The 144,179-nt window shown below is 43.1% G+C and overlaps 1 protein-coding gene across 1 annotated transcript; it reads right to left on the bottom strand.

Annotated features, from left to right (window-relative positions):
• Positions 1 to 47,483: 47,483 nt before the first annotated feature.
• CYBB (cytochrome b-245 beta chain) lies at positions 47,484 to 139,942 on the bottom strand. The gene is made up of 13 exons (XM_069757543.1): positions 139,826 to 139,942; positions 112,955 to 113,050; positions 111,577 to 111,687; positions 103,525 to 103,609; positions 101,682 to 101,830; positions 92,277 to 92,467; positions 88,095 to 88,221; positions 85,184 to 85,276; positions 84,774 to 85,027; positions 78,909 to 79,071; positions 62,337 to 62,483; positions 57,183 to 57,307; positions 47,484 to 49,680 (listed from the first exon to the last, which is right to left on the bottom strand). Exons 1-13 carry the CDS (start codon positions 139,868 to 139,870, stop codon positions 49,554 to 49,556), a joined length of 1,713 nt encoding a protein of 570 aa, XP_069613644.1. The 5' UTR covers positions 139,871 to 139,942; the 3' UTR covers positions 47,484 to 49,553.
• Positions 139,943 to 144,179: the final 4,237 nt, after the last annotated feature.

Raw genomic sequence — 144,179 nt, 5'->3', positions numbered from 1 at the left:
TCCAGAATAACATCCCTCAGAAACCCTTCAAATATTTTACCAACAATAGAGGTTAGACTTACTGGCCTATAATTTCCAGGTTCACTTTTAGAGCCCTTTTTGAATATTGGCACCACATTTGCTATGCGCCAGTCCTGCGGAACAGACCCTGTCGCTATAGAGTCACTAAAAATAAGAAATAATGGTTTATCTATTACATTACTTAGTTCTCTTAGTACTCGTGGGTGTATGCCATCCGGACCCGGAGATTTATCTATTTTAATCTTATTTAGCCGGTTTCGCACCTCTTCTTGGGTTAGATTGGTGACCCTTAATATAGGGTTTTCATTGTTTCTTGGGATTTCACCTAGCATTTCATTTTCCACCGTGAATACCGTGGAGAAGAAGGTGTTTAATATGTTAGCTTTTTCCTCGTCATCTACAACCATTCTTTCCTCACTATTTTTTAAGGGGCCTACATTTTCAGTTTTTATACTTTTACTATTGATATAGTTGAAGAACAGTTTGGGATTAGTTTTACTCTCCTTAGCAATGTGCTTCTCTGTTTCCTTTTTGGCAGCTTTAATTAGTTTTTTAGATAAAGTATTTTTCTCCCTATAGTTTTTTAGAGCTTCAATGGTGCCATCCTGCTTTAGTAGTGCAAATGCTTTCTTTTTACTGTTAATTGCCTGTCTTACTTCTTTGTTTAGCCACATTGGGTTTTTCCTATTTCTAGTCCTTTTATTCCCACAAGGTATAAACCGCTTACAGTGCCTATTTAGGATGTTCTTAAACATTTCCCATTTATTATCTGTATTCTCATTTCTGAGGATATTGTCCCAGTCTACCAGATTAAGGGCATCTCTAAGCTGTTCAAACTTTGCCTTCCTAAAGTTCAATGTTTTTGTGACTCCCTGACAAGTCCCCCTAGTGAAAGACAGGTGAAACTGCACAATATTGTGGTCGCTATTTCCTAAATGCCCAACCACCTGCAGATTTGTTATTCTGTCAGGTCTATTAGATAGTATTAGGTCTAAAAGTGCTGCTCCTCTGGTTGGATTCTGCACCAATTGTGAAAGATAATTTTTCTTGGTTATTAGCAGAAACCTGTTGCCTTTATGGGTTTCACAGGTTTCTGTTTCCCAGTTAATATCCGGGTAGTTAAAGTCCCCCATAACCAGGACCTCATTATGGGTTGCAGCTTCATCTATCTGCTTTAGAAGTAGACTTTCCATGCTTTCTGTTATATTTGGGGGTTTGTAACAGACCCCAATGAGAATTTTGTTACCATTTTTCCCTCCATGAATTTCAACCCATATGGACTCGACATCCTCATTCCCTTCGCTAATATCCTCCCTTAAAGTGGACTTTAGACAAGATTTTACATAGAGACAAACCCCTCCTCCTCTCCGATTTTTACGATCCTTTCTAAACATACTGTAACCCTGTAAGTTAACTGCCCAGTCATAGCTTTCATCTAACCATGTCTCGGTTATTCCCACTATGTCAAAGTTACCTGTAGATATTTCTGCTTCTAGTTCTTCCATCTTGTTTGTCAGGCTTCTGGCGTTTGCGAGCATGCAGTTTAGAGGATTTTGTTTTGTTCCAATCTCCTCGCTGTGGATTGTTTTAGAAATGTTCTTACCTCCCTTCTGAGTATGTTTTCCTGGGTCGTCTTTGTTCGAGTCTAATGTTTTTCTTCCCGTCCCCTCTTCTTCTAGTTTAACGCCCTCCTGATGAGTGTAGCGAGTCTTCTGGCGAATGTGTGTTTCCCAGGTTTGTTGAGGTGTAGTCCGTCTCTGGCGAGGAGTCCATCATACCAGTAATTCACACCGTGGTCCAGGAATCCAAATCCTTGTTGTCTGCACCATCGTCTTAGCCAGTTGTTTGCATCATGGATCCTGTTCCATCTCCTGGTGCCATGCCCGTCTACTGGAAGGATAGAAGAAAAAACTACCTGTGCATCCAGTTCCTTTACTTTCTTCCCCAACTCTTCAAAGTCCTTGCAGATTGTCGGTAGGTCCTTCCTTGCCGTGTCATTGGTGCCAACATGTATCAGAAGAAATGGGTGGACGTCCTTGGAGCTGAAGAGCTTTGGTATCCTATCGGTCACATCCTTGATCATCGCACCTGGAAGGCAGCATACTTCTCTTGCAGTTATGTCCGGTCTGCAGATGGCTGCTTCGGTGCCTCTCAGTAGTGAGTCTCCCACCACCACCACTCTTCGTTGCTTCTTGGCTGTACTTTTTGCTGTCACTTGTTGCTGTGTGCCCTTTTCTTTTTTGCTTGCTGGTATTGCTTCATTCTTAGGTGTGCCATCTTCATCCTCTACAAAGATTTGATATCGGTTCTTCAGTTGTGTGGTTGGTGATTTCTCCATGGTCTTCTTGCTTCTTTTGGTCACATGCTTCCACTCATCTGCTTTTGGAGGTTCTCTGACACTTTTTGCACCTTCTGTGACCAGTAGAGATGCTTCTGTTCTGTCTAGAAAGTCTTCATTCTCTTTGATGAGTTTCAAAGTTGCTATTCTTTCTTCCAGACCCCGCACCTTTTCTTCTAAAAGGGCTACTAGTCTACACTTCTGACAGGTGAAATTGGATTCTTCTTCTGGTCGATCTGTGAACATGTAGCACATGCTGCAGCTCACCATGTAGGTTGTCACATCTGCCATGTTGCTCCTAGATCCTGCTGACTTGCTGTGTGTTTTCCTTCTTGTGTAATCTACTCAGCCAAGCTCTCTTGCAATAATGTCCTACAGGCAAAAATTCGCGCGCCGTAAGGCGCGCGGTTTGGTGATGCTTTCGAAGCAGCTGGTCCCGGCTGTACCCAACGATCTTCTAGCTTAGGGAGACTTCGCTTCTCCCAGAAGGCACCTGGAATATGCAAATTAGCCTCCTGAAGCTTGAATCCCTGGTTTGGTGATGCTTTCGAAGCAGCTGGTCCCGGCTGTACCCAACGATCTTCTAGCTTAGGGAGACTTCGCTTCTCCCAGAAGGCACCTGGAATATGCAAATTAGCCTCCTGAAGCTTGAATCCCTGGTTTGGTGATGCTTTCGAAGCAGCTGGTCCCGGCTGTACCCAACGATCTTCTAGCTTAGGGAGACTTCGCTTCTCCCAGAAGGCACCTGGAATATGCAAATTAGCCTCCTGAAGCTTGAATCCCTGGTTTGGTGATGCTTTCGAAGCAGCTGGTCCCGGCTGTACCCAACGATCTTCTAGCTTAGGGAGACTTCGCTTCTCCCAGAAGGCACCTGGAATATGCAAATTAGCCTCCTGAAGCTTGAATCCCTGGTTTGGTGATGCTTTCGAAGCAGCTGGTCCCGGCTGTACCCAACGATCTTCTAGCTTAGGGAGACTTCGCTTCTCCCAGAAGGCACCTGGAATATGCAAATTAGCCTCCTGAAGCTTGAATCCCTGGTTTGGTGATGCTTTCGAAGCAGCTGGTCCCGGCTGTACCCAACGATCTTCTAGCTTAGGGAGACTTCGCTTCTCCCAGAAGGCACCTGGAATATGCAAATTAGCCTCCTGAAGCTTGAATCCCTGGTTTGGTGATGCTTTCGAAGCAGCTGGTCCCGGCTGTACCCAACGATCTTCTAGCTTAGGGAGACTTCGCTTCTCCCAGAAGGCACCTGGAATATGCAAATTAGCCTCCTGAAGCTTGAATCCCTGGTTTGGTGATGCTTTCGAAGCAGCTGGTCCCGGCTGTACCCAACGATCTTCTAGCTTAGGGAGACTTCGCTTCTCCCAGAAGGCACCTGGAATATGCAAATTAGCCTCCTGAAGCTTGAATCCCTGGTTTGGTGATGCTTTCGAAGCAGGCTCGAAGCAGGTGCTTTTTGCACGGCTCTGCGTTATAAACTGAAGACACAAAAGAGAATGGTAAAACCAAAAACACTCAGTTTGAAAAAATGTTTGCAGTAATCCGCAAGTGCTAGTAAAAGATGTAAATAACAGGGTATTTGGTTGATACGTTTTTTGCAAAAAATGTATACTAAGCTGCTCTACCAATCTTCACGGTATACCCATATCAGAGCAGTCCTAACTAATGTATGCAATCCCTATCTGATGTATTTAAAAACCTGATCATCTGTATATTACCTGTGTGAACAGGGTTCAGAGAGGAAAAATCCATGTGTGCATACAGGACAGAACAGCTTTTGTGCAGCTAGCCCAAGAGGAGTGGTGGAACTCCCCAGTCTTGTAGACACAAGAGAACAATCATGGAAACAGGAACACATGGGCTACTTGCACAGTGAACAAGTCTGTAAGAACATGTTCACACACCACCAAGAAACCTGAAGACACAAAAGAGAATGGTAAAACCAAAAACACTCAGTTTGAAAAAATGTTTGCAGTAATCCGCAAGTGCTAGTAAAAGATGTAAATAACAGGGTATTTGGTTGATACGTTTTTTGCAAAAAATGTATACTAAGCTGCTCTACCAATCTTCACGGTATACCCATATCAGAGCAGTCCTAACTAATGTATGCAATCCCTATCTGATGTATTTAAAAACCTGATCATCTGTATATTACCTGTGTGAACAGGGTTCAGAGAGGAAAAATCCATGTGTGCATACAGGACAGAACAGCTTTTGTGCAGCTAGCCCAAGAGGAGTGGTGGAACTCCCCAGTCTTGTAGACACAAGAGAACAATCATGGAAACAGGAACACATGGGCTACTTGCACAGTGAACAAGTCTGTAAGAACATGTTCACACACCACCAAGAAACCTGAAGACACAAAAGAGAATGGTAAAACCAAAAACACTCAGTTTGAAAAAATGTTTGCAGTAATCCGCAAGTGCTAGTAAAAGATGTAAATAACAGGGTATTTGGTTGATACGTTTTTTGCAAAAAATGTATACTAAGCTGCTCTACCAATCTTCACGGTATACCCATATCAGAGCAGTCCTAACTAATGTATGCAATCCCTATCTGATGTATTTAAAAACCTGATCATCTGTATATTACCTGTGTGAACAGGGTTCAGAGAGGAAAAATCCATGTGTGCATACAGGACAGAACAGCTTTTGTGCAGCTAGCCCAAGAGGAGTGGTGGAACTCCCCAGTCTTGTAGACACAAGAGAACAATCATGGAAACAGGAACACATGGGCTACTTGCACAGTGAACAAGTCTGTAAGAACATGTTCACACACCACCAAGAAACCTGAAGACACAAAAGAGAATGGTAAAACCAAAAACACTCAGTTTGAAAAAATGTTTGCAGTAATCCGCAAGTGCTAGTAAAAGATGTAAATAACAGGGTATTTGGTTGATACGTTTTTTGCAAAAAATGTATACTAAGCTGCTCTACCAATCTTCACGGTATACCCATATCAGAGCAGTCCTAACTAATGTATGCAATCCCTATCTGATGTATTTAAAAACCTGATCATCTGTATATTACCTGTGTGAACAGGGTTCAGAGAGGAAAAATCCATGTGTGCATACAGGACAGAACAGCTTTTGTGCAGCTAGCCCAAGAGGAGTGGTGGAACTCCCCAGTCTTGTAGACACAAGAGAACAATCATGGAAACAGGAACACATGGGCTACTTGCACAGTGAACAAGTCTGTAAGAACATGTTCACACACCACCAAGAAACCTGAAGACACAAAAGAGAATGGTAAAACCAAAAACACTCAGTTTGAAAAAATGTTTGCAGTAATCCGCAAGTGCTAGTAAAAGATGTAAATAACAGGGTATTTGGTTGATACGTTTTTTGCAAAAAATGTATACTAAGCTGCTCTACCAATCTTCACGGTATACCCATATCAGAGCAGTCCTAACTAATGTATGCAATCCCTATCTGATGTATTTAAAAACCTGATCATCTGTATATTACCTGTGTGAACAGGGTTCAGAGAGGAAAAATCCATGTGTGCATACAGGACAGAACAGCTTTTGTGCAGCTAGCCCAAGAGGAGTGGTGGAACTCCCCAGTCTTGTAGACACAAGAGAACAATCATGGAAACAGGAACACATGGGCTACTTGCACAGTGAACAAGTCTGTAAGAACATGTTCACACACCACCAAGAAACCTGAAGACACAAAAGAGAATGGTAAAACCAAAAACACTCAGTTTGAAAAAATGTTTGCAGTAATCCGCAAGTGCTAGTAAAAGATGTAAATAACAGGGTATTTGGTTGATACGTTTTTTGCAAAAAATGTATACTAAGCTGCTCTACCAATCTTCACGGTATACCCATATCAGAGCAGTCCTAACTAATGTATGCAATCCCTATCTGATGTATTTAAAAACCTGATCATCTGTATATTACCTGTGTGAACAGGGTTCAGAGAGGAAAAATCCATGTGTGCATACAGGACAGAACAGCTTTTGTGCAGCTAGCCCAAGAGGAGTGGTGGAACTCCCCAGTCTTGTAGACACAAGAGAACAATCATGGAAACAGGAACACATGGGCTACTTGCACAGTGAACAAGTCTGTAAGAACATGTTCACACACCACCAAGAAACCTGAAGACACAAAAGAGAATGGTAAAACCAAAAACACTCAGTTTGAAAAAATTTTTGCAGTAATCCGCAAGTGCTAGTAAAAGATGTAAATAACAGGGTATTTGGTTGATACGTTTTTTGCAAAAAATGTATACTAAGCTGCTCTACCAATCTTCACGGTATACCCATATCAGAGCAGTCCTAACTAATGTATGCAATCCCTATCTGATGTATTTAAAAACCTGATCATCTGTATATTACCTGTGTGAACAGGGTTCAGAGAGGAAAAATCCATGTGTGCATACAGGACAGAACAGCTTTTGTGCAGCTAGCCCAAGAGGAGTGGTGGAACTCCCCAGTCTTGTAGACACAAGAGAACAATCATGGAAACAGGAACACATGGGCTACTTGCACAGTGAACAAGTCTGTAAGAACATGTTCACACACCACCAAGAAACCTGAAGACACAAAAGAGAATGGTAAAACCAAAAACACTCAGTTTGAAAAAATGTTTGCAGTAATCCGCAAGTGCTAGTAAAAGATGTAAATAACAGGGTATTTGGTTGATACGTTTTTTGCAAAAAATGTATACTAAGCTGCTCTACCAATCTTCACGGTATACCCATATCAGAGCAGTCCTAACTAATGTATGCAATCCCTATCTGATGTATTTAAAAACCTGATCATCTGTATATTACCTGTGTGAACAGGGTTCAGAGAGGAAAAATCCATGTGTGCATACAGGACAGAACAGCTTTTGTGCAGCTAGCCCAAGAGGAGTGGTGGAACTCCCCAGTCTTGTAGACACAAGAGAACAATCATGGAAACAGGAACACATGGGCTACTTGCACAGTGAACAAGTCTGTAAGAACATGTTCACACACCACCAAGAAACCTGAAGACACAAAAGAGAATGGTAAAACCAAAAACACTCAGTTTGAAAAAATGTTTGCAGTAATCCGCAAGTGCTAGTAAAAGATGTAAATAACAGGGTATTTGGTTGATACGTTTTTTGCAAAAAATGTATACTAAGCTGCTCTACCAATCTTCACGGTATACCCATATCAGAGCAGTCCTAACTAATGTATGCAATCCCTATCTGATGTATTTAAAAACCTGATCATCTGTATATTACCTGTGTGAACAGGGTTCAGAGAGGAAAAATCCATGTGTGCATACAGGACAGAACAGCTTTTGTGCAGCTAGCCCAAGAGGAGTGGTGGAACTCCCCAGTCTTGTAGACACAAGAGAACAATCATGGAAACAGGAACACATGGGCTACTTGCACAGTGAACAAGTCTGTAAGAACATGTTCACACACCACCAAGAAACCTGAAGACACAAAAGAGAATGGTAAAACCAAAAACACTCAGTTTGAAAAAATGTTTGCAGTAATCCGCAAGTGCTAGTAAAAGATGTAAATAACAGGGTATTTGGTTGATACGTTTTTTGCAAAAAATGTATACTAAGCTGCTCTACCAATCTTCACGGTATACCCATATCAGAGCAGTCCTAACTAATGTATGCAATCCCTATCTGATGTATTTAAAAACCTGATCATCTGTATATTACCTGTGTGAACAGGGTTCAGAGAGGAAAAATCCATGTGTGCATACAGGACAGAACAGCTTTTGTGCAGCTAGCCCAAGAGGAGTGGTGGAACTCCCCAGTCTTGTAGACACAAGAGAACAATCATGGAAACAGGAACACATGGGCTACTTGCACAGTGAACAAGTCTGTAAGAACATGTTCACACACCACCAAGAAACCTGAAGACACAAAAGAGAATGGTAAAACCAAAAACACTCAGTTTGAAAAAATGTTTGCAGTAATCCGCAAGTGCTAGTAAAAGATGTAAATAACAGGGTATTTGGTTGATACGTTTTTTGCAAAAAATGTATACTAAGCTGCTCTACCAATCTTCACGGTATACCCATATCAGAGCAGTCCTAACTAATGTATGCAATCCCTATCTGATGTATTTAAAAACCTGATCATCTGTATATTACCTGTGTGAACAGGGTTCAGAGAGGAAAAATCCATGTGTGCATACAGGACAGAACAGCTTTTGTGCAGCTAGCCCAAGAGGAGTGGTGGAACTCCCCAGTCTTGTAGACACAAGAGAACAATCATGGAAACAGGAACACATGGGCTACTTGCACAGTGAACAAGTCTGTAAGAACATGTTCACACACCACCAAGAAACCTGAAGACACAAAAGAGAATGGTAAAACCAAAAACACTCAGTTTGAAAAAATGTTTGCAGTAATCCGCAAGTGCTAGTAAAAGATGTAAATAACAGGGTATTTGGTTGATACGTTTTTTGCAAAAAATGTATACTAAGCTGCTCTACCAATCTTCACGGTATACCCATATCAGAGCAGTCCTAACTAATGTATGCAATCCCTATCTGATGTATTTAAAAACCTGATCATCTGTATATTACCTGTGTGAACAGGGTTCAGAGAGGAAAAATCCATGTGTGCATACAGGACAGAACAGCTTTTGTGCAGCTAGCCCAAGAGGAGTGGTGGAACTCCCCAGTCTTGTAGACACAAGAGAACAATCATGGAAACAGGAACACATGGGCTACTTGCACAGTGAACAAGTCTGTAAGAACATGTTCACACACCACCAAGAAACCTGAAGACACAAAAGAGAATGGTAAAACCAAAAACACTCAGTTTGAAAAAATGTTTGCAGTAATCCGCAAGTGCTAGTAAAAGATGTAAATAACAGGGTATTTGGTTGATACGTTTTTTGCAAAAAATGTATACTAAGCTGCTCTACCAATCTTCACGGTATACCCATATCAGAGCAGTCCTAACTAATGTATGCAATCCCTATCTGATGTATTTAAAAACCTGATCATCTGTATATTACCTGTGTGAACAGGGTTCAGAGAGGAAAAATCCATGTGTGCATACAGGACAGAACAGCTTTTGTGCAGCTAGCCCAAGAGGAGTGGTGGAACTCCCCAGTCTTGTAGACACAAGAGAACAATCATGGAAACAGGAACACATGGGCTACTTGCACAGTGAACAAGTCTGTAAGAACATGTTCACACACCACCAAGAAACCTGAAGACACAAAAGAGAATGGTAAAACCAAAAACACTCAGTTTGAAAAAATGTTTGCAGTAATCCGCAAGTGCTAGTATAAACTGTAGTGAAATACTTGGGGGTTCAAAGCTCTCACAACACATCAAGATGAGTTCCTTAGGGGGTCTACTTTCCAAAATGGTGTCACTTGTGGGGGGTTTCTACTGTTTAGGTACATTAGGGGCTCTGCAAACGCAATGTGACGCCTGCAAACCATTCCATCTAAGTCTGCATTCCAAATGGCGCTCCTTCCCTTCCGAACCCTCCCATGCGCCCAAACGGTGGTTCCCCCCCCCACATATGGGGTATCAGCGTACTCAGGACAAATTGGACAACAACTTTTGGGGTCCAATTTCTCCTGTTACCCTAGGGAAAATACAAAACTGGGGGCTAAAAAATAATTTTTGTGGGAAAAAAATTTTGTTTTATTTTTATGGCTCTGCATTATAAACTTCTGTGAAGCCCTTGGTGGGTCAAAGTGCTCACCACACCTCTAGATAAGTTCCTTAGGGGGTCTACTTTCCAAAATGGTGTCACTTGTGGGGGGTTTCAATGTTTAGGCACATCAGTGGCTCTCCAAACGCAACATGGCGTCCCATCTCAATTCCTGTCAATTTTGCATTGAAAAGTCAAACGGCGCTCCTTCCCTTCCGAGCTCTCCCATGCGCCCAAACAGTGGTTTACTGCCACATATGGGGTATCAGCGTACTCGGGACAAATTGGACAACAACTTTTGAGGTCCAATTTCTTCTCTTACCCTTGGAAAAATAAAAAATTGGGGGCAAAAATATAATTTTTGTGAAAAAATATGATTTTTTATTTTTATGGTTCTGCATTATAAACTTCTGTGAAGCACTTGGTGGGTCAAAGTGCTCACCACACCTCTAGATAAGTTCCTTAGGGGGTCTACTTTCCAAAATGGTGTCACTTGTGGGGGGTTTCAATGTTTAGGCACATCAGTGGCTCTCCAAACGCAACATGGCGTCCCATCTCAATTACTGTCAATTTTGCATTGAAAAGTCAAACTGCGCTCCTTCCCTTCCGAGCTCTCCCATGCGCCCAAACAGTGGTTTACTGCCACATATGGGGTATCAGCGTACTCAGGACAAATTGGTCAACAACTTTTGAGGTCCAATTTCTTCTCTTACCCTTGGAAAAATAAAAAATTGGGGGCAAAAATATAATTTTTGTGAAAAAATATGATTTTTTATTTTTACGGTTCTGCATTATAAACTTCTGTGAAGCACTTGGTGGGTCAAAGTGCTCACCACACATCCAGATAAGTTCCTTAGGGGGTCTACTTTCCAAAATGGTGTCACTTGTGGGGGGTTTCAATGTTTAGGCACATCAGTGGCTCTCCAAACGCAACATGGCGTCCCATCTCAATTCCTGTCAATTTTGCATTGAAAAGTCAAATAGCGCTCCTTCCCTTCCGAGCTCTCCCATGCGCCCAAACAGTGGTTTACTGCCACATATGGGGTATCAGCGTACTCAGGACAAATTGGACAACAACTTTTTGGGTCCAATTTCTCCTGTTACCCTTGGTAAAATAAAACAAATTGGAGCTGAAGTAAATTTTTTGTGTAAAAAAGTTAAATGTTCATTTTTATTTAAACATTCCAAAAATTCCTATTAAACACCTGAAGGGTTAATAAACTTCTTGAATGTGGTTTTGAGCACCTTGAGGGGTGCAGTTTTTAGAATGGTGTCACACTTGGGCATTTTCTATCATATAGACCCCTCAAAATGACTTCAAATGAGACGTGGTCCCTAAAAAAAAATGGTGTTGTAAAAATGAGAAATTGCTGGTCAACTTTTAACCCTTATAACTCCCTAACAAAAAAAAAAATTGGTTCCAAAATTATGCTGATGTAAAGGAGACATGTGGGAAATGTTACTTATTAAGTATTTTGTGTGACATATCTCTGTGATTTAATTGCATAAAAATTCAAAGTTTGAAAATTGCGAAATTTTCAAAATTTTCGCCAAATTTCCGTTTTTTTCACAAATAAACGCAGGTACTATCAAAGAAATTTTACCACTATCATGAAGTACAATATGTCACGAGAAAACAATGTCAGAATCACCAGGATCCGTTGAAGCGTTTCGGAGTTATAACCTCATAAAGGGACAGTGGTCAGAATTGTAAAAATTGGCCTGGTCATTAACGTGCAAACCACCCTTGGGGGTAAAGGGGTTAACACATTTTTTTAGACCAGATCGTGCACCAGCAGAATAGAATACAAGTCTGACATGTTGTGATTGACTGGGGATGATGGTACAAGATTATCTGGAGCTCAATATCAATGCCATCAAGGGGTATTTGGACCATTTTGCATTTTCTTTTTTGTAATTTTCCCTAAAATACAAAGGAAATGTGTCATCTTTAACTTTAGACTTTTTAGTGATCATTTCTTCTTTAACGTGTTAACAAAAAATAACAAAAACGAGAATGGGCTGATATAAAAGTTTGGGCACCCTGCATGGTTAGTCCCTAGTAGCTCCCCTTTTGCAAATATCATAGCTTGTAAACACTTTTTGTAGCCTAACTGCTCACAATAACATTAATTTTGACCAGGGTGCCCAAACTGTTACATATCACTGTATACAAGGATGGAGGACACATATACCAGGAAGGGGCCCAGCATAAAGGACATATATATTAGGATGGGTCCGGGATGGGGGACACACAGTATATACCATGAAAGGGCCCAGGATGGGGGGCACTAGTAGAGGATAGTGGACATTACTACATAATGGAAGAGTGGGGGGGGGCAACACATATGTTCTTATAGGATTTAGAATGCTACAAGGACCCATACATCTGACCAACATATAGAGAGGGGGACACAGGTCCAAAAATTGCATTGGACCCATCGGACTCTAGTTACCACGCCACTGCACAGAAGTTGAAATGTGATTCATCATGGGAGTGTGTGGTTAGCACAACAGAAACTTGTTTTCATTGCCGTTGCACCTTATTGATAACACTGGATGGTGTCCCGATTCTAACGCATCGGGTACTCTAGAATATTCTGACTAACAGAACGTGTTCAGTGAACGTGACTGAACTATGTCGCACTGTGACTGACAGAATGTGTTCAGTAAATGTGACTGAACTACGTGGCACTGTGACTGACAGAACTTGTTCAGTAAACGTGAGTGAACTATGTCACTCTGTGACTGACAGAACTTGTCCAGTAAACGTGACTGAACTACGTGGCACTGTGACTGACAGAACTTGTTCAGTAAACATGACTGAACTACATGGCACTGTGACTGACAGAACTTGTTCAGTAAACGTGCAGGATTTCCATTATAGACAAATAGACAGAATTAGACAATTATATACTAGACTAGATGGTGGCCCGATTCTGACGCATTGGGTATTCTAGAATATGTATGTAGTTTATTTATGAAGATTTCAGAATAATGCAATGATTACACAGGATTTGGCTGGCCAGGTGCGACCAATTAGCGAAGCGTGCTTCAAATCCCGTGCCAATTCGCGACCGGACTGCATCTGCCGCTGATTGGTGGCGCCTGGCCGGGCGCCACCAATCAATGAAGCCCAGGTCAGCTCCAGGTTTTTGAGAGCCCCGGGCGAAAGAGTCTCACAGCCCACATAGCATATAACACAGCCCACGTAGTATATAGCACAGGCATGCATTATATAGCACAGCCACATAGTATATATCACAGCTATGTAGTATATTGCACAGCCACGTAGTATATTGCACAGCCATGTAGTATATAGCACAGCCACGTAGTATATAGCACAGCCCTTGTAGTATATTGCACAGCCCTCGTAGTATATTGCACAGCCACGTAGTATATAGCACAGCCCATGTAGTATATAGCACTGCCCACGCAGTATATAGCACAGCCATGTAATATATTGCACAGCCACATAGTATATAGCACAGCCCATGTAGTATATAGCACAGTGATGTAGTATATAACACAGCCCATGCAGTATATAACACAGCCCATGCAGTATATAACACAGGCCACATAGTATATAACACAGCCCACGTAGTATATAGCAATGTGGGCACCATATGCCTGTTAAAAAAAGAATTAAAATAAAAAATAGTTATATACTCACCTTCCGGCAGCCCCCGGATCCAGCCCAGGCCTTTACCGATGCTCCTCGCAATGCTCTGTTCCCAGTAATGCCTTGTGGCAATAACACATGATGATGTAGTGGTCTCGCGAGACCGCTACGTCATCTGGAGTCATTGCCGCAATGCATTCTTGGGACCGGAGTGTCGCGGATGCGGAAGGTGAGAATATAATGATTTTTTTAAAATTATTATTATTTTTAACATTATATTTTTTTTACTATTGATGCTGCATGGGCGGCATCAATAGTAAAAAGTTGGTCACACTTACAGGGTTAATAGCAGCGTTAACGGACTATGGAGGGGGCACTGACTAGAGGGGAGTAGGGAGGGGCCAATTCGCAGCCGGACTGTACCTGTCGCTGATTGGTCGCGCCCAGCCAGCTGCGACCAATCAGCGACGAGTGACAGAGAAACAGACAAACGTACGGAAGTGGACCTTAGACAATTCTATATGTAGATGTAAGATGTGCTGACTAAGAACTCCAATTTTTTTTCTATAGTGAGGCATACTTCTACCTGTCATGTGTTAAATTTTGAGGGATATACTTGTATATTGGTCAAGTTACTGAGGTAAGTTAGCTGAATGTTTTTAAAAGTGATACAATTATTGGACGCTGACAAAAATTCCTTAACCCCTTAACCCCCAAGGGTGGTTTACACGTTAATGACTGGGCCAATTTTTTCAATTCTGACCACTGTCCCTTTATGAGGTTATAACTCTGGAACGCTTCAACGGATCACAGTGATTCTGACGTTGTTTTCTCGTGACATATTGTACTTTATGATAGTGGTAAAATTTCTTTGATATTCCCTGCGATTATTTGTGAAAAAAACGGAAATTTGGCGAAAATTTTGAACATTTCGCAATTTTCCAACTTTGAATTTTTATGCAATTAAATCACAGAGATATGTCACACAAAATACTTAATAAGTAACATTTCCCACATGTCTACTTTACATCAGCACAATTTTGGAACCAAAAATTTTTTTTGTTAGGGAGTTATAAGGGTTAAAAGTTGACCAGCAATTTCTCATTTTTCCAACACCATTTTTTTTAGGGACCACATCTCATTTGAAATCATTTTGAGGGGTCTATATGATAGAAAATAACCAAGTGTGACACCATTCTAAACACTGCACCCCTCAAGGTGCTCAAAACCATATTCAAGAAGTTTATTAACCCTTCTGGTGCTTCACAGGAATTTTTGGAATGTTTAACTAAAAATGAACATTTAACTTTTTTCCCCAAAAAATTAACTTCAGCTCAATTTTTGTTTTATTTTTACCAAGGGTAACAGGAGAAAATGGACCCCAAAAGTTGTTGTACAATTTGTCCTGAGTACACCGATACCCCATATGTGGGAGTAAACCACTGTTTAGGCGCATGACAGAGCTCGGAAGCAAAGGAGCGCCATTTGACTTTTCAATGCAAAATTGACTGGAATTGAGATGGGACACCATGTTGCGTTTGGAGATCCCCTGATGTGCCTAAACATTGAAACACCCCACAAGTGACACAATTTTGGAAAGTAGACCCCCTAAGGAACTTATCTAGATGTGTGGTGAGCACTTTGACCTACCAAGGGCTTCACAGAAGTTTATAATGCAGAGCCGTAAAAATAAAACAAAAATTTTTTCCCACAAAAATTATTTTTTAGCCCTCAGTTTTGTATTTTCCCGAGGGTAACGGGAGAAATTGGACCCCAAAAGATGTTGTCCAATTTGTCCTGAGTGCGCTGATACCCCATATGTGGGGGGGGAACCACCGTTTGGGTGCATGGGAGGGCTCGGAAGGGAAGGAGCGCCATTTGGAATGCAGACTGCAGGCGTCACATTGCGTTTGCAGAGCCCCTAATGTACCTAAACAGTAGAAAAAACCCCACAAGTGACCCCATATTGGAAACTAGACCCCCCAAGGAACTTATCTAGATGTGTTGTGAGAACTTTGAACCCCCAAGTGTTTCACTACAGTTTATAACGCAGAGCCGTGAAAATAAAAAATCTTTTTGTTTTCCCACAAAAATTATTTTTTAGCCCTCAGTTTTGTATTTTCCCAAGGGCAACAGGAGAAATTGGACCCCAAAAGTTGTTGTCCTATTTGTCCTGTGTACGCTGATACCCCATATGTTGGGGTAAACCCCTGTTTGGGCACATGGGAGAGGTCGGAAGGGAAGGAGCACTGTTTTACTTTTTCAACGCAGAATTGGCTGGAATTGAGATCGGACGCCATGTCGCGTTTGGAGAGCCCCTGATGTGCCTAAACAGTGGAAACCCCCCAATTATAACTGAAACCCTAATCCAAACACACCCCTAACCCTAATCCCAACAGTAACCCTAACCACACCTCTAACCCTGACACACCCCTAACTCTATTCCCAACCGTAAATGTAATCTAAACCCTAACCGTAACTTTGGCCCCAACCCTAACCCTAACTTTAGCCCCAACCCTAACCCTAGCCCTAACCCTAGCCCTAGCCCTAACCCTAATGGGAAAATGGAAATAAATACTTTTTTTAATTTTTCCCCTAACTAAGGGGGTGATGAAGGGGAATTCGATTTACTTTTATAGCGGGTTTTTTAGCGGATTTTTATGATTGGCAGCCATCACACACTGAAAGATGCTTTTTATTGCAAAAAATATTTTTTGCATTACCACATTTTGAGAGCTATAATTTTTCCATATTTTGGTCCACAGAGTCATTTGAGGTCTTGTTTTTTGCGGGACGAGTTGACGTTTTTATTAGTAACATTTTCAGGCACGTGACATTTTTTGATCGCTTTTTATTCCGATTTTTGTGAGGCAGAATGAAAACCAGCTATTCATGAATTTCTTTTCGGGGAGGCGTTTATACCGTTCCGCGAATGGTAAAATTGATAAAGCAGTTTAATTCTTCAGGTCAGTACGATTACAGCGATAAGTCATTTATATCATTTTTTTATGTTTTGGCGCTTTTATATGATAAAAACTTTTATAGAAAAAATAATTATCTTTGCATCGCTTTATTCTCAGGACTATAACTTTTTTATTTTTTTGCTGATGATGCTGTCTGGCGGCTCGTTTTTTGCGAGACAAGATGGCGTTTTCAGCGGTACCATGGTTATTTATATTCGTCTTTTTGATCGCGTGTTATTCCACTTTTTGTTTAGCGGTATCAGGGGTGGATTAAGGGTAGCCAGAGCCCCGGACTGTTCAGACACTGTGGGCCCCCCCGGTCATGTGATGGGGGTCATGTGACGGGGTCATGATATACCCGAACCAGATTATTCCAGAAAAATGGCCGGGCCCTACTCTACTGTAACCTATTAAATATTTGTTAAAATCAGCAATACAATTTAGGTATATTTTGACCAATAATATCACATACAAGGAACAAATACCACCGCACCATGACCAGACCACAAATTACAACCACAGTGATCGAATAATATCACATACAAGGAACAAATACCACCGCACCATGACCAGACCACAAATTACGCAGCACACTGCAGCGCTAGAACATACAAACTTGAAAAACGAAATTTGAACTGCATTACTGCACTAGAAATATGAAAAATGAGAGCTTTTAGCGCATAAAAATGGCCAATTTTTCATATTTCTAGTGCAGTAATGCAGTTCAAATTTCATTTTTCAAGTTTATATGTTCTAGCGCTGCAGTGTGCTGCCTTATTTACCTAACTATATACGAGTTGGCGACTCTAGGTTCAGCACCTGTTCACACTGAGTCTATGTTTGGACGTGCAGGTCAGGTTTTTGAAATGTATTCTCTAGCCTTCTGATCGTGCACTCCGCCTCCTAGCCTACAGGTGTTTTAATTACAGCAGGTCCAATACCCCTCCACAGAGAGAGAGAATTCTAGTCTAAGAAGAGGTTTCACATGTACCCATTCAGATGGAGACGTTTATTCTCAGCGAGGTAAGGCAAGCGTAGGACCTGGTATAAGAGAGATGCCGTAAAGGGGCTACCAGGTACACATAAAATTGGCCATTTTTATGCGCTAAAAGCTCTCATTTTTCATATTTCTAGTGCAGTAATGCAGTTCAAATTTCGTTTTTCAAGTTTGTATGTTCTAGCGCTGCAGTGTGCTGCCTTATTTACTTAACTATAAACGAGTTGGCGACTCTAGGTTCAGCACCTGTTCACACTGAGTCTATGTTTGGATGTGCAGGTCAGGTTTTTGAAATGCATTCTCTAGCCTTCTGATCGTGCACTCCGCCTCCTAGCCTACAGGTGTTTTAATTACAGCAGGTCCAATACCCCTCCACAGAGAGTGAGAATTCTAGTCTAAGAAGAGGTTTCACATGTACCCATTCAGATGGAGACGTTTATTCTCAGTGAGGTAAGGCAAGCGTAGGACCTGGTATAAGAGAGATGCCGTAAAGGGGCTACCAGGTACACATAAAATTGGCCATTTTTATGCGCTAAAAGCTCTCATTTTTCATATTTCTAGTGCAGTAATGCAGTTCAAATTTCGTTTTTCAAGTTTGTATGTTCTAGCGCTGCAGTGTGCTGCCTTATTTACTTAACTATATACGAGTTGGCGACTCTAGGTTCAGCACCTTTTCACACTGAGTCTATGTTTGGATGTGCAGGTGAGGTTTTTGAAATGTATTCTCTAGCCTTCTGATCGTGCACTCCGCCTCCTAGCCTACAGGTGTTTTAATTACAGCAGGTCCAATACCCCTCCACAGAGAGAGAGAATTCTAGTCTAAGAAGAGGTTTCACTTGTACCCATTCAGATGGAGATGTTTATTCTCAGCGAGGTAAGGCAAGCGTAGGACCTGGTATAAGAGAGATGCCGTAAAGGGGCTACCAGGTACACAAAAAATTGGCCATTTTTATGCGCTAAAAGCTCTCATTTTTCATATTTCTAGTGCAGTAATGCAGTTCAAATTTCGTTTTTCAAGTTTGTATGTTATTATTATTATTATTATTTATTGTTATAGCGCTATTTATTCCATGGCGCTTTACATGGGAGGAGGGGTATACATAATAAAAACAAGTACAATAATCTTAAACAATGCAAGTCATAACTGGTACAGGAGGAATGAGGACCCTGCCCGCGAAGGCTCACAATCTACAAGGGATGGGTGAGAATACTGTAGGTGAGGGTAGTTCTAGCGCTGCAGTGTGCTGCCTTATTTACTTAACTATATACGAGTTGGCGACTCTAGGTTCAGCACCTGTTCACACTGAGTCTATGTTTGGATGTGCAGGTCAGGTTTTTGAAATGTATTCTCTAGCCTTCTGATCGTGCACTCCGCCTCCTAGCCTACAGGTGTTTTCATTACAGCAGGTCCAATACACCTCCACAGAGAGAGAGAATTTTAGTCTAAGAAGAGGTTTCACATGTACCCATTCAGATGGAGACGTTTATTCTCAGCGAGGTAAGGCAAGCGTAGGACCTGGTATGAGAGATGCTGTAAAGGGGCTACCAGGTACACATAAAATTGGCCATTTTTATGCGCTAAAAGCTCTCATTTTTCATATTTCTAGTGCAGTAATGCAGTTCAAATTTTGTTTTTCAAGTTTGTATGTTCTAGCGCTGCAGTGTGCTGCCTTATTTACTTAACTATATACGAGTTGGCGACTCTAGGTTCAGCACCTGTTCACACTGAGTCTATGTTTGGATGTGCAGGTCAGGTTTTTGAAATGTATTCTCTAGCCTTCTGATCGTGCACTCTGCCTCCTAGCCTACAGGTGTTTTAATTACAGCAGGTCCAATACCCCTCCACAGAGAGAGAGAATTCTAGTCTAAGAAGAGGTTTCACATGTACCCATTCAGATGGAGACGTTTATTCTCAGCGAGGTAAGGCAAGCGTAGGACCTGGTATAAGAGAGATGCCGTAAAGGGGCTACCAGGTACACATAAAATTGGCCATTTTTATGCGCTAAAAGCTCTCATTTTTCATATTTCTAGTGCAGTAATGCAGTTCAAATTTCGTTTTTCAAGTTTGCATGTTCTAGCGCTGCAGTGTGCTGCCTTATTTACTTAACTATATACGAGTTGGCGACTCTAGGTTCAGCACCTGTTCACACTGAGTCTATGTTTGGATGTGCAGGTCAGGTTTTTGAAATGTATTCTCTAGCCTTCTGATCGTGCACTCCGCCTCCTAGCCTACAGTGTGTCCAGCAATCTATCTCAGTGTGTCCAGCATATTACCCCCAGTGTGCCCAGCAATCTGCCCTAGTGTCTCCAGCATTGCCCCAGTGTCTCCAGCATTGCCCCAGTGTCTCCAGCAATCATCTGCCCCCAGTGTGTCCAGCAATCTGCCCAGTATGTCCAGCATTGCCCCAGTGTGTCCAGCATTGCCCCAGTGTGTCCAGCAATCATCTGCCCCAGTGTGTCCAGCAATCTGCCCCAGTGTGTCCAGCAATCTGCCCCAGTGTGTCCTCCAGCATTGCCCCAGTGTGTCCAGCAATCTGCCCCAGTGTCTCCAGCATTGCCCCAGTGTGTCCAGCAATCATCTGCCCCAGTGTGTCCAGCAATCTGCCCCAGTGTCTCCAGCATTGCCCCAGTGTGTCCAGCAATCATCTGCCCCAGTGTGTCCTCCAGCATTACCCCCAGTGTGTCCAGCCATCTGCCCCATTGTCTCCAGCATTGCCCCAGTGTCTCCAGCATTGCCCCAGTGTCTCCAGCAATCATCTGCCCCGGTGTCCAGCAATCTGCCCCAGTGTGTCCAGCAATCTGCCCCAGTGTGTCCTCCAGCATTGCCCCAGTGTGTCCAGCAATCTTCCCCAGTGTCTCCAGCATTGCCCCAGTGTGTCCAGCAATCATCTGCCCCAGTGTGTCCTCCAGTATTGCCCCCAGTGTGTCCAGCAATCTGCCCCAGTGTGTCCAGCAATCTGCCTCAGTGTGTTCTCCAGCATTGCCCCAGTGTGTCCAGCAATCTGCCCCAGTGTCTCCAGCATTGCCCCAGTGTGTCCAGCAATCTGCCCCAGTGTGTCCAGCAATCTGCCCCAGTGTGTCCTCCAGCATTGCCCCCAGTGTGTCCAGCAATCTGCCCCAGTGTCTCCAGCATTGCCCCAGTGTCTCCAGCAATCATCTGCCCCAGTGTGTTCAGCAATCTGCCCCAGTGTGTCCTCCAGCATTGCCCCCAGTGTGTCCAGCAATCTGCCCCAGTGTCTCCAGCATTGCCCCCAGTGTGTCCTCCAGCATTGCCCCCAGTGTGTCCACAGTTAGCTTACCAAAAAAAAAACCAAAAAAAGAGTCTCCTCACCTGACCTGGCGCTCCAGCGGCGAGCTCCCTCCAGCAGCGCACACTCACCGGCGACTGACAATGACGTCAGACGCCGGCGACGTGTGCGCTGCGCCAGCGGCTGACATCAGCCGCCAGCCACCAATTGGCTGGCAGCTGTTAACTATTGACGTGCGGGCGCGCGGCCGCATGTCAATAGGAAACCGCCGCAGCGCCGGAAGGGGCCCGGTGAGCAGACGAGACGGGGCCCGATGCGGGCCCCCTCTCTCTGTCAAACGGGTCCGGGGACACATAAATGCCAGCGGGCATTCAGTCACGCTTAGGGGCGGATTATCAAAGGGTCAATCTGTGCGGTAGCCCAGGGCCCCCCCACACCACTGGGCCCTGGGCTACCGCCCATATTGACCTTCTGATAATCCGCCCCTGGGCAGTATGATAATAAAGCGTTGTTTTTTGCCTCATTTTTTTTTCTTACGGTGTTTACTGAAGGGGTTAACTAGTGGGCCAGTTTTATAGGTCGGGTCGTTACGGAAGCGGCGATACTAAATATGTGTACTTTTATTGTTTTTTTTTTTTATTTAGATAAAGAAATGTATTTATGGGAATAATTTTTTTTTTCATTATTTAGGAATTTTTTATTTTATTTTTTTTTTACACATTTGGAAATTTTTTTTTTAACTTTTTTATTATGTCCAAGGGGGGATATCACAGATCGTTGATCTGACAGATTGCACAGCACTGTCAGATCAGCGATCTGACTTACAGCAGTGCAGGCTTACCAAGCGCCTGCTCTGAGCAGGCACTTGGTAAGCCACCTCCCTCCCTGCAGGACCCGGATGCCGTGGCCATCTTGGATCCGGGGCCTGCAGCGAGGAAGGAGGTAGGAGACCCTCGGAGCAACGCGATCACATCGCGTTGCTGCGGGGGTCATAGGGAAGTCCGCAGGGAGCCCCCTCCCTGCGCGATGCTTCCCTGTGCCGCCGGCACACCGCGATCATGTTTGATCGTGGTGTGCCGGGGGTTAATGTGCTGGGGGCGGTCCGTGACAGCTCCTGGCACATAGTGCCGGATGTCAGCTGCGATAGGCACTATCGCAGCGATAGGCAGCTGACACCCGGCCGCGATCGGCCGCGCTCCCCTCGTGAGCGTGGCCGATCGCATATGACGTACTATCCCGTCGGTGGTCATAGGGGCCCACCCCACCTCGTCGGGATATTACGTCTAATGTCAGAAAGGGGTTAAACAGTGATTGGTTCGCAGTGCTGCACCAGCATTGCATTCCCTTCTTACTCAGAATGAATAGGGGGTCTCTAAAATTCAATGTTTGGCTCCAAACAGTTACCCTTTGACTATAAAGTTTTCCCTTACTTAGCTGGAATATTCATTTTCACTGATAATAATCCATAGAATGTAAGTCGGCAAGGACAGGGTCCTCTCCCCTCTGTACTAGTCTGTCACTGTAAACTTGTTTACTGTAAATGATATCTATAACTGTATGTAAACCCTTTCTCATGTAAAGCACCATGGAATTAATGGTACAATATAAATAAATAATAATAATTACAGCTAAAGATGCAAAATTATCATGACCAAATGTTTCTAGAAATGACGATGGTCGTGCAGAGTAAACAGGCTGCCGATCGTATGGTTGCTTAAAAGATCATCATTCTTGGAACCACGAAGTCAGATCTGTACTGTCAAAACAATAGAAAAATGCATTACTTATTGTTCTGCTCCAATCTGTAAATTTTTACCGATCGCGATTGTTTAACTCTGCTGGTCAGGAAGTGTTGGGAATGAGCGCACGGTGCGGATTTGCTTTTTTAAAATTCCGCGCAGATTCTGCCTCTATTCCGCTCGGTTTTTATGCGTTTTGATGCGGATTTGATGTGGATTTGTATGAGTTTTTATAAGCTAAATAAAGATATATTATTTAACAAAAAAAAGAATTGTGACGTAATTTCCTTGACCAACCTTTTCTTTTTCATTCTCCATTGAAGACCATAATATCATCATTACATACCATGTTCAAATATAATGTTTACACACACAAAACAAGCATAAGTGAATATATATATATATATATATATATATATATATATATATATATATATATATATAGTACAGACCAAAAGTTTGGACACACCTTCTCATTTAAAGACTTTTCTGTATTTTCATGACTATGAAAATTTTACATTCACACTGAAGGCATCAAAACTATGAATTAACACATGTGGAATTATATACTTAAAAAAGTGTGAAACAACGTAAATTATGTCTTATAATCTAGGTTCTTCAAAGTAGCCACCTTTTGCTTTGATGACTGCTTGCACACTCTTGGCATTCTCTTGATGAGATTCAAGAGGTAGTCACCGTGAATGGTCTTCCAAGAATCTTGAAGGGATTCCCAGAGATGCTTAGCAGTTGTTGGCCCTTTTGTCTTCACTCTGCGGTCCAGCTCACCCCAAACCATCTCGATTGGGTTCAGGTCTGGTGACTGTGGAGGCCAGGTCATTTGGTGTAGTACCCCATCACTCTCCTTCTTGGTCAAATAGCCCTTACACAGCCTGGAAGTGTGTTTGGGGTCATTGTCCTGTTGAAAAATAAATGAGGGTCCAACTAAATGCAAACCGGATGGAATAGCATGCCGCTACAAGTTGTTGTAGTAGCCATGCTGGTTCAGTATGCCTTCAATTTTGAATAAATCCCCAACAGTGTCACCAGCAAAGCACCATCACACCTCCTCCTCCATGCTTCACGGTGGGAACCAGGCATGTAGAGTCCATCCGTTCACCTTTTCCGCGTCGCACAAAGACACAGTGGTTGGAACCAAAGATCTCAAATTTAGACTCATCAGACCAAAGCACAGATTTCCACTGGTCTAATGTTCATTTCTTGTGTTCTTTAGCCCAAACAAGTCTCTTCTGCTTGTTGCCTGTCCTTAGCAGTGGTTTCCTAGCAGATATTTTACTTTGAAGGCCTGCTGCACAAAGTCTCCTCTTAACACTTGTTGTAGAGATGTGTCTGCTGCTAGATCTCTGTGTGGCATTGACCTGGTCTCTAATCTGAGCTGCTGTTAGGCCGGCGTCACACTTGCGAGTTTTACGGACGTAAGAGCGCAGAAACTACGTCCGTAAAACTGGCAAAAAATACGGCACAATTATTCTCTATGCCCCTGCTCCTATCTGCCGTATTTTACTGATCAGTATTATACGGCTTTCTACGGCCGTAGAAAATCGCAGCATGCTGCGTTTGTCACCGTATTGCGCAAATAAAACGCCAATGAAAGTCTATGGAAGCCCCAAAAATACGGATTACACACGGACCAGCAGTGTGACTTGCGAGAAATACGCAGCACTGCTACAGAGAAAAGCCGGTAATTCAGTGCGGTGTACAGTAAAATCACACTGACAGCTTCCAGTAGAATAGGTAGAATAAATGTGTACACATAGAATAGGTATATATATATATATGTCAGTGAGACACATATATGTATATATATTCTTACTTCATACAACCGCGATATAGCAAAAAGCCGGTAATTCAATTACTGGCTTTTTCTTTCTCCTTCCTAAAACCCGACATGATATGAGACATGGTTTACCATGTAAACGATCTCATATCACCATTTTTTTGCATAATCCACACTACTAATGTTAGTAGTGTGTATCTGCAAAATTTGGCCATTCTAGCTCTTAAAATAAAGGGTTAAATGGCGGAAAAAATTGGCGTGGGCTCCCGCGCAATTTTCTCCGCCAGAGTAGTAAAGCCAGTGACTGAGGGCAGATATTAATAGCCTGGAGAGGGTCCATGGTTATTGGCCCCCCCCTGGCTAAAAACACCTGCCCCCAGCCACCCCAGAAAAGGCACATCTGGAAGATGCGCCTATTCTGGCACTTGGCCACTCTCTTCCCATTCCCGTGTAGCGGTGGGATATGGGGTAATGAAGGGTTAATGCCACCTTGCTATTGTAAGGTGACATTAAGCCTAATTAATAATGGAGAGGCGTCAATTATGACACCTATCCATTATTAATCCAATTGAATGAAAGGGTTAAAAAAAACACACACACATTATTAAAAATTATTTTAATGAAATAAAAACAAAGGTTGTTGTAATATTTTATTTAACGCCCAATCCAATCACTGAAGACCCTCGTTCTTTAAAAGAAAAAACATAATAAACCAACAATATATTTACCTTCCGCAGATCTGTAAAGTCCAACGATGTAAATCCTTCTGAAGGGGTTAAAACATTTTGCAGCAAGGAGTTCCGCTAATGCAGGCTGCTCCTTGCTGCAAAACCCCGGGGAATGAAGCTAAATATAGGTCAATGATCTATATTTAGCTTCATTTGCGGTGAGGCGCCCTCTGCTGGCTGTTCATAGATCGTGGGAACTTACCTAGAAAATGGCCAAATTTTGCAGATACACACTACTAACATTAGTAGTGTGGATTATGCAAAAAAAATGGTGATATGAGATGGTTTACTGTATGTAAACCATGTCTCATATCATGTCGGGTTTAGGAAGGAGAAAGCAAAAGCCGGTAATTGAATTACCGGCTTTTTGCTATCTCGCGCTGTATGAAGGAATAATATATATATATATATATATATATATATGTGTCTACTGACATATATATATATATATATAGACAGTATATATGTTTTTATTTTTTTTTTAACACATGGATCCCTTGTATAGGCGTATGTCGGTTTGGCAAGCCTGCGATAAAAACACGCAGTACGGCTGCCATACGGATTACATACGGAGGATGCCATGCGCAAAAAACGCTGACACACCCTGCCTACGGAGGAGCTACGGACCACTATTTTCGGGACTTTTCAGCGTATTACGGCCGTTATATACGGACCGTATTGTTTTACGCTGTGTGTGACGCCGGCCTTAACCTGCGATTTCTGAGGCTGGTGACTTGGATAAACTTATCCTCAGAAGCAGAGGTAACATAGTAACATAGTAACATAGTTAGTAAGGCCGAAAAAAGACATTTGTCCATCCAGTTCAGCCTATATTCCATCATAATAAATCCCCAGATCTACGTCCTTCTACAGAACCTAATAATTGTATGATACAATATTGTTCTGCTCCAGGAAGACATCCAGGCCTCTCTTGAACCCCTCGACTGAGTTTGCCATCACCACCTCCTCAGGCAAGCAATTCCAGATTCTCACTGCCCTAACTGTAAAGAATCCTCTTCTATGTTGGTGGAAAAACCTTCTCTCCTCCAGACGCAAAGAATGCCCCCTTGTGCCCGTCACCTTCTTTGGTATAAACAGATCCTCAGCAAGATATTTGTATTGTCCCCTTATATACTTATACATGGTTATTAGATCGCCCCTCAGTCTTCTTTTTTCTAGACTAAATAATCCTAATTTCGTTAATCTATCTGGGTATTGTAGTTCTCCCATCCCCTTTATTAATCTTGTTGCCCTCCTTTGTACTCTCTCTAGTTCCACTATATCCTTCCTGAGCACCGGTGCCCAAAACTGGACACAGTACTCCATGTGCGGTCTAACTAGGGATTTGTACAGAGGCAGTATAATGCTCTCATCATGTGTATCCAGACCTCTTTTAATGCACCCCATGATTCTGTTTGCCTCGGCAGCTGCTGCCTGGCACTGGCTGCTCCAGGTAAGTTTATCATTAACTAGGATCCCCAAGTCCTTCTCCCTGTCAGATTTACCCAGTGGTTTCCCGTTCAGTGTGTAATGGTGATATTGATTCCTTCTTCCCATGTGTATAACCTTACATTTATCATTGTTAAACCTCATCTGCCACCTTTCAGCCCAAGTTTCCAACTTATCCAGATCCATCTGTGGCAGAATACTATCTTCTCTTGTATTAACTGCTTTACATAGTTTTGTATCATCTGCAAATATCGATATTTTACTGTGTAAACCTTCTACCAGATCATTAATGAATATGTTGAAGAGAACAGGTCCCAATACTGACCCCTGCGGTACCCCACTGGTCACAGCGACCCAGTTAGAGACTGTACCATTTATAACCACCCTCTGCTTTCTATCACTAAGCCAGTTACTAACCCATTTACACACATTTTCCCCCAGACCAAGCATTCTCATTTTGTGTACCAACCTCTTGTGCGGCACGGTATCAAACTCTTTGGAAAAATCGAGATATACCACGTCCAATGACTCACCGTGGTCCGCCTATAGCTTACCTCTTCATAAAAACTGATTAGATTGGTTTGACAGGAGCGATTTCTCATAAACCCATGCTGATATGGAGTTAAACAGTTATTCTCATTGAGATAATCCAGAATAACATCCCTCAGAAACCCTTCAAATATTTTACCAACAATAGAGGTTAGACTTACCGGCCTATAATTTCCAGGTTCACTTTTAGAGCCCTTTTTGAATATTGGCACCACATTTGCTATGCGCCAGTCCTGCGGAACAGATCCCGTCGCTATAGAGTCCCTAAAAATAAGAAATAATGGTTTATCTATTACATTACTTAGTTCTCTTAGTACTCGTGGGTGTATGCCATCCGGACCCGGAGATTTATCTATTTTAATCTTATTTAGCCGGTTTCGCACCTCTTCTTGGGTTAGATTGGTGACCCTTAATATAGGGTTTTCATTGTTTCTTGGGATTTCACCTAGCATTTCATTTTCCACTGTGAATACCGTGGAGAAGAAGGTGTTTAATATGTTAGCTTTTTCCTCGTCATCTACAACCATTCTTTCCTCACTATTTTTTAAGGGGCCTACATTTTCAGTTTTTATCCTTTTACTATTGATATAGTTGAAGAACAGTTTGGGATTAGTTTTACTCTCCTTAGCAATGTGCTTCTCTGTTTCCTTTTTGGCAGCTTTAATTAGTTTTTTAGATAAAGTATTTTTCTCCCTATAGTTTTTTAGAGCTTCAATGGTGCTATCCTGCTTTAGTAGTGCAAATGCTTTCTTTTTACTGTTAATTGCCTGTCTTACTTCTTTGTTTAGCCACATTGGGTTTTTCCTATTTCTAGTCCTTTTATTCCCACAAGGTATAAACTGCTTACAGTGCCTATTTAGGATGTTCTTAAACATTTTCCATTTATTATCTGTATTCTTAATTCTGAGGATATTGTCCCAGTCTACCAGATTAAGGGCATCTCTAAGCTGGTCAAACTTTGCCTTCCTAAAGTTCAGTGTTCTTGTGACTCCCTGACAAGTCCCCCTAGTGAAAGACAGGTGAAACTGTACAATATTGTGGTCGCTATTTCCTAGATGCCCGACCACCTGCAGATTTGTTATTCTGTCAGGTCTATTAGATAGTATTAGGTCTAAAAGTGCTGCTCCTCTGGTTGGATTCTGCACCAATTGTGAAAGATACTTTTTCTTGGTTATTAGCAGAAACCTGTTGCCTTTATGGGTTTCACAGGTTTCTGTTCCCAGTTAATATCCGGGTAGTTAAAGTCCCCCATAACCAGGACCTCATTATGGGTTGCAGCTTCATCTATCTGCTTTAGAAGTAGACTTTCCATGGTTTCTGTTATATTTGGGGGTTTGTAACAGACCCCAATGAGAATTTTGTTACCATTTTTCCTTCCATGAATTTCGACCCATATGGACTCGACATCCTCATTCCCTTCGCTAATATCCTCCCTTAAAGTGGACTTTAGACAAGACTTTACATAGAGACAAACCCCTCCTCCTCTCCGATTTTTACGATCCTTTCTAAACAGACTGTAACCCTGTAAGTTAACTGCCCAGTCATAGCTATCATCTAACCATGTCTCGGTTATTCCCACTATGTCAAAGTTACCTGTAGATATTTCTGCTTCTAGTTCTTCCATCTTGTTTGTCAGGCTTCTGGCGTTTGCGAGCATGCAGTTTAGAGGATTTTGTTTTGTTCCAATCTCCTCGCTGTGGATTGTTTTAGAAATGTTCTTACCTCCCTTCTGAGTATGTTTTCCTGGGTCTTCTTTGTTCGAGTCTAATGTTTTTCTTCCCGTCCCCTCTTCTTCTAGTTTAACGCCCTCCTGATGAGTGTAGCGAGTCTTCTGGCGAATGTGTGTTTCCCAGGTTTGTTGAGGTGTAGTCCGTCTCTGGCGAGGAGTCCATCGTACAAGTAATTCACACCGTGGTCCAGGAATCCGAATCCTTGTTGTCTGCACCATTGTCTTAGCCAGTTGTTCGCATCAAGGATCCTGTTCCATCTCCTGGTGCCATGCCCGTCTACTGGAAGGATAGAAGAAATAACTACCTGTGCATCCAGTTCCTTTACTTTCTTCCCCAACTCTTCAAAGTCCTTGCAGATTGTCGGTAGGTCTTTCCTTGCCGTGTCATTGGTGCCAACATGTATCAGAAGAAATGGGTGGACGTCCTTGGAGCTGAAGAGTTTTGGTATCCTATCGGTCACATCCTTGATCATCGCACCTGGAAGGCAGCATACTTCTCTTGCGGTTATGTCCGGTCTGCAGATGGCTGCTTCTGTGCCTCTCAGTAGTGAGTCTCCCACCACCACCACTCTTCGTTGCTTCTTGGCTGTACTTTTTGCTGTCTTGGCTGTACTTTTTGCTGTCACTTGTTGCTGTGTGCCCTTTTCTTTTTTGCTTGCTGGTATTGCTTCATCCTTAGGTGTGCCATCTTCATCCTCTACAAAGATTTGATATCGGTTCTTCAGTTGTGTGGTTGGTGATTTCTCCATGGTCTTCTTGCTTCTTTTGGTCACATTCTTCCATTCATCTGCTTTTGGAGGTTCTCTGACACTTTTTTCACCTTCTGTGACCAGTAGAGATGCTTCTGTTCTGTCTAGGAAGTCTTCATTCTCTTTGATGAGTTTCAAAGTTGCTATTCCTTCTTTCAGACCCCGCACCTTTTCTTCTAAAAGGGCCACTAGTCTACACTTCTGACAGGTGAAATTCGATTCTTCTTCTGGTCGATCTGTGAACATGTAGCACATGCTGCAGCTCACCATGTAGGTTGTCACATCTGCCATATTGCTCCTAGATCCTGCTGACTTGCTGTGTGTTTTCCTTCTTGTGTAATCTACTCAGCCAAGCTTTCTTGCAATAATGTCCTACAGGCAAAAATTTGGTGATGCTTTCCAAGCAGCTGGTCCCGGCTGTACCCAACGATCGTCTAGCTGAGGGAGACTCTTTGCTTTTCCCAGAAGGCCCCTGGAATATGCAAATTATCCTCCTCAAGCTTGAATCCCTGGTTTGGTGATGCTTTCCAAGCAGCTGGTCCTGGCTGTACCCAACGATCGTCTAGCTGAGGGAGACTCTTCGCTTTTCCCAGAAGACCCCTGGAATATGCAAATTATCCTCCTCAAGCTTGAATCCCTGGTTTGGTGATGCTTTCCAAGCAGCTAGTCCCGGCTGTACCCAACGATCGTCTAGCTGAGGGAGACTCTTCGCTTTTCCCAGAAGGCCCCTGGAATATGCAAATTATCCTCCTCAAGCTTGAATCCCTGGTTTGGTGATGCTTTCCAAGCAGCTGGTCCCGGCTGTACCCAACGATCGTCTAGCTGAGGGAGACTCTTCGCTTTTCCCAGAAGGCCCCTGGAATATGCAAATTATCCTCCTCAAGCTTGAATCCCTGGTTTGGTGATGCTTTCCAAGCAGCTGGTCCCGGCTGTACCCAACGATCGTCTAGCTGAGGGAGACTCTTCGCTTTTCCCAGAAGGCCCCTGGAATTTGCAAATTATCCTCCTCAAGCTTGAATCTCTTGGTCTTCCTTTCCTGGGCCGATCCTCACGTGAGCCAGTTTCTTTGTAGCGCTTGATGGTTTTTGCCACTGCACTTGGGGACACTTTCAAAGTTTTCCCAATTTTTCGGGCTGACAGACCTTCATTTCTTAAAGTAATTAAAGTAATGTTGGCCACTCATTTTTCTTTACTTAGCTGCTTTTTCTTGCCATAATACAAATTCTAACAGTCTATTCAGTAGACCTATCAGCTGTGTATCCACCAGACTTCTGCACAACACAACTGATGGTCCCAACCCCATTAATAAGGCAAGAAATCCCACTTATTAAACCTGACAGGGCACACCTGTGAAGGGAAAACCTTTCCGGGTGACTACTTCTTGAAGCTCATCAAGAGTATGCCAAGAGTGTGCAAAGAAGTCATCAAAGCAAAAACGTGGCTACTTTGAAGAACCTAGACTATAAGACATAATTTCAGTTGTTTCACAGTTTTTTTGTTAAGTATATTATTCCACATGTGTTAATTCATAGTTTTGATGCCATCAGTGTGAATGTACAATTTTCATAGTCTTGAAAATGCAGAAAAATCTTTAAATGAGAAGGTGTGTCCAAACTTTTGGTCCATACTGAGTATGTATATATATATATATATATATATATATCAGCCAGATACTCTCATCAATAAAGTGGTACATAAAGAGTTAAATGAAAGACACACACACACGAAATTTGTGTGAAACGCAATATCTGTTTATTTTTCAAAGAATTTTTAAAAAATGCACGGGCTCCCACGTAATTTTCATAACCAGCAGAGGGAAAGCCGACGGCTGAAGGCTGATGTTAATATTCTGGGAAGAAGCCAATAGCCATAAAGGTTTTCATGCTATTAATATCAGTTCACCGATGTTTGCTTAGCTTTTACTGGCTAGTTTACAGGGGAACCCCAGAAAAAAATTGACATGGGTTCCCCCTGTAAAATCGAACCAGCAAAGGCTAGGCAGACAGCTGCGGGCTGATATTAATAGCCTGGGAAGGGGCCATGTACAGCTCTGGCAAAAATTAACAGACCACTGCAAAATGTTCAGTTTGTCTGATTTTTCTCTTCATAGGTATATTTTTGAGTAAAATGTAAATTGTTCATTTATTCTATAAACTTCTGACAACATGTCTCTGAATTTCCAAGCAATAATTTTTAAACTGTTTTTCTGAAAAAGAAAAATGGTCAAAATTTAAAAAAAAAAACAGTGCTTTCAGACCTCAGATACTGCAAAGAAAACAAGTTCTTAATCATTTAGAAACAACAATACTAATGTTTTAACGCAGGAAGAGTTCAGAAATCAATATTTTGTGGAATAACTATGATTTTTAATCCCAGCTTTCATGCGTCTTGGCATGCTTTCCACCAGTCTTTCACACTGCTTCCGGTGCAATCATTTAAGTAGTTCTTCTTTGTTTGATGGCTTGTGACTATCCATCATCCTCTTGATTACATTCCAGTGGTTTTCAATGGGGTTCAGGTCTGGAGATTGGGCTGCCCATGACAGGGTTTTGATTTGGTGGTCTCTTAATTTTTGCCAGAGATGTATATTGCCACCCCTCAGGCTAAAAACATCAGCTCTCAGCTGCCACAGAAATTCTGGCACTTAGCCTCGCTCTTCCCACTTGCCCTGTAGCGGGGGCACGTGGGGTAATATTTGTGGGGTTGATTTCACCTTTGTATTGTCTAGTGACATCAAACCCACAGCTTAGTAATGGACAAGCATCAATCAGACACCTATCCATTACTAATCCTATAGTTATATGGTAAATAAAGACATGGCCAGAATAAAATCCTTTAATTGAAATACTCACACAGGCTCCTTTATCCTTGAATCTTAATTTCCCATACTTACTGCATCGTTTAATCCGCAAATATAAAATAATAAGCCAATATAAATGCTTCCTGTCTGCCGTAGTCAATTTACCGAGTGTCCCACGATGATCTTATGTGTAGAACAGTCACATCAGGAGATGTGACTGTTCTACAAGGCCTGCAGTGATACACTGACAGGAGGTAATCGCCTCTGCAGTGTATCACTGAGAGTTCACCGGAGTTCGTGCCTTCACTTACGGCACCGCTGTGTGAGAATTTTCTCATGCAGCAGTACCGCAAGTGAGAATTGGAGCTGATGAACTGCAGTGAAATCTCACGGCAGTGCAGTGATACACTACGGGAGGGATCACCTCCTGTCAGTTTATCACCAGAGTCTGGGGAGTGCAGTCACATCTCCCGATGTGACTGTTCTACACATGAGATTGTCGTGGGACACTCGTTATCAAATAGATTATAGCAGAAAGGTAAGTGTGGCACCCCTAGGGGTATTTGCCACAAAAATAGTTACTGACAGTAAATACAAATACTAAAATAGCAAGACTGCACTACCACCTCCGGCCAGAAGGGGGAGCTCCAGAGACTCCCCTTGATCCATTCTGGTCTGAGAGAAGAAATGGCAGTTGGGCTAAGGAGCTGAAAGTGAGAGGTCATACAGTTGAATCTCTAACAGCCCTGTGACTGTTACCAGGCCTAAATCACCGGCCTGAGGAGAAGAGGGATAGAGAAAAAGGACATTTTGAGAACCGGGTAGCATTAATCACTACCCAGAACAGGCGCAAAGACGGATACCGGATCCGTGGCTATATTCATTATATATAATACAGCAACCGGAAAAACGTGAGGTGATATCAGCTTCACTAGGGCCGGACGCAGCAACAGACACAGAGTTCAGCGGTACTCCCGGAGGGGGTAAGTCGATAAAAGGACTCGGGTTGCCCGTCGAACCAGGACCCGGAGGGGACAGATTGGGCCGGCAGCCAGTTCACATACAGCAGCAGGGCCACACAGAAATTGCGTACAATAAGAGGCGAAGACCCCGGCAGGGTCAAAGTAACTCAGAGTTCCCATACAGACTCCGGTGACAGGACTGGTTGTAAATCCCTTTATGTTAAAGTAAACTGGTTAAACGTTTCAGTGCCTCAGTCTTTCATTTGGACAATAGCCATCTATCCAGGATCAGGATCATCGCCGCTGGGAGAACCTGCTGCTGATCAAGTAAGTGTCTGCTCCCTCACGATACCCCTTACACTGTGCATTGCCTGAGGCTAAAGCACCGGGTCAAGCCACCCGTGACATCCCCCTTTAGAGACAGACCCCATTGGTCCGGTGCTGGGTATCCCGGTCTCCTGGGCATCACAATTGGCGTCACGAACAGGATCTAGCCAGCCCGTATACCGGGTATTGTGTGCCGTGATTGGAGCCCAAAACTGTGAAAACTTGGATGAAAAATCTTGAAAATTGACTTTATTAAAGGAAAATCCATTCCCCATTGAAAACTATTGAAAGTGACTTTTCCCCATTGGTTATAATGGAGTAAAGATGGCCGCCATCCCCTGAGGTAATCACCTCATAATCGTTAGGCACGAGACTGTTAATTGAGCTACGCCATCACCTGAACCCCAGTCTAACTGAAAAACTTCAGAATCCGCCATTACAGAGCGCGCGGCGGGCGGGAGCAGCAGGGGGCGTGTCATTGTGGGCGGCACCAAGCTGAGCGCTCTGACGTCAGAGCAAGGGGAAAACCGATCCTGCTGCACAGCGGAACGAATCTACACTATCCCGACGGAAGCGGAGGACCGGAAGGGTCCGGATTAACTAAGGGGGCACAGTATGTCGCAGCACGGAGACGCCGCAGCACCCGGCGACGCTAATGCAGCTGAAAGACAGAGTGTCAATAGAGAGTCCGGTAGCGCAGCAGTGCAAGGAGTGGCGCCCATCATACCGGTGCTGATGCCATATACCCCGGGTGGCCCATGGCTTCCAATGTATGAAGGTGAGCCTAATACCCTTGACGATTTCAGAGAAAAGATGCTGGCCCATTTTGACATGTTCCCCGTGGGTGAAGTTCAGCGTGTTAGTCTCCTGATGATGCAGTTAAGTGGCCATGCTAAGCGAGAAGTCACAGCATGGGCAGCTGATCTGAAAGGCACTGTTGAACGCATATTTGCTGGATTAAAAGCTACATTTGAAACCACTGCCAGCAGCAAAGCTAAAGTACGATTCTTTAATTGCAAACAAAAAGTTAATGAGGGCGTGAGAGACTTTGCCTTAAACCTGCAGGAAGCCCTTAAATCACTTACACTGGCTGAACCCATTTTTAACACCGGAGCGGATAAACTGCTAAGAGATCAATTTATTGAGGGACTCTACACCCCTTCTCACCGGGGGCATGTGAGCATGCTTGTTTTTAAGAACCCTGAATTGACATTTGCCCAATTAAAGGAGAGCGCTATACGTCTCCAGCTGGCAGAGGCACCTCGGGATCTGGAGCCTGCGCAACCCATGGCAGAGGCTCCTCAACAACAGGGAGTGCCAGTGACATCAGCTATGTCCGGGGCCATTGCTAAGCCCCTGGGGCCCAGTACTAATGAGGCTCTTCAACAAATGCTTGACTCTTTAACTGATGTTGTTGCTTCAATGGCTAAAACCATGCAGGAGATGAGAGGACCCAAGATGGAGTTGGCAAACCGTAGAGAAGATGTTCCATGGATGAGACCCCGGAGATACCCGACATGGAGAGGACGACCCCGCGACCGCTACCAACCGGATGGACAGCCCATTTGCCGCCGTTGCCAGCAGCCAGGCCACTTTGCATGAGATTGTGATTTAAACGGGAATCCCCTGGGAATGCGGGCCGCTTCGCAGGAATGAACTTTCAAGGCCCAACACCCTGGCACAACAGGTACATCGGAGGACGACCCATTATCCCTATCGTGCTGGACGGAATGCCCCTCAACGCTTTGCTGGACACAGGTTCCCAGATTTCATCTTTACCGTATATCCTTTATAAGAGGTACTGGGCTGATGCAGATATTGATAAAGGGCCCTCTGATGTTGAACTAGATATATGGGCCAGTAATGGTAAGTTGGTACCGAAACTAGGATTCAGGGAGATGACCATAAAGATTGGTAAAGTAGAATTGAAGAAACAGGGTATAATTGTTGTTGATGTTGACCGGCGGAACTGTGAACCAACTGTATTGATAGGAATGAATGTGTTTGAGAACTGCTTTTCCGAAGTCATTTCTGTCTTACAGCAAATTGCTGAAACTGCCCAATCCTGCCAGCAGAGAGTTCTCCGGAGGGAAATAAAAGTATTGATGTTAAGGCAACAGGTAGAAGTTGCAGGTGGAGAAATCGGCAGTGTGAGGGTAAGTGATCCAACGTCTATTGTAATCCCACCAAAAACAGAAATGCTGGTATGGTGTAGAGCAGCCATTGGTACTAAGGGACGAGATTATCAAGCCTTAATAGAACCAGTGTACACAGACAGCAGGCCCACTATACTCACAGCACGAGGGATAGTCGAGGTACACCGAGGACGGGTGCCGGTACGACTTTTGAACTGTGGAGAGGAAGAGGTCACTTTGCCAAGGTATGCTACAGTGGCAAAGCTATATACTGTTGACAACAATGCCATCACAACCATTGAGCCCTTAGAACCAACCTGTCAGGTGGAAGGCAATGGCTCAGATGGAGAAATGGAGGATTGGTGCCAACAGCTACACGTGGGCATAAATTCAACACCTACCCATCAAAAACAAGGGGTGTATAGGCTAGTGACGGAATATGAACAAGTCTTCAGTAAACACCTATTGGACTTCGGACGGATAGAAGGGGTAGAACACACAATCCCCACCGGTGACCATCCCCCAATAAAAGAAAGATATAGACCCATACCGCCCGCTCACTATCAATGTGCAAAAGATATGCTGAGGGAGATGAAACAGGCCGGGGTAATAAGAGACAGCTGTAGCCCCTGGGCGGCCCCTCTAGTGATTGTCAAAAAAAAAGACAGAACCATGAGAATGTGCGTAGACTACCGGCAGATTAATAACATCACCCATAAAGACGCCTACCCCTTGCCTAGGATAGAAGAGTCCTTGACTGCTTTGAAATCTGCTAATTATTTTTCCACCTTAGACTTAACAAGCGGATATTGGCAAGTCCCTGTGGCTGAGAGAGATAAGGAAAAGACGGCATTCACCACACCAATGGGTCTAAGTGAATTTAATCGCATGCCGTTCGGACTCTGCAATGCATCCGGTACCTTCCAGCGGCTGATGGAATGCTGCCTCGGACACAAGAACTTCGAGACCGTCCTCCTGTACCTAGATGATGTGATCGTCTACTCAAAGACTTACGAACAACACTTAAAAGACCTGGCAGAAGTGTTCGAAGCCTTATCCAGGTATGGCATGAAAATCAAGCCATCCAAATGTCACCTTCTCAAGCCAAAGGTACAGTACCTGGGACACATCGTGAGTTCGGAGGGAGTAGCACCGGATCCCGAGAAAATAACCGCCATAAGGGATTGGCCGAGACCTACCAGCGCAAAAGAAGTGAGGCAATTCCTGGTATTAGTGGGTTACTATCGCAGATTTATAAAAGGATTTACCAAGTTGGCAGCACCCTTGCAAGACGCCTTGGTAGGGCAGACGAAGAAACCTTCAAACCGAAACCCTCCTTTCCAGTGGAACAACGAAAGGGAAGACTCCTTTGAACAACTAAAGAAGGCACTAACCGGAGAGGAGGTTCTGGCATACCCAGATTACCATCAGCCTTTCATCCTCTACACCGATGCCAGTAATGTGGGACTAGGAGCGGTGCTGTCACAAAAGCAAGGAGGTCGGGAGAAAGTCATCGCCTTTGCAAGTAGAAAGCTCCGGCCTACTGAAAGAAATCCAGAAAATTATTGCTCCTTCAAATTGGAACTACTGGCAGTAGTTTGGGCTGTGACTGAACGTTTCAAACACTATCTGGCCGCTGCAGAATTTATTGTCTATACTGACAACAATCCGTTGACCCACCTGGACACAGCCAAATTAGGTGCGTTAGAACAGCGATGGATAGCCCGGTTATCTAATTACAACTTCAAGATCAAGTATCGAGCAGGTCGCAAGAATGGAAATGCCGATGCCCTATCCTGGATGCCACACTTGAGAGATGTAGAAGAAGAAATGGGGGAACTTGAAGAAATTGAACTACCAGCCTTCCATCATCCCAAGGCAAAACATCATCAGTCAAGTACCTATCAGAAACAACAAGAGGTTAATTTTAATCCGTTAGCACACCATAGATGGGCTGACACCCAAGACAGCAATCCGGCTGTGAAGTTGGTGAAGGAACTGTTAACTGAGCAAAGTGCATATCCCGATGAGGATGCCCCAGAAGAGACGCATCAACTCTGGAAAGAGAGAGGCAAAATGTTCCTGTATCAAGGGAAGCTCTGTAGAAGGTACACCAATCCGAAAACACATGAATTGGTTTGGCAGATTATCGTGCCTAAACAAGATGTGAAGATGGTCCTCGAAGCTTACCATAATGGTGCTGGTCACTTCGGTTGGAAAAAGTTAGAAGTACTTCTAAGAGAAAGATTTTATTGGGTCGGGATGAGAAAATCAATCGAACAGTGGTGCAGAAATTGTGGCCCGTGCAACCTCAGAAGAAACGCTCAAAAGAACCAAAGAGCACCACTGCAGCACATAATCACCAAACAACCTCTTGAACTTGTAGCCATAGACCACGTGAAGTTAATACCAAGCCGGTCCGGCTATGTCTATGCCTTGACCATCGTGGACCATTATTCACGCTTCTTGGTATTAGTACCCGTAAAAGATCTGACAGCAAAAACAGCAGCCAAAGCGTTCCAAACGTACTTTTGTAGACCCCATGGATATCCGGAACAGGTTCTCCCCGACCAAGGTACAGCCTTTGAATCAGAGATCTTCAGAGAATTCTGTAATATGTATGGTTGCAAAAAGATCCGGACGACGGCCTATCATCCACAAACAAACGGCTTATGCGAGAAGATGAACCATATTGTAATAGACCTACTAAAGACTTTACCTGAGACAGAAAGGAATCAATGGCCAGAGAAATTGCCTGACTTGGTGGATCTGTATAATCATGTCCCGCTGAGCTCCACCAACTGCACCCCAGCTTACCTTACGCGTGCAAGACCCGGCCAATTACCAATCGATCTAGAAATGGGAATTCTGAAACCAGACGCAGAAGTTCAAGACTCCAATTGGGATATCATACGGCAAAAGTAGTATCGCCAAGTGCAAGAGAGTGTGGAAAGAAGCCTTCAGCAAACTAGAGAAAGACAAGAGCGAACTTTCAACCAGAATGCTCTAGCGACCCCATTAAGACCGGGTGACCAAGTGCTCAAGAGAAATCGTCGAACCAATAAACTGGACAATCAGTGGGAAGCCGTACCCTACACAGTTTTACCAACAAGAGTGGATAATCCTAAAATGTGTCTCATTAGCAAAAACGGAGGCTTAACATCTGTACTAGTGTCAAGAGACAATCTTAAATTATGTCCGGAAGCATTGAAAGAGCCAGACGTTGTCCAGTCAGAACCAGAAGTAATTCAACCCATACAGGTTCAACCAGTAAAGGAAAAAGAAGAGGAAGTGTATCACACCTGTATAGGAGACTTTCCCAAAACCCTACTAACATACCATGGTGCAGTAGTGGTTCCCATGGTGGCCTTTTATCCAACACCGAACCCAATACCAGAAGTCCCAAGACAGGAAGAGGCTGACCCCGTACTACAGGAGGTTCCAGGCCAGGAAGAACAGATTCCTGGTCAGAGTAATCCCATTCACGGTGGACTTGCCAACTCCATAGTCGTGGAATTATCTTTAGCAGAGCGGGCAGATACTACATCCGCAGTAGACAGTAGTACACCACATGAAGAGACACCGCTATTACGTAGATCACAGCGTAGTACCCAGGGTCAATTACCGGCCAGGTATGCAGATTACCAACTATAAAGCTCATAATGTGAATTGTATATATGTTATGCCGTATATAGTTAAACAGAAAATGTAGTATAGTCATTGTTATCAGTCTGCAACGTTTAAGCCCAGTACCTACAGAGACTTGTCTGTATGAACTTCTTGCATATTCTTGAACTTGTTATCAGCCCGGAGGCACTAAATCAAAGCTCCGGAAAGACTGCTTTTTGAACTTTGCTTTTTGCTCTTTTTGAACTTTCTTCAGACTTTATATTGACAACTTCGTTGGAAAAATGGAACTAAATTCCTGGACACAAAGTGCAGTGCCTTTCCTAGTGCCTTCAAGGATAGGACTGTATTAATGGACGCTATTTGAAGTGACTTTTTACAGAACTCTATTTTTGTTTCCTTGAGTGATTTTTGTAACTTTTCATTTTTAAGACTCTGTACATATTAATTGTTATTTCAAAATGTTATCGTCCCACAGTCCTGGAGTACTGTTCTTAAGTAAGGGGAAATGTGGCACCCCTAGGGGTATTTGCCACAAAAATAGTTACTGACAGTAAATACAAATACTAAAATAGCAAGACGGCACTACCACCTCCGGCCAGAAGGGGGAGCTCCAGAGACTCCCCTTGATCCATTCTGGTCTGAGAGAAGAAATGGCAGTTGGGCTAAGGAGCTGAAAGTGAGAGGTCATACAGTTGAATCTCTAACAGCCCTGTGACTGTTTTCCAGGCCTAAATCACCGGCCTGAGGAGAAGAGGGACAGAGAAAAAGGACATTGTGAGAACCGGGTAGCATTAATCACTACCCAGAACAGGCGCAAAGACGGATACCGGATCCGTGGCTATATTCATTATATATAATACAGCAACCGGAAAAACGTGAGGTGATATCAGCTTCACTAGGGCCGGACGCAGCAACAGACACAGAGTTCAGTGGTACTCCCGGAGGGGGTAAGTCGATAAAAGGACTCGGGTTGCCCGTCGAACCAGGACCCGGAGGGGACAGATTGGGCCGGCAGCCAGTTCACATACAGCAGCAGGGCCACACAGAAATTGCGTACAATAAGAGGCGAAGACCCCGGCAGGGTCAAAGTAACTCAGAGTTCCCATACAGACTCCGGTGACAGGACTGGTTGTAAATCCCTTTATGTTAAAGTAAACTGGTTAAACGTTTCAGTGCCTCAGTCTTTCATTTGGACAATAGCCATCTATCCAGGATCGGGATCATCGCCGCTGGGAGAACCTGCTGCTGATCAAGTAAGTGTCTGCTCCCTCACGATACCCCTTACACTGTGCATTGCCTGAGGCTACAGCACCGGGTCAAGCCACCCGTGACATCCCCCTTTAGAGACAGACCCCATTGGTCCGGTGCTGGGTATCCCGGTCTCCTGGGCGTCACATAAGCATATGTTGGTTTATTATTTTATTTTTGTTGTAGGAGACGCAGGCGTCGAGAATTAAATGTTTTGTCAGTATGAATGTTTTTTTGTTTTACAATTGAAATGGATGATGGGACTACTGTCCCATCATCGGCTCATGCTGTCACTGTTATATGTGACAGCAGATATAGCCGGATGGGAGTAGTAGTCCCATCAGACGATACCTGGCTACACACACAGACACCCGCAGACAGACACACACACAGACACCGGTAGACAGACACCCGCAGACAGACGCAGACACCTGCAGACAGACACACACATATTCTCCACTCACACATAGTCTCCGCCCACACACATATTCTTCTCCTCCCACACACATATTCTCCACCCACACACTCTTCCTCCTTTCTTTCTGCAGCAAATCCGAAGGAAATCCGCAGACCTTTTTACACCTGCAGTTTAGCTGCATATTTGACTGACTCAATGTAAGTCAATGGGTTACATTTCCGCAAAAAGTATTGACATGCTGCGGAAAATAAAACACTGCGAATCAGTGGAGAATTTTCCACAGCATGTGCACACCAATTCTGTATTTCCACTGAATAACATTGCTTGAGCACTCCTTTGCAGATGTGTGGCAATTCCGCATGGAAAAAGCACTGCGGATCTGCAACAAATCCGCAATGTGTTGCACATAGCCTTACAATTAGAAATCATGAACCAGTCAACTATGGACAATTTAACATTCATGCTTTTTGCTGTAATAATCATGTCACTAGTGTCTTTTCACATGAGATGGCTTGATAAAAAAAACAATGACACTTCTGGGACTAGGCACACCATATAATTACAGACATACAGGTCCTTCTCAAAAAATTAGCATATAGTGTTAAATTTCATTATTTACCATAATGTAATGATTACAATTAAACTTTCATATATTATAGATTCATTATCCACCAACTGAAATTTGTCAGGTCTTTTATTGTTTTAATACTGATGATTTTGGCATACAACTCCTGATAACCCAAAAAACCTGTCTCAATAAATTAGCATATTTCACCCATCCAATCAAATAAAAGTGTTTTTTAATAACAAACAAAAAACCATCAAATAATAATGTTCAGTTATGCACTCAATACTTGGTCGGGAATCCTTTGGCAGAAATGACTGCTTCAATGCGGCGTGGCATGGAGGCAATCAGCCTGTGACACTGCTGAGATGTTATGGAGGCCCAGGATGCTTCAATAGCGGCCTTAAGCTCATCCAGAGTGTTGGGTCTTGCGTCTCTCAACTTTCTCTTCACAATATCCCACAGATTCTCTATGGGGTTCAGGTCAGGAGAGTTGGCAGGCCAATTGAGCACAGTAATACCATGGTCAGTAAACCATTTACCAGTGGTTTTGGCACTGTGAGCAGGTGCCAGGTCGTGCTGAAAAATGAAATCTTCATCTCCATAAAGCATTTCAGCCGATGGAAGCATGAAGTGCTCCAAAATCTCCTGATAGCTAGCTGCATTGACCCTGCCCTTGATGAAACACAGTGGACCAACACCAGCAGCTGACATGGCACCCCACACCATCACTGACTGTGGGTACTTGACACTGGACTTCAGGCATTTTGGCATTTCCTTCTCCCCAGTCTTCCTCCAGACTCTGGCACCTTGATTTCCGAATGACATGCAAAATTTGCTTTCATCAGAAAAAAGTACTTGGGACCACTTAGCAACAGTCCAGTGCTGCTTCTCTGTAGCCCAGGTCAGGCGCCTCTGCCGCTGTTTATGGTTCAAAAGTGGCTTTACCTGGGGAATGCGGCACCTGTAGCCCATTTCCTGCACACGCCTGTGCACGGTGGCTCTGGATGTTTCCACACCAGACTCAGTCCACTGCTTCCTCAGGTTCCCCAAGGTCTGGAATCGGTCCTTCTCCACAATCTTCCTCAGGGTCCGGTCTCCTCTTCTCATTGTACAGCGTTTTCTGCCACATTGTTTCCTTCCAACAGACTTACCATTGAGGTGCCTTGATACAGCACTCTGGGAACAGCCTATTTGTTGAGAAATTTCTTTCTGGGTCTTACCCTCTTGCTTGAGGGTGTCAATGATGGCCTTCTTGACATCTGTCAGGTCGATAGTCTTACCCATGATGGGGGTTTTGAGTAATGAACCAGGCAGGGAGTTTATAAAAGCCTCAGGTATCTTTTGCATGTGTTTAGAGTTAATTAGTTGATTCAGAAGATTAGGGTAATAGGTCGTTTAGAGAACCTTTTCTTGATATGCTAATTTATTGAGACAGGTTTTTTGGGTTATCAGGAGTTGTATGCCAAAATCATCAGTATTAAAACAATAAAAGACCTGACAAATTTCAGTTGGTGGATAATGAATCTATAATATATGAAAGTTTAATTGTAATCATTACATTATGGTAAATAATGAAATTTAACACTATATGCTAATTTTTTGAGAAGGACCTGTATATAATTCTATGTGTAAAATACAGTCATAATTCTACACCACGCATAAATCTGGCATAAGTAGGTAGAAATCAACAATAAAATGTCAAGTTTTATATAGGAATATCTCTATGAAAAAATATAGGACTGGGGAAGTGAGACTTGTGAACTACAAACATGGTTACTTCATGGTTACTGTGGCTTGGAAACTATATGTAAAGAACAATGAAGTGCAAGACATTGCAAAAAGAGGAAACCTTTCATTGCATAACCAATGTCAGGAGAGTATGGAGTAATTGCTGCTATGTTCATGCCTTTGATATTTGATCGGAATTAATTCATCTGCTTTTCCCAAAGCTAAGTACAGTGTTTATTAACAGTTTTACTAAGAGTGTACAGTACCTAGAGCATTTCTAGCAATGAAGGAATATAATGGGTGTCATGTCATAGGGACCTGGCTTGGTGACAGTGCATTAGGTATCTGCTGGATTGACATTGGTATTATTAGTGTTACATTTCTCTTCTGTTAGAACAGATGTATTTTGTTAATATTTTACACTGATATTGAAACCATTCATTACTATATTAGAGTATTTACTGTATGTGTAACATTTCTCCTGTAATTAAACTACAGCTAATATATCAAAAGCATATTGTTACACCTACAGCACACTGCATCATTCTGCCTATGGAGACATCAATAATAGAGGTCTATCGCACATTAGAAAACATTTTCACCTAAAATGTCACATAATTCATAGTCAACTGCACTGCATAACCCAGCACCAACCATTGATTAGCAGCTTTCTGCCTATGTGCAGTGTACACATAACTCTGCCAATCAGTGGTGGGGGGGGGGGGCGGGGTAATACGGAGCTCAGCATTCAGAGAACTGCTAGATCAGCAGAAGAAAAAACAATGATTTAATGAAAATGACAGCAAGCCACCCAGCAAGTGACACATCTCTGAAATCAAGGTCTCAGCCCCTACATCATGCTGCTCTCATGCTGCAATAACCTGGTGTCAGATTCCCTTTAATAGATGATAAATATGTGGCTGAGTAGTTGTTTTCAAGCAATTAAAGCATCTAAAATAAACTCATAGTGACGTAAATTACCATATCTCTCTTCATTCAGCTGTATGAAACCTTCCTATAAAGCATTTGTTAAAGGGAACCTGTCAGGTCCCCCTTGCCCCCAGAACCACCAAAAGTTGTGCCTACTTAGCTAAATACCCTGCTTAACAGTCTCTGCATTACATTACACACATAAAGAAGGGGAAAAAATCCGGTCATGAGCGGTGTGCCTCTCTGAAGTCAGGATGCATACACACGGCTTCAGAGGATCAATGCAGTGATGGAAAAAAGCGCATGGTATATATATATATATATATATATATAGTGCTGGTGATGACGCCGACACTTGCAAGTCATATTATCATGTCCACAGGGGTGTGATAACATGCTAAGTGGGCCGACTAGTCTGGGGACACAAACACCCCATTGACTAGTCAAATGCCTCATTTATATATCATAAATGGACTTTAGAAATACTTTTTATAAAGATCTGTTCATGTGTGTAATGTAATAAAGGGAATGTTAGGCAGGATGTTTAGATATGGAGACACAACTGCTGGTGGTTCTGGGGGAACCGGGGACCTGAAAGTTCCTTTAAGTCGTGGAGGGTCAGGTAGTGTTGGTTGGAAGATTCTGAGGGTATACTAGTAATTTATACAGCACAAATGCATGTCATATTTTTTTTAGCAATTTCTTTTCCCATCCCGGCCCTGCAAATACAGCTCCTTCTTCTTTAAAGAGAATCTGTCCATAGGATCAACCCTCCTAAGCCATCTATATCCACATGTAGGTCACAGGAAGATGAATAAAATTATAACTTTGATATTTGTAATTCAATGTTTTATTCCAGAGAAAGCTACTTTTTTTTAATATATAAGACATTTAGATCAAGAGATCAGACTGTCAGTCATTACATGTCTCACACTAGCAATGCCCCATTCCATTTAAATTAAGCTCTGGAAGCAGATTCTCAGGGAGCTCTGTGTGTGATCAATAGATCTTAAACAGGTCATTTACATATTGAGAAACATTTTAGATTTCTCTGGAATGATGATTACTCCTTAAAGGGAACCGGAAAGCTGATTCATGCTGCCCAAACTACAGGCAGCTGAAATCTGAGTCCGGGTCTGTCATTTCAGGCAGGTATGTTTTACTTATTATGCAACATTTTAGAGTAAACCTACATTTAACAGCTGGACGGAGACCAGCCTCTTGGACTAGTCACCTTTAGAGGTATGGTCCTCAGCTTTTAATTGTATGTTTACTCTGAAAAAGAGAACTACAGTGGGTACGGAAAGTATTCAGACCCCTTTAAATTTTTCACTCTTTGTTTCATTGCAGCCATTTGGTAAATTTAAAAAAGTTCATTTTTTTCTCATTAATCTACACTCTGCTCCCCATCTTGACTGAAAACAAAACAGAAATGTAGAAATTTTTGCAAATTTATGAAAAAAGAAAAACTGAAAACTAATATCACATGGTCATAAGTATTCTGACCCTTTACTCAGTATTGAGTAGAAGCACTCTTCTGAGCTAGTACAGCCATGAGTCTTCTTGGGAAAGAGGCAACAAGTTTTTCACAACTGGATGTAGGGATCTTCTGCCATTCTTCCTTGTAGATCCTCTCCAATTCCGTCAGGTTGGATGGTGAACATTGGTGGACAGCCATTTTCAGGTCTCTCCAGAGATGCTCAATTGGGTTTAGGTCAGGGCTGGGTTAGTCAAGAATGGTCACAGAGTTGTTTTGAAGCCACTCCTTTGTTATTTTAGCTGTGTGCTTAGGGTCGTTGTCTTGTTGGAAGGTGAACCTTCGGCCAAGTCTGAGGTCCAGAGCACTCTGGAAGAGGTTTTCATCCAGGATATCTCTGTACTTGGCCGCTTTCATGTTTCCTTCAATGACAACCAGTCATCGCGTCCCTGCAGCTGAAAAACACCCCCTAGCATGATGCTGCTACCACCATGTTTCATTGTCGGGATTGTATTGGGCAAGTGATGAGCAGTGCCTGGTTTTCCCAACACATACCGCTTAGAATTATCACCAAAAAGGTCTATCTTCATCTCATCAGACCAGAGATTCTTATTTCTCATAGTCTGGTAGTCCTTCATGTGTTTTTTTAGCAAACTCTATGCGGGCTTTCATATGTCTTGTACTGAGGAGAGGCTTCTGTCGGGCCACTCTGCCATAGAGGCCCGATTGGTAGAGTGCTGCAGTGATAGTTGACTTTGTGGAACTTTCTCCCATCTCTCTACTGCATCTCTGGAGCTCAGCCACAGTGATCTTGGGGTTCTTCTTTACCTCTCTTACCAAGGCTCTTCTCCCACAATTGCACAGTGTGGCTGTACGGCCAGGTCTAGGAAGACTTCTGGTGGCCCCAAACTCCTTTCATTTAAGGATTATGGAGGTCACTGTGCTCTTAGGAACCTTGAGTACTGCAGAAATTCTGTTCTAACCTCGGCGAGATCTGTCCCTTGCCACAATTCTGTCTTTGAGCTCCTTGGCCAGATCCTTGACCTCATGATTCTCATTTGGTCTGACATGCACTGTGAGCTGTGAGGTTTTAGACAGGTGTGCGCCTTTCCAAACTAAGTTCTATCCGTTTAATTAAACACAGCTCCAATGAAGGAGTAGAACCATCTCCAGGAGGATCACAAGGAAATGGACAGCATGTGACTTAACTATGAGTGTCTGAGAAAAGGGTCTGAATACTTATGACCATGTGATATTTCAGTTTTTCGTTTTTAATAAATATGCAAACATTTCTACATTTCAGTTTTTTTCCAGTCAAGATGGGGTGCAGAGTGTACGTTAATGAGAAAAAATGAACTTTTTTGAATTTACCAAATGGCTGCAATGAAACAGAGAGTGAAAAAATTAAAGGGGTCTGAATACTCTCCGCACCCACTGTACAGGCAGCATGAATCAGACTTTAGATCCATCATTTGAGGCAGGTGTGTTTTACTCTGAAATACTGTAGAATGACAAATTAAACACATTTACCTAGCCTGAGACCATACCACACAGGTCACTAGTCTTAGAGGCCTGTCTTGGTGCTTCTCCCTGCCTCTCTCTGCTTGAGTGACAGGCTTTTCCCTACATGATTGTCGCTATTATGTGCACTTTAAACTGAAGAACCAAAATGAAATGTATTATGTGCAAAATGCAAAGGAAAACATCTAAAAAAATAATACTAGTTATCAAATATTCTTTATTTTTAATATAAACATTTTTGCACAATCAGTGGGTAGCAAAGAAAATGAAATTGGATGCATAAACATAACAATATTTGTAGAGTCATGATTCATGAATTTTCAACTGTAAAGCATTCATAGTGGAATTATACCTTACATCTTATTATCAACAATTTACATTTTCAGACATCTTTTGAAAGAAATAAGCTTGGCTGAAAGCGGATAGGAAGCAAATCAGTAATAATTAAGTATTCTATGCTAGTGTTCAGAATATTATACAAGCACATTCTCCAAAGTACCGTATATACTCGAGTATAAGCCGAGATTTTCAGTCCATTTTTGAGGGCTGAAAGCCCCCTCTCGGCTTATACTCGAGTCATACCCAGGGGTCGGCAGGGGAGGGGGAGCAGGGGCTGTCTAATTATACTCACATGCTCCTGGCGCGGTCCCTGCAGTTCCCTGGCTTCCTGGTGCCGGCAGCTTCTTCCTGTACTGAGCGGTCACATGGTACCGCTCATTACAGTAATGAATATGCGGCTCCACCTCCCATAGGGGTGGAGCCACATATTCACTACTGTAATGAGCGGTAACGGTGACAGCTCAGTACAGGAAGAAGCTGCGGCGCCTGGGAAGCAGGGACTGCACAGCGCCAGGAACAGGTGAGTATAACGGGGAGGGGAGCACTGCACTGCGCGATATTCACCTGCTCCCCGTTCTTGGCGCTGCTCCGTCTTCAGCGTCTTCTGCAGTGACGCTCAGGTCAGAGGGTGCAATGACGTGGTTAGTGCGTGCCCTCTGCCTGAACGTCAGTGCAGAAGATGCTGAAGATGGAGCGGCGCCGGAACGAAGTCAGGTGAATATTGAAAGTGCCGGGTGCCTGATCGATGGAGAGGTGAGTATGTGATTTTTTTTTTATAGCAGCAACAGCAAATGGGGCAAGTGTCTGTATGGAGCATCTTATGGAGCCAAAATCAACGTTTGTGCAGGATTATATGGGGCAAGTGTCTGTATGGGGTCATAATCAACGTTTGTGCAGCACTATATGGGGCAAGTGTCTGTATGGAGCATCTTATGTGGCCATAATCAACATTTGTGCGGTACTATATGGGGCAAGTGTCTGCATGGAGCATCTTATGGGGCCATAATCATTGTTTGTGCAGTACTATATGGGGCAAGTGTCTGTATGGAGCATCTTATGGGGCCATAATCAACGTTTGTGCAGCACTATCTGGGGCAAATATCTTTATGGAGCTTCTTATGGGGCCATAATTAACGTTTGTGCAGCATTATATGGGGCAAATGTCTGTATGGAGTTTCTTATGGGTCCATAACGTTTGTGTAGCACTATATGGGGCAAATATCTATATGGAGCATCTTATGGGGGCATAATTAATGTTTGTGGAGCATTATATGGGGCAAGTGTCTGTATGGAGCATCTTATGGGGCCATAATCAAGGTTTGTGCAGCATTATATTGGGCAAATGTATCTATGGAGCATCTTATGGGGCCATTATTAACCTCTATGCAGGATTATATTGGGCATATTTTAATATGGAGCATCTTATGGGGCCATCATAAACTTTATGGAGCATTATATGGGGCTCCTGATTCAATATGGATATTCAAAAACACTTAACCTACTGATGTCTCAATTAATTTTACTTTTATTGTATCTATTTTTACTTTTGACATTTACCGGTAGCTGCTGCATTTCCCACCCTAGGCTTATACTCGAGTCATTAAGTTTTCCCAGTTTTTTTTTGTGACAAAATTAGGGGGGTCGGCTTATACTCGGGTCGGCTTACACTCGAGTATATACTGTACTCTAGATAAACCACAATAAAGGTATTCAAGGCAAAGGATTCCCACATATTGAATTCTGTAGAAACTAGTGTACAACAGAGCTCATTGGACCTAGTAGTCTGTAATTATTCATGCAATAAAAGAAATCACATTCTCAAAATACTGAGGGAGAGAGGATAGATAGCTAACAAATATCAGAGTCTTTAGGGTTATGAAAGCAAAGGATAGTTTTAATGAATACATGAATGGACAATTTCTGCTGAACTAGAAGTTTTCTTTATTGAAAATAAAGTGCACCCCTCTAGGATCCACACTGGAATTGGCAATTGACAATTTGCTGAGGGTCTCTGCGAGGTTTTCCGGTCCACACAAGAAAACGCCAACTCTGGAGCTTTAGAGAACAGTGAAAAATAATTGAAAAAAATATGTTTGATTGTAAGAAAGCAATTTGTTAAAGAAGTTATTCAGCCAGTAAAAATACATTGCAAAACAGCTTAGAACAAGCTAAAATAAGAATTATTTTACAACTACAAAACAATTCTCCCATGCAAAATAGCCCCTTTAATCCTATGTACATGTTCACATACAGCGGGTGAACTATGTATTGAACATGCCACCAATTTTCTAAGTAAATATATTTCTAAAGGTGCTATTGACATGAAATTCTCACCAGATGTCAGCAGCAACCCATCCAGCCACAGAGGTAAAGAAATCAAACCATATATGTCCATAAATTAAGTTATGTGTAATAATGAGAAATGACACAGGGAAAAAGTAGTGAAGATACGAAGAAAGAGAAGTGCAAAAAGCGAAGTCATGACACCAGATGAAATCTAATAACTAGAAACAAATCCTGCCACTTAGTGAAAATAATATCAGCTGATTCAACTAATGGTCTATAAAAAGGTGCCTCCGTACCATGGTGCCACACAAGAAACATCTCATGATGGGTAATATCAGTGAGCTGTCTCAAGACAGCATTTTATCTTAATTAACCAGACGTCTATTTTCAGTAAGCCACTAAGAATAGACTGTTATCTATATATTGACTTTTGAATTTATGTGTTTCTTGATTCAGTTGGCCAAGAGTCTGAAATGTTGACTCTTCTTGTAGGTTAAATTGATATTTGTAAATTGATGAATGGTTGTTATTTAACTCTTATATCAGCTCCTGCAGTTTATTGTACTGCTATCTTTGCAAATCAGATATGCAGGGTCGCAGAATAATGATATTTATTATTTTATTATTATTATACATTTTTATAGCGCCATTTATTCCATGGCGCTTTACATGTGAATACGGGGCAAATATAGACAAATACATTAAACATGAGCAGATAACAAGGCACACGAGTACATAAGGAGGGAGGACCCTGCCCGCGAGGGCTCACAGTCTGCAGGGGGTGGGTGAGGATACACTAGGAGAGGGAAGAGCTGGCTGTGCGGCTGTTCAGTAGGTTGAGGATCACTGCAGGCTGTAGGCTTGTCGGAAGAGATGAGTCTTCAGGTTCTTTTTGAAGGTTTCTATGGTAGGCGCAAGTCTGATGTGTTGGGGTAGAGAGTTCCAGAGTATGGGGGAAGCACGGGAGAAGTCTTGGATGCGGTTATGGGAAGAAGAGATGAGAGGGGAGTAGAGAAGGAGGTCTTGGGAGGATCGGAGGTCGCGTGTAGGTAGGTACCGGGAGACCATGTCACAGATGTATGGAGGAGACAGGTTGTGGATGGCTTTGTATGTCAGTGTGAGGGTTTTGAACTGGAGTCTCTGGGCGATAGGAAGCCAGTGAAGGGCTTGACACAGGGGAGAGGCTGGGGAATAGCGGGGGGACAGGTGGATTAGTCGGGCAGCAGAGTGTAGGATGGATTGGAGTGGTGCCAGAGTGCTAGAGGGGAGTCCAGAGAGTAGGAGGTTGCAGTAGTCGAGGCGGGAGATGATAAGGGCATGCACTAGCGTTTTTGCAGTGTTGCGGTCAAGGAAAGCACGGATCCGGGAAATATTTTTGAGTTTGAGACGACAGGAGGAGGCAAGGGCTTGGATATGTGGCTTGAAAGAGAGGGCAGAGTCGAGGATCACCCCGAGGCACCGGGCGTGTGGGACTGGGGATAGTGAGCAGCCATTGACATTGATGGATAGGTCTGGTGGAGGGGTAGAGTGAGATGGGGGAAAGATGATGAATTCTGTTTTGTCCATGTTCAGTTGTAGAAAGCGAGCAGAAAAGAAGGCTGAAATGGCAGACAGACAGTGCGGGATTTTGGTAAGCAAGGAGGAGAGGTCAGGTCCGGAGAGGTAGATCTGCGTGTCGTCAGCATAGAGATGGTACTGCATACCGTGGGATTCTATGAGCTGTCCCAGGCCGAAAGTGTAGATGGAGAAGAGTAGGGGTCCTAGAACAGAGCCTTGAGGAACACCGACTGACAAGGGGCGAAGTGAGGAGGTGGTGTGGGGGAGGGAGACACTGAATGTTCGGTCTGTCAGATATGACGAGATCCAGGAAAGGGCCAAGTCTGTGATGCCAAGGGATGAGAGGATTTGTAGCAAAAGGGAGTGGTCTACAGTGTCAAAGGCAGAAGACAAGTCCAGGAGAAGGAGGACAGAGTAGTGTCGCTTGCTCCTGGCAGTTAGTAGGTCATTGGTGACTTTAGTTAGGGCAGTTTCAGTTGAGTGATGGGAACGGAAGCCTGATTGTAACCGATCAAAGAGGGAGCAGGAGGAGAAGTGGGAGGACAGTTCAAGATGGACGTGTTGCTCCAGCAATTTGGAGGCATAAGGGAGAAGAGATATTGGGCGATAGCTAGACACAGAGGATGGGTCGAGGGAGGGCTTTTTGAGGATGGGTGTGATCTTGGCATGCTTGAAGGATGAGGGAGAGACACCTGTTGTGAGTGAGAGGTTGAAGAGGTGCGTTAGGGTTGGGATGAAGACCGTGGAAAGGTTAGGGATGAGGTGGGATGGGAGCGGGTCAAGCGTGCAGGTGGTGAGGTGTGATCTTGACAGGAGGGTGGAGAGCTGATCTTCTGTCATGGTGGAGAAGCTGGTTTTGGAGGAGCAGGGTTGAGCAGCTAAGAGGGGCAGTGGGCGCTGTGGGCCAAAGCTTTCTCTGATCGTATCGATCTTCTGTTTAAAGAAAGAGGCGAAGTCATCAGCAGAAATGAGGGGGGAGGGAGGAGGTGCGGGGGGACGGAGTAGAGAATTGAAAGTGTTGAAAAGCTGTTTAGGGTTGTGGGACAGGGAGGATATGAGGGATGAGAAGTAAGTTTGTTTTGCGGCAGTGAGCGCAGACTTGAAGCTGGCGAGGGACTGCTTGTATGCAGTGAAGTGGTCGGCAGAGTGGGATCGCTTCCATCTCCGCTCAGCAATCCTGGAAGCCCGTCTCAATTCTTTGGTCAGGCTGGTCAGCCAGGGCTGCCTGTTAATTGTACGAGTTTTACTATGCATGAGTGGGGCGGCCGAATCGAGTGTTGTTGTTATTGTGGTGTTATAAAAAGTGGCAGCAGCATCTGCGTCATGAAGGGAGGCTATGTCTGTGAGAGGGAGAAGGGACTCAGAGAGTGATTGTAAGTTGAGATGTTTGAGATTTCTGCGAGGGTGAGTGAGTTTGTGGAGTGGGGGTTATTTGCTGATATGTTGATTACACATAGGCTTGAAGGACAATACTTATGAACTATGTAAGTGGGATATGCCTCTGTAAAAGGTTATCCAAGTCATCCATATATACAGTACAAGAGAACCAGAGACTCTTTACAAAACCACAGCCAGCAACACTCTAAAAGACAGCAGCTAAGACATTATGGCTCCATCACGAGGGACACAGATTTGACTTTCAACAGAATGCCAGCTTCGGGGACCACGGGCCCGGTTGAAAGAATACAGATCTGCTCTATGGAACATCACTGAAGCCATGGATATGTTTGGGATAGTCAGGATTTGGAACCACCCGTCACCTGAGCCCCATGGATACATTTGGGAAAGCCAGGATTGGGACCTGTTGTGAATTCCGCTCTTGGGCTCCCTCCGGTGGTTGCAAGTGGCACTTTTGTGAGTTCTGCTCTTGGGCTCCCTCCGGTGGTTTTAAGTGGTATGGCTGCTCCTTGGATTTAGCTGTCTGCAGCTGCTTCCACTGATTGTCTTTCTGCTCGGCTATTTTTGCCTGGCTCTTCTCTTTAGCCAGTGCCACTTGTCAATGGTTCCTGGTTGGATTCACATCTCTTTTGGATTTCCCTGTTATCCTGACCAGTTCAGCAAAGTTAAGTCCTTGCTTGCTCTTTTCTGTCAACAGGTTGTGGACTTATCCGTTCTGTGCTTTCTATGTTTTGTCCAGCTTGTCAGTATGAATTAATTCAGTGAAGCTGGAAGCTCTGGGAAGCAGATTTAACCTCGACACCTTTAGTCAGGTGTGGAGATTTTTGTAAACTCTGTGTGGATTTTTTGTAGTGTTTTATACTGACCGCACAGTATTCCATCCTGTCCTATCTATCTAGCTAGACTGGCCTCCTGTGCTCATCCTGGTTTCCTTCTGTGTATGTCTTTTCCCTCTCCACTCCCAGTCATTACTTGTGGGGGGCTATCTATCCTTTGGGGATTTTCTCTGAGGCAAGATAGTTTTCCTGTTTCTGTCTTTAGGGGTAGTTAGTTCTCAGGCTGTGACGAGGTGCCTAGGGAGTGTCAGGAGCATCCCACGGCTACTTCTAGTGTTGTGTTGAGCTTAGGGACTGCGGTCAGTACAGGTACCACTTCCTTCAGAGCTCGTCCCATGTTGCTCCTAAACCACCAGTTTATAACAGGGACCCACCAGTCACCTGGCTCCAAAAAGATGTTCTTAGAAGCCAGGTTGTGACCCTCTAGTCACTTGTCCTTGAATCTCAATGGATCGTCAACTTCCTAAGCTTGTCATTACCTTCTCTCTTTGCGTGCCATAGGTGGAGGTAGTCAGCCCTGGAAGTTACAGCGGCTTTTATCCCGGCGAGTCAGCGGAAGGGTGATAATCTGTAATTTTTCCCTCTCTTGGGTGTTTTGCTGGGTCTCTTCGATATGTTATCTGCCTGTTTTGTAGTTAAATAAAGTATTGACACACTGTTTTACCCTCACCCTGTGTTGTCTGAGTAGTATTATGCCCACGGTAAAAGGAGAGTTGGCGTTTGGTGGGATAAACCCTGGTCCATGCGGTTTTGGCTAGCGAACTACTGACCCCTCGTGTCTCCACAGCATTGGCACTGTTGGGGCCATAATCCAGAAGTTGAAAGAACATCACTTACCATACTTAACTATAAACTCACCACAATCATATGCTCCCTGAAAAATTTCAGGAAGAGGAATGAAAAGAATTATCAGAAGTGTTGTCCAAGAGCCAAGGACCAAATGAGGAGAGCTACAGAAATACCTGGAATCAGCAGTTAATTTTTTTTAAAAAAGAAAACAGTAAGTAATGCACTTAACCTCCATGGACTGTATGCACGCTCACCACTCAAGATTCCATTGCTGAACAAAAGGCATGTTCAAGCACGTTTAAAGTTTGTTCAACAACAATTAGACAAGCATGTGAAATACTGGGATAATTGAGTCTGGTCAGATGAGACCAAAACTGAACTCTTTGGAAGACACAATACACACCATGTTTGGAGGCCAAAACTCACTGCATATCACCCCATTTACGCCATACCAACATATATATATATACACACAACAGACCAAAAGTTTGGACACACCTTCTCATTTAAAGATTTTTCTGTATTTTCATGACTATGAAAATTGTACAAGTAGCAATAGTACACACGGCACTCAGGGCTTCTTGGCGGTGCTCAAGTTAGGTATCCAACCCGTCAAATGTAAGCAATAAATTACTTGGCACTCAGGAAATCTTGTTGCAAGATAAGAAATTAGTTTATTCAGTGCATCCAGTTCCAACTTTTTAAACGTTTTCGGTCTTAACAACAGATTCCCGGGAACCTTGCGACCCCTGCAGCTCGGCGCCGATGTCCTCTGAGAACCCAGCGCTACTGCCCCTGCGAGCATCTCGCCCCGTACAGCGCTTTCTCCTCTCCTCCTCCAGACTCTCAGGTGCTTTCTGGTCCCGGTACCTACCTGACGCTGGCTCCTCTGATTGCCCTCATATACTTTATTACGTCCTCCAGGTATTACATTGGGGCATCTGGACGCACACTGCTCGGGTCACACTTTTGGCACTATATATTATCCCATAAAAACTATTTCTGATGAAGGTCTGTTGTTAAGACCGAAAACGTTTAAAAAGTTGGAACTGGATGCACTGAATAAACTAATTTCTTATCTTGCAACAAGATTTCCTGAGTGCCAAGTAATTTATTGCTTATGAAAATTGTACAGTCACACTGAAGGCATCAAAACTATGAATTAACACATGTGGAATTATATACTTAACAAAAAAGTGTGAAACAACTGAAATTATGTCTTATATTCTAGGTTCTTCAAAGTAGCCACCTTTTGCTTTGATGACTGCTTTGCACACTCTTGGCATTCTCTTGATGAGCTTCAAGAGGTAGTCACCGGGAATGGTTTTAACTTCACAGGTGTGCCCTGTCAGATTTAATAAGTGGGATTTCTTGCCTTATAAATGGGGTTGGGACTATCAGTTGTGTTGTGCAGAAGTCCGGTGGATTCACAGCCGATAGTCCTACTGAATAGACTGTTAGAATTTGTATTATGGCAAGAAAAAAGCAGCTAAGTAAAGAAAAATGAGTGGCCATCATTACTTTAAGAAATGAAGGTCAGTCGGTCCGAAAAATTGGGCAAACTTTGAAAGTGTCCCCAAGTGCAGTGGCAAAAACCATGAAGCGCTACAAAGAAACTGGCTCACATGAGGACCGCCCCAGGAAAGGAAGACCAAGAGTCACCTCTGCTTCTGAGGATAAGTTTATCCTAGTCACCAGCCTCAGAAATCACAGGTTAACAACAGTTCAGATTAGAGACCAGGTCAATGCCACACAGTTCTAGCAGCAGACACATCTCTACCTCAACTGTTAAGAGGAGACTTAGTGCAGCAGGCCTTCATGGAAAAATAGCTGCTAGGAAACCACTCCTAAGGACAGGCAACAAGCAGAAGAGACTTGTTTGGGCTAAAGAACACAAGGAATGGACATTAGACCAGTGGAAATCTGTGCTTTGGTCTGATGAGTACAAATTTGAGATCTTTGGTTCCAACCACCGTGTCTTTGTGCCACACAGAAAAGGTGAACGGATGGACTCTACATGCCTGGTTCCCACCGTGAAGCATGGAGGAGGAGGTGTGATGGTGTGGGGGTGCTTTGCTGTTGACAATGTTGGGGATTTATTCAAAATTGAAGGCATACTGAACCAGCATGGCTACCACAGCATCTTGCAGCGGCATGCTGTTCCATCCAGTTTGCGTTTAGTTGGACCATCATTTATTTTTCAACTGGACAATGACCCCAAACACACCTCCAATCTGTGTAACGGCTATTTGACCAAGTGATGGGGTGCTATGCCAGATGACCTAGCCTCCACAGTCACCAGACCTGAACCCAATCGAGATGGTTTGGGGTGAGCTGGACCACAGAGTGAAGGCAAAAGGGCCAACAAGTGCTAAGCAACTCTGGGAACTCCTTCAAGATTGTTGGAAGACCATTCCCGCTGACTACCTCTTGAAGCTCATCAAGAGAATGCCAGGAGTGTGCAAAGCAGTCATCAAAGCAAAAGGTGGCTACTTTGAAGAACCTAGAATATAAGACATCATTTAGGTTGTTTCACACTTTTTTGTTAAGTATATAATTCCACATGTGTTAATTCATAGTTTTGATGCCTTCAGTGTGACTGTACAATTTTCATAGTCATGAAAATACAGAAAAATCTTTAAATGAGAAGGTGTGTCCAAACTTTTGGTCTATCCTGTATATAAGACATACCTTGCATGTGCACTTCCAATATTTTTAAATTCATTTTCCCAGTTAGGTCTTCCATACAAAGTCTTCTGTTTCAGGCCAGTGATCACATCCTTTTCTTGGTCATGGTGTAAAGAGAAAGCTGTGGCCTAATAAAAATACATTACAAGTAACAGTTTACAAAAATACCTCAAACAATAAATTTGATTTATCTAACAAAAATTTGTGATTTGGAATGAAAATAAAGCTTTGATGTGGATCACTTTATCTCGGTACGATTCGCACAACTCACTTATTGGGACACCATTGCGTTTAAAAAAGGGCATTCTAACTTAGGTCACGTTCACACAATGAGTATTTGGTCAGTAGTAGTTCTTTACATCAGTTTTTGTAAGCCAAAACCAAGAGTGCTAGAAAAATGCAGAAGTGGTGACAAGTGTTAAGCGATACCTTCCAATATCGGGAAATATCGGATCGGACTGGATCGGACCGATACCCAAAAAATATCGGATATCGCCGATTCCGATACCGGAAACCAGTGCAAGTCAATGGGACACAAATGTCGGAATAAAAATAAACCCTTTCTTTCCTTGTAGGTTAAAAAAGATCTGCGGTTTTGCTGTGAGAAATGCTGTAGATCGGAAGGAGGGAAGAGTGTGTGGGCGGTGCATGGGCGGAGACTGTGTGTGTGCAGGGAAGATGTGCGTGTCTGTGTGCGGCGATCACGAGGGTCTGTGGGGATCGCGGGGTTGCTGGGGTCTGCGGCAGGCTGTCGGGGGTCTGTGCCGGGCTGTGGGGGGGTCTATGCCGGGCTGTGGGGGTCTGTGCTGGGCTGTCGGGGGTCTGCGGCGGGCTGTCATGGGTCTGCAGCAGGCTGTGGGGGGTCTGCGGTGGGCTGTGTGGGGGTCTGTGCCGGGCTGTCGGGGGTCTGCGCCGGACTGTGGGGGGTCTGTGCCGGACTGTCGGGGGTCTGCGGTGGGCTGTGGGGGTATGTGCTGGGCTGTCGGGGGTCTGCGGCGGACTGTCGGGGGTCTGTGCCGGGCTGTCGGGGGTCTGCGGCGGGCTGTCGGGGGTCTGCGGTGGGCTGTCGGGGGTCTGCGGTGGGCTTTGGGGGGGTCCTTGGGGGGGTGTGCACGTGCAGGCATAAGCCTGCTACAGTGACAGTGATTGACACATTAGCCAATGATGGGACAGTAGTAGTCCCATCATCCGGCTAATGTGTTTTCCGTCCGGCGGAAACAGCTTTTTTGACGGATCTGGCAAAAAACGGATGAAACATGTGGCCATCAGGTGCAATCCAGCGCTAATGCAACTCTGAGAAAAAAAGCGATCCAGCAGAAAAAAAACGGATCGTTTTTTTTTCAAAACTCGCCGGATTGTGCCTGACGGCAAAAACCTGATGTGTGAAATTAGCCAGATACATAGATGTTTCTATCCATATATCTATCTATAGATATATCTATAGAAAGGCTGATATTGATTAATGAACACAAAGAAAAAACAGGAAAAAAAATGGCGTGGGCTCCTGCACAATTTTCTGCGCCAGAGGGGGAAAATCGACGGCTGGGGGCCAATATTTGTAGCCTGGGAAGGGGGTAATACCCATGGCGCCTCCCAGGTTATGAATATCAGCCCGCAGCTGTCTGCGTAGCCTTTACTAGCTATTAAAATAGGGGGACCCCAAAACAAAAAATGACGTGGGGACCCCCTATATTTTATAGCCAGAAAGGCTACGCAGACAGCTGCGGGCTGATATTCATAGCCTAGAGAGGGGCCATGGATATCCACCCCCTTCCCCCCGACTACAAATACCAGTCCGCAGCCGCCCCAGAAATTCCGGCACTTAGTCCCTCTCTTCCCACTCCTGAGTAGTGGTGGGATATAGGGTAATAAGGGGTTAATGTCACCTTGCTATTATAAGGTGACATTAAGTCGGGTTAACAATGGAGAGGCGTCAATAAGACAACTATCCATTATTAATCCTAGAGTAGTGAAAGAGTTAAAAACAAAATAAAGACACAGCCAGAAAAAAAGTATTTTATTATTCTTAATTTAACCATACTTACCATACTTCAGCTCCTGCAAAAAACGTAAAATAATAAACAGTATACTCCCTGTCCGACGCAGTCCAATTAATAACGAGTGCCCCACGATGATCTCCCCTATAGAACAGTGACATTGGGTGATGTCACTGCTCTATAGTACCTCCAGTGACACACTGACAGGAGACAATGGCTCCTGCAGTGCATCACTGAGAGGTTACTGTTGTGAATTCTGCTCTTGGGCTCCCTCCGGTGGTTGTAAGTGGCACTTTTGTGAGTTCTGCTCTTGGGCTCCCTCCGGTGGTTTTAAGTGGAATGGCTGCTCCTTGGATTTAGCAGTCAGCAGCTGCTTCCACTGATTGTCTATTCTGCTCGGCTATTTAGCCTGGCTCTTTCCTTCAGCTGGTGCCACTTGTCAATGGTTCCTGGTTGGATTCACATCTCTTTGGATTTCCCTGTTATCCTGACCAGTTCAGCAAAGCTAAGTCCTTGCTTGCTCTTTTCTGTCAACAGGTTGTGGACTTATCCGTTCTGTGCTTTCTATGTTTGTCCAGCTTGTCAGTATGAATTAAGTCTGTGTAGCTGGAAGCTCTGGGAAGCAGATTTACCCTCCACACCTTTAGTCAGGTGTGGAGATTTTTGTAAACTCTGTGTGGATTTTTTGTAGTGTTTTATACTGACCGCACAGTATTCCATCCTGTCCTATCTATCTAGCTAGACTGGCCTCCTGTGCTCATCCTGGTTTCCTTCTGTGTATGTCTTTTCCCTCTCCACTCCCAGTCATTACTTGTGGGGGGCTATCTATCCTTTGGGGATTTTCTCTGAGGCAAGATAGTTTCCTGTTTCTATCTTTAGGGGTAGTTAGTTCTCAGGCTGTGACGAGGTGCCTAGGGAGTGTCAGGAGCATCCCACGGCTACTTCTAGTGTTGTGTTGAGCTTAGGGACTGCGGTCAGTACAGGTACCACTTCCTTCAGAGCTCGTCCCATGTTGCTCCTAAACCACCAGATCATAACAGGTTACTGTAGTTCACTGGTCTCACTTTATGGCATTTGCTGCGTGGGAACTTTCTCACACAGCAGTGCCAAAAGTGAGACTAGGGACCATTTTTTACAGTGGCGGAGGAATACAGTGCAGAAGGATACCTCCCCTCATTGTATTCCTGGAGCCCCTAGAGAGCGGTCACATCAGCTGATGTGCTGCTCTCCACGGGAGATCACCGTGGGACACTCGTGGATTTCTGCGGATCAGGGAGTACATTGTTATTTTAATATTTTTTACAGGTGACACTGGCTTCGGGGATCAAAGTGACAAGTGATGATGAGTATGTACTCTATGTTATATGTACCGTATGTCTATATGTATGAAATGTATGAATGTATTGTATGTAGTATGTATGCTGTATGCATGTAGTATGTTGTATGTATGTAGTATGTTCTATGTATGTTGTATGTATGTAATATGTATGTTGTATGTATGTAGAATGTATGTAGTATGTTGTATGTATGTATGTAGTATGTATGTATGTATGATGGGTGTGACGCAGACATGGCTGTATATAGGACAGGGGGGTTAGGGACAGCGGTAACCCTAATGAAGAAGAGCTTAGCCTCTTCAAAACGCGTTGGTAAATCTTCCTTCCCCCTTTTTGAGCGCTCCAGCGTTTCATACTGATACTGACGTCACTAGTAGGAGGAGCCTACCAGCCATCTTTTTTTTCATTCCTCATGGACTCCAGGAAGCGCTACCGGCCGGAGCGCCCCTGGTCCCACAGCGTGTTCCACTCTCCGGCACAGCCAGTGCTGCAAACCCGGAAGATCATATCCACAAACCTCCAGGAAAGCGTTGAGCATAGTGCCTTACCGCTGGACACAGACAGGACCACAATCCCGGTACCTGCAGTCTGCAATCATCACTTCATAAACCTAGGTAAGCTGTCAGCCTCAGTGCCTTCCTTGGTTACATGATTGCAAGGTTACCATGTGGGCAGACCGTTAGGTGATTGCATCGCTGGTGCTGTTCTTCCTGGGTGAGTAGTATTGTTATATTGTTATTCTGTTTGGAGCAGCTTTTCGGATTACCCCGTTACTGTTGTTGTGCTTTTCCTCAAGCGCGGTTTCTACCCCATTTAATTTCATATATTACGCATATGGGTGGGCACTACCCGGTTTGATTCCAGCAGCTGAGGAGCATTGTGTTTAGGGTGAGCGCCAGTGTTTTTTATCTTTGCCTTCCTAAAGCAGTTTAAAGGTGTTCTCCAAGATTTTAATAAAATTACATCAGTAATATAATTCAAATGGCAGCCTGTCCTAGTCACGTGTCAGGAAGGGCAGTAGTATAATGAAACAAGGCTACCGAGACCAGTGTCTCAAAATACATAAGAGCAGTATTACAAGCTTATAAGCACATATAACAGTGAGCCAAGGAGAGGTGCTTTGACATCAAAAGAAATATATTTTCACGTCAGAAGAGTGAGCACAAGGATTTTTCTCTAGCCTCAGTCACCCCATACACAGCCAGCAAGGAGGAGAAGTTTTATTTCTTCTCCTGTCACAGCCCCTTTACGGTAGCTCACCGGTATGTGTACTTACAATACAGCTCCTCTATCTTTTAAGACACAGACCTCGGGAATGGTGTTTCTTCAGACTGCAGCATGTTCTGACATATGACTAGGATGGACTGCTGTTTGAATTATGTGATGGCGGACATTTTATTACATTTATGGAGAACCTTCTTAAGCTATACCCTAGTGATATCATTCAGGTTATCATCCAATGACTGAAAAGTACCTTTAATCTACATATAACTTACAACAACGGTGGCCTAATAGACAATCACATACAGAACAGCAGTACATTTCTTTGTTAGATCGCCTGGCTTATCTGCTTACTTCAAATCAGTTGGTTCCTGTTTTAATGTTCCTGTCAGTGCCCTTTTCTATTAAAAAACTCATGCGCAAATGTTTGCCTTCCCTAGTCTTCTAGAAAACATTTACAAAAGTAGATCCCATCCTGAAAAAGCTTGGCACATGTCCTAAGTTCAGGAAAACCTGTTATGTAGTTTAACGTTTTCACATTGTAGAATTTTTTTTGTTCTTCCCAAGAACTAAAAAACTAGAAAATAAAGTATGTTCCTTGCCTGATTTTCATCCCAACCAGTGAGATAAATGTTGTAGCTGAGGAAATCTGCATTATTAAGTTCTAGCATTTGATTCTCCAATGATTGGAGCAAATCTGCAAACCACTCAAATGCTTGTGTGTCACGGCACAGCCAGTAGAAATAGATCTGTAAAAAAAATGAATAGAAACAAGGTAAGAGTCTATTTTAGCATACAAGATTGTTGGAGAAAAAAAAATACAAGATAAAGTGTTTATACATTTTTTTTGCTAATTAAAGGATTTTGCGCGGCAACAATTTCACATAAAACAACAGTTTTGTCCTATTGCGACTTAAATTTCTAGAGATTTTGCATTATGTTCACCTTCCATTCACATAAACATAAATTACTAAACCTAATAGCTCCTGTGCCTTTTGGTAATAAAAGTATTATGTAGTACATTCTAGTGTATTATACTTTTCCACTAAATATTTATGCCAGTCCACTAATGGACAAGGAGGAGCAGCGAATTGCCTTCATACAATATACAGTTCAGAGTCCTAGTGCAGCCAATTAAGACCAGCCATAATGCAGAAGAGAACCACTGGAAGGAAATGTCCCTAATAGTCATTCATCACACAGATATGAAGATGAATAGTGTTCAATGACAGAAAGTGTTTTTACCAGAAATATTTACGATGGAGAGTAATAAATAATAGGACAGGTTTTGATGTACATGTCCATTAATGGGCCACATGCTTTATTGGCATTTTTTCCATTTAATCAATAAAAACCACATACGGTAACCTGGTAACACTAGATATTTCTGTAGATATCTCTGTACTTTAGCACAAGTTTAACAATAATGATGATGACATTTCTTACACTAATTGTTCTGTTACCTAAAGGGATGTCAGAATCTGTTATACAATGTAATTACACTGACAAAACCTAAGGCTAGGTTCACATTGCGTTAGGGCAATCCGTTAAGCGCATAGCGCTAGCGGATTGCGCTAACACAATGTTTCTTTTTGGTCCGCGTTCACCGTCCCCGCTAGCGCAGATCCCTGATCTGCGCTAGTGAGGACCGGACCTCGGACGCGCCTCGGACGCTGCGAGGTCCGTCACAAAAGAACGGCACATCGCTAGCGCGTGCCGAAAATGGCACGCACTAGCAATGCGCTACAGGCAGAAATAACATTGCTGTCAATGGGTGCGCTAACGGACCCGTTGCACGGCGTTAATTGCGACATTTTCGCTGTGCAACGCTGTCCGTTAGCCTTAACCCATTAACGCAATGTGAACCTAGCCTAAGATAAAAACAATATGACCAAATATGCGGCAGTAAAAAAACAAATAGTAATAATGTATGAAAATAACATAGGGTACTTAATTAACATAATTTTGATTAAAAAAACGTAAAAGCCATTTCACCGCATCAAGGTGACCCTATACGGGATGGTCTAACCCTCTAGTTTTAAAACCTTGCCATAGGTCAAATGACATAAATGTGAATAAGGACTGAGTAGGACATAGTTACATAGTTATTAAGGTTGAAGGAAGACTATAAGTCCATCTAGTTCAACCCATAGCCTAACCTAACATGCCCTAACATGTTGATCCAGAGGAAGGCAAAAAAAAACCATGTGGCAAAGAGTAAGCTCCACATTGGGGAAAAAATTCCTTCCTGACTCCACATACGGCAATCAGACTAGTTCCCTGGATCAACGCCCTATCAAGGAATCTAGTGTATATACCCTGTAACATTATACTTTTCTAGAAATGTATCCAGTCCCCTCTTAAATTTAAGTAATGAATCACTCATTACAACAACATACGGCAGAGAGTTCCATAGTCTCACTACTCTTACAATAAAGAATCCGGGTCTGTTATTATGCTTAAACCTTTTTTCCTCCAAACGTAGAGGATGCCCCCTTGTCCCTGTTTCAGGTCTATGATTAAAAAGATCATCAGAAAGGTCTTTGTTCTGTCCCCTGATATATTTATACATTAAAATAAGATCACCCCTTAGCCTTCGTTTTTCCAAACTAAATAGCCCCAAGTGTAATAACCTATCTTGGTATTGCAGACCCCCCAGTCCTCTAATAACCTTGGTTGCTCTTCTCTGCACTCGCTCCAGTTCAGCTATGTCTTTCTTATACACCGGAGACCAGAACTGTGCACAGTATTCTAATTGTGGTCGAACTAGTGACTTGTATAGAGGTAAAATTATGTTCTCCTCATGAGCATCTATGCCTCTTTAAATGCATCCCATTATTTTATTTGCCTTAGTAGCAGCTGCCTGACACTGGCCACTGAACATGAGTTTGTCATCCATCCATACACCCAGGTCTTTTTCATTGACGGTTTTGCCCAGAGTTTTATAATTAAGCACATAATTATACATCTTATTACTTCTACCCAAGTGCATGACCTTACATTTATCCCCATTAAAGCTCATTTGCCATTTATCAGCCCAAGCTTCTAGTTTACATAAATCATCCTGTAATATAAAATTGTCCTCCTCTGTATTGATTACCTTGCAGAGTTTAGTGTCATCTGCAAATATTGAATATAGGATGGAGAGTATTGGACACCCAGCCATCGGAAGAAATATAAACGTTATGTTCAGCCCAAAGAAAAGGTAGGTCGCGCCATTATTTGCACATAGTGCAAGATCCTGAAACAAAAACTTAAAGAGATGATCTGGAATATGCATTGGTATGCATGCAACGTGTAGGCGCATGTTCACACTGGCCACTAAACAGACAAAACTTAAGATAAAAACAAAATGAGCAAATACCCTGCAGTAAATAAATAGTATTAATGCATGAAAATAACATAGGGTACTTAGTTAACATAATTTTCATAAAAAAAATGTAAAAGCCATCCCACCGTGACAAGGTGACCCTTTTCTGGACGGTCCTAACCTCTAGTATTAAAACTTTTCCGAATAGGGTCACCTTGATGTGGGGGGATGCCGTTTAGATTTTCTTGATCAAAATTATGTTAACTGAGTACCCTGTGTTATTTTCATTACTATTGCTACTGTTTTACAGCAGGTATTTGCTCATTTTGCTTTTATCTTAGGTTTTGTCTGTGTAGTTACATTGTATACCAGATTCTAGCATCCCTTTAGGTAACAGAGAAGAGCTTTCAACAGTTAATAATGTAAGAAATGTCATCATTATTGTTAAACTTGTGCTAAACCACAGAGATTTCTACAGAAAGATCTACTGCTTCCAGGTGATATCGTTTTTATTGATTAGAAGAAAAAAAATGATGTTTGGTATCTAATGGTATCTAATCTCCATTTACACCTTTGGCCTGGGACAGCTCATAGAATCTCATGGCTTTCAGTATCATCTCTATGCTGATGACACACAGATCTACATCTCTGGACCAGATATCACTTCCCTACTAACCAGAATTCCTCAATGTCTGTCCACTATTTCATCCTTCTTCTCCGCTAGATTTCTGAAACTTAACATGGACAAAACAGAATTCATCATCTTTCCCCATCTCACGTGACCTCCCCAACGAACCTATCCATTACAGTAAATGGCTGCCCACTCTCCCCAGTCCCACAAGCTCGCTGCCTCGGGGTAATCCTTGATGCTGATCTCTCCTTCAAACCACATATCCAAGCCCTTTCCACTTCCTGCCGACTGCAACTCAAAAATATTTCACGAATCCGTTCATTCCTCAACCAAGAATCTGCAAAAACCCTAGTCCATGCCCTCATCATCTCTTGCCTTGACTACTGCAACCTCCTGCTCTGTGGTCTCCCCTTGAACACTCTCCAATCTATTCTAAACTCTGCTGCCTGACTAATCCACCTGTCCCCCCGCTATTCCCCAGCTTCTCCCCTCTGTCAATCCTTGCACTGGCTCCCCATCACCCGGAGACTCCAGTACAGAAGCCTAACCATGACATACAAAGCTATCCACAACCTGTCTCCTCCATATATCTGTGACCTCGTCTCCCGGTACTTACCTACACGCAACCTCCAATCCTCACAAGATCTCCTTCTCTACTCCCCTCTTATCTCCTCTTCCCACAATCGCATACAAGATTTCTCTCGCGCATCACCCCTACTCTAGAACTCTCTACCACAACATATCAGACTCTCACCTACTATCGAAACCTTCAAAAAGAGCCTGAAGACCCACCTCTTCCGACAAGCCTATAACCTGCAGTAACCACTGATCGACCAAACCGCTGCATGACCGGCTCTACCCTTGCCTACTGTATTCTCACCCATCCCTTGTAGATTGTGCGCCTTCATGGGCAGGGTCCTCTCTTCTTCTGTACCAGTTATGACTTGTATTGTTTAAGATTATTGTACTTGTTTTTATTATGTATACCCCTCCTTACATGTAAAGCGCCATGGAATAAATGGCGCTATAACAATAAATAATAATAATAATAGTGGTGTTGTTCACAAGTACAATTCCTGGAGCAAAAAAGAATAAGCCCTCACATGGCCATATTGACAGAAAATAAAAAGTTATGGCTCTGGGAAGAAGGGGAGCAAAAATGGATACTCAAAAACGAAAAACCCAAGGTGGTGAGGGGTTAAAGGAGTGTTCCAATACCTAAGACGCCCCTTATAAATATACATGTTTAAGCTCTAACTACTTTTATAATTCTTTTGTTTTACGTAAAATTCCCAGCCATTCTCCCTATATTACTAATTCCTATACTATCATTCTTTTTTTCCTTCTTTACTTCCTGTTTGACTTGAGAGGAGTCTCAAATGGGATGTTACAGGAGAATGACACTGCAGTCACTTTTAAAAAACTTCTATTATCCCCGCTGAAACAGGACATCATAGGAAAGCCGCTCTGCTGTCACTAGAGACAGAAGTCTGATTGCAGCTTCAGTAGCCATTGCAACACTTCATCTGTGCCTGCCGCATGCATCTTCAATGGCTGCCAGCACCCTCCTTCTTACACCAATGTCTCTTTCCATGAAATAAGATGTCATTAGGGGAGGTGACAGGTGACAGCCGCCCCGCAGCTGCTATCATCACCCTCAAATGAATCGTCATTAGGGGGTGGTGCTGGTGTCGTTCAGCCTGCTTCTTTCACTACCCACTGATGACGATTTGTTTGTAAGCGGTAATAGAAGTAGCAAAGCGATGCTGTTGTCACTCTTTCAAAGATAAGCATAACTACAATAATAATCCCATAGCCATATGGTTCACAAATAATGGTGCCACAAAGGGTTAAAATAACACCTATATACCAGTAGTGTAGCTACCGGGTGCAGCTATGCTGCCCTTAATTGTATCACCGCGCGTAGCGCATTGATACAGTTAAGCCTCGCAGTAGCACTATCGCTCACAGTTCTATAGACCGCTTTAAATCTGCAGTCTACAAAACAGCACCGACGCACACATAGGATGTCAGAGTCCAGGCGCTATGAAAATGCATTGGTGTGCCCGAGCCCGCCTAGAGGATTCATCAGGATCCTGGGTGCATGATGTTTTTATTAAAACTCGTACAGGCATCATAAGGAATTATATTCATTATAAGGACTACAGTGGGGGACCTTATAAAGTGTGGGGTCCATTATACAGTTTGGGTGTCAATGTGGGATCCATTTTATAGTTTGAGGGCTAATTTGGGAGCCTTTATATAGTTTGGGGGCTAATACAGAGGCCCATTATACAGTTTGGGGCTAATGCAGTAGCAATTATACAGAGTGGGAGCTAATGCGGGGGCCATTATACAAGGTGGAAGCTAATTCAGTGGCCATTATACAGTTTGGGGGCTAATGCAATGGCCATTATACAGCGTGAAAGCTAATGTGGGGGATAATTATACAGTTTGGGGGCTAATCTGAAGGCCATTATACAGCGGGGAAGCTAATGCGAGGGCCATTATATAGTTTGGGGGCTATTGTGGGGGTCTTTATACTGTGTTTTGTGGGGACATCATACTATGTATAAAGCTGTGAGGGTATCATACCGTGTATAGCGGAGTTGTATGCCCACCATACTGTATGTAAGGGAGCTGTTTGGACATCATACTCTGTATAAGGGAGCTATGGACCCACCAGACTGTATAGAAGACCTGTACATTGGAGGACTGAGTGGACTTTATTAAATGCTAGGTGAGCACTTAAGAAGCATTATTGCTATAGGGGCATTCAGAATATTGTGGTTGTCAAAGAGGCAAAATATGGACACTGTTTTCTAGGGAATTTCAACAGTGCATTAATATTTTCTAGGGGTAATTTTACAATCTAGAGGGCACAAAGGAGGCAATAATACTATGTAAGGGGCATAGTGAGGCAGTAAGAAGAGTGTTGTTATTATACCGAACAGCAGAAGTAGTAATAAGGTCACATACAGCAGCAGCCACTCAGTATTGGGGCACCAGTAGGATGAGGCATTTGTGCAGGTTGGGAATAGATGGGGATGATGCTGAAAATGTGAGAAATTTTAGTAAACAATACTGTGTGATTAATCCTACTTAAAGGGAACCTGTCAACAGGATTGTGCACAGTAACCTACAGACAGTGTCAGGTCAGCGCCGTTGTACTAAATAAAATGATACCTGGTTTGATGAAATCCGTCTTGTGTTTGTTTCTTAATCTTTATTTTCAGTTTTGTGTTAATGAGATTCTCGTGTCCTGGGGCCGGGTTCATGTATGTGGTGCTCTGATTATATATTCATAATGCAGACTCCTGACAGGTCACTGATCCCTCACTGACCGAACCCCTAGTTTGCAGTACGCAGTACGCGATAGATGCTAATTCACAAGACAGATTTCATCAACCAAGGTATCATTTTATTTAGTATAACGAAGCCGACCAGTTTTTGTTCTTATTTTATCCCATCTTCTTCCATGAGTATTCTGGATTCATTTGTTTTGTTTTTCTTTTAAATTCACCCTACGGTTCCAGAGATATGGCTCATTATATTAAATTCTCTTGTTTTATGGTCTTACTAAGGGAGCAAGACTCACAGTATTTTCTGGGAGAGTGTTTCAGGCAACTTTGAATTATTGGTCTTTGTGCAACACCCCCTTTGTAATGATAATAAAAAATAGCATTAAATAAAAAATGCCAATATTTCTGGAACCCTATGAAGGATTTAAAAAAAAAAGAAAAAAAATGGAATACTCAGGAACAGCAAGGATAAAATATGAGGAAAAACAGTGCACATTTGACCTGGTGTCAGGTCCTTTTCAAAGGGGTTTCTAGTTTTATTTTTATAAAGCTTATTTCTCCAACTTTCTAATATACCATATTTTCCGGCGTATAAGACGACTGGGCGTATAAGACGACCCCCAACTTTTCCAGTTAAAATATAAAATCTTCTCAAAAGTCGGGGGTTGTCTTATATGCTAGGTGTAGTCTTATAGGGTGGGTGCGAAGCAATCTGCGGTCGAAGTATATAGTGGGGGCGGAGTGGTCCCGATGACGAGGTGAGGGAGTGCCTCACCAGGAAGGTGTAAGTGAACCAAACTGTCAGCGTCTGGGATGCCAGGGGTATGCAAAAAAGAGAGAGCGAGCGGTGCTGTGCCTAGAAAAACACTCCTCTTTCACTCATCTGGCTCGCCCTTGTATCCTATTATCTCCTTCTCTGCCTCTGCTTCACTTACACCTTCCCGGTGAGGTGCCCCCTCACCTCGTCATTGGGACCGCTCCCCCCACAATATGCGGCGACCGCAGATTACTCCGCATCTGCCCTAGAAGACGACACCTGGCATCTAAGATGACACCCGACTTTTGAGAAGATTTTCAGAGGTTAAAAAGTAGTCTTATACGCCAGAAAATACAGTATTTTGTTTTCAGTCCTTCATCCTTTTCTCTATTAGTTTGCAATAAGCAAATGGGAGTAATTTTATGGACTTGCAAAGTTTGAAGAGCTGCACATACAGTACAGACAGAGGTGGCTGTAAGGGTATTCAGAATATCTAGAACAGTTATTAAACTGGATACAATTGTTTCCACTTCCCAGCTAAGAGCTGACCTTGCAATGTATGAGCTTCAGCCATTACATAAACAACACATGTCCTCATTCATTCATGCCTCATCAATCCAAACCTTGAAAATGCCTAAAAAGGGTTAAACATAAAAGATACATATAGAGATTTTCATTTATACAGAAAATAGGAATTATTAAGCTGAAACTTTGAAAACTACTTAAAATCTTGATGGCCTAGAGTTTGGATAAGTCATCACTGATTGACAAGAAAGTTGTCTATATGTACAATAGTCATTTTCCACATTCACTAAGGATTAGCAGCATGAAATCACACCCCAATCTATGTATATGTGCATGTAGCTCTTTCAAAAACTAGCCCAGAAATACCTTTACATGGCCAGTATGCTCCTCCTTTGATTTGAAGCCTTGGTCACTCGGGCACCTCCTCATGTATGACTGGCAGCCTCTAGGCTGTGTGAATTCAGTCAAAGGGGTCAACAGTTAAGTAGTGCTACGCAGCACTGGGTGGGGAAGAGACCTGGAGTGACAGAGGTTTCAGATCTACAAATAGTTCTTCGGCCTCATTGGTATATCAATTTAAATGCTAATGTCACGGTAAGGCCACCTTCACACATGAGTGATAAACACAGAAATGGTGACGTGTTTCTATTATACTTTTCCACTGATTGTCCCTCTCCTGGTTTTGACTTACAAATACTGATGTAAAATACTGACCAAATTCTGAATGTGTGAAAGTGGCCTAACAGAGGAACAGACTGGCTATGTAAAGGAATTACTGGACTTGTCCAAGGAAGCCCATTTGGCATTGCATACGCAAAGTATTTACACAGGGAATGATGGTTAGGCAGCAATCTTTTCACCATACTTTCTCAGCCCTGACTGTTGTGAGTTCCGTTCTGGAGCTCCCTCCTGTGGTTGCTAATGGTATTTTTGCGCGTTCTGCCCTTGGGCTCCCTCTGGTGGTTTCAAGTGGAACTGCTGCTCCGTTAGGTAGCTGTGGCAGCTGCCTTCACTAATCGCCTTGCCTGGGTTTGTTATTTAAACCTGCTCTGGGTTGTAGTCCATGCCTGCTGTCTATGTTCTTGGTTGGATTTGATTCTTCCCTTGGATTTCTCATATGGCCAGTCCTTGTCTGCAAAAGATAAGTTTTGCTAGTTTTGTTTGTCCATTTGCTTGGACTCTATTGCTTTGCGTTTTGTCTCTTTTGTCCAGCTTGTCACTATGTCTTATTCAGGCTAGCTGGAAGCTCTGGGAAAGCAGATTTGCCCCTCCACACCGTGAGTCGGTGTGGAGTTCATTTTTGTAAACTCTGCGTGGATTTTGTAGTTTTTAATACTGACCGCACAGTATCCTTTGCTCTCTGTCTATTTAGTTTAGTTTTGGCCTCCCTTTGCTGAAATCTAATTTCATTTCTGTGTTCGTCATTTCCCTCTCCTTTCACAGTCAATATTTGTGGGGGGCTGTCTTTCCTTTTGGGGGTTTCTCTGAGGCAAGATAGCTTTCTAGTTCCTTCTTTAGGGGTAGTTATATCTGAGGCTGTGACGAGGTGTCTAGGGAGTGTCAGAAACATCCCACGGCTATTTCTAGTTGTGTTGTTAGGATTAGGGACTGCGGTCAGTAGAGATACCACCTTCTCAGAGCTCATTCCATTTCAGTGTGGCCTCTTAACCATCAGGTCATAACAGTACAGCAGGACCAAGAATGAATTGAAGGCATCTCAAAAGAAGGAAAAAAGAAGAGTTCTGAACCATTTTTTTTCTGTGCTCTGTTCTGTCTTCTTTTTCCTCTTGATATCTGGGTGGTGCTGGATATATGCTCTGGTATGGAGGTTCAGGGTTTGTTTTCTCGTGTGGATCAACTTGCTGCAAGAGTCCAGAGTATCCAAGATTATATTGTTCAGACTCCGGCTCTAGAGCCAAGAATTCCTACTCCTGATTTGTTTTTTGGGGACAGATCCAAGTTTTTGAACTTTAAAAATAGCTGCAAATTGTTTTTTGCTTTGAAACCCCGTTCTTCTGGTGATCCCATTCAGCAAGGGAAAATCATCATATCCTTACTGCGGGGTGATCCTCAAGACTGGGCATTTGCTCTTGAAACAGGGAATCCGGCATTATTGAATGTAGATGCATTCTTTCAGGCGCTCGGATTGTTGAATGACGAACCTAACTCTGTAGAGCATGCTGAGAAAACACTGTTGGCCCTGTGTCAGGGTCAGGAAGCGGCAGAGTTATATTGCCAGAAATTTAGAAAATGGTCTGTGCTCACTAAATGGAATGAAGAGGCGCTGGCTGCTATTTTCAGAAAAGGTCTTTCTGAAACCCTTAAAGATGTTATGGTGGGCTTTCCTACGCCTACCGGTTTGAGCGAATCTATGTCTCTAGCTATTCAGATTGATCGGCGCTTGCGTGAGCGCAAGGCGGTGCACCATATGGCAGTGTCCTCTGAGCAAAGTCCTGAGCCTATGCAATGTGATAGGATTTTAACTAGAGCAGAAAGACAGGAATTCAGACGTCAGAATGGCCTGTGTTTTTACTGTGGTGATTCAGCTCATGCTATTTCTGACTGCCCTAAGCGTACTAGGAGGGTCCCTAGGTCTGTTACCATTAGTACTGTGCAGCCTAAATTTCTCTTGTCTGTTACCCTGATTTGCTCATTGTTGTCCTTTTCTGTTATGGCATTTGTGGATTCTGGCGCTGCCCTGAACTTAATGGACTTACAATTTGCCAAGCGCTGTGGTTTTTCCTTGGAACCTTTGCAGAGTCCTATTCCCTTAAGGGGGATTGATGCTACGCCATTGGCCAAGAATAAACCTCAGTACTGGACACAGTTAACCATGTGCATGGCTCCAGCACATCAGGAAAATATTCGTTTTTTGGTGTTGCATAATTTGCATGATGTTGTTGTGCTGGGTTTTCCATGGTTACAGCCAGGTACATAATCCAGTGCTGGATTGGAGATCTATGTCTGTGACTGGTTGGGGTTGTCAGGGGATACATAGTGATATTCCTTTGATGTCCATTTCCTCGTCCCCTTCTTCTGAAGTTCCTGAGTTTTTGTCGGATTTCCAGGATGTATTTGATGAGCCCAAGTCCAGTTCCCTGCCTCCTCATAGGGACTGCGATTGTGCCATTAATTTGATTTCTGGCTGTAAGTTCCCTAAGGGCCGACTTTTCAATCTGTCTGTGCCAGAGCATGCCGCTATGCGGAGTTATGTAAAGGAGTCCTTGGAGAAAGGGCATATTCGCCCGTCTTCGTCACCGTTGGGAGCGGGATTTTTTTTTGTTGCCAAGAAGGATGGCTCCTTGAGACCCTGTATAGATTATCGTCTTCTCAATAAGATCACTGTCAAATTCCAGTATCCGTTACCTTTGCTTTCTGATTTGTTTGCTTGAATTAAGGGTGCTAGTTGGTTTACTAAAATCGACCTCCGAGGGGCGTATAATCTTGTGCGTATTAAACAAGGTGATGAATGGAAAACAGCATTTAATACGCCTGAAGGCCATTTTGAATATCTTGTAATGCCATTCGGGCTCTCTAATGCTCCATCGGTATTTCAGTCCTTTATGCATGATATCTTCCGGAATTATCTGGATAAATTTATGATTGTGTATTTGGATGATATTTTGGTTTTCTCCGATGATTGGGAGTCTCATGTGAAGCAGGTAAGGATGGTGTTTCAGGTCCTTCGTACTAATGCGTTGTTTGTGAAGGGGTCTAAGTGCCTCTTTGGAGTTCAGAGGGTTTCTTTTTTGGGTTTCATTTTTTCTCCCTCGGCTATTGAAATGGACCCTGTTAAAGTCCAGGCCATTCATGATTGGACTCAACCTACATCTGTAAAGAGCCTTCAGAAATTTTTGGGCTTTGCCAATTTTTATCGTCGCTTTATTGCTAATTTTTCTAGTGTGGTGAAGCCTCTGACCGATTTGACGAGGAAGGGCGCTGATGTGGTGAATTGGTCCTCTGCGGCTGTTGAGGCCTTTCAGGAGCTTAAACGTCGTTTTACTTCTGTGTTATGGACCTGGTGGTTAGGAGCACCCGGAACGACCTGATGGTTAAACTCACACAGGACAAGCTCTGGGAAGTGGGAGCTCTGCTGACCGCAACCCCTAATCCTATCACACAACTAGAAATAGCCGTGGGGCGTACCTAACATGACCTAGACGCCTCTTCACATCCTAAGAGATAACTAGCCCTAAAGATAGAAAATAAAGCCTAACTTGCCTCAGAGAAATTCCCCAAAGGAAAAGGCAGCCCCCCACATATATTGACTGTGAGTTAAGATGAAAGTCACAAACACAGAAATGAAACAGGTTTCAGCAAAGGGAGGCCAGACTTACTAAACAGACTGAGGATAGCGGTCAGCACAAAAAAACTACAAAAGACCACGCAGAGTGTGCAAAACGACCTCCGCACCGACTCACGGTGCGGAGATGCCACTCTGCATCCCAGAGCTTCCAGCTAGCAAGGCAAAATCATGATAGCCAACTGGACAAGGAAACAATGAACAAATAATAACTAGCAGGGACTTAGTTTCTGCTGGAGTAGACAGGTCACCAGAAAGATCCAAGAGCGAACTGAACCAGTACAAGAACATTGACAGCTGGCATGGAGTAACAATCTGAGTGGAGTTAAATAGAACAGCCAGCCAAAGAATAAACTACGTCACCTGTGGAAGGAACCTCAGAAGCAGCAGCTCCACTCACAGCCACCAGAGGGAGTCCATGGACAGAACTCGCCGAAGTACCATTCATGACCACAGGAGGGAGTTCGAAAACAGAATTCACAACACTTCTGCCCCTGTGTTGCGTCAGCCAGATGTTTCTCTCCCTTTTCAGGTTGAGGTTGATGCTTCTGAGATTGGGGCAGGGGCCGTTTTGTCTCAGAGAAATTCTGATGGCTCTTTGATGAAACCTTGTGCCTTCTTCTCCAGAAAATTTTCGTCTTCTGAGCGTAATTATGATGTCGGCAATCGGGAGTTGTTGGCTATGAAGTGGGCATTTGAGGAGTGGCGACATTGGCTTGAGGGAGCCAAGCATCGCGTGGTGGTCTTGACTGATCACAAGAATCTGATTTACCTTGAGTCTGCTAAGCGGTTGAATCCTAGACAGGCTCGGTGGTCTTTGTTTTTCTCACGTTTTGATTTTGTGGTCTCGTATATTCCTGGATATAAGAATGTGAAGGCTGATGCCCTTTCTAGGAGTTTTTTGCCTGATTCTCCGGGAGTTCTTGAGCCGGCTGGGATCCTCAAGGAGGGGGTGATTCTTTCTGCCATCTCCCCTGATTTACGGCGGGTACTTCAGGAGTTTCAGGCTGATAAACCTGACCGCTGTCCTGTGGGGAAATTGTTTGTTCCTGATAGATGGACTAGTAGGGTAATTTCTGAGGTTCATTGTTCGGTGTTGGCTGGTCACCCTGGGATTTTCGGTACCAGAGATTTGGTGGCTAGGTCCTTTTGGTGGCCTTCCTTATCGCGGGATGTGCATTCGTTTGTGCAGTCCTGTGGGACCTGTGCTCGGGCTAAGCCTTGCTGTTCCCGTGCCAGTGGGTTGCTTTTGCCTTTGCCTATTCCTGAGAGGCCCTGGACGCATATTTCCATGGATTTTATTTCTGATCTTCCTGTTTCTCAGAAGATGTCTGTCATCTGGGTGGTTTGTGACCGGTTTTCTAAGATGGTCCATTTGGTGCCGTTGCCTAAGTTGCCTTCCTCTTCTGATTTGGTTCCATTATTTTTTCAGCATGTGGTTCGTTTGCATGGTATTCCGGAGAATATTGTGTCTGACGGAGGTTCCCAGTTCGTTTCTAGGTTTTGGCGGTCCTTTTGTGCTAGAATGGGCATTGATTTGTCTTTTTCTTCTGCATTCCATCCTCAGACAAATGGCCAAACGGAGCGAACCAATCAGACCTTGGAAACCTATTTGAGATGCTTTGCGTCTGCTGATCAGGATGATTGGGTGACCTTTTTGCCGTTGGCCGAGTTTGCCCTTAATAATCGGGCTAGTTCGGCTACCTTGGTTTCGCCTTTTTTTTGTAACTTTGGTTTTCATCCTCGTTTTTCTTCAGGGCAGCTTGAGCCTTCTGACTGTCCTGGTGTGGAGGAAAAGAGTTTTGGTATGCACTCAGCCTAATACAAGGCGAGGTGCTGGTGTAATGGACCCGTGACCCAAATAGTAGTATAAATAGTAATTCACCGCACTCTCTTATGAATAAGTGATGAAGGTATAGTGTCAATTTATTAAATAAGGACTGGGAGCATAACAGAATATTACAGCATAAGCGATACAACGTTTCGGCTCAGCGAGAGCCTTTGTCACGTATTCGCTTATTTCAGCAAGAGAATAGTGTGCAGTAAGGCAAAAGTCCCAGTTATAAGATGCAGATTCTTAGGTAATGCAGTGAATATGCTCATGGATTACTTCCATCAGTTAGCATGGACCTGCGGCGTTCGGGTATGGAGCGGCGCTCCCGCGCTGTGCTCAGGTGTCCTTGTTGCAGAGATATGTGGTACCTATGGTTCCCTCCGTTGATCCTCCTGCTCCGGTGTTGGTTGAGGGGGAATTGGAATATGTGGTAGAGAAGATTTTGGATTCTCGTTTTTCGAGGCGAAAGCTTCAGTATCTGGTCAAGTGGAAGGGTTATGGCCAGGAGGATAATTCTTGGGTTGTTGCCTCCGATGTTCATGCTCCCGATATTGTTCATGCTTTCCATTTGGCTCGTCCTGATCGGCCTGGGAGCTCTGGTGAGGATTCGGTGACCCCTCCTCAAGGGGGGGGGGTACTGTTGTGAGTTCCGTTCTGGAGCTCCCTCCTGTGGTTGCTAATGGTATTTTTGCGCGTTCTGCCCTTGGGCTCCCTCTGGTGGTTTCAAGTGGAACTGCTGCTCCGTTAGGTAGCTGTGGCAGCTGCCTTCACTAATCGCCTTGCCTGGGTTTGTTATTTAAACCTGCTCTGGGCTCTAGTCCATGCCTGCTGTCAATGTTCTTGGTTGGATTTGATTCTTCCCTTGGATTTCTCATATGGCCAGTCCTTGTCTGCAAAAGATAAGTTTTGCTAGTTTTGTTTGTCCATTTGCTTGGACTCTATTGCTTTGTGTTTTGTCTCTTTTGTCCAGCTTTTCACTATGTCTTATTCAGGCTAGCTGGAAGCTCTGGGAAAGCAGATTTGCCCCTCCACACCGTGAGTCGGTGTGGAGTTCATTTTTGTAAACTCTGCGTGGATTTTGTAGTTTTTAATACTGACCGCACAGTATCCTTTGCTCTCTGTCTATCTAGTTTAGTTTTGGCCTCCCTTTGCTGAAATCTAATTTCATTTCTGTGTTCGTCATTTCCCTCTCCTTTCACAGTCAATATTTGTGGGGGGCTGTCTTTCCTTTTGGGGGTTTCTCTGAGGCAAGATAGCTTTCTATTTCCTTCTTTAGGGGTAGTTATATCTGAGGCTGTGACGAGGTGTCTAGGGAGTGTCAGGAACATCCCACGGCTATTTCTAGTTGTGTTGTTAGGATTAGGGACTGCGGTCAGTAGAGATACCACCTTCTCAGAGCTCGTTCCATGTTGCGTTTTAGCCACCAGGTCATTTCAGTGTGGCCTCTTAACCACCAGGTCATAACACCTGACCCTGCTCACCTGAGTGAGCCGTCACTTCCAGTGTAGGCGTATGGTATAAGGTGGGGATCGGGGCCATGCTTAAGGGAACGAATGTGGCCAGAGGGGCGGGTGTGCCAAGTGATTCATCAATCTGGGACTTGTGGCCTAATGGGTAGTATTGTCAATACCTGTTGGGGACTGTGACCTATTGTGTTGCCCAGGGAGTGACAATGGGACAGGCCCCATAGTGACAGTGACACCCTTTAGGTTAGGGTATTAGAAATAAGACATCACTGACAATAACAGCTGTTTAATTGTAATAATAAAACAGTGGTATGTAAGGATCAATGTGTTAATATCTTGTTTATCCAGATTGCTGTATTCTCCTTGCAACATAACTTGCTTCATTTTTACCTTTTGCATTATTCCTAATACTGTGCCATGGTCACCACTGTGATTGTGTTAATCAAATTAATAGTTGTCTCCTCATTTTCTGCACAGTTGCATCCGTGTACCTATTAACATTTTGTGCCACTGAACAGCAGCTGACTCTGTGGCCCCAGTCCAGGGTCCCTTGTGTAAGTCCAGATCCCTGTAGAGGGCAGGGTTTAAAAGGTGAAGGCCAGGGCAACCCCTGGGTTCTGGGAAACGGAGTAGCTTAGCGCTATCCTGTTCATGGTAGCCATTTTGAAGCAGCAAGGTTACCGTGAACATTGCACGAATTACAATACCATTCTCACTTCTTTTTAGAAAAGGTGGGTTGGCTTAAAAGAAAGGGGTGTAGCCTCCCACAGTCAAACAAATTTGATGCCAGAAACTGGTATAAGCTATAAAACAAATCTACACTTGGTTATTTCTGGTGTAGATGTTTTTGGCTCTTGTATGGGGGTGATGCATGTGCCTTTTAATACATTTTTCAGATTATACTCCAGTTAATTTCTAATTAAGACTGATGTTCAAATGGCGGCATTCTGTAAGTGTGCTTCAAAGTGTGACAACTATGCAAAATCTAAAAAATACTTTTTCTGAGTACTTTACATATTAGCTGCAAAGGAATTACAGATACGTACCTTTTTTAGTCTTAAGGTTGACGCATTACTGCAATATTTGTACCAGACAGATTTCAGAACAGAAGCAAATGGGGTAACACCAATGCCTGCTCCTACCAGCATAGCCACTTCATAGCTAAAAACATCCTCACTTGCTGTTCCAAAAGGACCATCTATAGAAATTCTTAAGGGAACATAACACAATAAAACCCATTAATACTTCAGTACACATTAAGATAATAACCTTGAAAATATAAGCTACAGCCTACATAATGTATTCAAAGAAAAATTCTAAACTTTTTTTTATTTGCCAACCCACCGTTCACTGCTCTCAGGATAAATAAGGATTGACTGTGTTGGATTTTCATAAAGACAATTCCTTTTTTGGCAAAGAAATTGTCTTTACGATTGTCCATTATTCCGTTAAAAGACATGTACAGAGGTTAATTAGGAGAAGTCATCTATGGGTCCATGCTGTGTCACCATTTGCATTCTATTTCGTACAAGAACATAAATCCTGGCATGTACCACCTAATTCCATATATTGGCGGTATTCTTTGTCTAGATTAACTGCCCCTAGTAGAGAATACAGTGCTGCACAGAGGCACAATATGGAGGCATGCTGCCTATGGCTCTGAAGTATAGTGCCATACAGACTCCATGTGGTTTTATGTATGTTTTAAAGAGCCTCTGTTGGCAGGTTTTTGCTATGTAATCTAAAGGCAGCATGAGGTAGGGGTTAAATCATTGGGTTTAGCAGTGTGTCATTTGTCAAACTGTGTGCTGTTACATACTTACAATGAAGGTTTTATCAACGGGACCTAATAACTGCTTGGACTCCAGCAGCACATGAGACCTATTCAACTCCGCCCCCAACTGTGTTAAGCAGCTCACCATCAATAGAGAATGTGCATACACAGAAAGCTGTAGTGTGGGTGGAGTCAGCTTTCTCAGCTCTGCTTCATGCTGCATCTAAGAACTCTAATAGTGTCACAACTGCTGCTCCCAATAAACTAAGTGATACATGGTTTATTCAGGGTCTATTTTCCTACATAATGCTGCTCTCAGGTGAGGTAGCAAAAAACTGCAGACAAATTCACTTTAAGTCTTAAAAGCAGTATGTTTTCAGCAAATAAAAGTGACTGAGTGAGTAACAAAAAAGTTTCCCAAATTTCTAATACATTTCTAGCATCTAGTTCTCACTAATTTAAGAGAAACTAACTTTGTCTACTTTCAGGGCATGAAAATCTATCCTGGTCATATAATAGATACATAGGTTCATGGTTTTTTGCTGTACACGTCTCACAGATGTGTCTTGTACGAAGCCTAGCACCAATGTGACCATCTTATAACCAAGATCTGATCATGACCATTGTGGTAGCTAGAGGCAACAAATATATTTATTTCTAAGGCCTCATTCAGATGTCCATTTTTCACGTATGTGTGCTTTCCCTGGACATCACAGATAAGACATATCTATTAATCCCTTCCTAAAGTGGCTATTTAAATTTTTTGCTATTTAGTTTTTGTATACTATTTTTTTTTATTACAATGTTCTATACATGGTAAAACTACTCAGCAATATGATTCTCCAGTTCAGTACGAATACAGCAATGCCAAACATGCATAGTTTGCTTGTTTTTTTTAGTGGTGAAAAAAAATCTGAAATGTATTTTAAAAAAAATTAGCTTATGTCACCATTCTCCAAGACTTAACTGAAAAAAATGAACTGGAGTATAAGTTGGTAAGCATGCAAAGTAGGAGCAAGTTCACATTGGCATTAAACAAACAAAACCTAAGATAGAAACAAACTGAACATATACCCTGCTGTATGTAAATAAGTAATAAGTAATAGCAATACTGCGTATAAACAGCACTTAGTTAATGCCAACAGGAACACCAAAGTCAAGGTGTACTCAAATCGGGATGGTCATAACCTCTGGTAACGTTTTTATACTTGAGGTTATGACAATCCTTATTTGGGTACCATGACGCTGGTGGGATGGCTTTAACACTTTTTTTCATCAAAAATGGTGTTTACTAAGTACCCTATGTTATTTATATGCAATATTGCTTTTACTTGCAGCAGGGTATGTGTTCATTTTGTTTCTGTCTTGTAGCATTTTCAATTCTCAGTTAATGGAGGTGTGTGAGTACTTGTTGTTTGTACCCCAAGCCAGCATTTTAATTACCATATATAAATTTTGTGCAGAGTTGCAGCAGCCAAAAAAAGTATTTCTGGTGTTTCAACTTTTTTCTCATTATGCCTTTTACCAGTCAGGGAAATTAATTTTATATTTTGATAGATCTGACTTTTGCAGATGTCTTAATTCTATAATGAAATATGTGTATTGTTTTATTTCCTTATTTTTAATGGGGGGGCAAGAGGGGTGATTTGGACTTTCAGATTTTTTTTTTCATTTTTTTCATATTTTTAAAAGCATTTTTAAAAATTTTCTGGTGTATTTATTAGTTTCCTTAAGGGATTTGATCCGATCGCTTCTACTATACACAGCAATACTACAGTACTGCTGTGTATAGCGAAAATAATGGTATCCTATGAATGCCAGCTACAGGCTGATTTTCACCAGAGCACCATCATGACAGGCATGGGGGACTTCAGCAGACACCTAACCATCTTGGCAACCCATCGGGCCATGTGACCACATCACTGGAGCGCCAAGGGGCCCATAGAATGATGCATCCCCCGTGATGACAGAGATTGATAGCGGCATTTAACAGGATACCAGCTGTTAGAGGCAGATGATGGCTGAATATTACGGCCTTCGTCTGCCAGGAAAGATGCAGGCTTGACCTGCAAGACCACAGCAAAGTCAAGTAGTTGGCATATGAAGTAACTCTATGTCAGTTATCGGTAAGGGGTTAAATGCTTATGTGCTGTCCACATGTCTGTTTGCAATTTTTTGCCTACATGCAGTCGTAAAAAAAGATTAAAACAGAGATATGTCCTTTTTCAATCCGTTTCATAGATCAAAATCACCCACACAAGTCTATGAATCTATGAAAGTCATGTTCAACTCATGGATGGCATCAGTGTGCAAGTTGAGTGTTGTACGGTTTTAACATTATGGTTAGGAGAATCTTTTACATTTTTATTTTCTTTTTGGCATATGAGAAGATCACTGATGGCAAAAATGTACACACTGACCAAACTTTGATGACAATCTGATCTAACACAATGAAGAAAACTGGTCCATATTTTGGACGTTAACCTCTATATTAATGACCTTTTGGATGGGATTGAGAGTAAAGTGTCAGTCTTTGTTGATAACACCAAATTGTGTAGGATACTTAAATCTGGCCTTGATATTACAATTTTGCAAAATGATCTGGATAAGATGTCTGAATGGGCAAACACTTAGCAAATGAGGTTTAACGTAGATAAATGAAGAGTAATGCACCTTGGACGGAGTAATCCTATTGCTGCATATTAGTGTTGAGCATTCCGATACCGCAAGTATCGGGTATCGGCCGATACTTGCGGTATCGGAATTCCGATACCGAGATCCGATATTTTTGTGATATCGGGTATCGGTATCGGAAGTGTAAAATAAAGAATTAAAATAAAAAATATTGTTATATTCACCTCTCCGGCGGCCCCTGGACATCAGCGGGAGGATCCGGCGTCCGGCACGGCTTCTTTCTTCAAAATGCGCGCCTTTAGGACCTGTGGTATGACGTCCCGGCTTCTGATTGGTCGCGTGCCGCCCATGTGACCGCCACGCGACCAATCAGAAGCCGCGACGTCATTCCTCAGCTAAAGTCCTAGAATGAGCGCCTTCTAGGACCTGAGGAATGACGTCGCGGCTTCTGATTGGTCGCGTGGCGGTCACATGGGCGGCACGCGACCAATCAGAAGCCGGGACGTCATTCCACAGGTCCTAAAGGCGCGCATTTTGAAGAAAGAAGCCGTGCCGGACGCCGGATCCTCCCGCTGATGTCCAGGGGCCGCCGGAGAGGTGAATATAACAATATTTTTTATTTTAATTCTTTATTTTACACTTTAATATGGATCCCAGGGCCTGAAGGAGAGTTTCCTCTCCTTCAGACCCTGGGATCCATGAGGATACATTCCGATACTTGATGTCCCATTGACTTGTATTGGTATCGGATATCGGTATCGGCGATATCCGATATTTTTCGGGTATCGGCCGATACTATCCGATACCGATACTTTCAAGTATCGGACGGTATCGCTCAACACTACTGCATATACATTAAATGGGAGCATACTTGGGACTACAGAACAGGAGAAGGGCTTGGGTATTCTGGTTACAAGTAAGCTGAGCAGCAGTACTCAATGTCAAGCAGCAGCCTCAAAAGCAAACAAGATTTTAGGGTGTATAAAAAGAGATAAAATCTCACAATTTCAACGTACTGTTACCCCTTTATAAATCACTGGTAAGGCCACATCCAGAATATAGGATTCAGTTTTGGGCTCCACATTTAAAAAGGACATTCAGAAGTTAGAATCAGTTCAAAGACGAGCAGCTAGATTATTACAAGGGATGAAAGGCCTCTCATATGATGAGAGGTTGGAAAAGTTGGGCTTATTTAGCTTAGAAAAAATATGCCTCAGAGGGGATCTCATTTACATGTATAAATGTATGTGTTGTCAATATAAAGGACTGGCGCTTGACTAATTCCTTCCAAGGAACATACTAATGACCAGGGGGCACTCATTATGGGTGGAAAATGTCATGATCCAGGTCAGGTTTTACTTCAGGCGATCTCTTTCCTGACCTGGTCATGCGCAGGTTAACCTTTCCTGCCTCTCTCTGGTGTACGGTGGCTATTTCCCTGCTCTGTTGCTGACAGCTGATGTCAGTGATAGTTTATTTCTTCGGCTAGAGCAGCTGACCTAGCGTAACCTGAGTGTGCCCTTTGCTACCTGTTTGCCCGTGTTCGTATTTGCTCCATACCTAACATCTGACTTAATGCGTCCTGTGTGTCTGTTCCCCGCTGTGTATGACCTGGCTTGATTTCTGACCTGCCCTTCCATCTTGCATTCCTGTTTTGGATTGTCCCATTTGGCTCTGATCTTTGGCATGTTTCTGGCTGTGTTTTCGTCTCGTCCTCTTGGTACCACACTCCCGACCAGCTGCTGACCCCTGGCTTAGTTTTGCCCAGCTCTTCAGATCTTCGCTTCAGGTGAGTTCCTGTTACCTCCCTTCAGTTCCTCCTGGTTGTTATCCTCGTTATGCACCACATTATCACTGACAATATATTTAACCTAGTGGAGGTCTATTTTTTTTATGTGGTATGGATCCGCTCAGCACTTTGACAGATCAAGTAGCCAGTCTCACACAAATGATGCAGGATTTGTCTGTAGAGCATTAGGCGTTGGTTACGTCTCACCCTCAAGTACAGAGAGAGCTGGTTGAGACAGTTAAGACTGCCCGAGGTGCTGCCTTGGCTTCTTTTAGTAAGGATGGTGATGTTTGTGACGTTTCTTTAGGCGACGTTCCACATGTACTTATGCTGGCTAACAGATGTAAATAATTCAGCTGCGGCGCTGAAAACTACATCTCCGAGTACTTAGAAATACTCAGAGGACACCCGAGCGTGCTCGGGAAACCTCGAGTACCGAGTATATTCGCTCATTACTACTGGTTATAGTTAATTTAGTGACAAAATGGTGGAGGAAGGTTGAACATGACGGACCTAGGTCTTTTTTTTCTTCCTATGTAACTATGTAACTAAATGTAACTACCGTATGTATGAATGAGGCCTAAGACTATACATTAGATCTGGACCTTTGTGATGTAAAAATACATAACTACAATCCCTGAAAAGACATACTATGAAATTAATAGAATTATGCTTTTTGATCTACTTAGATGACATATTGGGTGGAGTAATTACTTTGGTAGTTTCCATGCATCCTGAAATTCGGTCTTGTCACAACCACAAACTTTAGCCAAACCCTCTGTCCAATCTCCAACTATCCGAATATGAATACTGAAGAAGTCTTCCTCTGGAGCAGAAGTCAAAGTGAATGGATGCCACTCAAGGCTAGATACTGCAGGACACTGCACAAATACATATTGTCCAACTTCCATTTTGAAACCTTTCATCTTCATTTGCAGCTCAAATGTTTTGAAAGGATGCGTAACAACCTGATAGTAGAAAGAATCAAGATGGTAAGTAACCTCAACAACATTCAAATCCTTGATTGTAATGTCAATTAACTAGATAGACATACAGACACATAGTATATTGCTGTTTCAGGTTTTGTTACATTGACAGCCACGCCACACATGTAATAACATTACCTTTGTGATAACAACTTTTTGTTGGGATCTCCAAAATCGGATGAGTCTTTCAATGACATATAGGGCCATAGGCGCTACAACCCACTTCCATGTCTATTGGAGAAAAAAATATCCAGCTTTTTAAAATTAACAATTAAGAATACTACACTGTATATTACTTGCAAAAAGGAGGAACACGGCAGCACTCTTTAGAGACCTACGGTATATATGCAAACAAAAAATCTATTATAATTGCGAGTAAACTGTAATAAAATGTAAATTTAAAAAAAAATAACTTACAAAAGTGAAGGTTCTTAGCGCATGAATTGGCCAATTCATGTGAGCCCATCAACTGCGACAAGGTGACACTTCTCTGAAGGGTCCTATCACCTAAAACAAGCCCAAGGGTTTTTATAATCAACTCTGGTTCTTACCAGCTTACTTTAATGTGCAGGTTTGTAACCAAGGAGAGGCATGTTTGCCCATTCACACTGTAGATTTATAGCACAAGAGAGGCATGTTTTAGATGATAGGACCCATCAGAGAAGTGTCACCTTGTCGCAGTTGATAGGCTTACATGAATTGGCCAATTTATGCACGAAGAACCTTCACTGTTGTATTTTTTTACATTTTACTTTCAAGGAAATATGGAAAGCACAGGATTGATAGACATATTAATGATATGCAAATGATTAAAAAAATGGAAACCCTCTGTTTGAAGACTTCCATTGGAGGACAACTCACCACCTCTCGTATCAGCCTGTTCCACTCATTGATCTCTTTCACTGTCAATTTTTTTTTCCTAATATCGACTCTGTATTTTCTCCCTTTCCAGTTTCTTTCTATTACTTCTCGTGTTTCCATGTGCAAATGAAAATAAGGATGATCCCTCTACACTGTGAAATCCCTTCAGATATTTGTGGACAACTATTAAGTCTCCTCTTAGCCTTCTTGCTTGCAAGCTAAACATTTCCAAATCCTTTAACCAGACCTCGTAGGACATACTTTGCAGTCCGCTCACCATCCTGGTAGCTCTTCTCTGAACTGGCTCCAGTTTTTCAATTTTTCTTTTTAAATGTGTTGCCCAGATCTGGACACAGAATTCCAAATGAGGCCTGACCAAGGAGGAGTGAGGGGAATAATTATCGTATTTGCTCAAGTATAAGCCGACCTAAGTATAAGCCTCATCCCTGTCCTGCTCTGTGTGGCTCCCCCATCCTCTCCTGCTCTGTATGGCTCCCCCAGTCCCCTCATTGTACGAGTGGCTCCCCTTTCCTCCCCATCATATGTGTGGCTCCTCCTTCCTCCCCATCATATGCGTGGCTCCCCCTTCCTCCCCACATCAGTTAGTTTTCAGGAGGTGTGTGTACTTTTTCTGCCTGTACAAGGTACCCAATCATAAGCAGGCAGCAACATACTGCAGAAAGAAGAACATGTCCCTACAATACCTTGGATTTATCAATGTGTGAGATATAATGTCACAGCTCTAACCTCCTGGTCTAACCTCTTGCATGATTAGCAAGTGCAGATGAGTTTGTCTGCGTCACATTATCATCCGTTCTACCAGCTCTCCTCCTCTCATTACACTGTCAGCTCTGATGTACTGCTGCTTCCTCCATACTGCCTGTCCAAAGATGTGTCACACTGATGTCTGTTGTGTTCACAGCATCTTGGAATCACTGTGATACTATGGCTGGGTGCCATTACATCTCACACAGGAATAGCTTGTTGTGCTTTCATTACTTACAGAAATGTCGGGTGAATAAATTGTGGCTTAGCAGAAAAAATACCAGTTAAAATATAACTTTTAAGTAATAAGTTCATTTAAAAGCGATCCTCCCCCCCACTCTCCCTCCCCCTCCCCCCCCCAAAAAAAGAGAATAGAAATTAGGATGGGTATTTTTTCTGGTAAGCCACAATTACAAGTTACCTGTAGTAAAACAGACATAAACATGACTCATCTCCAAACATGCAGTGTGGGGGGACAGGCATCACACATAGTGCTATGAGAGAACCGATAGAAGGGTATGCAATATGACACAGCTAAACTCAGTTGTGTTTCCCCTCTCCCATCGATCTTAACTGAACGGTGTAACAACTGTTATCCAAAGGAGCTTAGACCACATAATCAGAGCTATATCTTTACATCTCACACAGAGAAACCAAAGCTATGGTGGGGGTGTTTTGTTTTTGCTGTGTTGCTGACTCCAGTTTGTATTTCGATTAAAATCTCCTGATTTTGTCCTCAATGCAACTTTTACGATTTGACTCTGCTTGGCGACCATCCCTATCTCTGGTTCACATTTTCAGACAGCAGCCTTTCCATAGAAGCAATCCACTGAACCCCATTGTAAGACCAGATCCTTGTACAGGGGTTTCTCTGGAATCTGCCAGACGTCTGTCCGATGTGGTCTTTTTGAGCCTGTGGCATCTGACAGATGTAACAATTTAAAGATGTTCACATGGGGCAAAATTAGTACTTACCAGTCTTCGCTCCTAAGCTGCCGACCATTACTCTTCTGTGTGTAGTTGTCCAAATATAGTCAACCTATCAGTCAATCATTTTTTTGTCTATATGGTTGGGGCAGCATAGAATGGAATCATGGGCTGCAGGTTTTGCACCCCTTTAATTTCTAGAAACTATATTATTTTAGCAAACCAGAAAGTGGGAAATATTCCCTAAGGTCATGGAAAGTGCCCACAAAAGGAACAAATGCTTTTGATTGCAAATTCTGACACTATACCCATGTTTTATGTAGATAGATAGATTAGATTTTCAATACAGTATGCACAAGTATTCTATAAAGAATACAAAATATATCCACACTAAATTAAGGTGAAAATTTGTATTTGGGTTTGATAGTGAGCAGCTGTAGTTATATGTTGTAAATGTTCCAAACCATTTATTTAAATCCTAAAAAAAAACACATACCATAGGTGGATTTCCTGCAAATTGTGGAACTGGACATAGCTCAGATCCCCATTGTGTAAAATTTTCACATATTTCCGGATTTGAAGAAACATTTTGGTGAAGATTGGTCTGACCTCGTACAATGCGCCTAAAACACAATATATATTACTAATAAATCATAACTAATTAAAAGGATTTATGTCACATTGTTCGACACACTGATATATAGTACAGACCAAAAGTTTGGACACACCTTCTCATTTAAAGATTTTTCTGAATTTTCATGACTATGAAAATTGTAAATTCACACTGAATGCATCAAAACTATGAATTAACACATGTGGAATTATATACTTAACAAAAAAGTGTGAAACAACTGAAATTATGTCTTATATTCTAGGTTCTTCAAAGTAGCCACCTTTTGCTTTGATGACTGATTTGCGCACTCTTGGCATTCTCTTGATGAGATTCAAGAGGTAGTCACCGGGAATGGTTTTCAATTCACAGGTGTGCCCAGTCAGATTTAATAAGTGGGCTTTCTTGCCTTATAAATGGGGTTGGGACCATCAGTTGTATTGTGCAGAAGTCTGGTGGATACACAACTGAAGTCCTACTGAATAGACTGTTAGAATTTGTATTATGGCAAGAAAAAAGCAGCTAAGTAAAGAAAAACGAGTGGCCATCATTACTTTAAGAAATGAAGGTCAGTCTGTCCGAAAAACTGGGCAAACTTTGAAAGTGTCCCCAAGTGCAGTGGCAAAAACCATCAAGCGCTACAAAGAAACTGGCTCACATGATGACCGCCCCAGGAAAGGAAGACCAAGAGTCACCTCTGCTTCTGAGGATAAGTTTATCCGAGTCACCAACCTCAGAAATCGCAGGTTAACAGCAGCTCAGAATAGAGACCAGGTCAATGCCACACAGAGTTCTAGCAGCAGACACATCTCTACAACTACTGTTAAGAGGAGACTTTGTGCAGCAGGCCTTCATGGTAAAATAGCTGCTAGGAAGCCACTGCTAAGGACAGGCAACAAGCAGAAGAGACTTATTTGGGCTAAATAACACAAAGAATGGACATTAGACCAGTGGAAATCTGTGCTTTGTTCTCATGAGTCAATTTGAAATCTTTGGTTCCAACCACCGTGACTTTGTGAGACACAGAAAAGGTGAACGGATGGACTCTACATGCCTGGTTCCCACCGTGAAGCATGGAGGAGGAGGTGTGATGGTGTGGGGGTGCTTTGCTGGCGACACTGTTGGGGATTTATTCAAAATTGAAGGCATACTGAACCAGCATGGCTACCACAGTATCTTGCAGCAGCATGCTATTCCATCCGGTTTGCGTTTAGTTGGACGATCATTTATTTTTCAACAGGACAATGACCCCAAACACACCTCCAGGCTGAGTAAAGGCTATTTGACCAAGAAGGAGAGTGATGGGGTGCTACGCCAGATGACCTGGCCTCCACAGTTACCAGACCTGAACCTAATCAAGCTGGACTGCAGAGTGAAGGCAAAAGGGCCAACAAGTGCTAAGCATCTCTGGGAACTCCTTCAAGATTGTTGGAAGACCATTCCTGGTGACTACCTCTTGAAGCTCATCAACAGAATGCCAAGAGTGTGCAAGCAGTCATCAAAGCAAAAAGGTGGCTACTTTGAAGAACCTAGAATATAAGACATAAAAAAAAAATGTGTGAAACAACTAAAATTAAGTATATAATTCCACATGTGTTAATTCATAGTTTTGATGCCTTCAGTGTGAATGTACAATTTTCATTGTCATGAAAATACAAAAAAATCTTTAAATGAGACGGTGTGTCCAAGCTTTTGGTCTGTACTGTACCATATTAATGTTGTAATATGCAAGAGAAACCTGGCATTAGTTTCAAGTTGCCCTAATCACATGCAGCATTGAACACCATTGGACTTGGCGGGTGTTTTGTATGATGGACATACAGAAATAGGATGTGCCTAATTCATTGAGAGGCACATGCCACTTAATAAATGACTGCATCTTATCAGTAGCATGTGCCTACATACACCTTGCCAAAAATGTAACTGTTGTCGAGACCAGGAGTAACATTTATTGTGCAATGATTGGAACACTGCTACTTTTAGGCTATGTGCACAGGTACATTGGTCCACTGCGGATTTTTTCACAGCGGATTTGATAAATCTGCAGGGAAAAATGCTGGGTTTTTGCTGCAGATTTATTGCGGATTTATCGCAGATTTACCGCAGTTTTTCTGTGGATTTCACTGCGGTTTTACAACTGCGGTTTTCTATAGGAGCAGTTGTAGAACCGCTGCGGAATCCACAGAAAGAAGTGACATGCTGCGGAATGTAAACCGCTGCGTTTCTGCGTGTTTTTTCCGCAGCATATGCTGCGTTTTTTGTTTCCCATAGGTTTACATTGTAAAGTAAACTCATGGGAAACTGCTGCGGACCCTCAGCTGCAGTAACGAATTTGTGGACAGGCATTGTCACACCCGATTACAACTAAGCTCTTCCCATTTTGGCTGAGCTGCCCAAAATTGGTATGAACACGACAAGTTGCAACATTTTTGTGCAACTTCACGTTGGTCAAAAATTTTGCGACATTTGTCGATGTTTTAGGGTATGTGCACACGTCAGGATTTCTTGCAGAAATTTTCCTGACAAAAACCGGACATTTCTGCCAGAAATCCGCTGCGTTTTTACCGTGATTTTACCGCGATTTTGACGCATTTTTGACACGTTTATTGTGCGTTTTTTGTGCTTTTTTCCCAAATGCATAGAATTGCGGGAAAAACGCAGAAAATCCGCAAAAATAATGAACATGCTCATTTTTTTACCGCGATGCATTTTTTTCGCGGAAAAAAACGCATCCATGTGCACAGAACATGCAGAATGCATTCTAAATGATAGAATGAATAATGTATGCATTTTTAATGAGTTTTTATAACGTTTTTAGCGCGAAAAAAACGCGAAAAAACCTGTACGTGTGCACATAGCCTTACTCTTTGGCAAAGATCTGTGTTGCATGCTGTATCATTTCAGATAAGACATGGATTTCAAAAGAGTCAGACATACTGATAAGTGTCTGTTGGCAACTTTCTTTTGGCTTCTCTATGGTTCCACTTCATTAAAAGGTCTTATACACAAATATAGAGACACTTGTCAGTCATGTCGAGCCTGATGGATTGATTTACAGGCCTCTTTGTTTATTTGGTTTATCCATCTGCACTAGAAATACTATTTAACTATCTCATTGCTATCTATCCATGTATCTATCCACCCATCTATCTACCATATCTATCTATCTATCTATCTATCTATCTATCTATCTATTGACAAACTAGATTATATACAACAAAAGGTTTGTTTGTTTGTTTGTTTGTTTGTCTGTTTTTTTAAAGTGTAGTGCATGTACATAATTTTAACTCGTTTTCCAGGTTATAACTTATATTTCTTTAGGGCACAGGCTCACTGTACCCAAAAATAAGAAAATCGGCATTAGGTCTCATTCAGACGTCAGTATAGGTGCTATCTGTGTTTTTTCACAGATAGCACTCATACCTATGATAGACTATGGAGCTGTTCAGGTGTCCATTTTTTTCCTTCAACTAAGTGGTCCGTTTTAAAAGGAAATATCTCTCATTTTGTACAGAGGGTCGGATCAAAATCTGCTATGCAAGTCTATGGTTCCGTAAGAAAACTGACTATAAGAACTATTAGAAAGGAGAAGGTAAAGAAACTTATGGGTATGAGAAAAACTGACCCTCCATTCACATTCTGACCAAAGTCTGATCAAAGTAATCGTTCCGCTTTTCTCGTACTTGAGAAAATCGGACGCGTGAATGAACCCTTTTTCTCTATCACTGCCTCTGGTATTTGTTGTCCCTGCTGTCAGCAGTCATGTGGGAGTGGATACAAAAAAGCTACTCAACATGGTAACTGGCTGCGGTGGTCACATGCTGGACATTACTGCTGCGACCATGTCAACAAATGCCAGGGACAACTGTAGAGAGGCAGCACTACAGAGGAAGGGGTTAAGCAAGGATGATTGTCTTATATTTATATAGAGCAAGCCTGTTCCCTACATAAACAAAACCTTTAAAACTTCTTTATGTAAAACTACAGCACATGAATATTATTGTGCACTATGGATTTTCTATCACATAAAGTAACCTAAATTAGATTAGTATTGAGTAAAATACAGACCCTGCTCCATGGATGACAAGACCGATGAAGAAGATGACAAAAAGATGATGAGTGTACCAAAACACTTCAAAGTATGACCTTCGAATAAGTTTTGTGGAAGAAGTTATTATAAGGATCAAGGCAAGAGTGATCACTACTCCTGTAAGTCCGGCCAGAAAAGTGAACGCCACGTTGATTCCTCCTATTGGATTCTGTTGGAAAACAGAAATGTATAACATATGAAATCCAATCATTTACCAAGCAAGGTAAGTACTACGTATACAATACACTGATGCACTTAAAAAATACAAAGCATTCTTGGGAATTACTTCTTGTAATCATTCAGAAGAATCCTTAGCTATACACAGGTAAGTTGCCTCTCATTCCTTCATAACTAAACAGATAGTTATGTTCTTTTGTGATCTTGTCATGTAGAATTATATGGAAAATATTTTAAATATACCAATCAAATCACTTAAAAGGAGCAAATAGAAATAAATATGATCCTATAGCACATCTTCACAATCAAGGATTTCTTTTTCAGTGACATGCAGTACAGTAAGTGGAAATATAAAAATTAGACTGGTTTTCCCCTGGATTGAATACACTGTTTCCTCCTTACAATGTCAACTTCTGGCTGGATTATTTCATCATATTTGCCTTTTGTTCTCTGTTTACTTCTGCTTTGCGGCTAAATTGTAATGTTTGGTGATTTTTTCATGTCACCATTTTTATTACAAACTTTTACCACCAAGCATAACATTAGTCTGATAATTCCTGTTCTGTAGACATCGCTTTTCAGTGGTTACTTTCCTTATCATCCCAGACAAGATTACAATGAAAAGTATGACTGTTTTACATATATAGCATTTCATTTATAGTAGCTTCATTGACCTTTGTGGGAGAGTTTTCTAGCCATGTCCTGTAATCTATGCAGCAGTCACTGTGCAGGCCAGGCAGTGGAGGAAGGGAGTTGTGACCATCTTCTGTATTGAAAAGTAGCTCCACTGCAATATATATATATATATATATATATATATATATATATATATACACTAGATGGTGGCCCGATTCTAACGCATCGGGTATTCTAGAATATGCATGTCCACGTAGTATATTGCCCAGCCACGTAGTATATTGCCCAGCCACGTAGTATATTGCCCAGCCACGTAGTACATTGCCCAGCCACGTAGTACATTGCCCAGCCACGTGGTATATTGCCCAGCCACGTAGTATACAACACAGCGATGGAGTATACAGCACAGAGCCATGTAGTATACAGACTTAAAATAAAAAATAAACATATACTGACCCTCCGTTGAAGTCCTGGCCCTGCGTGCGGTGCACGGGGCAGCTTCCGGTCCCAGGGTTGGTATTGGCGCAGGACCTGTGATGACGTCGCGGTCACATGACCGTGACGTCATGGCAGGTCCTTCTCGCAGGATCTGCGATGACGTCGCAGTCACATGACCGTGACGTCATGGCAGGTCCTTGTCGCATACCATCCTTGCCACCGGAACCTGCCGCTTGCATGGAACGGTCCCTGGAGCGTCGCGAGGAGCGGGAAAGACACCGGAAAGTGAGTATATAATGATTTTTTTTAAATTATTTTTATCATTAGATCTTTTTACTATTGAGGCTGCATAGGCAGCATCAGTAGTAAAAAAGTTGGTCACACAGGGTTGATAGCAGCGTAAATGGAGTGCGTTACACCGCGGCATAACGCGGTCCATTAGCGCAGCCATTAACCCTGTGTGAGCGCTGACTGGAGGGGAGAACGGAGCGGGCACTGACTGCGGGGAGGAAGGAGCGGGCATGTTGCCGCCGGACTGCGCCCGTCGCTCATTGGTCGTGGCAATGGTCGTGGGCGTTTTGCCACGACCAATCAGCGACTTGGATTCCATGACAGACAGAGGCGCGACCAATTAATATCCGTGACAGACAGACAGAAGGACAGACAGAAAGACGGAAGTGACCCTTAGACAATTATATAGTAGATATACAGTTAGGGCCAGAAATATTTGGACAGTGACACAAGTTTTGTTATTTTAGCTGTTTACAAAAACATGTTCAGAAATACAATTATATATATAATATGGGCTGAAAGTGCACACTCCCAGCTGCAATATGATAGTTTCCACATCCAAATCGGAGAAAGGGTTTAGGAATCATAGCTCTGTAATGCATAGCGTCCTCTTTTTCAAGGGACCAAAAGTAATTGGACAATGGACTCTAAGGGCTGCAATTAACTCTGAAGGCGTCTCCCTCGTTAACCTGTAATCAATGAAGTAGTTAAAAGGTCAGGGGTGGATTCCAGGTGTGTGGTTTTGCATTTGGAAGCTGTTGCTGTGAGCAGACAACATGCGGTCAAAGGAACTCTCAATTGAGGTGAAGCAGAACATCCTGAGGCTGAAAAAAAAGAAAAAAATCCATCAGAGAGATAGCAGACATGCTTGGAGTAGCAAAATCAACAGTTGGGTACATTCTGAGAAAAAAGGCATTGACTGGTGAGCTTGGGAACTCAAAAAGGCCTGGGCGTCCACGGATGACAACAGTGGTGGATGATCGCCGCATACTTAATTTGGTGAAGAAGAACCCGTTCACAACATCAACTGAAGTCCAGAACACTCTCAGTGAAGTAGGTGTATCTGTCTCTAAGTCAACAGTAAAGAGAAGACTCCATGACAGTAAATACAAAGGGTTCACATCTAGATGCAAACCATTCATCAATACCAAAAATAGACAGGCCAGAGTTAAATTTGCAGAAAAACACCTCAAGAAGCCAGCTCAGTTCTGGAAAAGTATTCTATGGACAGATGAGACAAAGATCAACCTGTACCAGAATGATGGGAAGAAAAAAGTTTGGAGAAGAAAGGGAACGGCACATGATCCAAGGCACACCACATCCTCTGTAAAACATGGTGGAGGCAACGTGATGGCATGGGCATGCATGGCTTTCAATGGCACTGGGTCACTTGTGTTTATTGATGACATAAGAGCAGACAAGAGTAGCCGGATGAATTCTGAAGTGTACCGGGATATACTTTCAGCCCAGATTCAGCCAAATGCTGCAAAGTTGATTGGACGGCGCTTCATAGTACAGATGGACAATGACCCCAAGCATACAGCCAAAGCTACCCAGGAGTTCATGAGTGCCAAAAAGTGGAACATTCTGCAATGGTCAAGTCAATCTCCAGATCTAAACCCAATTGAGCATGCATTTCACTTGCTCAAATCCAGACTTAAGACGGAAAGACCCACAAACAAGCAAGACCTGAAGGCTGCGGCTGTAAAGGCCTGGCAAAGCATTAAGAAGGAGGAAACCCAGCGTTTGGTGATGTCCATGGGTTCCAGACTTAAGGCAGTGATTGCCTCCAAAGGATTTGCAACAAAATATTGAAAATAAAAATATTTTGTTTGGGTTATGTTTATTTGTCCAATTACTTTTGACCTCCTAAAATGTGGAGTGTTTGTAAAGAAATGTGTACAATTCCTACATTTTCTATCAGATATTTTTGTTCAACCCTTCAAATTAAACGTTACAATCTGCACTTGAATTCTGTTGTAGAGGTTTCATTTCAAATCCAATGTGGTGGCATGCAGAGCCCAACTCGCGAAAATTGTGTCACTGTCCAAATATTTCTGGCCCTAACTGTATATATAGTTATAGCCAAAACTTTTGGCACCCTTAAAATTGTTCCAAAAAATGCTTATTTTATGTTTATTTAAAAAACAGAGAAAAAGGACAAATTGAACATAATTTTATGCAAAAATAAGCAGGAAAAAGGGGTCAGAGTGATTAAATAAGACATTACAGAATAGTTATTTTATCAGAAACACTAGTATATTTTAAAACCAACACGTCAGGAGGAGCGTCAAGTTCTCTTTCATGATCCATTACACCTGTCATGGCTGCAAACAGTACTCTGTTTACTTGCAACTCTCTACATCTATTAAATATGGAAGAACAAGGTCCTGGAGGACAGAAATGTTCAATACAGTAAATAATATTATACTTATGCTGCACAAATTGCATTGGAATCATTTGAGTGCTTCTCCCACTGAAGTCAATAGCTTGTCTTCTGATCCAGGTTTTCTATGCCCTTTAGGTCGTGGAACAGTGGTTCATAGCTCAGAACAGCAACTCAGCCACAATGATTGCCTTCATAATTATACTGATTAGAAAAAAAACATGCTATATCTCGTAAATACAGACACTGTTGCACAGTAAAAATTTGCCTTAAATGCCACTGTCAATCTCTGACAGCGGTATTTAACCCCTTTACCCCCAAGGGTGGTTTGCACGTTATGGACCGGGCCAATTTTTACAATTCTGACCACTGTCCCTTTATGAGGTTATAACTCTGGAACGCTTCAACCGATCCTGGTGATTCTGACAATGTTTTGTCGAGACATATTGTACTTCATGATAGTGGTAAAATTTCTTTGATATTATCTGTGTTTATTTGTGGAAAAAAACGGAAATTTGGCGAAAATTTTGAAAATTTCGCAATTTTCCAACTTTGAATTTTTATGCAATTAAATCACAGAGATATGTCACACAAAATACTTAATAAGCAACATTTCCCACATGTCTACTTTACATCAGCACAATCTTGGAACAAAATTTTTTTTTGTTAGGGAGTTATAAGGGTTAAAAGTTGACCAGCAATTTCTCATTTTTATAACACCATTTTCTTTTAGGGACCACATCTCATTTGAAGTCATTTTGAGGGGTCTATATGATAGAAAATACCCAAGTGTGGCACCATTCTAAAAACTGCACCCCTCAAGGTGCTCAAAACCACATTCAAGAAGTTTATTAACCCTCCAGGTGTTTCACAGGAATTTTTGGAATGTTTAAATAAAAATGAACATTTAACTTTTTTTCACAAAAAATTTATTCAGCTCCAATTTGTTTTATTTTACCAAGGGTAACAGGAGAAAATGGACCCCAAACATTGTTGCACAATTTGTCCTGAGTACGCCGATACCTGACATGTGGGGGTAAACCACTGTTTGGGCGCATGACAGAGCTCGGAAGCAAAGGAGCGCCGTTTGACTTTTCAATGCAAAATTGACTGGAATTGAGATGGGACACCATGTTGCGTTTGGAGAGCCACTGATGTGCCTAAAGATTGAAACCCCCCACAAAAGACACCATTTTGGAAAGTAGACCCCCTAATGAACTTATCTAGAGGTGTAGTGAGCACTTTGACCCACCAAATGCTTCACAGAAGTTTATAATGCAGAACCGTAAAAATAAAAAATCATTTTTTTTTCATAAAAATTATCTTTTCGCCCCCAATTTTTTATTTTCCCAAGGGTAAGAGAAGAAATTGGACTCCAAAAGTTGTTGTACAATTTGTCCTGAGTACGCTGATACCCCATATGTGGGGGTAAACTACTGTTTGGGCGCATGGGAGAGCTCGGAAGGGAAGGAGCACCGTTTGACTTTTCAATGCAAAATTGACAGGAATTGAGATGGGACGCCATGTTGCGTTTGGAGAGCCACTGATGTGCCTAAACATTGAAACCCCCCACAAGTGACACCATTTTGGAAAGTAGACCCACTAAGGAACTTATCTAGATGTGTGGTGAGCACTTTGACCCACCAAGGGCTTCACAGAAGTTTATAATGCAGAGCCGTAAAAATAAAACAAAAATTTTTTCCCACAAAAATTATTTTTTAGCCCCCAGCTTTGTATTTTCCCGAGGGTAGCAGGAGAAATTGGACCCCAAAAGTTGTTGTCCAATTTGCCCTGAGTGCGCTGATATCCCATATGTGGGGGGGGAACCACGGTTTGGGCACATGGGAGGGCTCGGAAGGGAAGGAGCGCCATTTAGAATGCAGACTTAGATGGAATGGTCTGCAGGCGTCACATTGCGTTTGCAGAGCCCCTAATGTACCTAAACAGTAAAAAAAACCACAAGTGACACCATTTTGGAAAGTAGACCCCCTAAGGAACTCATCTAGATATGATGTGAGAGCTTTGAACCCCCAAGTGTTTCACTACAGTTTATAACGCAGAGCCGCGCAGATAAAAAATATTTTTTTTTCCACAAAAATTATTTTTTAGCCCCCAGTTTTGTATTTTCCCAAGGGTAACAGGAGAAATTGGACCCCAAAAGTTGTTGTCCAATTTATCCTGAGTACGATGATACCCCATATGTTGGGGTAAACCCATGTTTGGGCACGCGGGAGAGCTCGGAAGGGAAGGAGCACTGTTTTACGTTTTCAACGCAGAATTGGCTGGAATTGAGATCGGACGCCATGTCGCGTTTGGAGAGCCCCTGATGTGCCTAAACAGTGGAAACCCCCCAATTATAACAAACCCTAATCCAAACACACCCCTAACCCTAATCCCAATGGTAACCCTAACCACACCTCTAACCCAGACACACCCCTAACCCTAATCCCAACCGTAAATGTAATCCAAACCGTAACCCTAACTTTAGCCCCAACCCTAACTGTAGCCTTAACCCTAGCCCCAACCCTAGCCCTAACCCTAGCCCCAGCCCTAACCCTAGCCCTAACCCTAGCCCTAACCCTAGCCCTAACCCTAGCCCTAGCCCTAACCCTAGCCCTAGCCCTAACCCTAGCCCTAACTCTAGCCCTAGCCCTAACCCTAACCCTAACCCTAACCCTAGCCCTAATGGGAGAATGTAAATAAATACATTTTTTAAATTTTTTAATTTTTCCCTAACTAAGGGGGTGATGAAGGGGGGTTTGATTTACTTTTATAGCGTTTTTTTTAGCGGATTTTTATGATTGGCAGCCGTCACACACTAAAAGATGCTTTTTATTGCAAAAAATATTTTTTGCGTTACCACATTTTGAGAGCTATAATTTTTACATATTTTGGTCCACAGAGTAATGTGAGGTCTTGTTTTTTGCAGGACGTGTTGACGTTTTTATTGGTAACATTTTCGGGCACGTGACATTTTTTGATCAATTTAAATTCCGATTTTTGTGATGCAGAATGACCAAAAACCAGCTATTCATGAATTTCTTTTGGGGGAGGCGTTTATACCGTTTCGCGTTTGATAAAATCGATAAAGCAGTTTTATTCTTCGGGTCAGTACGATTACAGCGATACCTCATTTATATCATTTTTTTTATGTTTTGGCGCTTTTATACGATAAAAACTATTTTATAGAAAAATAATTATTTTTGCATCACTTTATTCTGAGGACTATAACTTTTTTATTTTTTTGCTGATGATGCTGTATGGTGGCTCGTTTTTGGCAGGACAAGATGACGCTTTCAGCGTTACCATGGTTATTTATATCTGTCTTTTTGATCGCGTGTTATTCCACTTTTTGTTCGACGGTATGATAATAAAGCGTTGTTTTTTGCCTCGTTTTTTTTTTTCTTACGGTGTTTACTGAAGGGGTTAACTAGATATATAGTTTTATAGGTGGGGTCGTTACGGACGTGGCGATACTATGTGTACTTTTATTGTTCGTTTTTTTATTTAGATAAAGAAATGAATTTATGGGAATAATTTTTTTTTTTCATTATTTAGGAATTTTTAAAAAAAAATTTTTACACGTGTGGAATTTTTTTTTAAAAACTTTTTTACTTTGTCCCAGGTGGGGACATCACAGATCGGTGATCTGACAGTGTGCACAGCACATCACCAATCTGACTTGCAGCACTGCAGGCTTCACAGTTCCTGCTCTGAGCAGGCTCTGTGAAGCCACCTCCCTCCCTGCAGGACCCGGATGCTATGGCCATCTTGGATCCGGGTCTGGAGCAGGGAGGGAGGTGAGGAGACCCTCGCAGCAACGCGATCACATCGCGTTGCTGCGGGGGGCTCAGGGAAGCCCGCAGGGAGCCCCCTCCCTGCGCGATGCTTCCCTGTACCGCCGGCACACCGCGATCATGTTTGATAGCGGTGTGCCGGGGGTAAATGTGCCGGGAGCGGTCCGTGACCACTCCTGGCACATAGTGCCGATTGTCAGCTGCGATAGGCAGCTGACACCCGGCCGCGATCGGCCGCGCTCCCTCCGTGAGCGCGGCCGATCGCGCTGGACGTACTATCCCATCCTTGGGAAGTAGGGCCCTCCCCACATGGACGGAATAGTACGTGCATTGGCAGAAAGGGGTTAAGGAGTCCAGTTCTGGGTACATGCAATCTTGGGCCTGCTGAAGGCCCCAATGGCTGTCATTTTTGTGCTCTTGGAAAGCCCAGCTATCATTTTGGCTATATACTGACATACAGTTGTATGTCAGTGTTACGTGTTACGGAACCACTCAGCACCCAGAATATGTTGTGCAGTTATATGTATGTATAATAGGTTCCATGTGAGATGCATATCCCTAATGCATGAGCCCACAGGCTGCGACCCTGGGCAGAGGAGACACGATATTCCCCTTTTGTCCTCCCCCCACCTTTGTAATTCCCACAGTAAATATCGGCAGGCTCCGGCCACCTGCGGCTATTGTAATGTATGTCTGGCCTGCCACTTTTCTATTGGCCTGCCCTCTGTATCTGTGTGATATATTCTGTGTCCTGTGAGTAAAGTGTTGTCAGATTGGAAATACGTGGAGAAGCAGTGATCTTTTATATGCGCCCATGTAACCAAGCAATTCCAGCCAGCGTCCTTCATTCAGACTCCAGCCATTGTAGAGTTGACCTCCTGAAACATGGGGTGGTACGGTAAGAGGTACCCCAGCTTGGTATACCCCGTTACAGTCAGTATGTAGTAATAGAGATAAGATCATTGAATATTCAAGGCCCCTAGAGGATTTTTTTTTCAAAAAAGGAGTAAAAAGTAAAACAAAAATAAAAAAATGTAAAAATGAAACATAATTCAGCACCAACTTTATCCACCATAAAAAATAGACATTTAAAAAATTAAAAATATTTGGTACTGTTGCGTCCATAAAAGTCTGATGCAAGAAACAATAATAAAATACCAGAACTGCTGGATTGCAAAAAAAGTGCAATATAAAGTGGTCAGACTCAAAACATCATATGTGCCCCAACAAATGTCAGCATGCCATGCAAAAAAAACAACTGCTTAATCATTCCACCTACGGAAAAACAAAAAAATTGCAGGTCTCAGAAATAAACCATGCAACTTTGACATTGCCATAATTAAACTGACTTGAAGAATTATCTGACAAAGTCATTTTTGCCACACAAGTAACGCCGTAAAAACAAAACTCAAAAAACAATGGTGGAATTGCGGTTCTTTCGCAATTTCACCGCTTTTGGAATTTTTTGGTTTTCCTGTACATTTCATGGTAAAATGAATGATATAATCTCAATACTCAAGTGGCTATGTCAATGGAAAATTAAAAAAGGTTATTGCTCTTGCAAAAAAGGGGAGGAAAAAACTAAAGGGCGTAAAAAGAAAATTGCCTGTTGAAGAAAGGTGATAAAGATTTAATGAAAAGGAGTTAAGATATCTTACCGGCACTCTTGAACGAACAAAGTTGACATATGTTTCATTGTCTCTGTCTCCAAGGTCAGAAAGAACAGTTTTTATTGTACCGTTTTCGGACTCAACTCTTGCATCCACAAGCCTTTCCACATTAAATAAATGCGCCACAGTGTGAATAGCTGGAGCAAAGCAATAAACAATAATTATTATTGCAGAAGACTGCCCTTCCTTGTCGTGCAACTATGAACTCTCCAATAGAGTGGAAGCAATTTGAAGGACCTGGCACATTGGCCATGTCTGTAATTTGTGGCTGCTGCATGGGAGCCCTGAGAATTGTCTCCTACCTCCAGGCAGCCTGAGCTCTGCTCTTCATTAGCTGGCGTGCTGCAGCGTGACGTACATGTGATGTTGCGCTAGGCTGGGTCATCAAAACGAGATGGTTCTTAGGGCTCCCATCCAGCGATCATTGACTGCCAAGGCAGTAGCTGGACCAGGTCCTGCAAATCGATTTGGGCCAACTCTACTTTCAGCTGAATGAATATTGGATATTACTCATGATCTTGCATAAAAGATGTAATAAAAATGAGATAAAGGGTAACAAAAATATCAGACACTATGAATTTTATTTAAACAATATGCTAGAGGTTAACCTATAGAAAACCACCTTAGTTCTACATGCCAAAAATTATATATTCTCCATTGTGCCGTCTCATTGTCAAATCGCTGCAAATCCACAGCAAACCCACAAAAAAGAAGACGTGCTGCAGTTTATAAAAAAAAAACTGTAGCATGCACCGAAAACTATGTGATTGTTGCCAGCAGTTATTGCAGAAGAGGGAAAGCCACACAAAGATCAAAGGCTTCTAAATGCTTATTGGTAAGTTTAATGTTTTGATATGACCGATTGCATACACAATGGCAGTTTTTGGCAGTTTTCTGAAATGTGGTAACATTATATACACACCTCATAATTAGGCAAAAAGGATATGACTAAGGTCAGGTCCACAGACTTTTGGAAAAATGGGAGAGCTTAACCACACAAAAAACATGCACTCATGCAGCTGAATTTTTTTTTAATGTTAGGGGTCTTAGAAAATAGAGACACAAACCAAACTTTTTTTTAATTTTGCCATTTTTTGTTTTGTACGACCAGGTTCACAAACTTTTTGAAAAAAAAAAAATGGGTGAGCTTAACTAAGCAAAAAGCAAACCCTCCTACAGCTAAATCAAGGCTGACAAACTCATTATAATCAAGGCCAAAAAGTGGTGTAAATGCACTCAAGTGCCCAATTGAAGTACATTTCTTGTGGTTGTGCTCGACAGCTGAAAGATGTCCCAAATTCATCAAGGGCTTGTGGACACAACAGTATTTTCGGTCTGAGTGCTATCCATTGTACCCTTGTTATTCAATAAGGGAGTACGATGAAAGATTTTTTTCCACCGGCCAAACCTGTGTGTGAATAAAATTGCAGCATGCACGATTTTCCTCCGGAAATCATGTGAGATTCACTCATTCAAATCTATGGGTGCGGAAAATAAATTTGATGGTACAGTACAGCACCCTGTTCTTACACATACATTGCAATTCTGTAACATAGGAAACTGTAAATTGTCTCGCAAATTAATAATAGAAAAAAATTAAAAGATTGTACACGGATGACAAGCGAGACAAAAATCGTCCCACTTTTCTGGATAAAACTCTGAACAATTTTTTCGTGTGAACCTACTCTAGGAGGCACATGCATTTTAATAAATTTGGCACATCTTACTCCAGCACATTCTTCATGAAGACTGCCGCGCAATGTATTTTATGGTTTAATATACCGGTGTATTACATGACTGAATGATGAATACGATTTTTTTTCATACTAACCTGTATGCAAAGCAATCATCCAAGCAACCATTTTGTGAAAAGTGAGGTTTCTATCAAGCTGTCTTCTTACACTTCTCCCACAGCACTGGAAAAAAAAAGCAAAAAAAGATCAAAAACAAAACAGTAATGTTATGCTACGATATTTTATTGATCCTTAGGTAATCACTTTCAAAATCTCTGTATTCTCATTCTCCTAATAAAAAGTTATGTTTTACTATGCAAACTAAAATATGCTAAAATAGAATAAAACAGACATTTTGTAGGCATCTATCATAGGACTGAATTAAAATGATATAGAAGACGGAGAATAGAGAATAGAAGCATGCTTATGAATTACATCAATTATAATATTGTTTTTTAGAATGCATGGTATGGGCTCAATTCATTTATTATACCAGTCATAATGAGGGGAATGCAGGATTAAGAGGCGCCAAATTTATTAAAGGGAACCTGTCATGAGGTTTTAGCAATGTAATCTGGGAGCAGCATAATGAAGGCGCACAATCAAGTGATGTGTCACTTACTGGTCTGTGTTTTTCTATTTCACTACAATCTGTGTTTTCTCAGCAGATGATTATCACTACAGGACAACTGGCCTTGTGCCTCCTTGTCCAGCTATACCTCAGGACTGATTAGCAGCTCAGTCTCACTATATAATGTACACAGAGTGCTGTGATGTGACGGGGTCAGGGCCGGCTCCAGGTTTTCGTGGGCCCCGGGCGAAAGAATCTCAGTGGGCCCCTTTAACACATACCACAATTCATGATGCACAGATACGGCAGAGAAATATAGGTGTAGTACAATGCCAAAGATTTCACTTCTTACATTACATGAGAGATATCTATTATACATTCTTCAGTAGGTCATAAATCAGACAGTATAGTCCTCCATACAGTATTATGAGCATCACATAATGCTCCATGCAGAATAATGTGCCCCATATATTGCTCCTTACAGTATTATGGGCACCACATAGTGCTCCATACAGAATAAAGTGCCCCATATATTGCTCCATACAGTATTATGGGCACCACATAGTGCTCCATACAGAATAAAGTGCCCCATATATTGCTCCATACAGTATTATGGGCACCACATAATGCTCCATGCAGAATAATGTGCCCCATATATTGCTCCTTACAGTATTATGGGCACCACATAGCGCTCCATACAGAATAAAGTGCCCCATATATTGCTCCATACAGTATTATGGGCACCACATAATGCTCCATACATAATAATGAGCCCCACTTATTGCTCCATACAGAATAATGAGCAACATATATTGCTCCATACAGAATAATGGACCCCGTGCAATGCTCCATACAGAATAATGAGCCACATATAATGCTCCATACAGTACAATGAGCCACATATATTGCTCCATACAGTATTATGGGCACTATATATTGCTCTATTCAGAATAATAAGCGTCATATAATGCTCCATACAGTACAATGAGCCCCATATATTTATCCATACAGAATAATAGACATCATATAGTGCTCCATACAGTATAATGAGCCACATATATTGCTCCATACCGAATAATGAGCAACATATATTGCTCCATACAGAATAATGGACCCCATGCAATACCCAATACAGTATAATAAGCTACATATAATGCTCCATACAGTACAATGAGCCACATATATTGCTCCGTACAGTATTATGGGCACTATATATTGCTTCATTCAGAATAATAGGCGCCATATAATGCTCCATACAGTACAATGAGCCACATATATTGCTCAGTTCAGTATTATGGGCACCGTATATTGCTCCATTCAGAATAATAGGGCCCATATATTTATCCATATAGAATAATAGACCTCATATAGTGCTCCATACAGTATAATGAGCCACATATTGTTAGAGCTGGCGGAATGCACCAAATAATATAATGAGTGATAAGAGGTGTGTTCGCAGCGCGGGGTCCACCGTGCAGAGATAGAACCTGCTGCTAAGAAATGGCGAACAAAATATGGCAGTATAACGTGTTTACACAAGGGTTAGCTTCACCCGGTATGAAAAGGGAGATGAGCCCTGTTGCTTCACAGGGCCGCCGAACCGCAGAGTGAGCACTAGAGCGAGGAGACAGAACTCTGCCCCAAGGACAGGGGGAAGAGTCCCTCTAGACCACTAGTGCTTGGCGCCGCAACAGCGGTGCCAGGGGTAAACTAACCAATATTTACCGCACGAGAGTGCGTACAGCGCCGCACTGGTGGACGCCACTAACCACCCTGTCTAGGGCAAGGAAAGCGCACGGCGTCGCTGCTGAATAGGCGCTGTAAGGATCGTGCTCTTGTGCTTGGATAGCACTGTCTGGCGCTAGATTACTCCATCATTTGCGAACAGTCAACATCTCTAGGGGTGGGAATGATTTGGAGCTTTCATCCATCGACAGGCATGCATCCACACACACATATTAGTAAGTTTATACTAGCGCATGGTCGTGTGGCCATGTGAACCCTTTATAGAGGAAGCTCTCCGGGACCTTCCTAGTGGTTCAATAGGAGCTGCTACAGGACTTGAGCATGTGACCCCTGACCTCCAATGAGAAGTCGTCCCTTGGGCATGCTCAGAAAAAGAAAAGCAGGACAGTCCCAGGGATGCCTGCTTGTCGCTGATCATTACTGGTTACAATGGCTGAGCCTGGAAAGGACAGCAGTAACCAGCTGCACAGTATCAGCTTGAGCCAGATGCTGGGACCGATGTCTCCACTGAGCAGGCTCCACCTCGCTGGAGGAGAATGAGAGACCGCATCGGTGATGGTTCTAGATTCTCCCTGTGCAGCGGGGGGAACTTGACACCTAACACATATATTGCTCGATACAAAATGATGAGCCCCATATATTGCTCCATACAGTATATAATAGGCCCCATATATTGCGCCATACAGTACAATGAGCCCCATGTATTAGGCTATGTGCACACGTTCAGGATTTCTTGCAGAAATTTCCTGAGAAAAACCTGAAATTTTTTGCTAGAAATCTGCATGCGTTTTTACCGCGATTTTGGTGCGTTTTGTTGCGGATTTTTCTGGAAATCCGAAAAAAAAATCCACAAAATTAATGAACATGCTGCGTTTTTTACCGCGATGCGTTTTTTTTTTTGCGGAAAAAAAACACATCATGTGCACAAAAATTGCGGAATTCATTCTAAATGATGGGATGCATAATGTATGATTTTTTTGCGGTTTTATAGCATTGTTATAGCGAAAAAACGCAAAAAAAACACAAAAAATCAGCAATGTGTGCACACAGCCTTACTCCATACTGCATAATGGGCCCCATAAATTGCTCCATACATAATGGGTCCCAAATAATGTTCCATACAGTATATGATGGGCTCCATTTATAATGCTCCAGTATATGCTGAGCCCCATATATCGCTCCATATATAGCTGGCCCCATATAATGCTCCATACATTATAGGATGGGCCCCATAAAGTATAATGAGTCCCATATATTGCTCCATACAGTATAATGAGCCCTAAATAATGGTCCATATAGTATAATAAGCCTCACATAATGCTCCAGACAGTATACAGTATGATGCTCTATAATGCTCTATATAGAATAGTTCCCATATAATGCTCCATATATAATGGGCTCCATATAGAATGCTCCAGTGTATGATGTGCCCATATCATGCTCCATATATAATTGGCCCCATATATGATGCTCCAGAGTATGATGGGCCATTATATGAGTCTCCAGTGTATAATGATCCCCATATACAATGCTCCAAACATCCAAAAAATTAAATCGCTTTGTAAGACGCTCCGGATTATAAGACGCCCCCCAAATTTTGAGGAGAAAAATAGGAAAAAAACTTTTTTTTAATAAATTGGTGGGGCGTCTTATAATCCATACGTCTTATTACTCACCAGGGGTTGTGGCTGCAGCGCATCAGGGTCCCAGGGTCGGTGCTGGAGGCAGGAGTGGAGCATTGCTGCAGGCTGGGATGAGGGGGTATGCAGGGGGGCTCCTGTGCTGCAGGCTGGGATGAGGGTGGCTCCTGTGCTGCAGGGGGGCTCCTGTGCTGCAGGGCTGTCTCCGGGGCTGCAAGGCTGTCTCTGGGGCTGCAGGGCTGTCTCAGCGCTGAGATCTCATCTCTCGAGATTCCGGCGGCCATTTTCCCGAAGTCAGTCATACAGGAACGCATGGACGAACTGCCTGGGGGCTCTGGTCTTTCACAAAATGTCGCCAGAGCCCCCCCGCAGCACCGGAGTTTGCAGGATCTCCCGGGACAGCAGCGGGCAGCAGCAGACAACCGCAGCAGCGGTGGCGGGCGATAGCAATGACGGGCGGCGGCGGGCAGCAGCGGACACCCCCTCATCCCAGCCTGTAACGGTAAGCGGTATATCCGCTTTGTAAGACGCACCCCCATTTCCCCCCCAAATTTTGGGGAAATAAAATGCGTCTTACAAAGCGGAAAATACGGTACCTCTCATCGCTGGCTGCTGCTCTGCTCCGGACTCCTCAGCGTCGTCATCTTCCAGCCTTCTGAACTGTGACTGCTCAGGCAGAGGGCAGGGAGCTGGGAGAGGTAAGTATCACAAGTGCCCTGATTAAGCGGAGGGGCCCACTCGCAGGTGTCTGCACTAGCACAGACACCGAGCCCCGATAGTGCACAGGTGTCCCCGACGGCGAGTGGGCCCTCCTGCCTGCTCAGGGCCCTGGCACTTGCCCGGGTAGGCCGGCCCTGGACGGGGTTATATGCAGCTTAACAACGGAGCTCTGCTAGAACTGCAGCAGAGAAAACAGAGACTCTATAGAACTGCTGCACCCAGTATACTAAGTGATACATCCATGGAATCAGGGTCTTTGTCTCTACCTGCTGTCGTATTACTTAGGAAAAAGCTGCTGACAGATTCCCTTTAAGAGGAGCTTGCCACTTAATGAATTAGGCGTTTCTTACCACAGGTGTGTGCCTCCATGCGCCTTGCCAGAAATGTTCCACTAGTCAGGGACAAGAGCAACATTTATGGCATAAGTTAGGCCACAACTTTTGGTGGATTTCTGTTGGCCTTCGCCATGCCCCATCCCACCTATACCTTATTTCTGTTTCTTATGGACCTTGTAAATAAGAAATACACATTTGTAATAACTATTTTAAAGAATCTTCCATCTTTTAACCAGTTTTATATAAAAAATAAAAGCCTAATTTGTTTCCTACGCCAGTATTAGTGAGGGGTGTGCAGAAGTAGGATTCACCTAATTCACTAAGAGGCTCACAACACTTAATTAATTAAGCGTATCTTTTCTTCTCATTGGAGTGCACCTCCATGTGCCTCCCCAGAAATGCTACTCTAGTCATAGTTTGGAGTAACATTTCTGGAGTAAGTTATTCCACTGCTTTTGATAAATGTAATGGGTGAGCCTAGCCGCATGCCGCTCCAGCTCCATTTTAGCGGAACTGGAGGAAATTGTTGTGAAAACAAGAAAAGAGTCATGTTGCACAAAAAATTTTAAGATATTTGAATGTGTTTTACCACATTATTCTAGCAAAAACACCTTGATGAATCGGGCCCTAAGTCTTGACATGTTTTTACAGAATATCTATTTTAGATTGAGAACATTGCACTGAAGACAGAGACTAAGTAAGCCAGTAATTTAAAAAAAATTGGATGATTTCTGATTGCGAGATGCATATATATATATATAATATACAGTGCATTCAAGATATACCGATTCACTCAAATCTTTGAGCCAAGTCAGCCAATGAAATGCAAATTCAATTTTATTTTGAAAAATTTGCTGATCACTAAAGCTTTCTTCCCAACTGCCCCCATTTCAGGGGAAGTAAGGATGGGGGTGATTGGAATTAATTTGTCGGATCCTTTTTATGTTCAGGATAGAAATAAGATGACGCTATATTAATGATAGTAATAATATTAATAATAATAATAATAATTAACTGGCAGTGAGCCAGTTGTGGTTTCCTTGTTTTTGCTTTCTGGTGTTTCAGCTCTGTAGCCAAAGTGCCATTTGGTCAAACCTTAAAATTTAATATAGTTCCTAATATTTACACTCTAAGACTGGTTTCACACATCTGTGTTTTGAGTTCTATACTTAGACAGCTATGCCCAGACTGGCCACTGGTCTCCTTACCCAAACTCGGCAGCTTCCTATATGCCAATAAGACCTGATCCTTGCACTGCGATTCGTACTCAGACTGTGAAAGAAAAATGTGTGAATTCGGCCTTATCATGCAAATTGTCTCTTCAGAGAGGAAGAGAGCTATAACTCTAGTGCCACCTATTGGAAGGTAGCAATCCTGCAAGTCAATGTTGACCCTTTAACGAGCCTTGTCACATGTCTTAGGGTAATAGCCAAACCAGAATCTCAATTTGCAGACACTGTGTTTCGGGGTACTGCCCCTTGTCAGTGCAAAGCGGATGTTCAGCCTTATCGGAACAGTTGTCGCAGACCACTGTCATCTCTACACTGAAAATGGTACTGCTAAATAATACTAGACTCTGCATAGAGGTAATTCTGTAATTTTGCTCCCCAGGCTGTCTTATCTATTTCTGTTCATGAATGCTATCATATCGATGCCCTATTTTTAGGACAGGTCATTAATATCACATCAGTAGGGTGTCTGACGCATGGCACACCCACTGATCAGCTCTTAGCAGGTTCCATAGGCACTGCAAGCACACAGTGTAAGGATCAAGAACTTCAAAGCTCAGAAAGCTATAAAATGGTTTGCGGTTGGGTACTGTAGGTATTTTCAATCAAACCTGAGGTGCAGTACCAGATAATAGTTACTGCACTATATGCAGAGCTGTGACATTCTGTGTCCATATATAATGTACTGTACTTAAGGGGTGTGTGACCTGCTAACAGATGATAACTAGAGTTGTTGGGTGTTGGACCCACACTAATCTACTACTGATGAAGACCAATCCTATGGATAGATCATACATATATTAGTCCTGGAAAACCTCTATAAGAAAATATTTAGAAATAAAATTGCCATGTAAAAATTGTGCAGTTAGAAATGCCTTATTGTGTATGCCCTTTTCCTTATGAACATTTCAACTCAAAATGCATAAAATGTTTTTAAACATTAAAAATAAGAAATACTGTTAACCATTCTGAATAAGTGGTAAATGCGCAGTATGATTTCATCTTTATATATAGGTAACATGATTCTAAATTTACTTAAAAGGGACTACCAATAGGTTTACAAGTTAGGAAACATGAGTATAACCATTGACTTAGGGTACCGTCACACAGTGCCATTTTGATCGCTACGACGGTACGATTCGTGACGTTCCAGCGATATCCATACGATATCGCTGTGTCTGACACGCAGCAGCGATCAGGGATCCTGCTGAGAATCGTACGTCGTAGCAGATCGTTTGGAACATTCTTTCGTCGCTGGATCTCCCGCTGTCATCGCTGGATCGGTGTGTGTGACACCGATCCAGCGATGCGTTTGCTTGTAACCAGGGTAAACATCGGGTTACTAAGCGCAGGGCCGCACTTAGTAACCCGATGTTTATCCTGGTTACCATCGTAAATGTAAAAAAAAAAAAACAGTACATACTTACATTCCGGTGTCCGTCAGGTCTCTTGCCGTCTGCTTCCCGCACTGACTGACTGCCGGCCGTAAAGTGAAAGCAGAGCACAGCGCGCTGTGCTGTGCTTTCACTTTACGGCCGGCAGTCAGTCAGTGCGGGAAGCAGACGGCAAGGGACAGACACCGGAATGTAAGTATATAGTGTTTGGTTTTTTTTACGCTGGTAACCAGGGTAAACATCGGGTTACTAAGCGCGGCCCTGCGCTTAGTAACCCGATATTTACCCTGGTTACCCGGGGACCTCGGCATCGTTGGTCGCTGGAGAGCTGTCTGTGTGACAGCTCTCCAGCGACCACACAACGATTTACCAACGATCACGGCTAGGTCGTATCGCTGGTCGTGATCGTTGGTAAATCGTATAGTGTAACGGTACCCTTATGGTAGTTCAATGGGAAACAATGGAAGTCAATATTTTTTTCCACATGAATGAGACCAATATTGCTGTGGTCTTACCGCACTGGATCCACGCAGAAACGAAAGTAGATTTCGACATACTGGAAGAAGGATAAGGAGGCAGTTAAAGTTCAAGCAGGCGGCTGGTGCTCTGGCCCAAGCTAGAGCAGACTGCAAAAAAAGAAAAAGAAATTATATATGTGGAAGGCACATCATATGGCACATTAATTGTAATCATTCCATGATCTGTTGGTAAAAATAACAGTACACAAATTGAAAAAAGTGTTGTGTGAACAAGCTCTTATTCAAAAATCTCACTTGGTTTTCTAAATACCTTTATGTGTGAAAATTTCAAAAAGAACATAAAGAGCATTTGTCTATATTCTACAGTAACAGAATACTGTACTGCATATTAATATATGGTTAATATTAATATATTAATATTAATATTATATAGGCTCCACAGGCTTCGTTCTAAGAAGAAATATTGGCAGTTTTTGTAGTAGCCTTGTGGTGCATTTCATTCATCATAGATGGAAAAAGGTAAGACAATTTGCTATAAATTACACCACATTTTTTGCTTAATTAATTGTGGAAATATTTTTATAATCGTAACTAAATGAAAAGTCCACCTATAACATATGTGAATACTTTCAAGTTAAAGGGGATATCAATTACTAGGACAATCCCTTCCTAAATACAAAATGTAAAATCCTCACCTCACGTGACATTTCTATGCCATTTGAGCCCTGCAGACAATCAGCTGCCATTATTGAGCCGTTGTGCTTTCTGATCCTTCGGCCAAACCCCGTAAGTCTGGGGAAGGTGTGGGCCTAGGGCGGACAAACCATTGGTGTAACCTCTGCAGCCGCACAGGGGCCCAGAAGACAAGAGGGCCCACTTCCACCTCCAAAGCAGTTGGACTGGTGTGTCATGATGAAATATTGGAATGCAAAGGGCCCTTATTATGCTCCTGCATAAAAGCCCTCTTTCGTTTGTGTCACCCCTGGTTTGAGCACTGCAGCCCATTAACGGCCATTGATTGGCAGCAGCGGCGCTAATGTGGCATAACAATATCATGCAAGCTTCTGGGAGCCAAGCACCACCATCGTCAAAACTGCGACGATACCGAAGCTGACTATAAGGCCGCGTTCAGTATTTGGTCAGATTTTTAGCTCAGTACTTGCAAGCCCACACCAAAAATGGGTGATAGATGTAGAAGTGGTGATGTGTTTCTATTAAACTTTTCCTCTGATTGTTCCACTCCTGATTTTGGCTTACAAATACTAATATAAAATACTGACCCAATACTGAACGTGTGGACATGGCCTAAGATGGTTTTATTTTACAAGGATGACTACAATATTTCAGAAGGAGTTGTCCAAGTAGCAGTTAATCCCTTTAACATATACATTCTAAAAGAAGATTAGATACTTACCCCATAAAGTTTTCTGGAGAAGAAATATGTTGGGCCTGCATCATAGACAAGATAGTAATTCCAGAAAAGAAATGCGTTTATTCCTAACCAAGCCAGCTGAAAAAAAAAATTATGATAATTTTGTGTTATAATGAATGTTAGGCATGGAAAACTTAAAAACGTATGCGTGTATAGACGTTCACTACTTGCCAATGGACAGATATTTTTTTTTTAACATGGCTTTATTAAAGCTCTACAATAAAGGTCATCACAAGCATATGGTGTCCAAGAAAACAGTATGTGGGATGTTACATGGCAAAGACATGCTCATAGAGAGAGATTATAGCATTAATGCAAAACCATTGCAATTTGTGCACCAAGAACCACAGAGACCAGTCAAACATTCATTGCCTCAAAAGTTGCCATCAAGTGGGTTCATCATGAGAATATGTTTGATATATTTTGAGAGTCTTCCAGACTGATGATATCCTTTAGACAAGATAAGAGATTGTGTACGTCCTAACCAAAAGGAAAAATATAAAACAATGAGAACAACAAGGCGGTAAAAAGAACCTGGAGAAAGGCAAAAGGGGCGAAGATGTTGATGTCCATGGGTCCTTGCATGAGCAAGTTTTTAGGGTATTTTACAAAAATTAATATTGGTTCTTTTAGTACTACCCTTCAAAAGTACCAGGTTGTATTATAAAAGTGTGATTTAACTTTATTCTAAATTATTGAGGGCAGGGTTGCTATGAAATTTTCCCAAGCAGCAAAGAACTTCTGCACACGCAAACTCGTTAAGTATAGAGTAGACGCCTCCATCCAATCCATTTAACCCCTTCATGACCCAGCCTATTTTGACCTTAAAGACCTTGCCTTTTTTTGCAATTCTGACCAGTGTCCCTTTATGAGGTAATAACTCAGGAACGCTTCAACGGATCCTAGTGGTTCTGAAATTGTTTTTTCGTGACATATTGGGCTTCATGTTAGTGGTAAATTTAGGTCAATAAATTCTGCGTTTATTTGTGATAAAAACGGAAATTTGGCGAAAATTTTGAAAATTTCGCAATTTTCACATTTTGAATTTTTATTCTGTTAAACCAGAGAGATATGTGACACAAAATAGTTAATAAATAACATTTCCCACATGTTTACTTTACATCAGCACAATTTTGGAAACAAAATTTTTTTTTGTTAGGAAGTTATAAGGGTTAAAATTTGACCAGCGATTTGTCATTTTTACAACGAAATTTACAAAACCATTTTTTTTAGGGACCACCTCACATTTGAAGTCAGTTTGAGGGGTCTATATGGCTGAAAATACCCAAAAGTGACACCATTCTAAAAACTGCACCCCTCAAGGTACTCAAAACCACATTAAAGAAGTTTATTAACCCTTCAGGTGCTTCGCAGCAGCAGAAGCCACATGGAAGGAAAAAATGAACATTTAACTTTTTAGTCACAAAAATTATCTTTTAGCAACAATTTTTTATTTTTCCAATGGTAAAAGGAGAAACTGAACCACGAAAGTTGTTGTCCAATTTGTCCTGAGTACGCTGATACCTCATATGTGGGGGTAAACCACTGTTTGGGCGCACGGCAGGGCTTGGAAGGGAAGGAGCGCCATTTGACTTTTTGAATCAAAAATTGGCTCCACTCTTTAGCGGACACCATGTCACGTTTGGAGAGCCCCCGTGTGCCTAAAAATTGGAGCTCCCCCACAAGTGACCCCATTTTGGAAACTAGACGCCCCAAGGAACTTATCTAGATGCATAGTGAGCACTTTGAACCCCCAGGTGCTTCACAAATTGATCCGTAAAAATGAAAAAGTACTTTTTTTTCACAAAAAAATTCTTTTAGCCTCAATTTTTTCATTTTCACATGGGCAACAGGATAAAATGGATCCTAAAATGTGTTGGGCAATTTCTCCTGAGTACACCAATTCCTCACATGTGGGGGTAAACCACTGTTTGGGCACATGGTAAGGCTCGGAAGGGAAGGAGCGCCATTTGACTTTTTGAATGAAAAATTATTTCCATCGTTAGCGGACACCATGTCGCGTTTGGATAGCTCCTGTGTGCCTAAACATTGGAGCTCCCCCACAAGTGACCCCATTTTGGAAACTAGACGCCCAAAGGAACTTATCTAGATGCATAGTGAGCACTTTGAACCCCCAGGTGCTTCACAAATTGATCCGTAAAAATGAAAAAGTACTTTTTTTTCACAAAAAAATTCTTTTAGCCTCAATTTTTTCATTTTCACATGGGCAGTAGGATAAAATGGATCATAAAATTTGTTGGGCAATTTCTCCCGAGTACGTCGACACCTCATATGTGGGGGTAAACCACTGTTTGGGCACTCGGCAGGGCTCGGAAGGGAAGGCGCGCCATTTGACATTTTGAATGGAAAATTAGCTCCAATTGTTAGCGGACACCATGTCGCGTTTGGAGAGCCCCTGTGTGCCTAAACATTGGAGCTCCCCCACAAGTGACCCCATTTTGGAAACTAGACCCCCCAAGGAACTTATCTAGATGCATATTGAGCACTTTAAACCCCCAGGTGCTTCACAGAAGTTTATAACGCAGAGCCATGAAAATAAAAAATAATTTTTCTTTCCTCACAAATGATTTTTTAGCCTGGAATTTCCTATTTTGCCAAGGATAATAGGAGAAATTGGACCCCAAATATTGTTGTCCAGTTTGTCCTGAGTATGCTGATACCCCATATGTGGGGGTAAACCACTGTTTGGGCGCACGGCAGGGCTCGGAAGGGATGGCACGCCATTTGGCTTTTTAAATGGAAAATTAGCTCCAATCATTAGCGGACACCATGTCACGTTTGGAGAGTCCCTGTGTGCCTAAACATTGGAGATCCCCCAGAAATGACACCATTTTGGAAACTAGACCCCCAAAGGAACTAATCTAGATGTGTGGCGAGGACTTTGAACCCCCAAGTGCTTCACAGAAGTTTATAATGCAGAGCCATGAAAATAAAAATAAAAAATTATTTTCTCAAAAATGATCTTTTAGCCTGCAATTTTTTATTTTCCCAAGGGTAACAGGAGAAATTTGACCCCAAAAGTTGTTGTCCAGTTTCTCCTGAGTACGCTGATACCCCATATGTGGGGGTAAATCACTGTTTGGGCACATGCCGGGGCTCGGAAGTGAAGTAGTGACGTTTTGAAATGCAGACTTTGATGGAATGCTCTGTGGGCGTCACGTTGCGTTTGCAGAGCCCCTGATGTGGCTTAACAGTAGAAACCCCCCACAAGTGACCCCATTTTGGAAACTAGACCCCCAAAGGAACTTATCTAGATGTGTGGTGAGCACTTTGAACCCCTAAGCGCTTCATAGAAGTTTATAATGCAGAGCCGTGAAAATAATAAATACAATTTCTTTCCTCAAAAATAATTATTTAGCCCAGAATTTTTTATTTTCCCAAGGGTTACAGAAGAAATTGGACCCCAAAAGTTGTTGTCCAGTTTCTCCTGAGTACGCTGATACCTCATATGTGGGGGTAAACCACTGTTTGGGCACATGCCGAGGCTCGGAAGTGAAGTAGTGACGTTTTGAAATGCAGACTTTGATGGAATGCTCTGTGGGCGTCACGTTGCGTTTGCAGAGCCCCTGATGTGGCTAAACAGTAGAAACCCCCCACAAGTGACCCCATTTTGGAAACTAGACCCCGAAAGGAACTTATCTAGATGTGTGGTGAGCACTTTGAACCCCCAAGCGCTTCATAGAAGTTTATAATGCAGAGCCATGAAAATAATAAATACGTTTTCTTTCCTCAAAAATAATTATTTAGCCCAGAATTTTTTAATTTTCCCAAGGGTAACAGGAGAAATTTGACCCCAATATTTGTTGTCCAGTTTCTCCTGAGTACGGTGATACCTCATATGTGTGGGTAAACTACTGTTTGGGCACATGGCGGGGCTTGGAATTGAAGTAGTGACGTTTTGAAATGCAGACTTTGATGGAATGCTCTGCGGGCGTCACGTTGCGTTTGCAGAGCCCCTGATGTGCCTAAACAGTAGAAACCCCCAACAAGTGACCCCATTTTGGAAACTAGACCCCGAAAGGAACTTATCTAGATGTGTGGTGAGCACTTTGAACCCCCAAGTGCTTCATAGAAGTTTATAATGCAGAGCCGTGAAAATAATAAATACGTTTTCTTTCCTCAAAAATAATTATTTAGCCCAGAATTTTTTATTTTCCCAAGGGTTACAGGAGAAATTGGACCCCAAAAGTTGTTGTCCAGTTTCTCCTGAGTACGCTGATACCCCATGAGTGGGGGTAAACCACTGTTTGGGCACACGTCGGGGCTCAGAAGGGAAGTAGTGACTTTTGAAATGCAGACTTTGATGGAATGGTCTGCGGGTGTCACGTTGCGTTTGCAGAGCCCCTGGTGTGCCTAAACAGTAGAAACCCCCACAAGTGACCCCATTTTAGAAGCTAGACCCCCCAAGGAACTTATCTAGATATGTGGTGAGCACTTTGAACCCCCAAGTGTTTCACAGACGTTTACAACGCAGAGCCGTGAAAATAAAAAATCATTTTTCTTTCCTCAAAAATTATGTTTTAGCAAGCATTTTTTTAGATTCACAAGGCTAACAGGAGAAATTGGACCCCAGTAATTGTTGCGCAGTTTGTCCTGAGTATGCTGGTACCCCATATGTGGGGGTAAACCACTGTTTGGGCGCACGTCAGGGCTCGGAAGTGAGGGAGCACCATTTGACTTTTTGAATACGAGATTGGCTGGAATCAATGGTGGCGCCATGTTGCGTTTGGAGACCCCTGATGTGCCTAAACAGTGGAAACCCCTCAATTCTACCTCCAACACTAACCCCCCCACACCCCTAACCCTAATCCCAACTGTAGCCATAACCCTAATCACAACCCTAACCACAACCCTAATTCCAACCCTAAGGCTATATGCCCACGTTGCGGATTCGTGTGAGATATTTCCGCACCATTTTTGAAAAATCCGCGGGTAAAAGGCACTGCGTTTTACGTGCGGATTTTCCGCGGAATTCCAGTGTTTTTTGTGCGGATTTCACCTGCGGATTCCTATTGAGGAACAGGTGTAAAACGCTGCGGAATCTGCACAAAGAATTGACATGCTGCGGAAAATACAACGCAGCGTTTCCGCGCGGTATTTTCCGCACCATGGGCACAGCGGATTTGGTTTTTCATATGTTTACATGGTACTGTAAACCTGATGGAACACTGCTGCGAATCCGCAGCGGCCAATCCGCAGCCAAATCCGCACAGTGTGCACATAGCCTAATTCTAAAGGTATGTGCACACGCTGCGGAAAACGCTGCGGATCCACAGCAGTTTCCCATGAGTTTACAGTTCAATGTAAACCTACGGGAAACAAAAATCGCTGTACACATGTTACATTCCGCAGCATGTCACTTCTTTGTGCGGATTCCGCAGCGGTTTTACAACTGCTCCATTAGAAAATCGCAGTTGTAAAACCGCAGTGAAATGCGCAGAAAAAAACGCGGTAAATCCGCCATAAATCCGCAGCGGTTTAGCACTGCGGATTTATCAAATCCGCAGCGGAAAAATCCGCAGAGGACCAGAATACGTGTGCACATACCGAAACCCTAACCCTAGCCCTAACCCTACCCCTAACCCTACCCCTAGCCCTAACCCTAGCCCTAACCCTACCCCTATCCCTTACCCCTACCCCTAACCCTAACCCTACCCCTAACCCTACCCCTAACCCTACCCCTAACCCTAACCCTATTCTAACATTAGTGGAAAAAAAACATTTCTTTATTTTTTTATTGTCCCTACCTATGGGGGTGACAAAGGGGGGGGGGTCATTTATTATTTTTTTTATTTTGATCACTGAGATATAATCTATCTCAGTGATCAAAATGCACTTTGGAACGAATCTGCCGGCCGGCAGATTCGGCGGGCGCACTGCGGATGCGCCCGCCATTTTGGAAGATGGCGGCGCCCAGGGAGAAGACGGACGGGACCCCGGCTGGATCGGTAAGTATGATGGGGTGGGGGGGACCACGGGGGGGGGATCGGAGCATGGGGGGGTGAATCGGAGCGCGGGAGGGGTGGAACGGAGCACGGGGGACGTGGAACGGAGCACGGGGGGGCTGGAATGGAGCACGGGGGGGTGGAACGGAGCACCGGGGGGGGTGGATCGGAGTGCAGGGGGGGTGATTGGAGCACGGGGGGTGATTGGAGCACGGGGGGAGCGGACAAGAGCACGGGGGGAGCGGAGCACAGGACGGAGGGGAGCCGGAGCAGTGTACCGGCCAGATCGGGGGGCTGGGGGGGCGATCGGTGGGATGGGGTGGGGGCACATTAGTATTTCCAGCCATGGTCGATGATATTTCAGCATCGGCCATGGCTGGATTGTAATATTTCACCAGTTATAATAGGTGAAATATTACAAATCGCTCTGATTGGCAGTTTCACTTTCAACAGCCAATCAGAGCGATCGTAGCCACGAGGGGGTGAAGCCACCCCCCCTGGGCTAAACTACCACTCCCCCTGTCCCTGCAGATCGGGTGAAATGGGAGTTAACCCTTTCACCCGATCTGCAGGGACGCGATCTTTCCATGACGCCACATAGGCGTCATGGGTCGGATTGGCACCGACTTTCATGACGCCTACGTGGCGTCATGGGTCGGGAAGGGGTTAAAAGAGAGACAAACTATGTTTTTCTTTTTTAAGCTACTGATATTAGGTGTAGGAGTTTTCTAGAGACCTTGTCACATTTATTTTTTTTGGGGTGTACCCACCACGAAGATTCCCCAAAGGAGGTAAAAAAGGATGAAGGTACTTCAAGGTAAGGTGTTTAACTGTTGGCCAAAACCCCTTGATCACCTCGCACGCCCACAGGCAATGTGTAATTATCCCCTTCACAACTTTGCGATATTCTGCTTTTTTCATTTTCGTTTTTTACTCCCCTTCTTCCAAGAGCCAAAACTGTTTTACTTTTCCCTTCAATATAGCCATATGAGGGCTTGTTTTTTGAGAGATGAGTTGTAATTTTTGAATTAGATCATTCATTTTATCTTGTGATGCACTGGAAAGCGGGAAAAAAAATTCAATTGCATTTAAATTGCAAAAAAAAGTGTAATTTCAAAATAGTTTTTTTTTTCATTTTTTATTTACCATGTTCACTATATGGTAAAACTGACTGGCAATATGATTCCCCAGGTCAATACAAGTATGCAGACCCCAAACATGTATAGTTTGTTTTTTATTTAAGTGGTAAACATTTTTTGGAAATTTGTAATAAGAAAAAAAAATTGTGTAATCTTTTCCAAGACCCATAGTGTTCTCTCATGATGTTTTTACAGATAACATTTTGGGGTAGACATAATGCTTAGATCGCCTCTTATTGCATTTTATTGCAATGTTTCAGCAGCCAAAGAAACATAATTCTAACGTTTTTATTTGTATTTTTTTTTTGTTACACCGTTTACTGATCCGATTAATATATTTTATATTTGACAGATTGGGCGTTTCTGAACTCAGCGATATCAAATATATGAGGGGGTAATTACGGTATTATTGTAGCGTGAGAAAATATTCAGAAAAATTCCCACACTAGAGTTCATATGAGTTTATGCCACCAGGGGGCGCAGCACCGCAAGTCAAGGAAGCTGCATTCCATACATTCCCCAGTTTTTACAACCATTGGCAGTGCTCCTGGTGGTAAAATTATTTAACCCCTTCAGATGGATTTACATTGCGGGACATGACTGTACGGCGGACAGGTATGGGATATTGGTGTTTTTTTATTTTTCCATTTTTTCAGAAGATCGAGGGTCGTCAGTTGGATTGAGAGTACAATAAAGATATTAAAACCCTTGTGTATTTATTTCATCAAAATACTTTATTCATAATGTCTGTGTGTTTATTTAACCCTTTATTACTATTGGATTAATAATGGATTGGTGTCTTATTGACATCTCTCCATTATTAACCTGGCTTAATGTCACCTTACATTAGCAAGGTGACATTAACCCCTTATTACCCCATATCCCACCGCTACTCGGGAGTGGGAAGAGAGTGGCTATGTGGCTATGTGGCAGAATAGGCTCATCTAACAGATGTGCCTTTTCTGGGGTGGCTGGGGGCAGATGTTTTTAGCCAGGGGGGGTGCAATAACCATGGTCCCTCACTAGACTATTAATATCTGCCCTCAGTCACTGGCTTTCCCACTCTGGCAGAGAAAATTGAGCGGGAGCCCACGCCAGTTTTTTCCGTGATTTAACCCTTTATTTTAACACCTAGAACTTCCAAATTTTTCAAACACACTACTATCATTATTAGTGAGGAATATGTAAAAATATAATGGATATGAAATGGCTTACTGTATGTAAAGCATGTCTCATATCCTGTCGGGTTTGAGAAGGAGATAGGAAAAGCCGGCAATTGAATTATTGGCTTTTAAGCTATCTAGCTCTGTATGAAATATAAATATACCGTATATACTCGAGTATAAGCCGAGATTTTCAGCCCATTTTTGGGGGCTGAAAGTCCCCCTCTCGGCTCATACTCGAGTCATACCCAGGGGTCAGCAGGGGAGGGGGAGCGGGGGCTGTCTAGTTATACTTACCTACTCCGGCGTGGTCCCTGCAGTCCCTGCTTCTCCCGGGGCTGCAGATTCTTCCTGTACTGAGTGGTCACATGGTACCACTCATTACAGCAATGAATATGCGGCTCCACCTCCCATAGGGGTGGAGCCGCATATTCATTGCTGTAAATGAGCGCTAACTGTGACCGCTCAATACAGGAAGAAGATGCAGCGCTGGGAGAAGCAGGGACCGCGCCGGGAGCAGGTGAGTATACGGGGAGGAGAGCGCTGCGCGATATTTACCTGCTCCTCGCTCCGGTGCGGCTCTGTCTCAGCCTCCTCTAGCAGTGACGCTCAGGTTAGAGGGCACGGTGACATAGTCAGTGCGGGCCCTCTGCTGAGCGTAAGTGCTGGAGACGGAGCCGCACGAGGAGCAGGTAAATATTGAAAGTGCCGGCGTCCTGAGCGAAGAGAGGTGAGTATGTGATTTTTTTTATTGCAGCAGCAGCATTATATATGGCACAGCTTTATATGGAGCATCTATGGGGCCATAATCAACAGTGCAGAGCAATATATATGGGGCACAGCTTTATATGGAGCATCTATGGGGCCATAATGAATGGTGCAGAGCATTACATGCGGCACAGCTTTCTATGGAGCATCTATGGGGCCATAATGAGCGGTGCAGAGCATTACATGCGGCACAGCTCTCTATGGAGCATCTATGGGGCCATAATGAGCGGTGCAGAGCATTCTATATGGCACAGCTTTCTATGGAGCATCTATGGGGCCATAATGAACGGTGCAGTGCATTATATATGGCACAGCTTTATGTGGAGCATCTATGGGGCCATAATGAACGGTGCAGAGCATTATATATTGCACAGCTTCCTATGGACATCTATGGGGCCACAATGAACGGTGCAGTGCATTATATATCGCACAGCTTTATGTGGATCATCTATGGTGCCATAATGAACGGTGCAGAGCATTCTATATGGCACAGCTTTATATGGAACATCTATGGGGCCATAATGAACGGTGCAGAGCATTCTATATGGCACAGCTTTCTATGGAGCATCTATGCGGCCATAATGAACGGTGCAGAGCATTATATATGGCACAGCTTTCTATGGAGCATCTATGGGGCAATAATGAATGGTGCAGAGTATTATATATGGCACAGTTTTATATGGAGCATCTATGGGGCAATAATGAACGGTATGGAGCATCTATTTTTGTTTTTGAAATTCACCGGTAACTGCTGCATTTCCCACCCTAGGCTTATACTCGAGTCAATAAGCTTTCCCAGTTTTTTTTGGCAAAATTAGGGGGGTCGGCTTATACTCGGGTCGGCTTATACTCGAGTATATACGATATATATATATATGTGTGTGTGTCTCACGAATATATATAGATAGATAGATAGATAGATAGATAGATAGATAGATAGGTAGATTGTATATATGTTTTCACGAATATTTGAGCCCATGGATCCATTCTATGTCCATTTTGCAAGCGGGCGAGAAAATTTCGCTGTACGGATGCCATACGGATTACATACGGAGGTTTACATATGCAAAATATGCTGCCACACCTTGCCAACGGATGACATACAGATCATTGTTCAGGGAACATTTCTGCGTATTTGGTAGGTAAAAAACGGACCGTATTTTTATACGTTGTGTGTGACTCCAGCCTTAAAAGAAAGGGGTCTAGCCCATTTTTGCTCTTACTGGAGAACTTGAGTTTCAATGCTCTTTTCATTTGGTGTGGGTGCTGTGTGGCGGACATTGTTGTGGTTTTGTGCTGGTGGGGTGACGCACTCTGGAGTCATGGGGACTCAGTCTTGCAGAATGTCAAAGGCAATTAAACCCCAACTAAAGACTATAATAAAACATAACTTTTAATTCAACTATTAAAGGACAGACAATTAAGATCCGCTAAGCTAGTGTGTATCCATAACCAAAATAATAATAGCCAACATATCTAATACACTGGATTTTTATCTGGTATCTTTTATTGTCTTAGTTTATTGAAGGGAGTTGGTGCGGCCGCTACCACTATCCTCATTTGGAATTCATTGATGCCCCACTAGCTAGCAACTAAAATAACTCCTAGTCATAGCAGTCTGGCAATGACAACCATAGAGGTCTGTTGCAGATCTCTAGTTGTCATGCCGACCCATCGGTAACCCGCGATCATGTGATGGAGTCACTGTGGCGTGCTTTCGGTAAACGTGAGTTAAATGCCGCTGTCAGAAACTGACAGCGGCATTTGACTAGTTAACAGCCACAGGTGGATCGTGATTCCAGCCACTGCTGTTGCGGGCACATGTCAGCTGTATAGATGAGCTGTAATGTGCCAGGAAAGGTGTGGGCTCAACGCCAAAGCCCACACCAAGCAGGGAGGGGCCGACGTGGGCAAACTATTATGCCCAACGTCAGAAAGGGGTTAATAGTCCCCTTAGGGGACTTGAAGATCCGATCGTCTTGTACTATACATAGCAGTGGATCAGTTATGCTATATATAGCAGATATCACGATCTCCATGGCCGGCGTTTACAGGAGGATAATGATGACCGCATCGGAAAACCTCTGGCTGTCATGACAATCCATCGGCACCCCGTGATCCCGTCACTGATACACCGATGTGAGCATGGAATGACTTGCACCCTTGTTGGCGAGTGTTAAATGATGCTGTCAAAGAATGACAGTGGAATTTAACCAGTTAAAAGCCAAAATTCCAAAGTTTATTTTTTTTTTAAATTGCGTCATTTTCTAATACCCATAGCGTCTCCATTTTTCGTGATCTGGGGCTGGGTGAGTGTTTATTTTTTGCATGCCAGTTGACATTTTTAATGATACCATTTTGATGCAGATACTTTCTTTTGATCACCCGTTATTGATTTTAATGCGATGTTGTGGCGATCAAAAAAATTTAATTCTGGCATTTTTACTTTTTTTCTCGTTACACCATTTAGCAATCAGGTTAATTCTTTTTTTTTATATTGAGAGATCAGGCAATACCAAATATGTGTATATTTGATTTTTTTTATTATTATTGTTTTATTTTGAATGGGATGAAAGGGGGGTGATTTGAACTTTTATATTTTTTTATTCTTTTAATATTTTTAAAAACTTTTTTTTAAAAAACTTTTTGCATGTTTCAATAGTCTCCATGGAAGACTAGAAGCTATTCTACTTCGATCGCCTCTGCTACACACAGGCTATCAGATCTCTTGTGTGTAGCAGAAATGCTCAGTTGCTATCAGCGCCGACCAACGGGCGGCGCTCATAGCAATCTAGCTATGACAACCATAAAAGTCTGTTTGTCATGCCAACCCATCGGTGACCCGCGATTATGTGACGGGGTCACTGATGGGCGGGATAAAGGGTACACTTCCGTTAAGCACAAGTTAACTAGTTAACATCAGCGGGTGGATCACAATTCCACCTGCGGCTGTTGTGGGCATATGTCAGCTGTATAGATTAGCTGTCACGTGCCCGGAAAGGGGGAGTCCGACAAGGCCGTACTATTACGTCCAATGTTGGAAAAGGGTTAAAGTTACATTATGGCTGATTATATATCAGTCATTATCTGACGGGAAATATGTGAGGGTGGCGTGTAAGCCTGCATCAAAGGCAGTGATACGACTTTTCATGTATAAGTACGGCAAAGGCCGTGAAGGGGTTAAACCTAAGATGAGCCATATTTGAAATGTGTCTGTGGATAAATACCCATCTTCTAGCATCTGGCTGGAGAGTTCTATGACCTGTGGAAAATTCTTAAAGGGAATATGTTAGGTTTTTGCTATTTATTCTGAGAGCAGCATAATATAGGGCACAAAGGCCTTATTCCAGGGATGTATCACTTATTATGTGTGTGTTGTAGCTTCACTACAATCTGTATCATTTCAGCAGGAAATTTACACTACATGACTACATCTCACATGCTAAACAGTCAGACTAATCTGTGTAACCCCGCCCCCAACACTGACAGCTTGCTGACAATTTTCAGTACACAGGAAGCTGCCAGTCAGTAGTGTGAGTAGAGTTATATGTAGTCCAAGAGCCTTAGCTTTGTTATATCTACATCAGACAAACAAGGATTCTATCAAAGCTATAACAAGCCCAGTAATTGATAAATCGCTGGAATTAGGCTTTCTTGCCCTATAATATGCTGCTCTCAGATTATATAGCAAAACCTGCTGACAGATTCCCTTTAAAGCAGTTGTTAGTTTTCAATTAAGCTTCTAGCCTGTCTGTAATTTGTTAAAAAAAGCAACAAATCGTGCTATTCTCACTTTCCCCGGGTCTACCATCAAAAATCTACCGCTGCACCCAGTGTCTGACATTGGCTGTGGTGCTGATGTTACCTTGACAGTGCAGCAGCCAATCAGTAAGTAAAGCCAGCTCTACCATCATAGACAGAATGCCCCCTTTCTTAGGTGTCAAGTTCCCGCCGCTGCACAGGGGCAATCTCAAGCCACCTCCACTGCGGTCTCCTATTCTTCTTCAGCCGCAGTGGAGCCTGCTCAGCGGAGACGTCAGTCCCAGCGTCTGGCTCAGTCAGATACTGTGCGCTTGGTTACTACTGATCTTCCAGGCTCAGCCATTGTAACCAGCACTGTTCAGCGGCAAGCAGACGCTCCTGGGACTAAGTCCTGCTTTTCCGCTACTGAACATGCCCAAGAGACGACCTCTCATTGGAGGTCGGGGGTCACATGTTCAGGTCCTGAAGCAGTTCCTATTGGACCACTAGGAAGGTCCTGGAGAGCTTTCTCTATAAAAGGTTTGCATGGCCGCATGGCCATGCGCTAGTATCAACTTATGTTTATAAGATTAGCTACTTGGTGGTCTGTGTCAGCAGCCTGTGCTCAGGGTCGGCTGTATAGGCACTAGAATTGTGGCACCTTCGGAGAGGAGCTTGTGTGTGTGAATTTATGGCCGGCATATAGCCACTAGAATTCCGGCACCTCCGGAGAGGAGTTGTTTGTGTGCTGTTGCTGACTGAATGACCACTGTATGCTACCTGCTCCGTTAGTGAGCTATGAACCTCTGTGAGGTTAACAGAGCACAGCGTTACCTTTAATCCCGGCGACTCTGTGAAGGAACAGGGTTCGCTCCTATACAGACCGGGTGACGGAACCCATGTCTATTCAGGCGTAGTACCGCCATATAGTGCCACCATCTACTAGCAGCAGGTTCCACTCCTGCACGGTGGACCCCGGGCTGCGAACGCACCTATACTATCTCCATATTTACTTGGTGCATTCCGCCAGCTCTAACAGTATACTAGCGCCAGGGTCTGGCTAGTAATGGAGGATGAACAGCGACTACAGCGGTACATCCAGCAGCTGGAGGGCAGGTTGGCGGCTCTCGAGCACACAACCTCAGCTGTGGATGTAACCACAGTAGCTGTTCAGGCTGCTAGCGTGGCTGCAGCTAGTTTGTCCACTGCCACCTCTGTTCCGACCTTATCCCGCCTCCCACTGCCAGATAGGTACTCTGGTGATAGCAAGTCATGCAGGGGATTCGTGAACCAGTGTGCGATACACCTTGAGCTCCTAGCTGAAGAGCAGGCTAAAGTGATATTCATTATATCTCTCTTGTCAGACAGGGCATTGGAGTGGGCTACGCCGCTGTGGGAGGGTGACGATCATGTGGTGCAGAGTGCTGTACGGTTCCTGAGCACTCTGAAACAGGTCTTTTTGGGACCTCAAGTCACTCATGATACTGCGCTCCAACTGCTGGCACTGACATAGTGCTCATCCTTGGTCAGCCATTTTTCCGTCCACTTCCGGACTTTAGCATCTGAGCTGGAGTGGCCAGATAAAGCCCTCATCCTTGCATTTTGGAGGGGGGCGCCTTGACCACTAGGGAGATTCCCGCCACACTGGAGGAGCTAATAGCTGTTTCAACTCGCATCGACCTTCGTTTTAACGAGCGAAGGTTGGAGCGAGCCCAGTGTCCAAGGAGATGTCACGAGCGGGATCTAAGTCCCGGACTGCTCGTGCACTCAAGGTCTGTCATGTCTGCTGGCGGTCAGGACATCTTGCCTCCAGATGTTCCCAGTGGTCAGGAAAACGTCAGCGTCTAGTAGATGTAGGAGGTGGTACACTAGACACGGCGACATTTTCCTTTAAACTGTCATGCAAAGGGACAATCACTTTAGGCCCAACCACTCTTACAGTTAAGCTTTGTGTGGATTCCGGAGTGGAGGGGAATTTTATGTCCTCTGCCTTCGTCCAACGCCACACAATACCCCTGGTGATGCTCGCCAAGCCGGTGACTGTACGAGTGGTGAATGGGTCGACTCTGCCCTCACAAATAACACACCAGACCATCCCATTTACTTTGTCCATATCTCCATCCCATCAGGAGATTATCTCCCTGCTAGTTATTCCTGAGGGAATTGATGAGGTCCTGTTAGGGATACCATAGCTATGCTACCCTTCTCCTCATATAGAGTAGTCCTCTGGGAGAATTCTGGGATGGAGTGAGTCTTGTGAGGGTAGATATCTGAGGGAGTGCGTTCAGGTTGCTACAACTGAAGTACCCGCAGATCTTTCCTCTCTCCCCAAGCACTATTGGCCCTATGTGTTGTGAATTCCGCTCTTGGGCTCCCTCTTGTGGTTTCTAGTGGTATGGCTGCTCCTTGGAGTTAGCGGTCATCAGCTGCCTCCACTTATTGTCTGCTATTTAAGTCTGGCTTTTTCTTCAGCCTGTGCCACTTGTCAATGTTCCTGGCTGGGTTCACATCTCTGCTTGGATTCTCCTGGTTTCCTGACCAGTTCTGCAAAGATAAGTTCTGGCTTTGCTCATTTCAGTCCACATGTTGTGGACTTATTGTTCTGTGCATTCTATATTTGTCCAGCTTGTCAGTATGGATTTTTTCTGTTAGCTGGAAGCTCTGGGAAGCAGATTTACCCTCCACACCTTTAGTCAGGTGTGGAGATTTTGTAAACTCTGTGTGGATTGTTTTGTAGTTTTTATACTGACTGCACAGTATCCTTTCCTGTCCTATCAAGCTAGACTGGCCTCCTATGCTAAAATCTGATTTCATTTCTGCGTATGTTATTTTCCCCTCCTCTCACCGTCAATATTTGTGGGGGGCTATCTTTCCTTTGGGGATTTTCTCTGAGGCAAGATAGGTTTCCTGTTTCCATCTTTAGGGGAAGTTAGATCTTAGGCTGTGCCGAGGGGTCTAGGGAGCGTCAGGTACCCCCCACGGCTATTTTTAGTTGCGCTGCTAGGTTCAGGGTTTGCGGTCAGTACAGATACCACCTCCTTCAGAGCTTGTCTCATGTTGTTCCTAAACCACCAGATCATAACACCTATGCGGACGAGTTCTCCAAGATGGCTGCGGAGACCCTTCCGCCCCACCGCCCCTATGACTGTCCTATTGATCTCTTGCCTGGTGCAGAGCCTCCCCAGGGTCGAGTCTATCCCCTTTCTCTCCCAATTCATTCAGGAGAATCTGGCAAGAGGATTCATTAGGAAGTCAGTGTCACCTGCAGGGGCGGGGCTCTTCTTCGTGCAGAAGAACAGAGAATTACGTCCATGCATAGATTACAGGGGTCTTAACGCCATCACCGTTAAGAACAAATGCCTCTGATATCAGAGCTATTTGACAGGTTGCGGGGACCAAGGGTATTTACTAAAGTAGATCTGCGGGGTGCTTACAACCTGTTTCGCATCCGTGAGGGGGACGAATGGAAGTTAGCATTTAACACCAGGGACGAGCTCTATGAATACCTGGTGATGCCCTTCGGGCTCTGTAATGATATCTTCCGGGATATGCTTTCCACCTCGGTCGTAGTCTATCTGGATGATATTCTCATCTACTCTTCAGATATAGACTCCCACCAGAGAGATGTTTGCAAAGTCTTCGACCTCCTATGGGCAAACTCCCTCTGCGCTTAGTTGGAGAAGTGTGTGTTTGAGCAGGAGTCCTTGCCTTTCCTTGGCTATATCATCTCCGCCCAGGGATTGGCTATGGATCCTGCCAAGCTACAGGCTGTGATGGACTGGCAGGAACCCCATTCTCTCAAAGCGGTGCAGCGCTTTATGGGGTTCATTAATTACTATTGCCAGTTCATTCCCCACTTCTCAATTTTGGTAGCTCCCTTAGTTGCCCTCACCAAAAAGGGAGCAAATCAGAAATTGTGGTCGGAGGAGGTTTCCAGAGCCTTTCTCTCAATTAAGTCACACTTTGCTAGCGCTCCCATTTTACATGACCCCGATGTTGATAAACCTTTTATTATGGAGGTGGATGCCTCTTCCGTCGGTGATGGAGCAGTCCTCTTCCAGAAGGATGCTCACGGTCGGAAGCACCCTTGCTTCTTCTTCTCCAAGACCTTCACACCAGTGGAGAGGAATTATTCCATCGGGGACAGGGAGTTGCTAGCCATGAAGTTGGCTTTCTCGGAGTGGAGACACCTCCTGGAGGGGGCTCGCTTTCCCTTTCAAGTTTTCACCGACCACAATAATTTGGTCTATGTACAGACTGCCCAGCGGCTGAATTCTCGACAGGCCAGATGGTCCCTGGTCTTCTCCCGGTTCCATTTCACCCACCATTTTCTCTCCGGGGAGAAGAACATTTGTGCCGATGCTCTCTCCCGCACCATAGTATTATCAGCGGAGGAGGAGCCTCGGCTTATTGTCCCTTCTGAGATTCTGAGGACCGTGGCTCCGGTTTCATTAGAGTCTGTGCCCCCAGGCAAGAGTTTTGTGCCATCAAATTTGCGACCGGAGGTTCTCTCTTGGGCTCATTCCTCCAGGGTGGGTGGACACTTTGGGATCAAAAGAACAGCTGAGATTCTGGCGAGGACATACTGGTGGCCGCATATGGCCTGTGACGTTGGAGACTATATTCGGGTGTGTGTCTCCTGCGCCAAGATTAAGTCCCCTCGACAACGGCCAGCTGGGTTACTTTACCCCCTGCCGGTGGCAGACAGGCCCTAGGAGATGGTCGGGATGGACTTTGTGGTGGGCTTACCCAAGTCCCGTGGCTGCACCATCATTTGGGTAATCACCGACCATTTTTCTAAAATGGTGCACTTGGTGCCTTTTCCACGGCTACCTTCTGCACAGGCCTTGGCAGCATTGTTTATTAAACCTATTTTCCGCCTACATGGTATGCCGGACAAAATTGTCAGTGACCGGGGTCCTCAGTTTGCATCTTGGTTCTGGAGAGAGCTCTGTCGTGTACTCAGCATCGAGCTGAATCTCTCTTTAGCATACCATCCCAAGACTAATGGGTTTGTAGAGAGGGCCAACCAGACCTTGGTCACATATCTACAACATTTTGTTTCTGCTAGGCAGGATGACTGGGCATCCTTGCTACTGTGGGTGGAGTTTGCGCTAAACAACGCCGTAGCCGACTCCACGCTCCTGGCTACTTAGTGTGGCTCTCCGCCCGTAACATAAGGCTGCAAGTTGAGTCCACTAAGTTTGCACCTCGCTACTTGGGTCCCTTCAAGGACCTGGAACAGGTTAACCCTGTGGTCTACCGTCTGGCCCTTCCTCCATGCCTAGGTATCACAGACATCGTTCATATGTCTCTTCTTAAGCCCGTTCACATGTCCCGGTTTTCTGAGTCATCTGCCGGGACATCGGGTTCATCTTCATCTTGGGGTGTTAGGTGGTACATGGCAAGAAATTTTATTTGGTGGATTGGAAGGACTATGGTCCAGAGGACAGGTCCTGGGAGCCTGCTGAGCACATTCAGGTTCCGCAACTCATTGCTGCCTTTGAGCATAGCGAGGCCCAAAGAGGGAGGCCCTAGGAGTGGGGGTAATGTTAGGTGTCGAGTTCCTGCCGTTGCACAGGGGGATTCTCAAGCCACCTCCGCTGCGGTCTCCCATTCTTTTTCAGCCGCAGTGGAGCCTGCTCAGCGGAGACGTCGGTCCCAGCATCTGGCTCAGTCAGATACTGTGCGCTTGGTTACTGCTGATCTTCCAGGCTCAGCCATTGTAACCAGCACTGTTCAGCAGACGCTCCTGGGACTAAGTCCTGTTTTTCCGCTACTGAGCATGCTCAAGAGACGACCTCTCATTGGAGGTCGGGGTCACATGCTCAGGTCCTGAAGCAGTTCCTATTGGACCACTAGAAAGGTTCTGGAGAGCTTTCTCTATAAAAGGTTTGCATGGCCGCACGGTCATGCCCTAGTATCAACTTAAGCGTATGAGCTTAGCTACTTGGTGGTCTGTGTCAGCATGTGCTCAGGGTCGGCTGTATAGCCACTAGACTTCTGGCACCCCCAGAGAGGAGTTTTTGTGTGTGAATTTAGGGCTGGCATATAGCCACTAGAATTCCGGCACCTCCGGAGAGAAGTTGTTTGTGTGCTGTTGCTGACTGAACGACCACTGTATGCTACCTGCTCCGTTAGTGAGCTGTGATCCTCTGTGAAGTTAAAAGAGCACAGCGTTACCTTTATTCCCGGCGACTCTGTGTAGCAACAGGGTTCGCTCCTATACAGACCGGGTGACGGAACCCGTGTCTATTCAGGAGTAGTACCGCCATATAGTGCCGCCATCTACTAGCTGCAGGTTTCACTCCTGCACGGTGGACCCCAGGCTGCGAACGCACCTATACTATCTGCATATTTACTCGGTGCATTCCGCCAGCCCTAACACCCTTTTTGGCTGCTAAGCTCAGTGATTGACTTCTGTGCTGTTGACATGACATCAGCACTGGAACCAATGCTAGGTACCGTGAACAGTGGAGGAGACTCACTGAGCGATTTGTTGTTTTATTATAAACTGCAGCCAGGGTAGAAGTTTGATTGTAAGGAAACAACCCCTACAAGTTCCTTTGGACATACCTTGTTTACAGTAGTGTTAAGGCAATATTCCAGCATGGTGAATAAATCACATGGGTTATCATGTATTGAGGGTCCGCTATTACTTATCACTATAACTAACACTATAAAGGCACTTTGTAATAACGTATAAGATAATTTCTAATGATTGATTATGTATTTATTCCCCACTTATGGACAAGACATAAGTAAGATATATCACTCTTGACAGGTCACTATAAAACATTGAACATGTCAAATGATGACAGCTTGTTTCATCCAATTCTATGAAAACACAAAGGGTCTGATTCTTTAAGGTGGTTTACCAATACTAAGATGACTCCTTCTCAATCACTATATTTCGCCCATGTAATAGCAGCCTACACTCACCTCTGGTGGGATGTTATGTCATGTGAACTCTGCAGCCAATAAATGGCTACTTTACTCTCACTTCCTTCAGATGAAACTGACACCAGGGAGAAGACCTGCTGCTGCTCTCTGACTTCCTCTGAATGTCAGTCAGAAGTATGAGAGAGAAGCGGCCACTGTTTGGCTGCAGGGCTTGCGTGACATAACAATGTCATAACAATGTAACGCAAGCCCTGGGTCATCACTGTAACGGAGCCTGCACCGAAGGCAAACATAACTGCTGTCATTTTACGTGGGGGAAATATAGTGATTGAAAAGGGGTTGTCTGAGTAGTAGACAACCCCTTTAAGAATAGCATTTTCTACGCCAGTCATAATAAATGAAAGCTGGAGTAAGATGCGCCTAATTTATTAGGAGGCGCATGCTTCTTAAAATGAATCTGTCAGCAGGTTTTTGTCATTTAATCTGAGAGCAGCAGAATGTATTTACATAAAGAATGATTCCAGTTATGTGTCACTTACTAGTCTGCATGCCATAATTTCAATTAATCTGTCAGCAGTTTTTTGTTATTTAATCTGTGAGTAGCAGAATGTAGGTATATAAGAATGATTCCAGTTATGTATCACTTGCTAGTCTTCATTCCGTAATTTCAAAACAATCAATGTCTTACCAGAAGTAGATTATTTTTGCAGGATTAGGTGTTACGTCCAGACCAGCTAATCTGTATAGTCCTACCCCACCAATGATTAGCAGCTTGCTGACTATGTACAGTGTACACAGAACGCTGCTAATCAGTCATGTGGGCGGGTTATACACAGCTTTGCATTCTAACCACTGATACACCTAGAGCAGAAAAAACAGGGATTTTATCAAAATTGCACCAAGCAGTCCAGTGAGTGATGCTGTACATCCCTGGAATCAGGGTCTCTGCCCCAACAACATGCAGCTCTCACTTTACGTAGCAAAAACCTGCTGAAAGATTCATTTTAATGAGAAGGAAGCATTTTTCAAGTGCTGTGCTCCACCTGCGGAAATGTTACTCAAATCAAGAATTGGAGTACATTTCTCACGTAACTTACATCGCTAATGCTTGGCAGGTTTTGTCATGACCTATCCCTTCCAGCTCAGTTCACTTTAGCAAAGATGGCCAAGACTGTCGTAAAAATGCCAAAAGTCACAATATTTTTGCTACAAAATTTTGTGACATTTGACGGTGTTTTACGCCAGAATATTGTCAAAAATACCTTCTTGGATCAGGCCAATAGACTACAAAACAGTTGTCATTCCTTTGTATATTGCAGCATGACATGCAGATAACAATTCAAAACATTATAAAGTACACTTAGAGAAATTAGCTAGTAGAAATTATGTATTTTACAAGTAATATACCAGGTGCTTTCCCTGCCTTTATTGAAACCCCTGGTAAGTTTCCGACACCTATACAAAGTGTTTGATAAAACACTTATGACTAAAGAGGATTGTTGTAATTTACACTATATTATCTTATTACATCTTAGTTAATATATATATATAAATATATATATATATATATATATATATATATATATATATATATATATATATATATATATATATATATAAGATATATATTTCTTTTAGATCAACAAGACACCAGGAAATTAATTGTGATGGATCATTCACCCCACAATATTCTGAAATTTGCTTTAAAGTGATCAGATCTACACAGAGATGCAAGCAGTAGTATTCAACCACAAAATGATCAATCGCACGAGTCTTCGGTGTAAGACGGGCTACCTGTCTCCATATAATTATTTACTTGAGAAATGTCAGCATACAGTACAGACCAAAAGTTTGGACACACCTTCTCATTTAAAGATTTTTCTGTATTTTCATGACTATGAAAATTGTGCATTCACACTGAAGGCACCAAAACTATGAATTAACACATGTGGAATTATATACTTAACAAAAAAGTGTGAAAGAACTGAAATTATGTCTTATATTCTAGGTACTTCAAAGTAGCCACCTTTTGCTTTGATGACTACTTTGCACACACTTGGCATTCTCTTGATGAGCTTCAAGAGGTAGTCACCGGGAATGGTCTTCCAACAATCTTGAAGAAGTTCCCAGAGATGCTTAGCGCTTGTTGGCTCTTTTGCCTTCACTCCACTCCAGCTCACCCCAAACCAGCTCGATTGGGTTCAGGTCTGGTGACTGTGGAGGCCAGGTCATCTGGCGTAGCACCCCATCACTCTCCTTCTTGGCCAAATAGCCCTTACACAGCCTGGAGGTGTGTTTGGGGTCATTGTCCTGTTGAAAAATAAATGATGGTCCAACTAAACGCAAACCGGATGGAATAGCATGCCGCTGCAAGATGCTGTGGTAGCCATGCTGGTTCAGTATGCCTTCAATTTTGAATAAATCCCCCACACTATCACACCTCCTCCATGCTTCACGGTGGGAGCCAGGCATGTAGAGTCCATCAGTTCACCATTTCTGTGTCGCACAAAGACACGGTGGTTGGAACCAAAGATCTCAAATTTGGACTCATCAGACAAAAGCACAGATTTCCACTGGTCTAATGTCCATTCCTTGTGTTCTTTAGCCCAAACAAGTCTCTTCTGCTTGTTGCCTGTCCTAAGCAGTGGTTTCCTAGCAGCTACGGTATTTTACCATGAAGGCCTGCTGCACAAAGTCTCCTCTTAACAGTTGTTGTAGAGCTGCTGTTAACCTGCGATTTCTGAGGCAGGTGACTCAGATAAACTTATCCTCAGAAGCAGAGGTGACTCTTGGTCTTCCTTTCCTGGGGCGGTCCTCATGTGAGCCAGTTTCTTTGTAGCGCTTGATGGTTTTTGCCACGGCACTTGGGGACACTATCAAAGTTTGCCCACTTTTTTGGACTGAATGACCTTCATTTCTTAAAGGGAACCTGTCACCCCGGTTTTTCAGTACGAGATAAAAATACTGTTAAATAGGGCCTGAGCTGTGCGTTACTATAGTGTATTTTGTGTACCCTGACTCCACCCCTAAGCTGCCGAACTAACTTACCAAAGTCGCCGTTTTCGCCTGTCAATCAGGCTGGTCAGGTCAGATGGGCGTGGCGACATCGCTGTATCTTCCCCCAGATCTTGCATGTATTTCCGTTGGTGGCGTAGGGGTTTGCGCATGCCCATCTTCTGAATCCACTGGGCAGGAGAAGAAAAAACGCGCGATCGGCGCTATTTCCCTGGTGATCTGTGGGGGCGGCCATCTTCCTGAGGCTGTGCGTGCGCATATGGAGTCCTCTGCTGCCCGGGGCTTCAGGAAAATGGCGCAGATGGAGATCGCGGCGGCCATTTTCCTGAAGTTGAGATGCGAACTCGGCTTCAGGAAAATGGCCGCCGCGATCTCCATCTGCGCACGCGCGGCATCCTGCGGCCATTTTCCTGAAGCCCCGGGCAGCAGAGGACTCCATATGCGCACGCACGGCCAAGTTATTTCGGCAGCTTAGGGGTGGAATCAAGGTACACAAAATACACCATAGTAACGCACAGCTCAGGCCCTATTTAACAGTATTTTTATCTCGTACTGAAAAACCGGGGTGACAGGTTCCCTTTAAAGTAATGATGGCCACTCATTTTTCTTTACTTAGAATTTGTATTATGGCAAGAAAAAAGCAGCTAACAGTCTATTCAGTAGGACTATCAGCTGTGTATCCACCAGACTTCTGTACAACACAACTGATGGCCCCAACCCCATTTATAAGGCAATAAATCCCACTTATTAAACCTGACATGGCACACCTGTGAAGTGAAAACCATTCCTGGTGACTACCTCTTGAAGCTCATCAAGAGAATGCCAAGAGTGTGCAAAGCAGTCATCAAAGCAAAAGGTGGTTACTTTGAAGAACCTAGAATATAAGACATAATTTCAGTTTTTTCATACTTTTTTGTTAAGTATATACAGTTAGGTCCATATATATTTGGACAGAGACAACATTTTTCTAATTTTGGGTATAGACATTACCACAATGAATTTTAAACAAAACAATTCAGATGCAGTTGAAGTTCAGACTTTCAGCTTTCATTTGAGGGTATCCACATTAAAATTGGATGAAGGGTTTAGGAGTTTCAGCTCCTTAACATGTGCCACCCTGTTTTTAAAGGGACCAAAAGTAATTGGACAATTGACTGCAAGGCTATTTCATGGACAGGTGTGGGCAATCCCTTCGTTATGTCATTCCCAATTAAGCAGATAAAAGGCCTGGAGTTGATTTGAGGTGTGGTGCTTGCATTTGGAAGGTTTTGCTGTGAAGTAAACATGCGGTCAAAGGAGCTCTCCATGCATGTGAAACAAGCCATTCTTAAGCTGTGAAAACAGAAAAAAACCCATCCGAGAAATTGCTACAATATTAGGAGTGGCAAAATCTACAGTTTGGTACATCCTGAGAATAAAGAAAGCACTGGTGAACTCATCAATGCAAAAAGACCTGGGCTCCCACGGAAGACAACAGTGGTGGATGATCGCAGAATAATCTCCATGGTGAAGAGAAACCCCTTTACAACAGCCAACCAAGTGAACAACACTCTCCAGGAGGTCGGCGTATCAATATCCAAATCTACCATAAAGAGAAGACCGCATGAAACTAAATACAGAGGGTTCACTGCACGGTGCAAGCCACTCATAAGCATCAAGAATAAAAAGGCTAGACTGGACTTTGCTAAAAAACATCTAAAAAAGCCAGCACAGTTCTGGAAGAACATTCTTTGGACAGATGAAACCAAGATCAACCTCTACCAGAATGATGGAAAGAGAAAAGTATGGCAAAGGCGTGGTACAGCACATGATCCAAAGCATACCACATCATCTGTAAAACACGGCAGATGGCTTGGGCATGCATGGCTGCCAGTGGCACTGGGTCACTAGAGTTTATTGATGATGTGACACAGGACAGAAGCAGCCGAATGAATTCTGAGGTATTCAGAGACATAGTGTGTGCTCAGATCCAGCTAAATGCAGCCAAACTGATTGGTCATCATTTCATACTACAGATGGACAATGACCCAAAACATAAAGCCAAAGCAACCGAGGAGTTTATTAAAGCAAAGAAGTGGAATATTCTTGAATGGCCAAGTCAGTCACCTGATCTCAACTCAATTAAGCATGCATTTCACTTGTTAAAGACTAAACTTCAGACAGAAAGGCCCACAAACAAACAGCAACTGACAACCACCACAGAGAAGACCTGGCAGAGCATCAAAAAGCAGGAAACACAGCGTCTGGTGATGGCCATGAGTTCAAGACTTCAGGCAGTCATTGCCAACAAAGGGTTTTCAACCAAGCACTAAAAATGAACATTTTCTTTAAAATTATTGAATCTGTCCAATTACTTTTGGTCCCTTAAAAAACAGGGTGGCACATGTTAAGGAGATGAAACTCCTAAACCCTTCATCCAATTTTAATGTGGATACCCTCAAATGAAAGCTGAAAGTCTGAACTTCAATTGCATCGGAATTGTTTTGTTTAAAATTCATTGTGGTAATATCTATAACCAAAATTTGAAAAATGTTGTCTCTGTCCAAATATATATGGACCTAACTGTAATTCCACATGTGTTAATTCATAGTTTTGATGCCTTCAGTGTGAATGTACAATTTTCATAATCATAAAAATACAGAAAAATCTTGATGAAGGTGTGTTCAAACGTTTGTTCTGTACTGTATTTTATTCACAAGCTGATTAGAAGATAGCAAGGTGTACTGTTTTTATACAAATATTTAGCTTAGATATCACTTAAGCTTAGATATCACTTAAGCTTAAAGCATATTTTGTACAAATCTATTACTTTAAGTATTTTGTCAGTCGATTAATGCTGCCCGAACAATAAGCAGCTTGAATAAGAGGCTGACTGCACAAGTGTACAATTGTAGCCATGGCTATTATTCTCTTAAACATTCTGGAATATCAGAGAAAATATAGTTAACTATGGCCGCGGACTATAGGGACCCCACTGCAGCTTCTCCCAGTATTACTGCGTATAATAGACGGGTTTTTCCCTATGTCCAGGGTCACACTTACGAGTTCAATGCGAGAAACTCACGCATTAAGTCCGGGCACTGCGTCTGGCACTTGGAACCGGAGCGTTCAGCTGCATAGAAATATGTGCAGCTGCACACTTCGGTCCCGAGTGCCGGCACCAGTGCCGGGACTTAATGCGAGAGACTCACTCGAGTTTCTCGCATTGAACTCGCAAGTGTCACCTCGGCCTATGGAAGAGACATTTCAACTGATTCAATCACCTCTGCCAGCGCTGGGAAAAGCCAACAGGGGTGACACCGGACTAGAGTAATCTCCAGCCCGATCTCTAAAGTATATTTTACTATTATACCTGCCTTAAATTCGGCAGTTGGGCTCTGACTCTTGCTGCCCCAGATAGAAGTTGACAAGTTCCCTCTAAATATTCTTAGGCTATGATCACATGTCAAGGAGTTATTTGTGTTTTTTGGGGGTCAATTTTGGGATCATAAACATGGAAATAAACGGTATCAGGATAGAAGATATTCATTTGAATGGGAATGGAGGTGTCATAAAATGTCATCCGTTTGTCTCGTTTCCAACCATTATCCAGTTTTTAGGTGCATCCTAAAATATAGTCAGTAAAACCTTGTAGGGAAAAAAAACAAATAGTAATAGGATCCATATTGTTTTTACATTGAAGTCTCTGGGAAACGCATCTTAACAATAGTGGTCTGTTAATGGATCTGTTTCTTAGGACTGCACAGAGACACATATGGTAAAAACACGTCCATTAAAAATAGAACGAAATCGAATGCAAAGGGGAAACCAAAATATCTGCTTTATAATGGATCCATTAGTTTAAAAAGTTGCATCCACTCAAAAACGTGTATGTCTCGTTTTGCATTTATTTTTGCTCTACTGATAACAGGTCAAGTAATACTATAATACCGGATCTGTTACAATCAGATGACAACTGGGCAAGTGAACAAAACCTGAGCTTTAAAGTTGATAAATGAAATCGTACAAAAAGTATAAAAACTGATAAAAGAGATTAAAGTCTGTTTCTTTAAAAAAAATACATTACATCAACTGAATGTTCTCACCTTTGTTACATTGCATTGTAATAACTCATTTTATGCATCTAATAAACTGCTAAGTTGCGATTTGTCTACTTACAATTACAATGATGGAAAGCCCCTCATTTACCACCCAGTTGCTCATCTTTGCAGAGAGTCTCACCACCTCCTCAAGCTGTAAAGACGTCTACTGCGTAGGTACAGTGTGAAGCAGCTGTAAGGGAATATATCCAAGAGGAAGTGAAAATGCAGTTTCCTTTTTTTCATACATGACCAGCCTTTGTGATTACAATGTAGAACGAATGAACATCAAAAAGTAAAACATCTATACCGGGCAGGATTTCTACAACATTTAGATGGCGATGTATTTTGCAACACATAGCTGGATGAGATGATTTTCAGTATGTCGACTGTTTATTAAATTTTCTTAATGACCAATATTATATTAAATACTTTTCTTAACGTACTTAATTTAGAGTGGGCATGTCATTGATTTGCTGCAATGTTTCAAAGCCTTGTACTACCAGGAATGCAGTTGATAAAATTCCTCAACTTCTGGGCTTGATTTCTCAAGAAAAAGCGATTTTTTTTTTCAGTGCCATGTAAGGCCATGGAATACTGACTGAGAAAAGTCTTTGAAGTAATGTACCAGGTTTTGACATTGCTTTAGGAAGGAGTGAGGTCTTCTTCACATCACAAAAAAGTCACAATTATTGACACAAGGGCAAGTTAAGCTACAGTCCCACCAGGGTGCAAAGAAGCTCTGATACTATTATTGTTTTATGCTAACTTTTATGGCGCCATCATATTTCACAGTGCTAATGATATTGTTGTCACTGTCCCCTCAGAACTCACAACATAAATTGCCTTCATTATGTCTTTGGAATGTGGGAGGAAACCCACGCAAACACGGGGAGAACATACAAACTCCTTGCAGATGTTGCCCTTGATGTGATTTGAACCCGGGACCCCAGAACTGCAAACCAACAGTGCTAACCACTGAGCCACCGTGCTGCTATAAGAAAACAAGTCCCATATGTGCAATATACTGAAAAACATTTAATCGTGTGATGTAAGGTGCCACTTGACCTTATGTATTGCACCATGTTGGCTGACAGTCTATTGGTCAAGCTCATTCTATTAGATCAGGTAGTCATTTTCTGAGTACACCCTACAAAGTAGTGACAACCCATCCCCACTCAAGGCCAGATTGCATCCTGCAAAATGCTAAACATAATGAACTAATAGAGCCAGTACAAGCTGCTCAAGTGGTCTGCACCAAGACCGGAAGCAGTCACGTCCCATTCTGTGGTCAACAGACACAAAATGGCGCATCATAAGAGAAACGTCTCCAGAACAAGAGATCATAGCTTCCAGTCCCAAAGCACATCACCAGATTGGCCTGCAGTGAACCTACAGGAATATCACTGAGTGAGTGTGGCTCAATTTATTATTTTAAAAGCATCCTGTGGTTGGCAGTTTTTGTTAACAGACAACCTCTATAATTAAAAATGAATGGCAATGAATCATAAGTGCCATTACATTTTGCCTTCAAAGACTTGGAAAACGTGTCTAATGGAGATTTACGTTTGCATTTACAGGTAGTTGGAGATCGGGCATATTTTCTGTCTAGTAAGTGTTCACAATGTCTACAAATTCATGAATGAGCATCTACGTCTTAGGTTATATTTTTCACTCCACATTTCTATTCTACTGAATTTTAAATTCCAAAAATAGTAAAGTACCTGCTGTTCTTGATTCTAAACAAGAGCAACCAACAAGAAAAACGTTCATTTACACTGTAAATATACTTTATATATCAACTGCTATGTGCAAGTTTCATATACACATGTTGTATAAAGGCCACTAAGGAAATGCCGCAATCGTGCTTGTGTAAACTGGAAATGACAGTACTTATAAAACAGTAACCATCATAAGATGGGGGATTGCATCATCTGCAGTAGTTTACTGCATATGTAATAAACCGCTTATTTCCACTGATATTATAGTCGTGAATGAAGGAATTTACAAGACATCAACCAACGATACAAAATCTTTCCAGTTTAAAAGATATAGAAATACAAAACTTTATCTTTTTGCTAGGACAGACCACTTTGTATAAAGGCTGGAGCGAAGAAGCAGTTGCTCGATTAGGGCTACATGGCGACTTTGGCTGTGTCCATAGGTCACAAGGTCAAAGATCACTAGTAGTCTGTGCCGGATCACAGCATAATCCAAATGAATGAGGCCGCATTGCAACCACTATGGGACTACGAGAAACAAGTTGCAAAAAATCATACCTAGCTGGAAATTGTGTGACTTGCTTGCCATGGTGTCAGTACCCTCAGGGGTCATAATGTGACCACATTCACTTATAGTTTCATAGTAAGGTTGATGGCCATCAAATTCAACCTATAACCTAACATGTTGATCCAGAGGAAGGAAAAATACAATGGGGCAGATGCTAATTGCCCCATATTAACCCCTTCCCGACCTTTGACGCAGCGTATGCGTCATGAAAACCTGTGCCATTCCGACCTGTGACGCAGCATATGCGTCATGGCCGGATTGGGCTCCTGCAGGCCGGGTGAAAGGGTTAACTGTAATTTCACCCGGCCTGCAGGGACAGGAGGAGTTGTACTTTAGCCCAGGGGGGGTGGCTTCACCCCCGCGTGGCTACGATCGCTGTGATTGGCTGTTGAAAGTGACGTTTCACTTTCAATCAGAGCGATAGTAATATTTCACCAATGAGAATTGGTGAAATATTACAATCCAGCCATGGCCGATGCTGCAATAGCATCAGCCATGGCTGGAGATTGTGATCTGACCCCCCCACCGCCACCGATCGCCTCCCCTCCGGTCCTCCGTCCTGTCATTTTATGTCCTCCGCTCCCCTCCATCCTCCTGTCCGCTCCTCCCGCTGTCTGGTCCCCCCCCCCACTGTCCGATCCCCCCCATTATACTTACCGACCTCCCGTGTGCCTCCTGGTGTCCATCCGGCTGCTGCATGGGTGCTGCCATCTTGGAAAATGGCGGGCGCATGCGCAGTGCGCCCGAGGAATCTGCCGGCCAGCAGATTCGTTACAAGTACATTTTGATCGCTGTAGTAGGTTCTATCACAGCGATCAAAATATAAAAAATAAATAAATAAACCCCCCCTTTATCACCCCCATAGGTAGGGACAAAAATAAAATAAAGAATTTTTTTTTCTTTGCCCCACTAGGGTTAGGGTTAGTTCACACTGCGTCTAAGCAGTCCGTTAGATGGACTACGTTACACCACGGCATAAACGCGGTGTAACGTAGTCCGTTACGGCCGCCATTGACAGCAATGTTGGACGCATCACTAGCGCACACCCACAATGGGTGTACGCTAGGGATGTGCCTTCATTGAGTGACGACCCGGAGACGTGGGCTGCAGCGTTTCTGGGTCTATCTGCGCTAGCGTGATGCAAACGTCAGCACTTGCGCTAGCAGCAGCCCGTTAGCGTATGTGCTGGACAGGCTGCTGCTAGCGCAATGTGAACCTGGCCTTAGGGTTAGGGTTTGGGTTACGGCTAGAATTAGGGTTAGAACTAGGGTTAGGGTTAGAATTAGGCTTTGTGCACACGGTGCGGATTTGGCTTCGGATCTGCAGCAGATGTGGCTGCGGATCCGCAGCGGATTGGCCGCTGCGGATTCGTAGCAGTTTTCCATCAGGTTTACAGTACCATGTAAACCTATGGAAAACCAAATCCGCTGTGCCCATGGTGCGGAAAATACAGCGCGGAAACGCTGTGTTGTATTATCCGCAGCATGTCAATTCTTTGTGCGGATTCCGCAGCGTTTTACACCTGTTCCTCAATAGGAATCCACAGGTGAAATCCGCACAAAAAACACTGGAAATCCCCGGTAAATCCGCAGGTAAAATGCAGTGCCTTTTACCTGCGGATTTTTCAAAAATGGTGCGGAAAAATCTCACACGAATCCGCAACGTGGGCACATAGCCTTAGGGTTAGGGTTGGAATTAGGGCTAGGGTTGGAAATAGGGTTAAGATTAGGCTGTGGTTAGGGTTATGGTTAGGGGTGTGTTGGGGTTAGGGTTGGGATTAGGGTTAGGTGTGTGTTGGGGTTAGGGCTGTGGTTAGGGGTGTGTTGGGGTTAGGGTTGTGATTAGGGTTATGGCTAGAGTTGAGATTAGGGTTAGGGGTGTGTTGGGGTTAGTGTTGGAGTTAGAATAGAGGGGTTTCCACTGTTTAGGCACATCAGGGGTCTCCAAACGCAACATGGCGCCACCATTGATTCCAGTCAATCTTGCATTCAAAAAGTCAAATGGTGCTCCCTCCCTTCCGAGCCCCGACGTGCACCCAAACAGTGGTTTACCCCCACATATGGGGTACCAGCATACTCAGGACAAACTGGGCAACAATTACTGGGGTCCAATTTCTCCTGTTACCCTTGTGAAAATAAAAAATT

Source organism: Ranitomeya imitator, chromosome 3 (assembly GCF_032444005.1).
Source record: "Ranitomeya imitator isolate aRanImi1 chromosome 3, aRanImi1.pri, whole genome shotgun sequence".
In the NCBI taxonomy this organism is placed as follows: domain Eukaryota; kingdom Metazoa; phylum Chordata; class Amphibia; order Anura; family Dendrobatidae; genus Ranitomeya; species Ranitomeya imitator.
The sequence above is the reverse complement of the archived record's forward strand: the minus strand, read 5'-3'. Positions and strand labels throughout refer to the sequence as shown.

Coding starts and splice junctions, on each gene's coding strand:
- CYBB (XM_069757543.1), bottom strand. CDS start 139,870: ATGAGCAACTGGGTGGTAAATGAGGGGCTTTCCATCATTGTAATT. Junction 111,688..112,954: donor TCTCCAGAAAACTTTATGGG/GTAAGTATCTAA, acceptor CTTTTTTTGCAG/TCTGCTCTAGCTTGGGCCAG. Junction 103,610..111,576: donor TTCTGCGTGGATCCAGTGCG/GTAAGACCACAG, acceptor TTTTTTTTCCAG/TGCTGTGGGAGAAGTGTAAG.